The sequence below is a fragment of the Xenopus laevis genome, chromosome 7L, assembly GCF_017654675.1.
Source record: "Xenopus laevis strain J_2021 chromosome 7L, Xenopus_laevis_v10.1, whole genome shotgun sequence".
NCBI classification, from domain to species: Eukaryota; Metazoa; Chordata; class Amphibia; order Anura; family Pipidae; genus Xenopus; species Xenopus laevis.
In genome coordinates this window covers 54,756,361-54,900,539 of record NC_054383.1, presented here as the reverse complement: position 1 = coordinate 54,900,539, position 144,179 = coordinate 54,756,361, and the positions used below count along the sequence as shown (strand labels likewise).

General features: G+C 42.4%; 2 long non-coding RNA genes across 4 annotated transcripts; both read left to right on the top strand.

Moving 5' to 3' along the window:
• The first annotated feature begins 1,665 nt into the window (after positions 1-1,665).
• On the top strand, positions 1,666-13,822 carry LOC121395436. The gene is made up of 2 exons (XR_005962487.1): positions 1,666-1,869; positions 13,553-13,822. It is a non-coding gene; the product is annotated as an uncharacterized LOC121395436 (long non-coding RNA).
• Positions 13,823-63,385: 49,563 nt separating this feature from the next.
• Positions 63,386-143,011, top strand: LOC121395435. 3 transcript variants are annotated; one of them, XR_005962485.1, is made up of 5 exons: positions 63,386-63,567; positions 142,252-142,315; positions 142,404-142,537; positions 142,612-142,735; positions 142,833-143,011. It is a non-coding gene; the product is annotated as an uncharacterized LOC121395435 (long non-coding RNA). The 3 variants fall into 3 exon arrangements; XR_005962484.1 differs by lacking the exon at positions 63,386-63,567 and adding an exon at positions 67,712-67,926; XR_005962486.1 differs by lacking the exon at positions 63,386-63,567 and adding an exon at positions 141,253-141,624.
• Positions 143,012-144,179: the final 1,168 nt, after the last annotated feature.

Sequence of the window (144,179 nt, the reverse complement as noted above, 5' to 3'; positions counted from 1 at the left end):
GCAAGCAGGCAGGAGCCATTTTGTAGACACGGTTATTAAGGGAAATTGTGTGTCACCCCAAAATCTTGTGTATGGACCAGAATGAGGGACCTAATGTCCATGTGCAGTGCCGTACAAAATTATAGAGCCTGAGGAGGGAAGGGGGAATGTGAGGAGGGCAGTGACATCTAGGAAGTGCTGAATGGAAAGTGAAAGTAATTGCCTGCCCCTCCTCTATGCCACGGGCATAGAGGCGGGGCAGGTAATATTTGATTGACAGTTTAAACACCTTTAAAACAGGTATGGATGTTTTAATGAAAACATTTTTTGGGGTTCCATATTTAATTTGGAAAGGACTTTCATTATGCAGTTTTTTATGTGTAGGTGACAGATCCACTTTAAAATTCATTGGAGGATTAATGAAAATTGAGTGGTTTTACTGTATGACTTCAGAATCTCACGTAATTCAGACCGCATGATAATGTTATGCTGGTAGCAGATGAAGTAAATCATTACAGCTTTACCTTAAAATCCATGTATTTAATTTTAATTCTCAAAGGCAATGAAAGTATTTCATTTTTTGTATGCCACTTAAACAGCAAAATGTAAAAAATACATTTCTGGTTGTGTGGAAAGAAATCATTATATGCAATATGTATACATATCTTTGAACTTTAGGTCCATATCAAGGGTTAGGTCCATACATTATTTGTCTTATCAACAAAGCACATCTGCACAATCATTGTATACCAGTAGCTAGCAGTAATTGTAGCCATATACAGGCAATAAAAGCTGTTGACTCAGTCCTTCCAGTCATTAGTTTGTGCATAGGGTCCACCAGGGGGCCTGCTTGACTGAAATCAGACCAAAAATTGGTCAGATATTAGTTGGGAAGGTTTGGTTTTCCTGCCCGACAAGGACCACATCTCTGTATTGATGCGGTCCTTATCCAAACTGTTGTCTCCTCTATAAGATCTGATTCTTGACTCCCAGGGCCATCAATCAAATCAGTTATATTTGGCCCTCGGTGTGGGTGTCCAAATTGGGCCCAAATTTCTTTGCTTGGCAACCTTGTTGACAAGTGGATCTGGCAGTGTATGGCCAACCTTTTTTCAAAGTCCAATGGTGCTAGACCCTACAGGAAAACCTCTTTTCTAAGTTTTTGAAGATTTACATATTTTGCTATTTTGAAGGGTTTGTCTCCTTTGAGTACTGTAGACAAAAAGTACATTACCTATTCTATGGAACTTTACCAGTGTTTGCAAGAAAGAATGCCCCTCTCCTCCTGTGTATCTCCACCCCTTTCAATAAAGGACAATACTGTCTCTACCTGCTGCTAAACTTCCATTGCACACACACACCTTGGATGGACTAAATTGCCATACATAGTTTTGCTTATTAAGATCCGATATCTCCCACCTTGAAGGGAGAGAGATTTCTATGTGTATGGCCACCTTTAGCCTTAAAGACATGAGGTTCTATTAAGAGCTCCAAAGATCAATATATAACCTTTGTCTTCATGATCAGAATTTTAATTTGGCTATAAGGCTTATCACTATGCAACTGTCTTTTGTAGTCTTTCCTAGAGTGACCCTTTTGTAGAACTGCTTCTGTCATGTCTCCAGCATAAGCCTTCAAATATGCCTTCATATTTCACAATCTATTTGCTGGGAGCTCCCTCCGCTGGACACTTGCTGTAAGTGCACGTCACTTTCTGTGTATTCATTCTACACCTTCATAAGGCTTGTGGCAGAATTTGGACTAATCAGGCTGCTGTACGCCCACCACATGACCTAGAGCGGTGCCTTGTGGGAGCCAGGACTCCATTTTACAGACCATGCTGCTGGAAGACGCACACAGTTCTGCATCTCCCTTATGATAGAATCGCTGGTAAGGAAATAGTTACACCAAAACACCTCCACAGCTGCCAGAAACCCCAGAGACATTGCTACATAGACATTTATGCCAGTATATATATATTTTATGCTGCAGTTATATGTTCATTTGCATGTTTTTATATAGTTTATTGCAAGCATACTTATATTTTCTGCTGTTTGTATTACAGATTCACCTCCTATTCCCCTTTGCTATCCAGTAAAATCTACAGACTTCAGTTCACAGTCTCTTTATTGGAGTGTGGGGAGGTTTAGCTGTATGTTGAACTACACACTGCCCCAGGGTAATCCTTAGGGAGGACAGAACAGCTTCTTATAAATCAGACAAACCATTATTTACATAGGAACATAGTGTTAAAACACACACTCAATGGTGTTAAACCTTTTGGTCTAAATGAAACCTGCCTAACTGTTAGTTGACCCAGAGGAAGGCAAAACAAAAAAAAATCTAAAGCCTCTTTAATTTGCCTTGGAGGGGGAAAATGCCGCCTGAATCAACTTTATGCTAAGAGTTAATCTTGGTAATCCTGTATTTCCTCCCTTGTTAAAAAGGCATCAAACCTTTCTTTCAAGCTATCTAATGTATCTGCTAATATAACCACTTTGGCTAGGGCCAGATGAGGCCAAAATCAGCCTATTGAAATCCGCAGGCCAATTTCAGCCCATACTGCAAAATCCACTCTCTCCATCTGGCCCTAGCCTTAAAGGAACAGTAAAACCAAAAATGTAAGCGTTTTAAAGTAATGAAAATATCATGTAATGTTGCCCTGCACTGATAAAACTGATCTGTTTGCTTCAGAAACACTACTATAGTTCATATAAACAAGCTGCTGTGGCGCAATGGTGGAAATTGAAAAACGGCTATATGGCACAGGTTCTCCTTTGAATGGCTGCCCCAATTGCTACACAGCAGCTTATTTATATAAACAATAGTCATGTTTCTTAAGCAAACACAGCAGTTTTACCAGTGCAGGGCAACACTGCATTATATTTTCATTACTTTAACCTTTTCACTGCCAGGCAATTAGGCCAAGTTGGAACTTCTATTGCCAGACCGTTTTTGAATATTTTTTGCGCTTTTACTTTAGGGGACTTTCCTGGGGGGGTCTTTTAGTTTACCCACGAAAACAAGATAATGTTTTTTTCAGGACAACCTAAGCTTTCAAAATATGCTAGAATTTAGTTGTCATTCCAGTCCTGAAAAATATAGGGGCTTCTAAGTGTATATATTTAAAAAAAAAACATGCGATACAAACGCATATATCAGAAGCATAATTTATTATATGCATGAGAACACGGCAGATTTGGAAAGTTCTGTGTCTCCTGAATGAGCCAATACCAAATATATATAGTTTTATGGAGATTTCTCACTTCTATAGATCAAAAACTCAGAAGCAGTAAACTAATTTCCAAAGCACTGCTCCACAAAACTGCATACATCTGATTTCAAGGCCAAACATTCCACTAACAGTAGGTTTACCCTAAAAAACTACCCCGAATGGGAAAGAACAGATTCTAACGAGTTCAAAATGGGTAAATATATATTTGTACTCCAAACTACCAAGTTGCAATTCTTTCCTAAAGTTAGCAGTTTTTATAAAAGTTACATTTTTGAAAAATTACCTCAAAGTGTCCAGTCTACAGCATTGTATCTCCCACATATCATTATATACCAAGATAAAGCACCCTAAATATGAATGCCCAGGGTCCTCTGAACAGTTTGATGCCTAATATGCATAGGTACACCTAAGTATGTGGCGTAAGGGCCCCAGAACGAAGACACCCCATATGAGTTATCAGTTCTGGAATTCCAAATACTGGAGAAGCCACAAAAAAGAAAGCTCTCTGATTCCAAATTAAGCAGAGAAATCCCTGTCTAAGGCAGGGTTTTTTGTTCTCATTTGGTTTGTGAAGGTGTTAGCTACTTGGTGTGTGAATTTTGGGGAGTTTTGAGTTGATTTACTTAATTTAAAATCTATTTTTATTTTGACCCAGAAGATGAGTGATTGCCAGCCCAGTTTCCTTCACTTCCTGTGGGCTACAAACATACTGACAGATCCCCTGCCCCTCCCCCTCACCTGGGTGTCAGTTTCACGTGTTTTTTGTATTTAGTTTCAGCTGAAATGTATCACTTTTTGCACAGATTGTGCGTGTGTGCTTTTATTTTTATCATTGTTTTGTAAGGAGAGAAAGCTGAAGGGAGAAGGATTTAAGAAAATAAAATCTTTTTTAGTAGCAGTGCAACTCCCAGGCACTTGCTCACATTAACCCTCCCTGCTAAAGCCTCTCATTGTTGCATTTACTTTTTGTTGATTAATAGAATTAAGATTCCTTTTTTGTGGATTGTTTTGTAAAATAATGGGAGGGAATAAAAAACAAAATTATAAAAAAAAAAATACCTCAGGCTCCTAAAGGAAAAGGAGCTAAAAAACCCGGCTGTAGCTCTGCTCAAAAGCACCAGTCACAGCCTTTGTCAAAAAGCTCCACCTCTTCTGTTTCTGCAGCCAATGTGACCCCTGCTAAAACATTTGCACAGGCAGTAGCTACCGGCAACAACCCAAGCCAAGTCACTGCTGGGGTAGAGCAGCTTACAAGGAAGCATGGGGTTAGATGTCTAATGTCAGGAGCTCATGGCATAGAGGCTTACATAAAAGCTGCAGCTGAAGAGGTGGGCCCCTCTAATAGTGGCATCAAGTAAAATGTATGGGAAAGCCATAATATTTGCGCCTATACTAACTGCAGTGTATACGCTGGTGCAGAGAGGCATCACAGTAGGGGGTAGATATATATCCCTGTAGAACCCCTAGAAGGATTAGGCATAAAGATAGTCTTATCTAATTTGCCCCCCTTCCTGCAAGACTACTTATTGCTACCCCACCTGAAAGCCCTTGGTGAAATAAAGTCAACTATTTCTAAACTTCCCTTGGGTTGTAAGGAGAGCAGATTGAGACATATCCTCTCTTTCAAATGGCAGGTGCGATTACTTTTGCCTCGGGGTCAAGATACTATTGAGGGGTGCTTTGGTGTTCCATTTGAGGGGGTGCTGTATAAAATTTTTTACAGCACAGAAGTAGTGAGGTGCTTCCTTTGCAAGAACCTGGGGCACCATCGCCAGAGTTGCCCCAAAGGGCATATTTAGACCACAGCCCCTGTTCCTGCCCCCAGTACCTCTAATGCAACATCATACACTGCCACCTCTATTGCTGCAGGCTCCTCAAGAGAGAAATCCCCTTCAGTAAAGAAAATCAAGGTGGTTATTACACTACCCACCTCTGAAACCTCCAAGCCTCTTCATTCAGGTTATCTAAGGCTGGAGCCTGCATTTCAACTTCAGCAAAAGAGAAGGGGAGGAGGAATGTCAATGCATCCCCCAGTGCTGCAGTTGTTCTTGCCAAAAAACAACTTAACCCTGTTATGAGCACTCCTATGGGTGTGGGGGTACCGGTGGTTGTAACAACTGTCGTGGGAGCAGAGAGTAGCATTTCCTCTTCGAATGACAAGGAAAAGAGAAAATTTAAATTCAACAGGCTGATACCTGAGGAATGGGTTTCAGTGGTCAATGATGGAACACCCCCATCCAAAGGCAAAAAGGGCAGCAAAACATCTGCTCCTCATACAGTGATATTGTCTGGTAAAACTGTTTGATGCAATCAACTGATGCCAGACCATGCACCTAAAGACCCAGTTGGGGAAGAGGAGATAAATGGTCTGAAGAAATTTGAACAGGGGATTATGGGTCTCCCCATAGAGTCGGGGGTGCTGCATCTGTCTCCAACAGAGGATCTTCCCCTGGAGTATAAAGGGACACCTAATGAAACCCCTGCAGAGTGGGACGTTAGTATTCCTGAGGTTGAGCTTTGGGAACTACACCCAGCCTCAGTGTTTAGTACCCCAGGATATTTCACTCCAAGAAATGGAGAATATTGGGACAACCCCCATACAGGATCCTGCAGACAATGCTGCAAGGGAGGATAATGAGGCTGGAGTTGTAAATATGGAGGATAGCCAGACAGACTCTATGAGGTCTACTGTGCATGTTAAGATCTCTCCTCCATTCTCTTCCACTGATCCCAATGTTATTGCCATTCAGGAGGCAGTGGAAAGGGCAGAGGTTGCCCATCGAGCCTCTAAAGCTCCTGTTGTTAAGGAGCCAATTCCATCTGCTACCCCTGAGCCAAACACCTCCAAAAGGTGTTCCAAGTAAAATCCAAGTATTATCTGAGCCGTTGCAGGGTCTCCAGATAGCAGGTGCTTCTGATCCTTCTCCTGCAACTTCTTGTGTAGAAATTCTCAAAGCTCCAGTGGAGAGGGGGAATTATCAATCCCTTAGCCAAGAAGAGTTCATGGATGAGGGGGACATCGAAGAGGAGGTTGACACAGTTGTGCCAAATCCTTCTACCCCAATCACCCCAGCTGAGGAACTCAAGATGTTTCTTGAGAGCCCCCTTGGTGTTAAATTCGAGAAGAAGCTACATATGGCTCGAGAGAAGTGGCATGATTTGACTTTGGTGATCAGTTCTGTGAGACAATACATCAAGGTCATAAAAGAGGCCAAAAACTATGGAACTGCAGAAGATCTCCATATTGTTCCACAAAAAGTGTTTGTCTCACCAGACCTCTGTGAGGACTAAAGCATTTACTAACACACAATAATGGCTCTAAGTATAAGCACTCAATACAAATTGCTGTCGGGAGCCTTTCAGAATGTTTCAGGTACTCTCCTTTCTTCGCCAAGGAGGGTACTCTGTGAGTTTCCTTCAAGAGACCCATATCACTCAGGAGCTTGAAGCTACCTGGCATCTGGAATGGAAGGGCAGAGTCATTTTTAATCACCTCACATGGACGTCATGTGGGGTGGTGACCTTGTTCTCAGAATCCTTCCAGACAGAGGTACTGAGCGTTAATTCTGTCATCCCAGGCCGTCTGTTACATTTCCTGGTCCGGGATTCTAGTGGAACATACAATCTGATAAACTTGTATGCCCCAACTACTGGACCAGAGAGAAAGCATTTTTTTCCCATCAGCTTATATGGAGACAATTGACTCAGATGAAGCAGTGATTATAGGGGGTGATTTCAATTACACCCTTGAGGCTCGGGACCAAAATGTTCCCCAGAAAAGGGATCCATCTGGGTCAGCTTTGCGGGAACTCATTGCATACTCCTTGGAGAGAACAACACCCAGAAACAGATGCTTTCACCTATGTTAGGGTGAGGGCTGGCCGTGTGTCTCAGTCCCGAATTGATAGGCTTTATATATCAAGCCATATTATGTCACAAGTTTGGTCCAGTAATATTAGCTTGGCACCTTTCTCGGACCACAATTGTGCTTCTTTGATAGTGGCAGTTGCACCATCTCTGCCCAAAGCAGCCTATTGGCACTTTAACAACAGCTTATTAAAGGACGAAGGTTTTGCAAAGGCAGTCCGGGAAATGTGGACAGACTGGAAGGGTTATCAGGATGAATTTGCCACATGGTGGTCAATGGTGGGATGTAGGCAAGGTTCACCTAAAGCTCTTGTGTCAAGAGTATACAAAATGTTTGACTGTAGAGTTCTTCCAGATCTTCTGGGATACTCTGGGACATGATTTCCATATGATTCTAAATGAGACCCTCAAGACTGGTGAGATGCCACTTTCTTGTCGTCGAGCAGTGTAATCACTGCTACCTAAGAAGGGGGATCTCCACCTTATTAAGAATTGGCGACCAGTCTCATTGTGGATCAACAATAGTGTTTAGCCGCACACCACTTACTTGCTTGCTGGGTGCATCCGTATCCCTGGCAGCCTCCAAGCCAAATATTATACAGATATGTGAAGTGGGAAGGAGCACACCAAAAATGTCCAGGCAATGCCTTAATTCATATGCAGATTTATTGAGTGCACAAGCTTTCGGGGTCAGAACCCCTTCCTCAGGTGCATTGCAAGCTAGCCATTCATAAGTCTAGAAGGCAATGTTTGGAAGGTGGGAATCCTCTACCGGTAGAGGCTTTGTTCCGGGAGCTGGTGCATTCCCGCATCCGAGCAGAGTACACCCAAGCAGTGTTTACTGGGCTGTTGAGTGAATTTGCTGACCAGTGGGCAATAGATGGGTTGCTTTGCTCAGTATCCCCAGATTTGGTTTCTGTTAAGACAACTCTCACACTTTATATGTAAGTGCACTTTAATATAAGTGACAGATCTATTATATTCATCATCAACATCTCCTTTAAGGTGTAATTAATTTTGGTGAGCAATCACTCACCTGTAATTTGAATAATAATCCAAATACTGCAAAATCAGAACATTTACAGCATTTTTCAAGGGGCAAAAGTACAAAAATGTATGTTCACCCCAGAAAACCATATATTTTTGGAAAGTACACATTGACGAATCTAATATGGGTATTGCACGTCTTTCTATTCCAAAGTACCAAGCCGCAAAGCTTTCCTACATTTCGCAATTTTTATGACATACAAAAATCTCTTCAATACTCCAACTCTAAAGCATTGTATCTCCTCCACATTTTATGAGAAGGTAAGTAGAGACCTCGATTCTGGGATGGCAGTGGATGTGATTTACTTAGACTTTGCAAAAGCATTTAATACAGTGCCACACAAAAGGATACTGGTTAAATTAAGGCATGTTGGAACATAGTATTTGTACCTGGATAGAGAACTGGCTAAAAGATAGACTACAAAGAGTGGTGGGAAATGGAACATTTTCTAATTGGACCAGTGTTGTTAGTGGAGTACAGCAGGGCTCTGTACTAGGTCCCTTGCTTTTCAACTTGTTTATTAATGACCTGGAGGTGGGCATTGAAAGTACTGTTTCTATTTTTGCAGATGATACTAAATTGTGCAGAACTATAGGTTACATGCAGGATGCTGCCACTTTGCAGAGTGATTTGTCTAAGTTGGAAACTGGGCAGCAAACTGGAAAATGAGGTTCAATGTTGATAAATGCAAGGTTATGCACTTTGGCAAACATAGTATAAATGCAAGTTATACACTAAATGGCAGGGTGTTGGGAGTTTCCTTAAATGAGAAGGATCTAGAGGTTTTTGTGGAAACAAGTTGTCTAATTCTGGGCAGTGTCATTCTGTGGCTACTAAAGCAAATAAAGTTCTGTCTTGCATAAAAAAGGGCATTAATTCAAGGGATGAAAACATAATGATGCATCTTTATAGGTCCCTGGTAAGGCCTCATCTGGAGTATGCAGTGCAGTTTTGGACGCCAGTCCTTAAGAGGGATATAAATGAGCTGGAGAGAGTGCAGAGACGTGCAACTAAATTGGTTAGAGGGATGCAAGACTTAAATTATGAAGGTAGACTGGGGTTGTTTTCTCTGGAAAAAAGGCACTTGCGAGGGGACATGATTACACTTGACAAGTACATTAGAGGGCATTAGACAAATAGCAGGGGACCTTTTCACCCATAAAGTAGATCACTGTACCAGAGGCCACCCCTTTAGACTAGAAGAAAAGAACTTTCATTTGAAGCAACGTAGGGGGTTCTTCACAGTCAGGACAGTAAGGTTGTGGAATGCACTGCCGGGGGATGTTGTGATGGCTGATTCAATTAATGCCTTTAAGAATGGCTTGGATGATTTTTTGGACAGATATAATATCAAAGGCTATTGTGATACTAAGCTCTATAGTTAGTATGGGTATATAGAATTTAATTTAAAGTAGGGAGGGGTGTGTGTATGTTTGCTGGGTTTTCATTTAGAGGGATTGAACTTGATGGACTGTCATTTTTCAACCCAATTTATCTATGTAACTATATCATTATATACCAAGATAAAACACCCTACACATGAAAGTCTGGGGTCCGCTGAACAGTTTGATACCCAATATGCATAGGTACACCTAAGTATGTGGCGTATAGGGGCCCCAGAAAGAATACACCCAATACGAGTTCTATAATTCCAGATACTGCACAGGCAAAAAACTACTTTCACCCCAAAAAAACATATTTTTGGAAAGTACACATTCTGCCGAATAAAAATTTGCTAAAACTGTCTTTCTACTCCAAACTTACATACTGCAAAGCAACGCTAAAGGCAGCGGTTTTTATGATATTTATGAAAATCTCCTAAAAATATTGCAGTTGGTCGCACTTATCTCACCCAATTTCTTACATAAAAATGGAAAACACCCTAAATATTGACGTCAAGAATCTACTGAACAGTTTTATGTCAATATGCATAGATATACCAAAGCAGGTGGGCATGTGCGGACCCCAAAAAATAGTTCATAAGAATTTTCTCAGCTGTCAATTCGCATTCTGTGAACATAGCGCCCTGACTGCATATAATGTGCCATAAAACCCCCTAACAGTACAAAGACCCCGCAAAACCATATATTTTTGGAAAGTACACATTCTGTTGAATAAAAATTTGCTACAACTGTCTTTCTACTCCAAATTTACATACTGCAAAGCTACGCTAAAGGCAGCGGTTTTTATGATATTTCTGAAGATCGCCTAAAAATATTGCAGTTGGTCGCATTTATCTCACCCAATTTCTTACATACAATTAGAAAACACCATAGATATTGATGCCAAGGGTCTACTGAACAGTTTGATGAACAATATGCATAGATATACCAAAGCAGGCGGGCACGTGCAGACACCAAATAAAAATAGTGCATAAGAATATTCTCGGCTGTCAATTCACCTTCTGTGAACATAGCACTCTGACTGCATATAATGTGCAGTAAGACCCCCTAACAGTACAAAGACCCCCAAAACCATTTATTTTTGGAAAGTACACCTTTTGCCGAATAAAAATTTGCTAAAACTGTCTTTGTACTCCAAACGTACATACTGCAAAGCAACGCTAAAGGCAGTGGTTTTTATGATATTTCTGAAAATCGCCTAAAAATATTGTAGTTGGTCGCATTTATCTCAAACAATTTCTTACATACAATTGGAAAACACCCTAAATATTAACACCAAGGGTGTACTGAACAGTTTGATGCCCAATATGCATAGATATACCAAAACAGGTGGGCATGTGCGGACCAAATGAAAACAGTGCATAAGAATTTTCTCAGCTGTCAATTTGCCTTCTGTGAACATAGCGTCCTGACTGCATATAATGTGTCGTAAGACCCCCTAACAGTACAAAGACCCCCCAAAACCATATATTTTTGGAAAGTACACATTCTGACGAACACAGTATTGCTAAAAATGGGCAAGCATAAAACTGCAATAAAAATGACAAAAAATTAAATACAATTAGGAAAATCAACAAAATAACTGATCTAACAGCGTGGTTAGTGGTCAGAATGCTTGATCCAGTAGTCACGCTCTGAAATCTAAAGTTTTTAGGGAAATAACATAAGGGAAACTTAGAAAATTAAGAACTAAAAAAAAAACCTATAAGTGTGTGTTTGTGTATGCATGGATGTACAGCTCTAAAATGTGCATAAATATGTGCATATGTGTAAATATGTGCAAAAGTGTGAAAAATCAAAAAAAACAAACTACTTTTACTAGTATGTGTATTGTGTATATGTAAATGCATGTATCTAAATAAGTAAAAAAAAAAAAAAGGGGCACTTACCGACTCTAGATGAAGGGGGGTCCTTTTCAGTGCTGGAGGGTCCAGGATCGCTGAGTCAGACTGACATTTGACTTTAATTTCCTAACCTTGCTAAATCTTTAAATGATTTTTTTATTTCAGAAATAAATTTGTTTTCATTATTATTCTTTATTTATAATTATTAATAATGTTTCTACAATATTCCTTAAGCTGTCAGTCAATAGGGGTTCATGTGGCTTCTCATACTATGTTATATGTGTCCATTATTTCCATTGCTTTTATTATTATAATCTATTAACAAAGAGTAGACAGTAGTAACCCCACACTATCGGATTCTTTTATTCTAAAATTTATTTAAAATTATACAGTACCCTTAAGGTGCATCAATCAGTGAAAAGTGCTTCATGCTTAGTGTAATCGATTCAATACTAGCTTAGCAACCAATTAATTTATCGATAAAACCATCAATTAATTTATGAATTCATTTAATCAGTTTATAGTTCATTAATTAAAGTGATTGTGCTTAAATATACAATCAATTAACTATGAATTCATTTTAGATCATCAATCAATTAAGGTGCCCGTGCTAATAAATATCAAATTTTAAAAAAGATTTTTTTTTAAATAGCTTTTAACCGTTTGCCAGCAATTCATGGAATAAAAGAGATTGAAAAGGAAAATAGAGTAGAGGTGGAGCTGTCCCGATTTCTCCTAACTGTTTCTTTTTCTGTCTATGCCCTGGGACACCACACGGGGAGAAAGGCTGGACACTGAGGACTGCGGTCTCACATTTTAAGCTAAGCTGTAAAAGATCTAACTAAAAAAACGCAAATCCTCAGAGCCATAGAGTAGAATTGAAGGAATGAAGAGCTGCTTCGGTATTAACCCAAACCCTTATGAGGCTATTGTGCGCCATGATCAGTGCTGAAGTCTTCTTTTTTATAAAATTTTTTTAGTTAAAATAGAAAAGAGTAGGAGTTTTGGCGACGCACATTTTGTTTATCAAGGCAGAATTGGGTTGGCTGGTCTCTGTGTCGCGCTTTAAAGCTTCTGCATGTGACATCATTCAGTTATCGCAAGAGGTGAACATCATCACTTTCGTCAGCGCGCAATCCTCTAGCATGCAGGATCCTTGCCTGTCACTCACTCATGAGTCATTAATTTGGGGGAGTTTACCAATAGAAGTCAAATATCTCTATCCAGGAGACAAACTTAATCTATATGGAAGGCTAGTTATTTGATTATATTGTATATTTACTTATATCAATTAAAATTTATCCTGGGGAGAAAAAGAGCTTTTATTAAAATCGCTGGAAAGTAACATTGTACAATAATAATGGCTGGCTATTAATACAAAAAACACAATTTGTTCTTACGCTCAGCCGTGCAGGGGTTAATTCCTCAATGCTTCGATCCTCCGCAAAGGATTACCACAAGTGTAGACTCAAAATTCTGCAGTATAGAGAAGAGCACTCAAAAAGCAGTTACTGCTAGAAAAGTATTGTATTGTATTGACTACAAATCACACAAATCATTTCGGGCTTAGCCCTTTCTCAAGGTTAATCCCAGTAAACAGCGTGAAGTCTTTTAAACACACCCATCCTCTCACCTAGTGAGTCATCAAAGTCTCCAGGTGTATCCATATCGTTAGACTAAAAAATCAAGCCAAGACCATTTATTTGCTAGAAAAATAATAAATAAATAAATACACACACTGATTCCGTGGTGTATACAACTTCACTTTCCTCCTACTTATATTGTGCAATCATTACATATATAGAAACAGGGTAGAAAAAATAGCTGGATTAAAAGTATACTTTGTAAATAAAACCAACAACAATGCTTCAATATGTAACTACTCTCCTTCACCTTAGTTACCATGTGTAACAATGCTTTGTCTATACATGTGAAACATTTAAAAACATTTAAAAACAGAAAAAATATTTTATAACCATATATCAACCCATTTAGGATAACCATACAAGGTTGTTGCTAGGTATAGCGTATAGTAACCAAAGGCTCCTCCTCAATAGAAATGTGTTGAGAAAGAGAAATTTAGTATGTAAATCAATTAGATCTTTGAAGTAATTATAGGACTAACTATGTATCACCAGCGTAACTATTTTTAATTCGTGCTTTTACCTTTATTCAGCTATATCACTGGTGAATTCTACAATCAATTCCTGCAAGAGAAGGAAAAGGACGATGAACAATAATGATAGTTGTATACATCAGTTTATAGAACTTATTACAAAAACGGTTTAAGACTCAAAGAGTCATTCATTCCATCTGGGATAAGCGTTTTAAGTTTTTTGATCCATTTGCCTTCTGCCTATAACAAGCTTGATAAAGAGCCAGAGATGGCTTGAAACGTTGCTACTATTGGTCTGTGCCATGTTTGAATAAAGGCCTTTTTATCATATTAAGAAGGTGCTGTTCTCTTTATACTGAATTGTCTACAGTGTGGGGTGGCCACCATTGAACGTGCACCAGAAACAGTGGAGGAGTTGTGTGCTGACACAGAATCATTACTATGTTCAAACAGTCTAGAATGAAAAAGACCTTGTTGCTAGGCAGATCAGTGTCTAGCAACACTTCTTCAATGCAGGCCATGCCTTCACTATGGGGGATAGAGGTGTATAGACTTTTTATATCAATCCCGCATAGGATGGTTCCTGTGGGCAATATATCCAAGTTTTTCAATCTGCAAAGTAAATCTGTTGTGTCTCTAAGACATACATCAATTTTTATGACCTCTTTTTGTAGGAAGTAATCAACATATTTAGATAATGGTTCCAATACGGAGCCCCTGCCCGAGACTATGGGTCTCCCTGAGGGGTTAATTAGAGTCTTATGCACTTTAGGTACAATATAAAGAACCGGGACTCTTGGGTTATCTGTATTTAAGAAATCTTTCTCTGTGTTGTCTATAACCGAATTTAACCATGCTTCTTCTATCAAAAGGTCAGTTTGCTTTTTTATGTCGTTAGTTGAATCAGAGCCTATTTTCATATAGTGACCCTGGGTATTAAGTTGTCTCAATATTTCATTATTATATTTATCCTTATCCAATATAACAATGCTTCCCCCTTTATCTGCTTTGCAAATAACTATATAATTATTAGACTGTAAATTACTTAATGCAGTTTGTTCCTTGTGATTCAGGTTATGCCCACTTTTTCCCCTTATTTGTTGCCCACAGATGTTTAATTTCTGAAAGCACCACATGTTCAAATGCTTGTACAGACTCATTTTCTATGTTTGGTATTAATTTTAATTTAATCATTGACATCATGATTTTTGCCAAATCTATCAGTGAACTTGGATAATTTAAGTATCAGAAAAGGAAAAAGTATTAAACAAGTATTGAAAGTAATCAACCTCTCAACTCATACTCTTACCCCCCCCCCACTGATATACTCAATAAGGGACTTTTCATCTTGACATTTTTGAAACTGTTAAGGACTTAAACTTATTCACCAGGAAGTTACTGCTTAAAAAGCACTTTGGCCAGAATAAGGATAATACAGATAAATCCCTTTCACCCACAGAAATTCAAGCCTTACATGATTGGAAGACTCACTTAAAGAGAATGAAACAACTGACATGGGTCCTGATCAATTGCTAGACAAATGGCTTAATAAACTAAAAATTAAGTCAAGGTTTACCCCTGCATCTTCCATGTGTCCAAATGTAGGGATTTTTCTCAATTTGGTAATCACAGATATCCTAAAGCTACAACCACATGTTTATGACAGTAATATATCTAATAAAGAAAGAGATATAATTCAAGAAATGCGAAAATGATGTGCAATTCAAATAATCTGATAAGGGTGGGAACGTGGTCATCTGGCCTAATGATCAATATTTGGAGGAAGCGTATAGGCAGATTTCTTCTTCCAGTTACAAAGAAATTCTAGGAGATCCAACTGAGAATTATAAACAACAATATGACGGCTATATTAAACAAGCATATAAAGACAATATAATAAACAAGAAGGAATGGCAATTTTTAACAATAGAATGTCCGAGAGTAGCAACCTTTTACCTACTACCTAAAATACACAAAAATATTGACAAACCACCAGGAAGACCCATTGTTTCGGGAAATGGTAATCTTACCGAAAAGGCCAGCCAGTATATAGACATTAGGATAAAACCCCTAGTGGAAAATTTGGAGTCTTATGCCCGTGATACCCTAGATGTTCTGAATCAAATAGATCACATAGAAGTACCCAGTGAAATGTTATTAATCACATTAGATGTGGAATCTCTCTATACATCTATAAAGCACAATATAGGCCTAGAGGCCCTTCAGTATTTCCTAAGTAAGAACATGGAGGAATCAGAGGAAACAATTCATTTTCTAGAAAAACTGCAACTAATTCGTTACTAAATTTCACAAGTTATCACCCTTACTCTTACACCCTTACACCCTTACCTTCCTCTTTGGAATTCTTTAAGGAGCAATCTAAAGTTAAGATTAAAACAAAGAGGGTATTCGGGCAAATTGATTAAGAAAGCCTATCATAGAGCCCTATTTATAGGATAAAAAAATGGATCAGCGCCTTTGGCAACGGAGTCAAGCTCACCAGAAACAAAAAAAGGAGGGAAAATAAATAGACATATAGTGTAGTATTTTTGAAATAGTAGTTTCACACCAGGTGCTTTTGTGTAGAATTTATATTGTGTTTTATTAATTCCCCTTTTCCAGATTCCCCTTTATTTTAGTCCTCCACTTTGGGGTCTGTGCTTATTTTCACTTTACAGCATGCATGTGTGTCTTCCACCAAAAAATGGCTAAAGTGCCTACAGCCGTTCCAACAAACAGCCCAGCCCTCCTGTGCAGCTCCTATTCAGCACAGGAGGGCTGGGCTGTTTGTTGGAACGGCTGTACTTTGAGAGACCTGGGGGGATATTTTCCTTGTGTTTTCGCACAGACCAAGCCTGGATAGTACCTTGGGGTACTGAAAACTTAAAAACGCTGAAGAAATTATGCGACGGATATCCCCATGCCTCTGAGGAAGCCGATTGGACCAGCGAAACGCATCAGGCAGTGGGGACAAGACGCTGACGAGCAGGAAAGCAACCACAAGGGATAGGAAAAGCCGGCTCTTTTATTCCTAACCCGGAAAGACCTGGGCAACCTGCAAAGGACAGCTGATTTTATAGAAAAGCTTGTAAAATCTGATTAAAATGTGAGTGAATTTTTTTTTTAATATTTTTTAAATATTTATTAAAACATACTACACAATATAAGTCTCTATTCCATGTGGGAGTGATTGGATGGAGTGAGAGAAGAGAAGGAGAGGGATGTAAAGCACTATTACATGGGATCCAAAGATTAAGGTCTTGTAAGTAGGCACGTTAGCCATTTCTTGGTGGAAGTCACATATATATGTCGTAAAGTGAAAGAAAAACACCACTACATGTGATTTAAGAAGTAAACGTCCTGTAAGTAGGCACTTTAGCCATTTTTTGGTGGAAGACACACATGCATGCTGTAAAGTGAAAATAAGCACAGACCCCGAAGTGGATGACTAAAATAAAGGGGAATCTGGAAAAGGGGAATTAATAAAACACAATATAAATTCTACACACAAGCACCTGGTGTGAAACTACTATTTCAAAAATACTACACTATATGTCTATTTATTTTCCCCCCTTTTTTTGTTTCTGGTGAGCTTGACTCCGTTGCCAAAGGCGCTGATCCATTTTTTTATCCTATATGAAGCATTCTACAGTTGAGAGACGGAAGTAGGACCGGCAGGAGGAAACTAAAACTAAAGGACTAACTTTTTGTGCAGCGTATTGCATTTAGAGAATTTCTGTTTAAATATAGAGCCCTATTTACTGAGCGGTCACAACTTTTGAGTATTAAAGAAAAGTCCGCAGGATAAGATGCCGTGAGATTCATTACTACCTATAACACACAAAGCAACAATATACAAAACAAACTAAATAAACACTGGCCCATTTTAAAAGAAGATGAGACATTAGGTCCCATACTACATGATAGAGTTGATATGTGTTATAAAAGGTGTCCCAACTTAAAAGACATGCTATCAAAAAGTCACTTTCAAAATCATAACAGACTGATTAGGAACAAGGGATGCTTCCCATGTGGGGAGCTTAATTTGTGTGAAATATTGTCTAGAATATCTTTGCAAAAAAAAAATATATAGGAATGACAACACAAATGGTAAAAACAAGGATACAGCAGCAATGCAGTTCTATAAGAAACGCAGGAAAAATCAAGAAAAATTACATAACTCTTTCTACTGTAGCTTGGCACTTTAAACAACATCATAATATGAATCCGGCGAGCCTAAAATTTTGGGCTATTGAAAAAATTAATCTGGGGGATAAGAAATGGGAATCTTGAACAAGAATTATTAAAATGAGAAAGTCACTGGATTTTTAAAATGCATACGGTTTCTCCTTATGGAATAAATGAGAATATACTGTTCAATGCCTTTATTTAATAGCCAGATATTATTATTGTATAATGTTACTTTCCAGCGATTTTAATAAAAGTTTTTTTTTCTCCCCCGGATAAATTTTAATTAATATAAGTAAATATACAATATAATCAAATAACTAGCCTTCCATATAGATTAAATTCTCCTCGTGATAGAGATATTTGACTTTTATTGGTAAACTCCCCTAAATTAATGACTCATGAGTGAGTGACAGGCAAGGATCCTGCACGCTAGAGGATTGCGCGCTGAAGATGATTCGCACCTCTCGCGATAACTGCATGACGTCACATGCGGAAGCTTTATAGAGTGACGCAGAGACCAGCCAGCCCAATTCTGCCTTGATAAAGCAAACGCGTGTCGGCAAAACTCCTACTCTTTTCTATTTTAAAGGGATACTGTCGTTGAAAAACATGTTTTTCCAAAACGCATCAGTTAATACTGCTGTTCCAGCAGAATTCTGCACTGAAATTCAGTTCTCAAAAGAGCAAATAGATTTTTTTTATATTCAATTTTGAAATCTGACATGGGGCTAGACATTTTGTCAGTTTCTCAGCTGCCACAGTCATGTGACTTGTGCCAGCATTTAGGATGAAATTACTTTCTGGCAGACTTTCTGTTATGTCTCCTACTTAATGTAATTGAATCAGTGTCAGTGGGACTTGGCTTTTACTATTAAAGGGATACTGTTGTGGAAAAACATGTTTTTTACAAAATGTATCAGTTAATAGTGCTACTACAGCAGAATCCTGCATTGAAATCCGTTTTTCAAAACAAGAAATGGATTTTTTTATATCTAATTTTAAAATTTGCTATGGGGCTAGACATTTTGACATTTCCCAGCTGCCCTCAGGTCATGTGACTTGTGCTCTGATAAACTTCAGTCACACTTTACTGCTGCACTGCAAGTTGGAGTTGTGTCATTACCCCTCCCTCCTACAAGCTGCTGTAATGTAAATAGAGCCTTGTCTGCTGAGCCTGTCAATTGAACAATAGGCAGGTATCAAGATAAGCTCCCACTGACACCACTTCAGAAGGATTGAAATAAGATAGTCCTGTGATCACTGCCCCCACTTACGTTTCAAAAATAAATATATATATATATATATATATATATATATATATATATATATATATACACACACAATTCATTTTGGGCACTGGAAAAATATTTTATATAGATAGTTTATTATATTTGTTTACAAAAAAATGAATGGCAGAAACACAGGAGTACACTCCCAGGACTGATGACAGGGAATAGAAAAAAAGGATAAAATAAGGAGGACATACTTGAAAACCAGGGAAACTTAAGAGGAAGTCTAGGAAGGGTTAAAATAGCTCATGAGAAAGGAGGCAGTAAGTAGTTAATGAAAAAAGAAGTATTGCAGGCAGGAAAGGAGAAGGTGTGTGTTAGGTGGATAGCAGAGGGAACTCACAGCTCCTTTACCTCATCTAGTAACCAGTAAAACAAACTAGGAAGGCAGCAAGGAGAGAAAGTTCCCCCCTCCAAAGGAATGCAAAGAACAAACTTACAGAACTGCAGGAGCTTTGATAGTGTCTGTGGGAGGAGGGAGTGCAGCTGTAGAGCAGGCAGGACGTTGGAAAGTGAAAGTAATTGCTTCACTGCAAACCATGTGACCTCTCTCCTCCAAACATCACACGCATGGGCAGAGAGGGGAGGGGGAGTGTACAGCTAGATTCTCATGTCGTAGTGTGACTTGGCTTTTCATTACAGAGTGGCTGCCTCCAAGCACACAGGTAATGCTGTGCCTGCTGTTAGAGCAGCACAGGATGAATGTGTAATGAGCAGAAATGGAAGCCCCCATGACAAAATACAAACTAAAATAACTTATGCATGGATTTGTGGATTAACATTTTATTTGCCAGACAGTGTTTATAGATGTGTTTTTTATAAAAATGCAAAAAAAAAAAAGTTTAAAATGACGACAGATTCCCTTTAAGTGCTGTTCTTAGATCTTCCAGGGAGCTGTTATCTTGTGTTAGGGAGCTGCTATCTCGTTACCTTCCCATTTGTCAGGCCCTTACCGTTTGCGCACGTCCGTGCGTTCCAGCGTCATCATGGAGGATGGCAAGCGCGCCAAACGTGCGCAGCGTCTGACGCCGGCGTTGGTATTTCTGTCCGTTCCAAATTCCTCTCAGTGCTCGGACATCGCTCTAAGCTGTTGTAAGAAGCCTTTGAATTATTCAACTTGAAATACTGGTTTTGACCCTTGCTACTGCTTTCGACTCTTCTTCTGTGACAACCCTTGGTACCTCGCTGGATCTTCTGACTCCTTGTTGCCGACTTCTGCTTCTCGTTTGACCTCGCCTCTGCTTGAACCCTGGTGCCTTGCTGAACTGATTTCCTGTTGCCGAACCTCTGCCTGCCTCTGATTACGGTCTGTGGTTAACCCTTGATTGACTGTTGCGTCTGTACCTCTGCCTGCTTATAACTAAGTCGTGTTTAATTGACCGGATTGAACCTGTTTACTTGCTGGCAACCCACTTCTGTCTTCACGTCACTACTGGGAAATACCAACTCCTGTGGCATTACACCCAAACCGCTGTGCCATTTTCAACGTACTGTTGTATCCTGAATCTTCGCTCACGGTACTTCCCGGCACAAGACTCTACACTTCACTAACCACAGGCTCCCATACTACACCCCCATTGGTCTCCCTAGTCCCCAGCCAAGGGTGTATTAGTGGGGGAGCCGTAAGGGTTGCCTTCGTACCACGCCAGCTTCAGCTTCTCCTCATCCGTGGTTCCGCCTGGTTCGGTAAGTCTGACAGTATGTCCGAGCCCTATCAACATGAACCACTGGAGGAAGCTGGCATTCTAGAGACTTTGTCCCAGCAAATGTCGGTTTTGACCAGAGCTGTACAAGATTTGCAGGGTGGTTACCAGGACCTCCGTGCCCGCTTAACCGATCTTCCTGCTGATGAGGCTGGGGCATCCTCTCCCGGACGTCTGGAACCGAAGATTTGCCTACCAGAGAGATTTGGTGGGGATCGCAAGCAATTTCGGTCCTTTCTAAATAGCTGTAAATTGTTGTTTGCTATGAAGCCTAGAACCTATCCCGATGAAAAGGTCAAGGTGGGAGCAGTCATTTCTTTTCTGCAAGGAGAACCCCAAACTTGGGCTCATCGCCTGCTGGAATTGGATAGTCCCCTCTTGAAAGATGTAGAGACTTTCTTTGCCTCTATGGCATCTTTATATGATGATCCGCAGCGTCCAGAGACCGCAGAAGCTGCCTTACATGCCCTGACACAGGGGAAACGTCCAGTGGAGGACTATGCGGCTGAATTTCGAAGATGGGAGGTCGACACGACTTGGAACGAGTCTGCCCTCAGACACCATTACCGAGTGGGGCTCTCAACTCAGTTAAAGGATGAGCTGGCTCGAGTGGGTGTTCCGGTGGCTTTAGATGAATTAATTCTACTCACCATTCAACTCGACAGACGCCTAAGAGAAAGAAGTGCTGAGAAGTCTCCTTCATCTGTATCTCCTGTATCCTGGATGGTCCCAAGGGCACCCCTGCTGGGTACCTCGGTTGCTCCTCCCTCTGTTTCAGCAGCCGAGCCAATGCAACTTGGTTTGACTCGTCACAGCTTGACTCCGGAGGAAAGGCTTAAGAGAAGACGCCTGAATTTGTGTCTTTATTGTGGTGCTGCTGGACATTTGCTGCGGACTTGTCCCCTTCGTCCGGATGGTAACATTTTTTCTACAGACTGTGGTACTAAATTTTCTGTTCAGTCTAAAGACACACACATTTCTCTTTTGGTCTCTCTGCAGTGGACAAGAAGACAAGTGCAAGTCTCGGCGATCATTGATTCTGGGGCTAGTGGTTGCTTCATCGATTCTACCTTTGCCCGTAAGCATGACATTCCTTTGCGCCCTAAGTCCAGATTAGTGATGGTTCGGATGGCGGACGGCTCACCCCTCAGTTCTGGACCTGTTTCCCTAGAGACTAAACCTCTAAATGTGTCAATAAACGGGTCACATCATGAAATCCTTAGTTTTGACGTGGTTTCTTCGCCTCTGTTTCCAGTTATTATTGGGCTACCGTGGTTAAGGGTTCATAACCCATCTATTGACTGGGGCTCTGGAAAGTTATCTTTGTCTTCTTCCTTTTGTGTTAAAAATTGTGTCCAAGTGGAGCCATCCTCTTCTCAACAAGCCTTAGTGTGTGTGACCAAAGATAATCGAAACATGTTAACCTTGATTCCAGCTGCGTATCATGAATTCTTAGACGTTTTTAATGAAGAACAAGCTGACATTCTTCCTCCTCACCGGCCTTATGATTGCCCTATTGACCTATTACCTGGTTCACCCATTCCATTTGGTCGCATTTTTCCTCTTTCTGAACCTGAGCTTAAGGTATTACAAGAGTACATTGATGCGAATCTCGAAAAAGGGTTTATTAGACCCTCTACTTCTCCAGCTGGGGCAGGAATTTTTTTCGTGGAGAAGAAAGACAAGTCATTGCGCCCCTGCATTGATTATCGGGAACTGAATAAGGTCACCATCAAGAACAGGTACCCGCTTCCCCTTATTCATGAACTTTTCCAGAGATTACGTTCTGCAACTATTTTTTCGAAACTAGATTTGAAAGGGGCCTACAACTTGATTCGTGTGAGAGAAGGGGATGAATGGAAGACGGCTTTCCGAACTAGATATGGACACTACGAGTATCTGGTTATGCCGTTTGGGTTGTGTAACGCGCCCGCAACGTTCCAACACTTCATTAATGACATTTTTCGGGACATCTTGGACTCTTTTGTTGTGGCATATTTAGATGACATTTTAATCTATTCTTCCTCTTTAGAAGAACACCGCAGACATATGCGGGAGGTTTTTTTTTGTCTTCGTGCACACTCTCTGGTGGTTAAAGCAGAAAAATGTGTGTTTGAGAAAGAACAAATTGAATTCCTGGGCTTTGTCATCTCTACTGGTGGTGTGGTCATGGATGCAAAGAAGGTTTCAGCTATCCTGGATTGGCCAATTCCAAAGGATCGCAAAGCAGTTCAGAGATTCATTGGGTTTTCCAACTTTTATCGTAAGTTTATACGAAATTTTTCTGGTATCATCAAACCTCTTACTGACCTTACAAAACAGAAAATTAAGTTTCAGTGGTCAGTGGCGGCACAATCAGCCTTTGATCGCCTGAAGGAAGCATTCACCTCAGCTCCAATTCTCGTTCATCCGGAACCATCTCTTCCTTTCATTGTAGAAGTGGATGCATCTGAAGTTGCAGTGGGAGCTGTCCTATCTCAACGATCTATTCCACAGGGGTCGTTACATCCAGTAGCCTTCTTTTCAAGGAAATTGTCAGGAACGGAACAAAATTATGATGTGGCTGACAGAGAATTATTATCTATCAAGTGGGCCTTAGAAGAATGGAGGCACTTTCTGGAAGGTGCGGCGCATCCAGTTTTGGTTCTTACCGACCATAAGAATTTAGAGTACTTACGCTCCGCCAAAAGACTCAGACCTAGACAAGCTCGTTGGGCACTTTTCTTTTCACGTTTTCAGCTCCACATAACCTATCGTCCGGGATCAAAGAACATTAAAGCTGATGCACTGTCTCGGATGTTTTCACAAGAGTCCTCCCAGTCCTTTGAAGCCGATCCGGTTCTTCAGCCAAAATTTTTCTTTTACTGCAGAATTCTTTTCTTCAAAGAGTGAGAGAATGTTGTACTCCGAATTCCACTCCCAGTAACCCGATATTAATAGCCCAAGATGGGTTGTTTTATTTCAAGAACAGACTTTTTGTGCCACCGACCCTCAGGGTAGAAGCTTTAAGTTTGGTTCATGATCTTCCACTCGCAGGACATTCTGGGTTTCGTAAAACTCTTGATTTGGCACGACGTTATTTCTGGTGGCCCACGTTGGGAAGCGATTGTGCAAAATTTGTACGCTCCTGTGAGATCTGTGCTAGATGCAAGGGAATCTCCTCCAAACCTTTAGGTCTCCTTCATCCTCTACCTGTGCCTGATCGTCCCTGGAGCTCAATTTCAATGGATTTTATCACAGATCTTCCACATTCTGAAGGTTGTTCTGTTATATTTGTAGTCGTTGATAGACTGTCCAAGATGGCTCATTTTGTTCCTCTCTCTAGCATTCCTTCAGCTTCTGCATTGGCCAAGACGTTTATTCAAGAGATCGTTCGCTTGCATGGAATTCCGAAAAACATCGTCTCAGATAGAGGGGTGCAGTTTACATCAAGATTTTGGCGAGCACTATGTGAAGGTTTACGCATTGACCTATCCTTTTCTTCTGGTTATCATCCTCAAACAAATGGCCAGACAGAGAGGACGAATCAGACGCTAGAACAATACCTGCGATGTTTCTCGTCTTTTCTTCAAGATGATTGGTTCTCACTCCTTCCTCTAGCAGAATTTGCCTACAATAATTCCATTCACTCCTCCACCAAACAGTCTCCTTTTTTTGCCAATTTTGGGTTTCACCCAACGATGATTCCCGGGATTTGTCAGACGGTTTCAGTTCCGGCGGCTCAAGAGAGACTTCAGTTTTTATCATCTAACATTGAGACCATTCGCCAAAATCTGCAAAAAGCTCAGTCAAACTATAAATTCTTCGCTGACAAGAAGAGAGCTCCGGATCCAGGATTTAAGGTGGGGGACAAGGTTTGGCTTTCAACTAATAACCTCAAGATTAGTTGTCCTTCTAGAAAACTGGCCCAACGTTTCATCGGTCCTTTTAAGATCATTCAGAAAATTAATGCTGTTGCTTTCAAACTTGCTCTTCCAGAAACCTTGAAGGTTCATCCTGTGTTTCATACAGCATTACTAAAACCTGTGGTTCCGAACCAGTTTTTGGGGAGAAGATCTTTTGCTCCTGATCCTGTTGTCATTTCAGATCACGAGGAATATGAAGTTGAATCCATTCTGGACTCCAGGGTTAGAGGCAAGAAGCTTCAATACCTAATTAAATGGAAAGGGTATGGGCTAGAAGAAAATTCGTGGGAACCCGCTTCACATCTTCATGCTGCTGACCTTGTAAAAGATTTCCATCGAAAATTTCCAGCCAAACCCTCTCAAGTTCACGTCCAGAGGCCGCTCCTAAGGGGGGGGCAATGTCAGGCCCTTACCGTTTGCGCACGTCCGTGCGTTCCAGCGTCATCATGGAGGATGGCAAGCGCGCCAAACGTGCGCAGCGTCTGACGCCGGCGTTGGTATTTCTGTCCGTTCCAAATTCCTCTCAGTGCTCGGACATCGCTCTAAGCTGTTGTAAGAAGCCTTTGAATTATTCAACTTGAAATACTGGTTTTGACCCTTGCTACTGCTTTCGACTCTTCTTCTGTGACAACCCTTGGTACCTCGCTGGATCTTCTGACTCCTTGTTGCCGACTTCTGCTTCTCGTTTGACCTCGCCTCTGCTTGAACCCTGGTGCCTTGCTGAACTGATTTCCTGTTGCCGAACCTCTGCCTGCCTCTGATTACGGTCTGTGGTTAACCCTTGATTGACTGTTGCGTCTGTACCTCTGCCTGCTTATAACTAAGTCGTGTTTAATTGACCGGATTGAACCTGTTTACTTGCTGGCAACCCACTTCTGTCTTCACGTCACTACTGGGAAATACCAACTCCTGTGGCATTACACCCAAACCGCTGTGCCATTTTCAACGTACTGTTGTATCCTGAATCTTCGCTCACGGTACTTCCCGGCACAAGACTCTACACTTCACTAACCACAGGCTCCCATACTACACCCCCATTGGTCTCCCTAGTCCCCAGCCAAGGGTGTATTAGTGGGGGAGCCGTAAGGGTTGCCTTCGTACCACGCCAGCTTCAGCTTCTCCTCATCCGTGGTTCCGCCTGGTTCGGTAAGTCTGACACCATTGTTCTGTTGTTAGGCTGCTTGGGGGGGGGGTGATATCACTCCAACTTGCAGTACAGCAGTAAAGAGTGATTGAAGTTTATCAGAGCACAAGTCACATGACTGGGGGCAGCTGGGAAATTGACAATATGTCTAGCCCCATGTCAGATTTCAAAATCGAATATAACAAAATCTGTTTGCTCTTTTGAAAAATGAATTTCAGTGCAGAATTCTGCTGGAGAAGCACTATTAACTGATGTGTGTGGTGTCCAAGGGCATAGACAGAAAAATAAACAGTTAGAAGAAATCGGGACAGCTCCACCTCTACTCTATTTTCCTTTTCAATCTCTTTTATTTCATGAATTGCTGGCAAACGGTTAAAAGCTATTTTTAAAAAAATATTTTGTAAAATTTGATATTTATAAGCACTGGCACCTTAATTGATTGATGATCTAAAATGAATTCATAGTTAATTGATTGTATATGTAAACACAAGCACTTTAATTAATGAACTATAAATTGATTAAATGAATTCATAAATTAATTGATGGTTTTATCGATAAATTAATTGGTTGCTAAGCTAGTATTGAATCGATTACACCAAGCACTTTCCACTGATTGATGCACCTTAAGGGTACTGTATAATTTTAAATAAATTTTAGAATAAAAGAATCCGATAGTGTGGGGTTACTACTGTCTGCTCTTTGTTAATTGTTGTTTAGTAAATACACCTCTACACAAATCTGATCAACCAATTGCACGTTATAATAAACTGTGGGAATAACCTTTTGATCTTGATTATTATAATCTATATAAATGGTTATTGGTTATATGTCATCTGCCTGCAGACCTTGTCCACATACCTTTTAATGTACCACTTACTGTTCTTGCTACTTCATTGATACACAACCTTGGTAAAAAATAGCAATTAAACTTGTTTCCATTGTATTATTTGAATGGTATTACAACACATATTTTATTTAACTTTTTCTTTTGGAGGAAAGTAATAAAAAAAAAAGTTGTAAAAAAGAAAAAGTTTACAAAATGAAATAATAAATGAAAAATCTATTACATGTACTTTCTCCAGAGGCTGCATGTGACTTTTGAGTGATGAAACTAATGAGTTTGGACATGTTGCTCAAATATGCTGCTAATTAGCTCCCCTGTTGGTAAAGATGCCCCCTAGCCCCTGAGTAAAGTAGAGGAAGCGTGTTATAGGGTGTTTGATATTAGTGGTGCATACAGTGCAGCCTGGAGAATACAGGCAGTGAAGCAAAAGCAATGGCAGCTGGCATTGGCTTTGCATAAAAATAGATCTACTGCAAACAAAGTGCTTCAGTCTGTAGAAAAACAACTAAATCATCAAATGCAACTATAAGATTTTTTTCCTTTTAAACAATTGAAAGCTAATATAGACAGAGAACAGTACTGCTTAAAGTATTATTAGTAATTGTTGATGTTACCCTGCTTCATCTGTCTTGGCTGCAAAGCGATTTATAACCTGACATATAGTTGAAGTTAAGGAAAAGATTAGCAGAAAAGGGGATTGTTATTAATATATTGCAATATATTTAAGATAGCCATCTTTGTCAGGGTTATGCCTGCTTTGCCTAGGGATTGGAATTCTAGTAATCTATTATGTATTTTCTTATAGGGACTAGTATTTACTGCAGCTTGCATTTGCAGTGTTAAAAATCCCAGATGGCTGGCATTTTTATTGGATACCAAAAAGGGCTAATCTTTGTGCCTTCAACAAAAGGCCTCAAATAATTATACATTGCTGTATCACAAGAGAATGAGAGAGTTTTTCCAACAGTCAGAATACCAGTAAGTTTCTTTATTCTTCAACCATGGTCAATTTTGGGAAGCTACTTTTCATTACTGCAATTGTGACACAAATAGGAGTCTGACAGTGCCAGTAGGATAGTCCTAATATCTCTCCAGACTAGCACTCTGCAGCACCTTCACAATGGGACATAAGTGAACACAAGTACGTTATTCATTGTGTATTAGGAAGAGACAGTATATCCAGTATACAGTATATCCAGTATACCGTGCCATAAGTATAATTGTTGAGAACATTTTATTTTGTCTAAAGGATAAAGACAAAACTTTAAAAGGTGTGATCAGGTTATTTTGCTATCCTGTCATGTTAATATATTATTAATATCACGTTTTAAATCCAGTTCTAATATTTTCAAACATCTCACTAGGCAATCAGAGTTCAGTTTGGTGGTACATTAAAAGCCTTTTCCTGAAGATTACAATAATTTTATTTGGTCAAAAATAGCTTTTATTTGTCTTTCCTGGCCACTTCATATCAGCATTACATACGGGGGGCTCCTCCCATCCCTACCCATGGACCAGAAAGTCCCTTCCTCCCAAAAACTTTAAAGCCACCTCCAGGGCCCACCTACCTCTTTTTTTTTTTTTGTAACTTATACTTTTTATTTTTCATTAGAAAAAGCATAGAGCGTTAACATGTTTTGTACAGTCATCACATATAAGTCTTGAGGAACAATATGGGGTCTTAGTTACAGATTGATGTCCAATGCTTTAACCGATATTCCATGTTATACATGTTAGACTATAAATAGAACAGTTGGCATAAAAACATTCAAATAAAACCAAATATTAAATTAAAAGAGAAAGAGTAACAAAAAATAACCAACAAAAAAGGAGGGGGATTGGAACAAAAGAGGGATGGGGATTCCAGATCGCTGGATAAAACTATCATTACTTAGCCGTTAGTGGTCAAGATCTGCGGCTAGGCTGAGTTCGAGAATAGTTCCCATGGAGACCAGACATTAAGATACAGGGGAGTATGGTTATGCACTTGTGCCAGATTGTATTCATATAGTTTGATTCTATTAACCCTTTGTTTCACTTCTTGCAAGGAAGGAATAGAGGGGATCTTCCACTTGGCCGCAATTGAGATGCGAGCAGCCAAAAGTAACTGATTAGTTAATTTTTGCATGTGCTTTGGAAGTTGCTTATAAGGTTTTCCCAGAAGTATGTGGAGAATGCATTTATCTAGAGCAGGAGTCCCCATCCTTTTTTACCTGTGAGCAACATTCAGATGTAAAATGATTTGGGGAGCAACGCAAGCATGAAAAGTGTTCATGGGGGTGCCAAATTAGGGCTGTGATTGGCTATTTGGTAGCCCCTATATGAATTGCCTGCATATTGGAAGGTCTGTATTGCAGTACACCTGTTTTTTATGCAACCAAAACTTACCTCCAAGCCTGGAATTCAAAAATAAGCACCTGCTTTGAGGCCACTGAGAGCAACGTCCAAGGGGTTGGTGAGCAAGATGTTGCTTGCGAGCTACTGGTTGGCGACCACTGATCTAAAGTCTGACGAGTAATCTGGTTTAGTAAATTTATAATTTCGTCCCAGAATGCTTGTATTTGGGGGCAAAACCAGAATATGTGGGGTAAATCTCCCTGATGTTCACACTCTCTCCAGCAATGAGTCTCCGGAAATAACCTATGGAGCTTAGCTGGTGTATGATACCAAAATATTAAAATTTTAAAAACATTTTCCTGTTGTCTGACACAGGTGATCCCCTGCTTGGCGTAGTTCGAGATAGTATCCCATTCCTTAGCCTCAATTATCCTCCCTTTACAGTCTTCCCATTTTTACATATAGCTATGCTTATATCCTGTCTCCAGTAAAGGGTTAACTAGTTATTTATAAATAGAAGAGATTAGACCTTTTTGGGGTAACCCCTGAGCTGCCATGCGTTCGAAGGAGGTGAGTGGGTCATCTCTCCTTACTGCCAATATTGGAGCATAATAGTGCCTTAGTTGGAAGGACTCGTACCATGGGAATGAGAAGTCTGGGGCTTTGTCCCTTAATGTTCTCCTCGTCGGGAATGTACCATTGGCTTGTAAGGTCAAATCCCTTAAAGTGAAAAAAGGAGTATTTTTCCATTGTTGTATATATTGCAAGGTTAGTGCTGGACGAAATCGAGAGTTACCCAGGTGTGAGAGTAGTAGGGATGGGTTTGATGCTAGTATAATAGTATTGAAGCTGTGGTGCCCCCATACCACCCATTTGGATTGGGGTTGTTAAGGTTTTTCTATTTATTCTATGTCTCTTTTTTTCCCCATATAAAGATACGGAATAGTGTCTGGATCTCTTTTAGCACTGTTGAGGAGGTAGAGATAGGTAAAGTCTCAAAAAGGTAGAGATATTTTCCGAGGATAGACATTTTTAGGGAGGCTATTCTACCCATCCAAGATATGGAATATCCTGCCCATTTCTGAAATTTAGACTGTCTCTTGTATCAAAGGTGGGAAATTGCATTTGAAAAGATCCTCATATCTGGACGTGATGCGTACTCCTAGGTAAGTGATAAAGTCCCTCTTCCAGTTATATTTAAAGGTGGCCTGCAGTGCTTCTAATGTTGGAATAGGAATAAACAAGGGGAGTGCCTCAGTCTTCAAATCAGTATTAAATAAGGCGAAAGGCCTGCATACAGTTGGATCTTTGCCATCTTTCGGGATTAGAGTAAGAAATGAGGTTAGGTCTGTGGAGGGGGTTGGGACTCCCTGGAGGTAGCTGTTATATGATTTGTTAATATAGGGCAGGAGAGTGAGACAAAATTGTTTATAATATTGGTAAGGTAGCCCATCTGGCCCTGGAGACTAGTTATTGGGGAGAGCTTTGAGCATTTAGGGCCTCTAGATCGTTTTCCTGGAACCTAGGCATATTTGCTTGAAGCAAAAAATCTGACAACAAGATTTGAGAGTCTGGCTTATGGTTCTGTCTTAAATTATACAAAGCAGAGTAGTATTTGTGAATTTGAGCTGCTATGTGATCGGGGTTGTACATTAGTGTTCCAGATTAATCTTTAATCGCTGCAATGATGGACTGGACTTTTTGTTCTTTCAATTTACATGCTAAAAGTGTGTTGCTTGTCCCCCTTCTCATAATAGGTTTCTTTGGTCCATATCAATGCTTTCTCGACTGTGGTTTCTTTTTGAATTCGGAGTAGGCTACGTGTGTGTATGATCTGTTGAAGTAGTGTCTCAGATGGGTTCTCATTATATAGAGCTTATACATTTTTTAACTGAGCTAACAGGTCATGTTGCAATTGAGTTTGTTGCTTCTTTCTAGCAGAGAATAGGGCTATGAAGTGTCCTCTCATAGTGGCCTTATGGGCTTCCCAGAGAGTGGTTAGTGACTGAACTGAGCTTTCATTTATAGCAAAATATTCTTTCAACAGTGTCTCCATTTTGCCAAATGTTTCTGGGTCGTTCAATATAGTTTCGTTGAGCCTCCAGTGAGCTAATTTGGGCAGAGTGGTGTGTAGGTCCAGGGTCAATATAGTCAATATAACTGGAGAGTGAAGTCTAAGGCAGGGCTGGGAGACAAAAAAAATAGTCTAAACGAGTATGGACTTTATGCATTGCTGAATAGTCGGCCCCGTGGATGATCAATACGCCAGGAGTCAAATAAGGCTGTGTTATGTAATTGTCTAAATTCTTTAGATAATATGTGGGCACTTCTATCTGATGAAGGTGTTGACCTGTCTATAGATTGGGTAGCAAAGAAATTAAAGTCTCCTCCAATGATTTTTGTAAGGTGCTGTAGAGGCAGAGATTTTATTGAATACTTTTTTAAGAAATCTAATTTGGCCTCGGTTAGGTGCGTAGATATTTGCAATAAGGACTATCTTTGTGCACAATAATTGCCACCCCTGCCTTTTTTGTATTAGCTGATGCATAATATCTACATAATATACTGTTGGGTAATACTTAGACTGCAGGCTTGTCTTGAGAGAATGAGTCTCCTGTATTAGAGCAATGTCTGTTTTGTGGAGTATTAATTCTGACAGGGCCAAATATCGCTAGTATTAAGACCCTTACCTTTATTAATAGTATTAAGACCTTTACAATTAAGACTTGTAAAAATAACCATATTGGTAGTGGAGAGAAGACATATCATCACATTGATAGCAGCCTAAAAAGATACGACCAAGTGACCACTTCTTATGCAAATAGTTCCTGGAGGTCGAGGTATATTTCACAATAGACTTATATTGGTAGAAAAGCATATCACCATAGTGGAGGTTGTCTGGAAAAAACGTGGCTGCAAATAGATCCTTTATGTAGAAAGTTCTTGGAGATCGAGTCACTTATCGGGGAAAATAAGCGGTTAAAGCAGAAAACAGTAATAACAAACATGCAATTCGCATGTGTAGCCTTCAGGAAGAAATAGGACAATAAGTAAACTGGGGATTAACCAAGTAAAAAAACACAAAAAAGGAAAAACAAAAGTTATATGATAATCTCCCAAATACCTGGTTGGTGTGGGTTTCAGGGGAGCAATCTGTGCTCCTCAGGGGGGGGGGGTTTAAATATCAATCACGGAGAGGTACGTCTAAATTAGACTAGGCTTCAGTAAGAATCTGTTTGAGTCTGTAACAAAATGGGTGTTAAGTATACAAACCCTTAAAGGTAGGTTGACTCAGGAGGTGTGACAACATCTGTCCTCAATCTGGTTTAGGGGAGCTGCTTCTACGATCTGAGGGAAAAAGGTAGGCTTGAGGTCTTCTGTTGCTGATATGGTGTTCCTTGAATCTGTTGCCATTGGGGTTGGAGTGCAGGTGTCGCTGTGTTGTTTTTCACGTTAGGTGATGGCTTGTCTTGTAGGCCTATAGCTGTGAGGAAGTGTTGGGCGTTGTCTGGGTCCTGCAGAATGTAAGTGTGCCCCTGGCCCTGCAAACCAGTTTGAAGGGGTAACCCCAGCGGTATGGGATTTTCATTACCCTAAGGCATAGGGTAACTGGTTTGAGCTCCCTGCCTTTACTTAGAATGATTGGCGAAATATCCATAAAGATTTGGTCTCTGTGGTTCAGATAGGTGATTTACGTATTAGAACGAGCATGACTGAGAATCAATTATTTTTGCCTGAAATAATGAAGACAGGTTACTATGTCTCTGGGCGGCTTGGTTGAGGGAGGCTTTTGGCCTAGTAAGCGGTGAGCCCTGTCAAGTTTCCATTGGTCAGGATGTGTATTGGGCAAATCGTAGAGAAAAGACCACCAAGATAGCCTGGGATATCTTAGATTTTGCCTCCTAGATCTGTTATCAGGCTCCGTAATGGGTCAGACGAAATAATAGCCTCCCCTATGCCTCTCACTGGAACTTAGAGCCTGGGTGGAGACAGGAATAAGTCCAGATGGAGAGTAACAGAGGTGCCGGTAATAGATGTTGGGTAGGCACTTGTAAAAAGTCTAGTCGAGGTAGCCAAACAGGGATAAGCGGAAACGTAGTCAAGCCAGGCGTGGGTCAGGAACGGAATCAGCGGTACCAGGGGAAATCCAAGAGAAGAGTCAAAAACAGGCCAATAATCAGGAAACCAGTGGATCAGCAATGTGGAATTCAAAAACGCTTAGTGTCAGAGGCAAGATCACTTCACAGTGACTTGCAGGCCTCGGCGTCTTTTTACGCACCGTGCGCATGCGTCAGGGTTTGATTCGTTCTTTCTGTTTGTCCGTTAGTTTCAGGGTGAAAGGCTGTGGAAAAAAGAAGTTTAATCTTCAGAGACTGGCAGAGTGCTTTCCAGAACTTGGACGTAAATTGTACCCCTCTGTCGGAAACAATCTCATCCGGAACCCCATGTAGTCTGATAACCTCTTTAATAAAGACCTCAGCAGTAGAAGCAGCCGAAGGAGTACCAATCATGGGAATGAAGTGTGCCATCTTGGATAGACGATCGACCACAACAAAGATTGTATTAAAGCCTTGAGAAGGAGGTAATTCCACAATAAAATCCACTGAAAGTGATCCCCAAAACCTGTCAGGGACTGGTAACGGATGAAGAAGCCCCATGGGTCGACAATGAGAAGATTTAAAACGAGCACACGTCTCACAAGAACTGACAAACAGCCTACAGTCCTTACTCATCCTGGGCCAGAAAAAAAGTCTTTTGGCTAAATTAATAGTTTTTTTTGTACCTAAATGTCCAGACAGAGGATGACTATGAACAAACTGAAGAACGTCCACACGAAGTTTCTCAGGGACAAAAATGTTATTCTTAAAAAAAAGAAACCCATCCTTTGGTTCCAGATTTGGGGAGATAGTAGTGGAAAAAGAAGCTTCTTTAACTCTGGACATAAGTTCAGACTGTAATAAAAGGAAGTTCTGAGGTTGGAGAATGGTATGGATCTGTTCAGGAATTTTATCATCTTCAGAAAATATACGGGAAAGAGCATCGGCTTTACCATTCTTTGCTCCTGGTCTATAGGTAATATGGAAGTTAAAACGGGAGAAGAATAAAGCCCACCTAGCCTGTCGAGGCTTGAGACGTTTAGCTGTACGTAGGTATTCTAAATTCTTATGATCAGAAAAAATTAAAATAGGATGTAAAGCCCCCTCCAACAAATGTCTCCATTCTTCAAACGCAGCTTTAATTGCAAGGAGTTCTCTGTCGGAAACGTCATAGTTCTTTTCTGAATATGAGAGCTTTTTAGAAAAAAAAGCTACAGGAGAAAGAGAACCTTGGGCTCCAAACCTTTGAGAAAGAATGGCACCGACTGCAACCTCAGAGGCATCGACTTCAAGGACAAACGGCAAAGTTGGATTTGGGTGTTTAAGAATCTGTGCAGAAACGAATAACTCTTTTAAGTTTCTGAAATGCAGATTGAGCCTGAGGAGTCCAGACAAAGGGTTTAGAAGAACTGGTCAAATCTGTGATGGGGGCGATGATCTTGGAAAAGTCTTTAATAAATTTTCTGTAGAAATTGGCGAAACCAACAAATCTCAGGAACTGGCCATTCAAGAATTGTAGAAACCTTCTTCTTATCCATGCATATCCCTTGATCGGAAATGATGAAACCCAAAAATTCGATGGAAGATTTATTAAACTCGCATTTCTCTAGCTTAGCAAAGAGACCATGAGTACGGAGCCTATTGAAAACTCTCTTCATGTGTGTAACATGTTCTTCATAGGATGTGGAGAAAATAAGTATGTCGTCCAAATAAACGATAACGAATTGATCGAGGATGTCTCTAAAAATATCATTGACGAAATGCTGAAAAGTTGCGGGGGCGTTGCATAGGCCAAACGGCATGACTAAATATTCAAAATGTCCATAGCGGGATCTGAAAGCTGTCTTCGATTCATCGCCCTCTCGGATCCTCACCAAATTATAAGCACCTCGTAGGTCAAGTTTTGAAAATATCTTTGCCCCTCGAAGACTCTGGAAAAGTTCATGAATAAGAGGAAGAGGGTAACGATTCTTGACAGTTATATGATTCAATTGCCTATAATCAATACATGGTCGTAAAGAGTGGTCCTTCTTTTCGACAAAGAATATGCCTGCCCCAGCTGGTGAAGTGGAAGGACGAATAAAACCCTTCTTTAAATTATCGTCGATATTGTTCTTTAATACAGACAGTTGAAGTTCCGAAAGAGGGTAAATTCGCCAAAAAGGAATGGCTGCTCCAGGTAGAAGGTCGACAGGACAATCATAAACACGGTGAGGGGGAAGTTTGTCAGCTCCCTTCTCATCAAAGACATCCAAGAATTCGTGTAAAAAGTATGGTATTTTTGTTAAACGATCGTCAGAGGAGGAACACAGAGCCATGGAAACCTCTTTATTTTCTGTAACTGAATGAGAAATACTGACTTCGGAGTCGAATTGCAGGGTACCAGTGCACCAATTTATTGAAGGATTGTGACGTTTTAACCAAGGTAAGCCAAAAATAACAGGGAAAAGGGGAGAAAAAATCACATTGAAAACAATAGACTCTGAATGGCAGGAGTTTATCATAACCTTCAAAGGGATCGTCTCATGCGTCACAGGCCCGGAAGAGAGCGATGAACCATCGGCTGTCCTTACAGAGAAGGGCTCTTGTTTGAGACAAATAGGGATAACGTAAGTCTTAACAAACTCAGAATCAATGAAGCAGTCACACGCCCCAGAGTCAACGATGGCCGATGCTTTAACTCTTCTTTCGAGCCACTGTAGAGAAATGGAAAGAGTTAAGGGTGAGAATCCTCTGGACGAAGTACTAACAGATAAAAAAGACAGTCCAGCTTTACCAGAAGGACGAGTGGGACAGTCCTTCAGAAAATGACCAGACAACCCGCAATACAGGCAGAGGTTCAGTTGGCGTCTGCGAAGTCTTTCTTCAGGAGAGATAGCAGACCTTAGAAGACCAATTTGCATAGGTTCACCCGACTCCACAAGATGAGAAGAGGCAGAAAGGCGAGGGAGCAAAGGAGCCTTGGGAAGAAGCCAGGAAGAAGACCTTTCAGCACGTCTTTCTCTCAGGCGTTGATCCATTTGGATTACTAGATCAATAAGGCCTTCCAAATCGGTGGGCATTGCAACACGAGACAGTTCATCTCTTAAGGCATCAGAGAGTCCAAGACGAAATTGATGTCTCAAAGCCTTGTCATTCCACTCTGTGTCTGCTGCATATCTGCGAAAATCAGAAATGTAGTCCTCTACCGGCCGTCTTTCTTGGTGTAACACACGAATGGCGGCCTCAGCAGAAACGTCGCGTCTGGGGTCATCATAAATTTGACCTAAGGCCTGGAAGAAAGTATCAGAGTCATTCAGGAGTGGACTTTGGCTCTCCATCAGACGGTGTGCCCAAGCTTGTGGTTCCCCAGACAGTAAGGAAATAATTACTCCAACCTTGACTTGTTCGGAGGCATAGGTCTGTGGTTTCAGGGAGAATACTAGTCGACAACCATGGAAGAATGCACGAAAAAGTTGTCTATCTCCGGAAAACTTTTCTGGTAGCGCCACCTTGGGTTCGGAATACACAGGAGCGGAAGCGGAAGGTTGGGTTGGAGCTTGGGACACCGGAGGTGGAGGAGGATTAACAGGAGGAGTAAGATCATGAAGCTGAATCTGGATCTGTTTATAACCTCCTTGCAGGTCCCGTACTGCTTTAGTAAGAGATGTGATTTGCTGAACGAGGGCATCAAAAGGCTGAGAGGCTTGATCACCGCCAGACTCCATATTGGCGAAGTGATACTATCAGGCTCCGTAATGGGTCCGACGAAATAATAGCCTCCCCTATGCCTCTCACTGGAACTTAGAGCCTGGGTGGAGACAGGAATAAGTCCAGATGGAGAGTAACAGAGGTGCCGGTAATAGATGTTGGGGAGGCACTTGTAAAAAGTCTAGTCGAGGTAGCCAAACAGGGATAAGCGGAAACGTAGTCAAGCCAGGCGTGGGTCAGGAACGGAATCAGCGGTACCAGGGGAAATCCAAGAGAAGAGTCAAAAACAGGCCAATAATCAGGAAACCAGTGGATCAGCAATGTGGAATTCAAAAACGCTTAGTGTCAGAGGCAAGATCACTTCGCAGTGACTTGCAGGCCTCGGCGTCCTTTTACGCACCGTGCGCATGCGTCAAAAACGTGCGCGCGCGTCAAAGACGTGCGCGCGCCCGCGAACCTCCGTCCACGCACGCGCGCACAACTCGACGCAACCGCGCCGGTGCGCACACACGCCGCAATCTCTTGCCGGGGCGCAAGCCAGTACCAAGGGACTGACATCTGTTCTCTAGGTCCTCACACATGCTTTTAAGCTGTTGCAGCTCATCTCTGAGGCATGCGTTTTCTTCGTCCATGCTGGCCTGTTTCTGTATAAGGGCATCTGTAATGGACTCCAGCTTGTCTGTGCGGCCTCCCAATTCAGACAGTTCTGAGTTTATTTCCTTCACAGCCACCGCCACAGCTTCTGTGACCACTTTGGTTAGGGCTGTTGTAAGTGTAGCACACCCTTGAGTGTACTTTTGTTGTGTATTAAGGTGATGTGTGACCAGGCTAAAACTGCTTGTAGTGTGCCCCGGACCCCCAGTGTACCCGTGCAACTCCCTGCACCTGGTGTAGATCAATGCAGCAGGAAAATCAGTTTCTTTGCAGTAACATAAACTTGTTTATTAACAGAGAACTGTTGCAATGGAGTAGTTCACATGTACTTAGATGTTAACAGCAATATTCCCTCCAGGGGGTACAAGGTGCTCCAGGTGAGCTAATATCCAATATATCAAAGTAATAGCAATAATAGACTTAGGAGATAGTTACCACTCTCAATAAGCACTATTTCTCTGGATGAACACTAAGGCTTGGGTTTCTCAGCCTGGGGTCTTGTATCTTGGCACCGGACTTGGTCTTCACCTCACCCACTGTAGTCCCTGCTCTAGTGGTTCATATACCACGGGTTCCTACCCCCACTATTTCTCCTCGTTGGAGCCACATCTGCTCACTAGCTACCCTGTGCTGACTCTCACTCCTAGAGTGACTATTACCGTATTCACTATCACTAACTCACACTTAACTAACTTTACCGGCAGACCTGGACCTGTAGTACCTCTCAGTGAGGCAAAGTCCCAGGACAGACCCAGACCACATGGTTCTAAACCACTTTCGCAGGGGAGAGTCTGCATCTCATTGCGAACTTGCCATAGAGGAGCGTGGAGAGGGGACACCATGCTTGCTTCCACCGTCTGCGCTATCTTGGATCTCTGTGTGCCACTTGGTTCAATCTGCCAACAGTGATCGTTGAGGGGAGCCGGAATCATGCTGCGAAACCCTTGTTGAAGACCGTGGGGTTGAGATACCATGCTGGTCCCTGTCCTCAGCACCATTTTGGAGCACTGCGCGCCTCTCAGCTCAGCCTGTTTTGTGCAGGAATGGGGACATTTTCACCCATTGCTTCCGCTGTCTCCATTTCCCCACCATTCCGCTGTCAAGGTTCTTCCGAGGTTTATGATACCCCAAATGTGCGGGGTTTGGTGCACTCGCGTTACGTAGTGCACTCTCCACCATGTCAGGCCACAGCTCCGTCTATTTTCTTTCTGCCCTGCTCTGACTGACCAGAGGTTTCTTCCTAGTTTAATATATATCCCCTAGGTCAGGCATGTCCAAAGTCAGGCACGTGTACATATGCGAGAGCAGTGCATCACTATGTGCCAGTATGTGTCTATTGCTAACACCTTCAGCACACAGGCAGCAGTATAGGCGATCATTTCACTAATCATGTCCCCAAATATTACTGCTACGGCTATGCGTTCCCTTATCTAAATGAGGTGCGGAGAATAAATCCAAACCGACTCCCCTTCTCCACATCCTAAACACTGTGTAAGCATCGATCTCCATTAGTGAATGATCCTAATCACAAGCTAGCTACCTCGGAATGGATATCAGGCTGAATGGTTGGCCCTCACACATTTTCACCTCGCTTAAACTGGCCCTCGTTGCAAAAAGTTTGGACACCCCTGCCCAAGGTAGTTGTAAGCTTCCTCAGGTGGATTACTCCTCCTCCCTCTCTTGTGAAGACTGGCAAGTTATTTTGGGGGTGATCGCTTGGCTTACAGCAGTGCTGTCCCTGTGACAACTTCCTTTGAGGCCATGTCATGGAGGTGACCCTTGAGGTTGCCTGTGGCACAAGGAGTCCTGTCCCCTCCTCCCCGTCACGTGTTCTGACCCGCTTCCCTCTCAGCTTCTCTTCCGGTGCTGGGCAACACTGGCCGGATTTCCACCTTGCCTCCTCTGAGGATTGTGCTGCTTCAGGCTGCCTCCATTTAGTAGGAGGCATCACATTACCCCTCCTCCAGAGATGGTGGGGCCATTTTCTTGGAGGGTTGTGCTTCTGCGTTCGGCAGGCGGTGGCCATTTTGGTTGTAGGCAAGCCTTGGCGAAGACGTGCTTCTGGTTCTGTTTTTGGTGGTTAGTGTTCTTATTGCCTATCTTGCACCACTACAGGTTCTTGAAAGTTCAAGCCTTCCTGCCTCTGATCCAGTACTGGTAGGCGAGGGGCAATATGGGTCCTGCTTGTCTGGGTGCATTAGAGGGAGAATGTGCTATTTCCAGTCATTTTTATACAGCGCTTTCCCTCATTGCCTCTGCATTCTATTGCAGGTCACTTACCTGGTTCCCTTATGGACTCCTCCACCTATGGTGCCTCTTCCCTCCAAGCTAGGTAGGTCCCTCCATATCTTTTTTCTAACTTTTCTTTTCTTCCATTTTCTTCATTCTTTCTCTGTCTCTCTCTCACTTTTCTCTTTTCAGCTTGCCAGAAGATGTTTCTTCCAAAAAGCATGGGATAAAGAGTCCCCAATTAGGTCCCCCAGAATGCATGGGTTGCTTTAGCCCCCCACTGGTGGGCAAAAAATTTTGCAAACCTTGCTGGAGAGATTTCTGCAGTTCGGCTTCAGGTCCCCTGCCTTGGCCCCTGAAAATGTGGATGATGGTCACGAGTTTGTCTCCCAGCCTGTGGATGCCTGGAGGGCAGCCGAGGATTCCTCTGAGGATGATTGTCTTTCCCCCGAGTTACATTCAGATGCCTTGGTGGACTCAGATGAGGAAGCAGACATTTGATCTCTCCTTGGTCACTCCACTTATTAAACAGACCCTGGGGGTAGAAGAAGAGGGAACAGAAGCCACAACTCTTAAGGCCCTGCCATCTCCTGCAAAGAACCATCATGCATTTCCTCTCTTCCAAGAAATCTCTGACCTTATCAAAGCTGAGTGGCAGAAGGCTGCAAATAAGGTCTCTTGTGTCCCAGGGCACTAGGTTCTCAAAACTTTACCCATTCAGAGACTCAGAAATTAAGTAGTGGGTGTCACGGTCGGCACCCTACACCAGAACAGATGCCAAGCACCCTGGTCTCGGCTCGTACTTCACCAGTTAAGTGACCGCCTTTGGCCTCGGGAAGGAGCCCTCGGCTTACTCAGATGCCACCTGGACTTAACGAGAGGTGCAAGGCGTAAGTTCTAGCAGGCAATGTGGCACGACTGTTTACAAGGATGCTGGAAGATAGGAAGTAACCAGGAAAAGACAGGCCGGGCCAGCACAAGCAGTAAGAGTAGTCAGACAGGCCAGAATCAGGATTAGAGATCGTAGAATAGTCGGAGAACAGGCAAGGTTTCAGGATTGGAGAGAACAACGAAGTTTCAGGCAGGCATGGTCAGGATTGGAGAGGTCAGAGTAGTAAGCAGGCAGGCAAGGTCAGGATTGGAGAGGTCAGAGTAGTAGCAGGCAGGCAAGGGTCAAACACAGTAGATAAAGACAGGAATCACAGTAATAATACCCAGGAACAAGCTAATTGAACCTAACAACGGGCAAGGTCCTGTAATCTAAATGGACTTAATATACCTTTGAATTTCGCGCGCAATTGCGCGCTGGCGTGATGACGCCAGTGCGACTGTGCCTTTAAATAACAAACGTGCGCGGGGCGTGCCCTAGAGCAATCCGGCACAGGAGAAGGGAGCAGCGCGGCGGGCGTCCACGCCGAGGTCGTGGCGTGGACCCCGCTGCCGCTAGACCACCAGGGTAAGTTCCTTACAGTACCCCCCCTCTAAGAGGGGCCACTGGACCCTCTACCTTACCAGGAGACCTGGGATGGGATTGTCTCCTTAGGTAGTCCACCCTGGCATCAGACTTGACCAGACTTTTCACCAACACTGGAAGAGGACTTGATTGTTGGTGGACCTGTATGGCTGGTTTTAACACAGAAACATGAAACAGGTTAGATAACAAAAATATCTCCGGTAACTCAAGGCGGACAGAGGTTTGGTTCATGATTTCCACAATAGGGTGTGGACCTATAACTTTGGGCCCCTGCTTAAGAGCTGGAATTTTCAACTTAATTTTCCCTGTGGATAACCAAACCAAGTCCCCAACCTGAAATTTGGGTACTTCCCTATGGGACTTATCTACTGCTCCTTTTTGAGCGGATGTAACCGATAGCGGATGTAAGCTGATAGGGAACTACGTACCCCAGAAAGAGACTTAGAGCTATGCTCAATAGAGGGGAGTTTCTCTAAGGCAGCATCTAAAAAATTTTCTCCCAGCCCCAGAATCCACTAAGGCCGAAACTGTAACTGAACCCCCAGGCCAAGATAAAACTACAGGTACTAAGTTTTTTGAGGCAAATTGGGGAGAGGAAATCTCTCTACCCAAATGGAGCTTCCCCTCTCCACATAGGTTTCGAGAATTTCCAGGCCTCTTGGGACAATTTTTAAGGAAATGCCCCTTATCCCCACAATACATGCATAGACACAGGGATTGCCTACGGGCCCTTTCCTCTGGAGACAAGCGTGTCGCCCCCAATTGCATGGGTTCTCCCTGAGGGTTAGGAAAGGAGGGAGTTGAAGACTCGTCATTACATGTAGTAGGGAAATCAGTATACCCCTCAGCTCGTCTTTCCCTTTGCCTCCTATCAATTTGGATGGCTAACCTCATGAGGTCATCTAATGTGGATGACGGAGGGTAATTAACCAGGCTATTTTTGACAGAGCTAGAAAGACCCACCCGGAATTGACTACGAAGAGCAGTATCATTCCACCCCGTCTCAACTGACCAGCGGCGGAATTCTGTACAATACTCCTCAATAATTCTTTTCCCTTGATGGAGTTTACGAATAGCGGAGTCGGCAGAACTAGCACGATCCGGGTCATCGTATAACATGGCCATGGTAGCAAAATATGCTTCTAGGGATAAACAGGCAGGGTCAGAGGGGGAGGAGGGTCGAATACAACAGTTCAGTGGTTTGCGACATAGCGGGAGCTTCTTCCATTTTCTTCCGTCTCATTGGCCCGTTAACTGTCACAGTCAGCACCCAACACATGAACAGATGCCAAGCACCCTGGTCTCGGCTCGTACTTCACCAGTTAAGTGACCGCCTTTGGCCTCGGGAGGAGCCCTTGGCTTACTCAGATGCCACCTGGACTTAACGAGAGGTGCAAGGCGTAAGTTCTGGCAGGCAATGGGGCACGACTGTTAACAAGGATGCTGGAAGATAGGAAGCCACCAGGAACAGACAGGCCGGGCCAGCACAAGCAGATAGAGTAGTCAGACAGGCCAGAATCAGGATTAGAGATCGTAGAATAGTCGGAGAACAGGAAAGGTTTCAGGATTGGACAGAACAACGAAGTTTCAGGCAGGCAAGGTCAGGATTGGAGAGGTCAGAGTAGTAAGCAGGCAGGCAAGGTCAGGATTGGAGAGGTCAGAGTAGTAGCAGGCAGGCAAGGGTCAAACACAGAAGATCAAGACAGGAATCACAGTAATAACACCCAGGAACAAGCTAATTGAACCTAACAATGGGCAAGGTCCTGTAATCTAAATGGGCTTTATATACCTTTGAATTTCGCGGCAATTGCGTGCTGGCGTGATGATGCCAGCGTGACTGCGCCTTTAAATAACGAACGTGCGCGCGGCACGCGCTCTAGAGGAAGCCGGCACAGGAGAAGGGAGCAGCGCGACGGGTGTCCACGCCGAGGACGCGGCGTGGACCCCGCTGCCGCTAGACCACCAGGGTAAGTTCCTTACAGTGGGTTAATGCTCCTTCAGTGGATCCTGCAGTCATATATCTGGCAAAGAAAACTACCCTGCCAATTGACGACAGCTCTGCCCTAAGAGACCCCATGGACAGACGAGTGGATTCGGTTTTTAGTGGCTGGGGCAGCAATCAAGCCTGCAGTGGCACTGGTCTCGGTGGCAAAGGCCATGTCCTTCTGGATAGATTGAATTGACAGGGCCCTTGCCGAAGGTGTGGATAAGAAGGAAATTTCATCCAGCCTGGCAGAACTCAATCTGACCACAGCCTTCATTGCAGAAGGTGCAGTGGATCTCACCAGATTAGCAGCTCGATCCATAGCTCTATCAGTAGCTGCTCGCCGGGTTCTCTGGCTGAGATCCTGGGCAGCAGATGTCTCCTCCAAGATGAGTTTGTGTACTCCATTTGAGGGTATACACCTGTTTGGATCCAAGTTGGATGACTTGATAGCTAAGGCATCGGGGGGAAAAAGTGAATTTCTACCCAAAGAAAAGAAGAGGCCAAGATCTTTTCATTTTATATCCTCCATTTTTCATGGCTCAGGAAAACCAGGTCCAAGTCTCCAGACCAGCAGGGGAGAACTACAAGCCCTTTTCATGGAGAAAGGGACAAGCAGTCTTTGTTAGAGGAGACAAGTCCAGGTCATCCCAGTCTAACAAGAAGCCTTTCTGACTATCCATCCACAATAGGAAAAGTAGTGGCCAGACTATTGGATTTTCTCTAAATATGGCTCTCCACCATTTCGGATCAATGGATGCTAGATATCCTATCAAGAGGTAATATTCTGGAATTTGTCTCTATGCCAACAGAGGCATTTTGTCACCTCTTCTTACCCCAAAACAGGGAGAAAAGAGAAGCTTTAGATCATTATCTGCAATGGCTAGTGGAAGAGGAAGTACTGTCTCCGGTTACAGAAGCAGAACAAAACAATGGGTTTTATTCAGTGCTTTTTCTGGTAAAGAAAAACTCAGGAGGATGGAGACCCATTCTGCAGTTCATCCAGGAGACTGGCTCCTTTCCATCGACCTAAGCCCATTTACATATCCCAGTGGCAGCCTTGCATCAGCGCTTCCTTCGCTTTACCATTTGAGGGAGGCATTTCCAGTTTCGATGCCTGCCTTTTGGTCTGTCTACCGCCCCAAGAGTTTTCTCAAAGATTCTAGTCACCCTGGTGGCGGCACTCAGGCTGGAGGGAATCTCAATCTAGCATTATCTGGACAACATTCTTCTCATTCTTCAACATTCGTCAGCAAGGAAAAAGGAGACTGTACTCAAGCATGGGGGATGAGTACCTTCAGGCCTGGAGGTTGAGCGCAAGAGACTGGAAAAATTAAACTTACCTGGAGGCATAATAGACACCCTGGTAAAGGCTAGGAAGTCTTCCACATCGTCCTCCTATTGCAGAGTTTGGAAAAGATTTCAGCTTTGGTGCACTCAGTCAGATTCTCGTGGGAAGAGGTCTCTCTTCCTCAGGTCCTAAGGGCCGGATTTACATAGTGAGCGCCCCTAGGCCCACTGCCTTTCATCGCCCCTGTCCCCTCCCCTTTATTCGTGCAAATTTTCATCATCTGGATTGGAGCAATGGGGATTGACGCATGGGACATTTAAAAAATGATTGTATCTCCAGCGCATCCCCAGTGTTTTGCGCTGTGGTTGGGCAGCATGCCGTCCACCTAAAATCCTGCCGCTCTAGGCCCGGGCCTAGGTGGCCTTTCTAAAAATCCGGGCCTGCAAGTCCTAGGTTTCCTCCAGTCTGGGTTAGAGAAGGGTTTGCAGTATAGAACCGTAAAAGCAAAGTTCCCAGATAGAGCACCACAGTATTTAACCCATGGAGGTAGGATTCTATTGAAGCTCTCCACCCCAGAACTTTTCTTGATTGCTCCTGCCTGCTCTCTGTTTTCAAACTTTTAACAGATTCTAGAAAGGAGGCATTAGATAGTGCCTAGAGATAGGAGACACAACTAGTTGATGTTTAGGAATATTGAAAGGCAAGATATGTTAACAGTTATGGAATGGATGATAAAAACATGGAGTAGCTGTACTGCTGGTGAGGTAGGGACTAACTTATAAAGTAATACAAATTAAAACAAAGGAGACTCACTACAAGTTCCACAATGTATTTTTCAGATTTATCGAACAACAAAATACACTTACTGACTTGTCCTCAACATGTTTCGCACATGTGTGCTTCGTCAGAAGGAGTGAACTGTTCCTTCCACACTTCCTATTAAAAAGGGAGGGTTAAGTCTTTAATCACCAATAATACAAACAATTTAAAAGGTAAATCCTAAACTTTTACAAAAAAAACCCAGCATATCACAAGGCATTTAAAAAAATTGACTTAAGACCATTATTATTTTAAATATGCAGCAAGCTTTAAAGCCTCATTAAAACCTTTAGGAAATCTAGACTGAAACCTTTGGATCCAAAATTGCTCTTTCTGTAAAATCTGTATAGTACCATCACATTTCAACAATGTGTTTTCTACAACCTCCAATCCTTGAAAAAATAAACAATTGTGATTACATCTATGATTATAAAGGAAACAATATTGCAAATGGTTAAGTGATTTTTCATGGCATGATGACATGATGTTAAAAATGGCAAGGGGTGTGGCGGGCCAGGCACCAGAGCGGATGCACTCCACATCGCTCCTGGGTTATACTTACCTATCTAACCCTATCTGCCCTCCACAAGTTGCCCAGCACCAGTAATCCCCACCCAGCTGCTGCAGGAGGCTATCCACTCCCCATATGGCATGATAAGAGCCCTGGAACACTCACCGCGGCCAAGAGAAGAGTGCAGACAAAAATAGTCAGCACAAACTTGTTAAATCTTCTTACTTTCTTTGGATGGGTGCAAGTTCTCCAGTGGCCACTTTCCACCAGCAAATGCAGTCAAAGTACGATATGAACAACATCACAGTTATAATTGAAGTTAAAATGCCTTTATTGCTCAAGTGACGGGCATTACCGCTGGCGGTAATGCCCGTCACTTGAGCAATAAAGGCATTTTAACTTCAATTATAACTGTGGTGCTGTTCATATCGTACTTCAAGAGAAGAGTGCAGCCTAGCAGCCGGTTGAAACCTGGGACTCATGTGACCTTGATACCCGGGCACGGGCTATCCAGAATCATGGTCCACATACACGGAAGCTGCAGGAGGGATCTCCATGGGACAAAGCTGGGGGTCTCTAGGGGCACTTCCCCGTACTGACTGCACAACTGAAACAACTTAAGGCAACAAACCACCTGAGCCCCCTCCTGGCACACCAAGCTTTAACCCTGTCCAGGACTTGTTCCTCCCACTGAGCCCAGCATCCACAGTTAAAGGAGACCCACAGAGATTTGGTGCAGGCGTGCTGTACACACCCAGCAGCACTCATTCACTGCTCTCAATTGATAATACCTCTAGCCAGCATCCTGAACAGTTGAATATTTGCCCTCACTGAATATGAAATACAACTCATGAAAGCATCCACGTATTGAACCTTGCTACATGTCAATCTGAAACGTGGCTGTCTCCTCATGCGCCATTAGTCAACCTGTGTATATTCCTGTTTGGCTGCTGAAACAAGTAAGATGAGACGGAAATAAATGCTACATAAATAACTGACTGAGCAATACTCCACTGTAATCCTGACATTTCTTACTGCCAGTAATCTCAAGGAAGTTGCCCTTTCCATCCAGAACTATACACGGCCTCTGATAAGCACTATGGGCAAACATTCTAAAAGGGCCAAATCTGACGTGGCTGCCAAATTGGAACAATTTGCCCAAGTACAGCCCTGTGAGGATGGCAACTCTGTGCACTCCGCGCCAACCAGCGCTCTGGCCCCCATAGCAGCTAATCTAATGATAGCAATCCTGCAGTGCCAATCCATCTTAATGACTACTTTTACCGCCAAAGTGGAGGAATTGAAAGTGGATTTGTCACTAATTCACTGATTAGGCAAGATCTGCAAAATCTACATGAGCCCACAGGGCTGGAAGAAAGACTTGGAGGGGTCGAGTACCGCACCAGGGACGTTCCCACGGAGATAAGAAACCTGAAACAACAACTGCAAGCAGCCATGACTCACATAGAACAGCAAGAAAACAGACAACGGCGCTCAAATGTCAAAGTGATTGGTCTCTCAGAAAGGAGCGAGGCCATCATTCCAGAGACCTTCGCCCAGAACTGGAGAGAAATGTTGGAGCCCAAAGTCTTCTCTAATACGTTTGTCATGGAGCTGGCCCATCGGGTCCCCACACACCCCCACCCACCAGGAGCTCCCTGCGCCCTGAAGGGTTACCTTTATGTTACACAATGCTACACAATTAATATATGTGCTGTTCTGAGCATAACATGTTGTTTCTTCTCTGCAACTGTTACTACTTATTGATAAGCTATGTATCCTGTCACAAGATGTGTCTTACTTCTATGCTACAGATCATATGCTTCTTATACATCAAAGTGTTCTTTGTCTTTGTACTCAATATAAGCTGTTGTAACACTACCAATAAACTGAACTTGTTATGAGTCTCACTGCTTGCTAGTGTCTCTCTGTACAAGCTCCCGGATCCGAGGAACGTACGGACGCGCTGTCTTAGGGACCCCTGGGCGTCAGTAGCCGGTTACCCCAACAATCTGGTGTCAGAAGCGGGATATAGCAGGTAAAAATCTGTCTTATTGACGATCTTTTCCTTACCACCCGTATATGCTTAATGCTGTATCTATAAGTATAGGGTTGGGGTACTAATGGCTTTGGTGGCTATTAGATAAAGAGGATCCCTGACGAGGGACCTAATAGGAATTTTAGGTAAATTCCAGGAGTCTTTGGTAGACTCCAGAGTCTTTGGTAGACTCAAAAAGAGTCTTTGGTAGACTCAAAAAGAGTTTTTGGTAAGCTCAAGAGTTTGTGGTAAACTCAGTTTTGCTACTTGAGACAGGGGACCTTGAATGGTCACAGCGCTTCCGTACTGTTCTTTGCATGTTGTGCATGTTGTGTTGTAATGTCATTTTGTAGTGTTTAATGTTGTTTTAATTATTTGTATGCTAAATATTTTGCAAGATTAAGGATCACCGCTTGATCAAGGTGTCAGGTTTTGTCGGGACCTTTGATCCCAAGACAGCCAACCCTTGTCAGGTTTTCTTGCTCGATATTTACTTTTCGATAAATTTGTTGCAATATTAAGACTTATCTCGGAACTGGATAAAAGTTTTGTCGGGACCTCTGATCTCAAGACAGCTTTGTCCAAATTCCTGATTTATTGCAACATATTTATATCATAATCGTGTGAAATTCTATCATGGGAAGCAAAGGTTCTAAAGATTTGCCATCACCCAATCTTGGTAAAATGTGTAAACAATATGTGTATATGTGTAGCCCCATAAGGGGATTTTATGTAGACCCATAGGTAGATAAAATAGCAGGATGGGGAGAAGCTTTTTCTATACTGAACATCTTGTGTCAGTGTGGTTCTTCTGGTGTACACCCATAATCTAATTAGGACGGGAATAGATATCCTCAGGACTGTTTGTGTCCTTATCAATTTTGGTGCCTAAAGTGGGGCTGCAGGTTCTGACTGCTCATCAGCCAATACAAAGTACACAGGTCGACCAATAGAGGATGGGACGGAGACTGATCACCTCCGGGACACGGGAAGACCTATTTTTTAGTTTCTTACTCGTGTCAAACCTGCTACCTATTATTGTTCATACCTGTTGTCTAAATCGACTCCTGGCAGCCAGCAAAGACAGGTATTTTCTTGACTGCAGCTCTTTATTGAACCTGTATAGAGCTATCTATTACCCGGTATGTGTTTTATGTTTTGTGATATTCTCTTTTCAAGTGATTTGGATGACAGGGGAGTTTTGATGATAGAGACAGGGTATCCGGATGTCGATAGGACGCTGATACAACTCTGTCTCTGTACATCGTAATACCCCATAAATCCCATTGGATTAGAGGTTATGTCCTGTCCTGACTGTGTGTTTGGTCTTCTGTTTGGCATTACTGAGGGGGGGGGCTGGAGATTGGCCAAAGTTAGACCAGGAGGTTACCCTGAACAGTATTTAGGCAGAAAACGCCTTTTGACTAACGTCCCAGACTTTTTGGCATATCGCCTCAAAGTTCACTTCCCAGTATTTAATAGCAGTCTAGGTCATAGTCTTAGGAAAGTTAAAGTTATGTATTAGAAGCTCTAGCCCTACAAGAGTTGAGTGGTTGTAACTAATATGGCATAAATAGAGCCATCAACTCCCTATGCTGGGAATGTTTCCCGTCATAAGTGCAGTAGAAGAAGGTCAGGTAATTGACATACAAGAAGGTCAGGAAAATACCCTAGAATCAGAGGAAGCTAGAAAGCAAAGAAAAGAACAAGAAAAGCTGCTAGCAGAAGGGTTAAGTTAGAAAATAGTGAATAGTGAGAAGAGACAATTTATCTTTCAGTGCTGAAAACAGCAGCGCTGATACAGACAGTTCTCAGCCTCACAGCCAAGCTCTACCCCACCCTTAGAGAAAAAGGGGGGGGAGACGGGCATCCCTGCAGCACGTCTCATTAACACAGACAGAAAGCACCAAATTTCAGAAATAAACACCATATATTCTTTTAAGGAAATTCCACACACAGTATGGGCTGACTCCAAATTAGAAGTTGGGTTTGTAGATTGCACTCCATACATACGCCCACATACTCAACCTATCTTTCTTAAAGATATTGAAGATATTGATTCTTCATTCAGTAATAAAAATCTTAAATTGTGTACAAAGTAAATATCTTTTAGCAGGAAGACTAACAAAGTATGAAGCAGCTTTACTAACACCATCAAAAGATGTAATGTCCTCAACCCTGCCACAGTAATACCTGAGAAAGGGGGGGATGATCTGTTGAAATATATGACAAAGTGAGGTACATGGGTTTGATAATGTAAAAGATGAACCTTTGTTAAATCCTTATTGTGAATTGTTTTTTGATGGTTCTCGCTACTGTACTGAGGATTTTAAATATCATATGCTGTTGTAACATTTGTCTGATGTTTTAGTTTAGCAGAATCTACCTCCACACACGTCAGCTCAAGAAGCTGAGCTACAAGCACTCATCACAGCATGCACACTAGCGGAAGGTCAAAGGGCAAACATCTTTTCTGATAGCAGGTACTGTATTGGTATTTGTCTCGACTATCTTCTGATTTGGTGGCCAGAAATTTTATGACATCATCAGGTAAACCAAATAAGAATAAAAATACAAATTTAGTAAAATAGCTATTGTTAGCATTACAACTTCCAACTGAGGTAGCCATTCTTAAAGTACAAGCGCACACAAAGCTTCAAACTCCAGAAGCTACGAGGAAATGCAAAAGCTGACGAGAGCAGCTGTCCTCTTGCCTATAATGATAGTAAGTTGCATCCTGGACATGGATATCCTGGCTACAATTCAGGACTAGGCCCCTGAGATGGAAAAAGTTGTTCAAAGCTGGGAACCTCCAAGGATGACATGGGTCTATGGAGAAATGGCCTATTATACTGTCTATCAAAAGCAATGTATGCTATGATGGCACACCTAACTCATGAACTTGCGCACTCAGGTAAGAATGCAATGGCTGCTTCAGTTCAGAATAGTTGGATAGCACCTGGGTTTCCAGCATTTGTTGCAAAATATGTTTTTTCTTGTGTTACCTGTTTACGGCATAATCCTGGTCAGATATCAAATCTCCGAGACAGCACTTAGCTAAACCAGAATAACCCTTCCAGCGATTACAAATAGACTACAGCCAACTGCCTAAAGTAGGTATACCTGTATATGAATATGTATTAGTATGTATTGACATGTTCTCAGGATGGCCTGAGGCATGGCCAAGTTGCTAAGGCTACAACAAAAGCAACTGCTAAGAAACTTTAAATGAGGTATTGTGTAGGTATTCTTTACCAACCTACATTGAAAGTGATAGGGGTACACACTTTACAGGGCAGATAATGTCTTAAATAAAAATAAAATAACCCTCAGAGTTTTGGGAAGGTTGAAAGCCTAAATGATGTTATATAAAATATATACGGCTTGGAAAATAGCACTATTAAAGCATTAAACAAGTTTAAATGACACATGGAAAATAATGATTGGTCTAAGTGTGTTTTTACAGGCAACCAAAGATGAAGCTAATGAATTTAGCATCAAGCAGAAGATGGTATTTATAAAACAACTCTTAATTTGACAGATACTAACTTTAAGAAAAGTATAGAACCTATTCTATTCTAAAAAAGAATTAGCTATTTATGAATTAATTACATGGAAATCTACCTACTACTTTGAATGTGGTACATGGGCTTATGTTTGGTTACCAGAGAATAGCTATGGTACCTGTATTATTGCTACTTCAGCTTCTGCAATAGCAATTGTAGTTTGTAGATTGGGATAATGTAACAGCAAATATTTTTTTTAATATCACGCCACAATCTTCTTAAGAGAATTGTTTACTATAGTAAAGTTTAATATTTTTTGTTGAATTGTAAATAAGATTAAAGAGTTACAATATGAAGCAAGGGCAAGTAGGCATAAGGGGTGGAACCCTTTTAAAGGTTTACAATTTTGTAATATATTTAGTTTTACTTAAGCAAGATAGTGTTTTCTTGTTCATGGTTTTCATTATGTTGCCATCATTTTATGCCCTTTATAAACTTACTGTGTTTATAATTTCTCAATGTACAAAACCTAATGTTAAACATATCTACCGTGTCAGGATTCAAGATCCTGACTCTGAAATTATTTATAAAAGTAGTTTCTAACATTATAATTTGTTTACTTCGATAGAACAACTGAGCATGTGGAAGATTTGGCAATCGTTTTTCTTGCAACATGTTTGTGTGATTTTGATGATGATTTCAAATGAACACTCTTTGAGTGTGATAGATGGGAACCATTCCTATTTTCACACTTCCCTTTAATTCCGGACGTCTTTTCCATGTCTCTTTCCAAAGCACTTTAAAGAAAAATTTCCTGACACTTGTCTCTACCAGAACATGACTATATCATGGAGATGAAAATATACTAAGTTCATCACTTCTAAGAACTATACTTGGGACAATACCTTTGCAGATGCCTTTACTATAAATAACCATCAAACCATCTTTTCTAAATAGCACTGGAACATGGATAAAGAGACTTATGTTTACTAAACGCAATATTTCAAAATATATGGCATGGAATCTTTTGGGTGTTGGTAGAATTAGGTATGTAATACTTAATGTTAATTCTTTTAAACTGAAGTAGTTTGTGTAGTTAGGCAAATAACAAGATTGGGATGGATTAGGAATTCTACAGCATGTAGTTGTGTTAATTCTGCTGGTCAAGAATGAGTTCTTGGTTTTGAAGACAGGCCTAGCCCCTCTTCAGAGCATAGTAGTCTCAATATGGTTATTTGCATTTAGGTGAGTTTATAGTTTAGGTTAATTTTGGTCATGGGTGTGACCAAAAGGGGGGAATGTTAAGGTGGCCATTATTATAATCACATATATCATATCTAATACATGGTTGTATACCACTTTAAGCTAAGTCTTTTTCTATTAGCAGAAACCACATTGCATGTCAGCATGACACTAATCCTTTAAACAAACTTTAAACTGATGCCTCTGTTCAAGGTTGGTCATATTACACAGGACTAGGTGAACGGTCATTCAATACTTATTTCTGAAACTGAATACTCTTTTCTAATTGGTTATGGTGGGAAACCACCCTAACCCACCTTAAAGCATACCAGTTTAGTTACCTCTCTTTCCATTGGGATTCCTTCTGTTGATTCTAATCTAAACTTTGCTGGCTGTCTCTCTAATATTACTATGTTACAATGGCATTCGAAATTGTATTACTTCTCTCCTTTTCCTTCAATCTATCGTTCCCTTACCTATTTCTCACCGGTGTTACCTATTGCTAATTATCAACTCCCTGTTTCTCTGTTCCGCACACTTATTCATCATCATACTGACACTATTGCTGCTTATCGTAAACACACTGATAAACTGTATGATACTGTTGTTAAAACTGTTGCTACCAAACATAAATTACTTTCTCTAGGTACCCAATTACAGGGTGATTTGCAACACCATTGGTATGACATTTTCACTGGATGGTCTCTCACTGGTTCTCAAATCATGCACGCTATTTTTTATCCTATTCTCATTGTTACTGTTGTTTTGGTTCTTCTTGTTATTTTTAATTTATATCTTCTCTGTTCTTTTTGTACCCGTGTTAAGTCTCTAATTGATACTGCAGAACAATCCCAATTAGCTCGTCTTCATACCCACTTCTATAAACCTTCTTAACTGTATATATGAGTTTTGTATGTGTGTATTATGATTTTCATGATATGATCAAAGAGGGGATTGAAGGGTTACCTTTATGTTACACAATGCTACACAATTAATATATGTGCTGTTCTGAGCATAACATGTTGTTTCTTCTCTGCAACTGTTACTACTTATTGATAAGCTATGTATCCTGTCACAAGATGTGTCTTCTATGCTACAGATCATATGCTTCTTATACATCAAAGTGTTCTTTGTCTTTGTACTCAATATAAGCTGTTGTAACACTACCAATAAACTGAACTTGTTATGAGTCTCACTGCTTGCTAGAGTCTCTCTGTACAAGCTCCCGGATCCGAGGAACGCTGTCTTAGGGACCCCTGGGCGTCAGTAGCCGGTTACCCCAACATGCCCATTCCTAATAAAGCTGCTCAACTGCAGGGACAGGGACACTGTGAGAAGCTCGAAGTTTCCGAAAAAAGAAATCGGAAACTTCATGACTTTCAGGCGCATGCGCAGTTGGATGCATTTGCCGGTACGGAGCATGCACCCGAAAGTCACAAAGTTTCCGATTTCTTTTTACATAAACTTGTGACTTTCGACGCATGTGCAGTAGATCCACACCTGCAAATGCTTCATACTCCGCATGTGCCAGAAAACAGCGCTGAATCCAGGAAGATGAGCGCTCGGGAGAAGATGGCTGCTGTGAACTCAGCAGGAGAGGACCTGCACGGAGGGGTAAATAACAAGTTAGGGGCATTTGCCAGGGGGGGGGCCTACACAGGGGAGGGGGAGGTATTTTTGCACGTAGGGGTTGACTTCTCCTTTAAAGGCATTAACAGAATCCGCCATCACAACATCACCCAGGCAGTGCATTCCACAACCTCACTGACCTCACTGTAAAGAACCACCTATGTTGCTTCAAATTAATGTTCTTTTCTTCTAGTCTGAAGCGGTGGCCTCTGGTACAGTGTAATCATGTCCCCTCGCAATCGCCTTTTTTCCAGAGAACCCCAACCTTGACATTCTACCCTCATAATTTAAGTATTCCATCCCTCTAACCAGTTTAGTTGCATGTCTCTTATTAGACAACTTGTTATCTAATTTATCATTAAGGAAACTCCAAACACACTGCCATTTAGTGTATAACATGCATTTATATTATTTTTGCCAAAATGTATAACCTTGCATTCATCATGTCAGGACTGCCAGAAGTACCCGATGGCGCTGTTTACATTCCCGGCAGTCACAGTGACGATCCAAGATGGCGACGCCCATGCTGAACACATGGCTGCTGCGTCGCTGCATGATGATGTCATCACTGGTGCCAGGATCTCGTCATAAAAGGGCGCCAAAACACTGTGACGGCGCCCAAGAATAGGATTCAAATCACTAATGATCCTGGGTTCCTGTACTGCCTGTTTTCCAGCCTTGTTCCCTGCTCCAGCCTTGATTCCTGCTCCAACTTTGATTCCTGCTCCCAGCCCTGATTCCTGCTCCCAGCCTTGATTCCTGCTCCCTGCCTGTGATTCCTGTTACCTGCCTGTGTTATTGAACTTTACCTGGACTTTGGACTTTTGCATCTGATCTGCCTGCCCTCGTTAACTCCTGCCTGTGACCACTACTACTGATTCTGCTTAACCCTTCAGATACCGTGACCTTGCTCCCACTAGAGGGCTTCCTCCTTGACCCAGACTACCTCCCTGGAGGGAGCTCCCGGCTCCCTGATATTATTCTTGGGCCATGGATCCCACTGAGGAAGCTCAGCCAGATTTCGGCAGGACCTTTCGAGGTCTGCATACTCACATGGAGGCGTACGAAGCTCGGCAAAATTTTGTCGGACACATGCTAGAGGCAATTTTGGAAAAGTTATCCATGCTGATGCCGACTACTCCAATGCCGACAACTCCCACGCCAGTTGCTGCTGACATGGCTACACAGTCCTCCACTTCTGGTCCATGTATTCCTGCACCGCCTCTCTACAGTGGCGACCCTCAAGCCTGTCATGGTTTTGTGAATCAGTGCCAGATCCGGTTCGCCCTGCAACCTGCAGAATTTGTCTCTGAGCGAGCTAAGGTTGGTTTCGTGATCACTTGTCTGGCAGGGAAAGCGCTTGAATGGGCATCTCCGCATTGGGAGAAAGAGTCTCCTTTATTGGATGATTCCAAAGCTTTCCTTCAAGAATTCTGGACAGTGTTCGATGCTCCCGGTTGGGTGGCGACCGCTGCTTCTCGTCTGTTCCAGATCTGCCAAGGGAATCGCAGTGTAGTGAAATATGCCATTGATTTCCGTACTCTCGCTGCAGAGACTTGTTGGAACAATGATGCCTTCATGCTGCCTTCTACAATGGACTCTCTATCTGCCTCAAAGATGACCTGGTCTCCCGTGAATTACCCACGCAGGTTGAAGACCTCATTGCCTTGTCTGTCAAGGTGACACCCGTCAGAGAGAACATCAGGCTGATAGGGATCGAGTCAAGAAATTTCAACCCATGTTGGCTCCTCGCTTCCAAAGACCGCTGTTACATTCTACCCCCCAGCAGCCTTCTGTTATTCCTCCGGAGGAACCTATGCAAGTCGGAAGAGTTCGTCTCAGGAGAAACTCCGGAGATGTACGGCTGGACTTTGTCTCTATTGTGGTGGTCAGTCCCCCTTTGCCAACTCTTGTCCTGTGAAGCCTCAGAGTTCCCCTCTTCAAGGTAACCCTGGAAAGATTCGTGTGAGGGGTGTTATTCCTGTAAAGCCTCAGAGTTCCCCTCTTCAAGGTGACCCTGGAAAGTCTCATGTGAGGGATGTTGCTCCCAAATCTCAAGAGAACTCTCACAGGTTTCTTCTGCCTTTACAGATCCGTCTGGCCACTAAGACCATAGTTGGCTCAGAAAATTTCATGGACGCTCTCTTTGCTAAGTATATAAATGTTCCCCTGTTTCCATTGACTCCTCCTCTTCGAGTAACCGCCATTGATGACAGACCCCTTGAATCTGAGTTTATTTCCATGACGACTGGGGAATTGCCTGTGCAGGTTGGGACTTTACACAAAGAAAAGTTATCGTTCCTGATTATTTCCTGTACTTCTGTTCCAGTCGTCTTAGGGCTTCCCTGGTTACGCCTGCATAACCCTATCATTGATTGGTCCTCGGACAGGTTTCCCGTTGGAGTCCTTACTGCCAACAGCACTGCCTTCCTGCTGAACCCATCCAGAGGGTGAATATTTCTACGTCAGATTTAAAGACGCTTCTGTAAGGAGTTCTTACCTGGCGTCCCAAGATGGCGGAGTCAAAGATGGCGGCGTTCTCCATGTGCTTCCTTCTGGTCGCAGTTCTGTGACATCACGCCAGCGTCAGAATATCCGCCAGCATCGGATTGGTCGCCGGCGCCTAAGCGCCAGTGTCAGAATAGACGCCAGCGTCAAAGGAGGCCTATAAAAGATGCTGAAGCACTGCAGACTGTGCCCTACTATAGGTTCTTCCTCGTGAGTTCCTGGGTGCGCTTCCTGTGATTATCATTCCTGATCCTGTGTATTGACCTTTGCCTGATTTCGTATTCTGAACCTTTGCTGCCTGAACCGACCTTATTGCCTGGACTTCGACCACTCTCTTTCTATACCCTTGCCTGTACCTCGAACTATTGGATTGGTGCTTCCTCCTAGGTCCGCTACTGCTGGCTGAGCCTTCGGGCCCCTTACAGCTTCCCTCCTTCTACCAGGAATTCTCCGATGTCTTCTGTAAAAAGTCTGCAGAATTTCTCCCTCCTCATCGTCACTACGATTGTCCAGTTGATCTCCTGCTTGGAACCATGCCTCCTAGAGGTCGCACTTTTCCTCTCTCCCCAGCAGAGACCTCTGCCATGAAGGAATATATCCAAGAAAATCTCCAGCGGGGGTTTATTCGCCCTTCTACTTCTCCTGCAGGGGCTGGATTCTTCTTCGTGGAGAAGGATGGAGGCCTACGTCCTTGTATTGACTACCAGGGTCTTAATAAAATCATCGTTAAGAACCGGTATCCCTTGCCTCTGATTGCATAACTTTTTGACCAACTAAAGGGGGCTAAAGTCTTCACTAAGTTGGATCTTCCTGGGGCGTATAACCTCATCCGCATCCGTGAAGGTGATGAATGGAAGACAGCATTCAACACTTGTGATGGGCACTATGAACACCTCGTGATGCCCTTTGGTCTCTGTAATGCCCCCGCTGTCTTCCAAGAATTTGTGAACGACATTTTCCGGGATCTCTTGGGAAAGTTTGTGGTCGTGTACCTTGATGACATCCTGATTTTCTCCAAGGACCTAGCAAGCCATCGCTCCCAGGTGAAGGAAGTACTCTCTCATTTGAGGAAGAGCTCCCTCTTTGCCAAGCTGGAGAAATGCGTGTTTGAAGTATCCAAGATTCCTTTTCTGGGCTATATCATCTCCCCAGAGGGTTTCGAGATGGATCCTGTGAAAGTGTCTGCAATCCAAGAGTGGCCCCTACCCCTAAGCACTAAGGCAATCCAGAGATTCATTGGTTTTGGCAATTACTACGGCAAATTCATTAAGGGGTTCTCTTCTCGCATTGCTCCTATCCTGGCCCTCATCTGAAAAGGGGGTAAACCCAGCTTGTGGCCCCCGTCTGCTATTGAAGCCTTTCAATCCCTGAAGGATGCCTTCACTTCCGCTTTGGTTCTCCGCCATCCTGATCCGGAGTTACCTTTCTTCATCGAGGTGGATGCTTCTGAAGTTGGAGCTGGAGCTATCCTTTCCCAAAGACATCCCTCTGATGGAAAGTTGCACGCATGTGCGTATTTCTCTAAGAAGTTCTCTCCTGCTGAACAAAATTATGATGTAGGAAATAGAGAACTCCTGGCTGTCAAGCTTGCCTTAGAAGAGTGGCGTCACCTCCTTGAAGGTTCCTTGATCCCAGTCACGATCTACACAGATCATAAGAATTTTGAGTTCATTCAATCTCTCAAGAGGCTGAATCCCAGACAAGCAAGGTGTGCTCTCTTCTTCTCTCGATTTAACTTTGTCTTGACTTATGCCTTGGCTCCAAGAATCGGAAAGCCGATGCTCTGTCTCGAAGTTTCACTCCGGTGGATCGTTCTCCTGAAAGACAAGAGCCAATTATTCCTCCTGTCAAGATCATCGCTTCTTTGTACCCTCAATTTGCTGATCAAATTCTGTCTGGTCAATCTTCTGCCCCTCCTGATACACCCATCGGAATGGCATTTGTACCTCCTGAACTTTGTCTGCCTATCCTGCAACAGACTCATAGCTCCAAGCAAGCTGGACATCCCGGTCCTGCTAAGACTCTAGAACTTTTACGGCGTCTAGTCTGGTGGCCGACTATTTGTAAAGATGTCAAACACTTTGTTGCTGCTTGTACCGTTTGTGCCACTTCCAAGCCTAGCCATTCTCGCCCTAGTGGGTTACTACAGCCATTGCCTGTCCCCTCTCGTCCTTGGACGCATTTGGCAATGGACTTCATAGTCGAACTTCCTCCCTCCAGTGGGAACACCGTGATCTGGGTTGTCATAGATCGTTTTAGCAAGATGGCTCACTTCATCCCTTTACGGAAGCTTCCATCTGCAGTGGAGTTGTCGCAGTTGTTTATTCAATTCATTTTTCGCCTGCATGTCTTCCCGGCGGAGATTGTCTCTGACAGAGGTTTCCTGTTCACAGCGAAGTTTTGGCTTTCCTTATGCAAGGTCTTGGGTATTGCTCTCCAATTCTCTCTGCCTATCATCCCCAAACGAATGGAGCAGCGGAGCGAGTGAATCAAGCCTTAGAACAATTCCTGAGAAATCATGTCTCCCTCTGCCAGGATGATTGGTCTGACCTTCTCCCGTGGGTGGAATTTGATCATAACAACGCCTGTCATTCATCCACTGGAAGATCTCCATTCATGTCTGTGTATGGCCAACATCCTCAAGCCTTTCCGCAAGACTTTGTTTTGACTGATGTCCCAGCCGCTGATGACCATGCTGCCCATATGTCCGATATTTGGGCTGCAACCAAGTCTAATTTGGAGAAGAGTGCTCTTTTGCACAAGACCTTCGCTGATCTGAGACGTAGGTCCTCTCCTCTCTTCAAGGTTGCTGATAAAGTTTGGCTTTCTTCCCGAAACATTCGTTTGAAGGTGCCATCTCCCAAGTTGGGTCCGAAGTTTGAGGGTCCTTTTCCCATCTTGGAGATTATCAATCCTGTGGCTGTCAGACTTCAGCTTCCCTCTGAGATGCGAATCCCCGTGTTTCATGTCTCCTTGGTGAAACCCACTACCTCCAACCGCTTTTCTGTTGACAAGTCTCCCCCCTCCTACTATCTCTGTGGATGTTCAACAAGAATATGAGGTGGAAAAGATCCTTGACTCCAGAATCTCCAGGGGTTCTCTTCAGTACCTCATCAAGTGTAACGGCTTTGGCCCTGAAGAATGCTCCTGGGAAGGACACTCTGATGTTCATGCTCCTCGTCTTGTGAGGGATTTCCACGCTAGGTTTCCCCAAAAGCCTTGTCCTGGAGGTCCAGAGGCCCCCCGTGGGGGAGGGGGTACTGTCAGGACTGCCAGAAGTACCCGACAGCGCTGTTTACATTCCCGGCGGTCACAGTGAAGATCCAAGATGACGGCGCCCATGCTGAACACATGGCTGCTGTGTCGCTGCATGATGATGTCATCACTGGTGCCGGGATCTCGTCATAAAAGGGCGCCCAAAACACTGGGACGGCGCCCAAGAATAGGATTCAAATCACTACTGATCCTGGGTTCCTGTACTGCCTGTTTTCCAGCCTTGTTCCCTGCTCCAGCCTTGATTCTTGTTACAGCTTTGATTCCTGCTCCCAGCCATGATTCCTGCTCCCAGCCCTGATTCCTGTTTCCAGCCTTGATTCCTGCTCCCTGCCTGTGATTCCTGTTACCTGCCTGTGTTATTGAACTTTGCCTGGACTTTGGACTTTTGCATCTGATCTGCCTGCCCTCGTTAACTCCTGCCTGTGACCACTACTACTGATTCTGCTTAACCCTTCAGATACCGCGACCTTGCTCGACTAGAGGGCTTCCTCCTTGATCCAGACTACTTCCCTGGAGGGAGCTCCCGGCTCCCTGACATATCAACATTGAACATATATTAACACCACACCTCACAAATCTATTCAATCATGTGCTCCAATGAGGTACCTTACCAGAGGAAATGTTAGCGGCCACAATAACCACAATCCCCAAACCAGGGAAAAACCCAACAGCATGTGGAAATTACAAACCTATCTCCTTACTTAACACAGACCTGAAATTATACGCCAAAGTAATAGCCAACAGAATAGCGACACTATTACCTTTTTTTGCTTCACCTAGATCAAACAGGATTTACAAAAAGCCAGGCAAGGACCAGATAACACCAGAAAGATGTTAGCACTCATTGAAGCTACAAGCAGAAGGAAGGACCCACCAATTTTGTCTAGCTTAGATGCCGAAAAGGCCTTCGATAGGGTTGAATGGTCTTATCTTGATTCAGCACTACAATTTTATGGACTGCAAGGCCCAATCAGACATGCTATACTATCCTTATTCACTAAACCCTCTGCAACATGGGATTCCTATCTAAACCATTACAGATAACCAATGGAACAAGACAAGGCTGCCCACTAAACAACATGGGATTCCTATCTAAACCGTTCCAGATAACCAACGGAACAAGACAAGGCTGCCCACTATCACTCATTTTCAACCTTACACTGGAACCCCTTGCTAGGACAATAAGAAACTCAGAGTCTGTCAAGGGAATACAAGTGGCAAATATGCAGTACAAACTTGCGATGTTTGCAGATGACATCATACTAACATTAACAAATCCAGAAGAATTATTGGAAGCAGTAACACAGATCCTCAAAAAATATCCTACTACAAACTAAATGAATTGAAATCACAGATCCTACCGTTAGGTATGACACCAGAAAGTATACAGAAATTACAAACCAAATACACGTACCAATGGCAATCCCACTCAATAAACTATTTAGGAGTTGAACTGGCCAGTACAGTCAGCAAAACATGTGAGGCAAACTATCCCAAGCTATTAATGGAAGTACAGGAACTCTTGCAAAAATGGACTCCCCTTTACACTTCCTGGAGGGGCAGAATCACCTCAATTAAGATGATGATATTGCCCAAATTTCTTTATTTATACAGGACATTGCTGATAGCTATCCCACAATCCTTCTTCCGAAAAGCTCAAAAGACCATTCAAGATTTCATCTGGGCCAAATGGAAACCTAGAATTAAAATACATGCAATGGGGAAATCAAGAAGGAGGCTTTGGTGTACCGTGCCTACAAAAATACTACCAAGCCACAGTACTGGACCAAATGAGGGCATGGAATCTTGCAGTAAAGGAGGAATGAAGCTCGTTTAGGGCCCCCCTTCCCCCCAGGTGTAGCCTAGCCTCTCACTCCCCAGCCCCCAGGTAAGAACAATGGAGGGGGGCTAACAGTGGAGGGAAAAAGAGGGGTATGCTAGGGGAGGAGGCAAGGGGAAGAGTGCTGGTTTGGAAGGGATTTTGAGTGGATGTACAGTAAAAGAGTTCAGACTTACTTGTGTTTTTTACTACTTTCAGGTACTGACTGTGGGATGGAGCTAAGACAGCCTAGAAGGACAGCGGGTCACCCAAAGAGATTGAGGGATGAATCAACATCCCAGCAGCACTACAAAGGATGAAACGGCGTGCAGCATGTTCCAAGCCCTGGTCTCAAGTCTGTTCGCCGGACCCCACTACTTCCAGCCACCCATGCAGCCAGCCAGGATGTCAAGCCACCCACCAGCCAAGTCAACCGACCTCTCCCACCTTCGGGCCAGCAGATCCCTAACCCCAGCCCAGCGTTCCTCGTCACAAAGGCAGCCACAAGCAGAAGGACCAGAGAGACCACTTCGGATCCAGATGCCATTTTGGAATGGCCAAACCCTTGCGGGATACAAGATGGAGGCCGAGACGTTGACCGGAGAGGATGCCACCGCAAGGCTTCTCGAAGCTTTACTGGAGGAATGGGCTCCCCTGCTTGCCTGCCCAACTACAGCCCAGAACAAAGGGAAAGGAGGCATGGCAGCAGGATTAGGAGGCACTCGGGCAGCAGACACCACTCCAGGCACTGCTCTGAATCATTTGGCAGCACAGGCTTTGCAGTGGGATCACGGGAGCGCTCCCCCCGCGGGCATCAGTACGGTGAGTACAAGAGGTCCAGAGGCAGGAGCCCCAGTGGGGGGGGCAGAGACCACCATTCACCTGGCCACAGGGGATGCAGAAGGGGAGCAGCAAGGGAAAGCCCACCCCCACATAGGGTTGCCACCCGGCCGGTATTTTACCGGCCTAGCCGGTAAAACACCTGCCAGGGCCGGGCCGGTATTACAAATTTACCGGCAATGTAGCTGCCGGTAATTTGTAATACCATTTACAAAATCCCCTGCCCGCCGTTGAAAACTTACATTTTCATCGGCTTTGGGCGGTGGCCCCGCCCCTTTTGTGGCACTACTCCCCATGGCCCCGTCCCTTTTGTGATGCTACTCCACGTGGCTCCGCCTCTTTTGTGGCACCCTCATTGGCTCCACCCCTTTTTGCATTACGCACCACCCCTTTCTTTTCCGCCACCCACCATGGCCGGTAATTTTTTTTTTTAAAAGGTGGCAACCCTACCCCCACACCACTTTAGGGCTACTGCCAGCACCCTCCATAGTACAAGCAGTATGTACTGTACACACGACTGCTTCCAGACACATAGCCACCCTAGAAGCCCTAGACCACGTAGCCAGACCGATCCCCCAGTCTGCATTGGGCCCCAAGCAGCCACTTTAGCAGGCCCCATAGCAGAGCCAGGGGGAGGTCATCAGAGGGTTTAGGCAGGATAGGGTTAACGGTCCCCAGTATGCTTGTCTAATTGCAGGAGAAGCCGGCAACAGAGAATTGAGATACAAGGACAAGATTTGAACTGCAGCAAAGGCTTGGCACTCTTACAAGGGGATCAAGGATGGCAGATGGAGAGAATAAAGAAGAAAGCAAGACAAAGGGAGTAATGGAATCAACAGCACAGGCCATGTGTGAACAGAGATCACAAAAATACATCAGCAGGATCAGGTGTGGACAGAAAGCAAACAGAGCACAGAGGAACCAGTCCATCAGGGCAAATGGGATTACCTGATTAACAAGGCAACAATGGCATCATAGCCAGTCACAGCAGAAGCAGAGAGAGGAGTCAGCAGCTGAGGTGCATGGTCAAAAGGAGGCAGGGAATACATCAAAGGGTGAGTACATGAAAAATTTGTTTTACATTCCGCAGATAGTGAAGTGGAGGGGGGTGGTACATACAAATCGCTTAAAGGGATCCTGTCATCAGAAAACATGTTTTTTTCATAACACATCAGTTAATAGTGATACTCCAGCAGAATTCTGCACTGAAATCCAATTCTCAAAAGAACAAATATATTTTTTTATATTGAATTTTGAAATCTGACATGGGGCTAAACATATTGTCAGTTTCCCAGCTGCCCCTGTCATGTGACTTGTGCCTGCACAGGCTGTTATTTCTCCTACTTAATGTAACTGAATCAGTCTCAGTTGGACTTGGCTTTTACGATTGAGTGCTGTTCTTAGATCTACCAGGGAGCTCTCATCTTGTCTTAAGGAGCTGCTATCTGTTTACCTTCCCATTGTTCTGTTGTTAGGCTGCTGGGGAGGAAAGGGAGGGGGTTGATATCACTCCAACTTGCAGTACAGCAGTAAAGAGTGACTAAAGTTTATCAGAGCACAAGTCACATGACTGGGGGCAGCTGGGAAATTGACAATATTTGTAACCCCATGTCAGATTTCAAAATTGAATACAACAAAATCTTGAGCCACGCATTTATCTCCCTAAGCTTCCGCTGTCTTCCTAAACTTGCACCTGGCACGGGCAAAATTCGAAGACCTTACAATGATCCTAGATCCCTGAAATCACTCTTTAAGGTCTTCCATCTACCATTTATTTTGTCATCAGTACCAATATGCACTAAGACAGTTGGGTCATGCCGAGCCCCATCCAATAATTTTCCTGAGGGTAAAACACAAGCTATGAGAAATGGGCCTAAAATACGCCATGCTGTTCCCAGCAAAGTTTAAAATTATGGAGGGGGACAGACCTGTGATATTTCACCACCCAGAGTCTGCCCTTGACTGGCTGGAGCAGAGGCCCAGGGCAGCCAGGAGCCCTTGCCATCATTGAGGCCATCGGGTCCAACAGGCAGTTCTTTTGATAGCTTCAAGGTGTTCTGCTTTTCCTTCTACTATAAGTTGCTCTGCAGCTTCCGTTACTACACAGGGCCAGGGCTAGCACTCCATCCCATAATGTGGGGGCTGCATGCCTGCGACAGTCACCAACAACTGTCCTACCAGGATGGTAAATCTCTGAGACAAACCCAAACCAATATCCTTTTGTTGGTTGGGGTTTGGGGGTTTGTACGGCCCTCACTGATAGCTTGCTTATACAGCCCTGGCCGACAATATGAGGAGTAACCAGTGCTTTTTGGTATTTGGAGTAGTTGCTCAAACGTTCTAACTTTCCCCAAATTCATTTCACTTAAGGCAGGAGGGCACTTGGTCCAGCCATGCATCTGCAGAAATCTGTGGCCCTCAGTATCCCCTGGGACCAAACGGCCATTTGTGGCAGGAGAGAGAGAGGCACCCAGATCTCTACTTTATCTCAGTCCCAACTATATTATGGCTACAGTGAAGATGCAGGCCTTTTGGTGCTCTCTTGGAACGTTAGAGGGCTTAATGACAAGATTAAACATTCGGTCATTATGGATCAACTTAAAAAATCAGGAGCCGGCCTCATGTAGCTGCAAGAGAACCACCTGGTCAGACAAAGACTCAGGGCACTAAAAAGGTACTTGTTATCTGCCTACTATAATGCAGAATACTGTACCTACTCCAGAAGCGTAGCAGTACTAATACAAAATCTTCGAATTTCTGACTGGAGAAGCGAATTACTGACCGACTAGGTAGATACATTATTATGAAAGTCCAAATGGAGGGCCTCTCATATTTACTGGTGAATGTGTACATGCCTCCACCGGCAGACTTACAAGTACTAAATTATATTCTACACAAAATAGCACAATTCAGGCAAGTTTCCTACAATATGAGCTGGAGACTTTAACATGGTACCAGACCCAACTATAGACAGGCTTAAATCTAGCACTAGCGACTCACATCCTTTTGCCCACTGGATAGTGGTCGTGCTTTATGATTGCTACATCCATAATTCCATAATTGACTTGGCTCTGGTCACTGACGAACTCTTGTAAAGTATAGATTCTGTTAACTACAATACAAGAACTTGCTCAGACCATTCCCCGCAAGTTCTTAAGATCACCCAAGACCTAGGAAATAGTAGGATCCTTTGGAGGCTCCTCCTAAGTGGATCACTCACCCTAAAGTGGCAGTGAAATCCACTTTTGCACTAAGTTAAAGTATATTTAAGTGCTACTTTTTAATGCACATTCCCTGGTCCACTGTCTCATAAGCAATTCAGTATAAATGCAAGTGCATGTGTTTACAAAACAGGGGTTTTTAGTTATACTTTAAGACCTGGCGGCATTCGAGTAGCTGAGGGCTCCTCCTGAAGTGAAAGGCGGCTGAGACAGAAGCATGAGCCATGACCGGAACCTTGGTGTCTGTTCTGGATTTTAGTATACCATACATGACAGAACTCCTTATCTAGATCAGTTGTTTAAAAAAAGGAATGTGACAACAAGGTCTAAATATTTCACTTTTTATATATAACATTCCACGTGATACAAACCTTCAAATTATCAAAATACAAAAACCTAGTAAAATGTACTTTTTAGACACCTCCTGTCACGGTCGGCACCCAACACCAGAACAAATGCCAAGCCCCCTTGTCTCGGCTCGTGCTTCACCTGTAGTGTGATCGCCTTTGGCCTCGGGAGGAGCCCTCAGCTACTTGGATGCCACCAGGACATAAACGAGAGGTGCAAGACCAGATGTTCTGGATAGGCAGAGGGGCACGACTGTTAGCGAGAGTCTTTGGGCTGAAGGTCGTAGTACAAGGCATTAGGCAATAGAGTAGTCAGATCAGGCCGGGTCGGGGCAGGCAAGGGTCAAACCAGGAAGTCAATCAGAAGGGTTAATCAGCAGGAGTAGTCGGTATTCAGGCAAAGGTCAGGATCCAGAGGTCAGAATAGTCAAAAAGCCAGGCAGGGGTCACAACAGGAATCAAAACAGGTTCAAAACAGGATAGCAAATGCTCAGAAAGCTCCAGGAACAAATTCCTATCACGGGCAATGATCTACAAGCCAAAATCCCCTTTTGAGCGTTTGAATTTTGCGCCACTGGGCGCCTCTGTGCGCTGACGTCATCACGCCAGCGCTTCCGCATCTACAAAGAAGATGAGGCACGGGCACGTGCACCCTAAGGAGCGGCAAAAGAGTAGAAAGAGGAGCGCGGGCGTCCCCGCCACACCCCTAGACCACCAGGATGAGTTTCTTTTATTACACCTCCTTTTAAACAGATCTAGTGGTACTAAATAAGCTACTTCAAAAAAATAGTATTTTTTACCTTGTTGTGAAACTCAAGCTTCTGGCTTTTTATTAGCTGTGGTTAGCATACCCTGCCCTTTTAACAGCCACATATAAAATACCTTTGAAGTAATGTTATCTTAGATTACACAAAGTCACTTACTAAAAGCTCACTCAAATGTATCACTTTTTTAAGAATTCAAATCTCTGCTAGGATAATTAACCCCCATTAGCTGTAAGATATTTAAGAGCTATTTTACAATACAATACATCTTAAAAGTCCCTTTAGAGTAAAATTAGAGGGGAGAAAACTGTTGTGTGGCCTGGTGATGATGTTATCAATACCAATGCTGCCCCTGTGCCACTATATTCCATAGGAAAGAGGCACATGCACAGCCAAGGAGTGAATGGGGTACTGTCTGTATACTAACTTATTTCAACAGCTTTTTATTCAGTGGTGTAATGAAGAAGGACATATCTCTGCAACTTCAAGCACTGTGTGATAAATCTGTAAGACAACGCCTTTACTTTATGCTAAAAAAGTAAATTATATATTCATATAATCTACAGACCAGCCAATTCCCTATGGGCCAGACTGTAAATTATATCCTTATAAATGGCGCGTTCTGGCGTCAGAACGCGCCGTTTATATTCTTAAAGAGACAGCAATTGCAGCTGCTGCTCTGTCCTCTACCGTTGCTTCACATCAGTTTAGCTTTCAATCACCACATAATCATTTTCTTACTTCCCACACACGAAACACGCTCCGCCTGTTCCAGTCCCTCCCACATATTTGCTTATCTTTCGCTCGCGTCTCACATCTCGTGCAGCTGCCTCCCTGTCACAGGATTCTTCTCTGCTCGCTCCCCCTCCCATCCACCATTGCACTTGCAAGTCTCGCTCCCTCCTCCCATCCACCATCTCAAATCTCGCTCATTCCTCTCAGCCACCATCTCAAATCTCGCTCCCCCCTCCCATCCACCAGCTCAAGTTTCACACTCCCCTCCTTCCCTTGCCTCCGCTTGTTCATCTCAGATGAATGACGTTACATAGAGCAGGCTCCTGAAGAACGCAAAAGTAATAAAGGTACTGGTATAAAGGGCTGCAGGGGAAAAAAATCAACAAGGAGTGACAACAGTAAAGAAAAAAGTATTGCATTTTGTAAAAAGCAAAGACAGGAATTAAAAAGTAAACTCATAAACTGTAGATTATAATCAATAATGTACCCCCTACTTAAAATTTATAAAGATATTATTAGCACCTCGGAGTTATGTGACCTGTATAAAAGCACTCGGCCTTCGGCCTCGTGCTTTTTAGAGATGTCGCGAACTGTTCGCCGGCGAACTTGTTCGCGCGAACATCGGGTGTTCGCGCTCGCCGGAAGTTCGCGAACGTCGCGCGACGTTCGCCATTTTGGGTTCGCCATTGTTGGCGCTTTTTTTTGCCCTCTCACCCCAGACCAGCAGGTACATGGCAGCCAATCAGGAAGCTCTCCCCTGGACCACTCCCCTTCCCTATAAAAACCGAAGCCCTGCAGCGTTTTTTCACTCTGCCTGTGTGTGCTGAAGAGATAGTGTAGGGAGAGAGCTGCTGCCTGTTAGTGATTTCAGGGACAGTTGAAAGTTTGCTGGCTAGTAATCGTTTTGATACTGCTCTGTTATTGGAGGGACAGAAGTCTGCAGGGGTTTGAGGGACATTTAAGCTTAGGTAGCTTTGCTGGCTAGTAATCTACCTTCTACTGCAGTGCTCTGTATGTAGCTGCAGTGGGCAGCTGTCCTGCTTCTGATCTCATCTGCTGACTGCTGCAATAGCAATAGTCCTTGTAAGGACTGCTTTTATTTATTTTTTTGTTGTTTTACTACTACTACTACTACTACTACTACTACTACTACTATAAGAGCCCAGTGCTATTAGTCTAGCAGTGTTGGGGAGTGGGACTGGTGTGCTAATCTGCTGCTCCTAGTAGTTCAGCAGCACCAACTTTAATTTTTTTTTTTAATATTCATTCTTTTTTATTTAACTTTTTTTTATTTTACTATCGCTGTAGTAGTGTATAAGTTGACCTTTTAGGCATTATTTGCCCTGTAGGCATTTTTGCCCAGTGTGTTATTCAACCAACTGCTATCTAGCTGTGTGCCCGTGTTCACATTCTGTCTAAATATCCATAATATTACCGTCTCCAGAAAAAACACCGGAGTGACTTTTTTCAAGCAGCCATAATAAATTTTACGTAATCCGTATCCATCGCTGTAGTAGTGTATAAGTTGACCTTTTAGGCATTATTTGCCCTGTAGGCATTTTTTGCCCAGTGTGTTATTCAACCAACTGCTATCTAGCTGTGTGCCCGTGTTCACATTCTGTCTAAATATCCATAATATTACCGTCTCCAGAAAAAACACCGGAGTGACTTTTTTCAAGCAGCCATAATAAATTTTACGTAATCCGTATCCATCGCTGTAGTAGTGTATAAGTTGACCTTTTAGGCATTATTTGCCCTGTAGGCATTTTTTGCCCAGTGTGTTATTCAACCAACTGTTATCTAGCTGTGTGACCGTGTTCACATTCTGTCTAAATATCCATAATATTACCGTCTCCAGAAAAAACACCGGAGTGACTTTTTTCAAGCAGCCATAATAAATTTTACGTAATCCGTATCCATCGCTGTAGTAGTGTATAAGTTGACCTTTTAGGCATTATTTGCCCTGTAGGCATTTTTTGCCCAGTGTGTTATTCAACCAACTGTTATCTAGCTGTGTGACCGTGTTCACATTCTGTCTAAATATCCATAATATTACCGTCTCCAGAAAAAACACCGGAGTGACTTTTTTTCAAGCAGCATTCTTATATTTTACGTAATCCGTATCCACCGCTGTGTATACGTTGACCTTGTAGGCATTATTTGCCCTGTAGGCATTTTTTGCCCAGTGTGTTATTCAACCAACTGCTATCTAGCTGTGTGCCCGTGTTCACATTCTGTCTAAATATCCATAATATTACCGTCTCCAGAAAAAACACCGGAGTGACTTTTTTTCAAGCAGCATTCTTATATTTTACGTAATCCGTATCCACCGCTGTGTATACGTTGACCTTGTAGGCATTATTTGCCCTGTAGGCATTTTTTGCCCAGTGTGTTATTCAACCAACTGCTATCTAGCTGTGTGCCCGTGTTCACATTCTGTCTAAATATCCATAATATTACCGTCTCCAGAAAAAACACCGGAGTGACTTTTTTTCAAGCAGCATTCTTATATTTTACGTAATCCGTATCCACCGCTGTGTATACGTTGACCTTGTAGGCATTATTTGCCCTGTAGGCATTTTTTGCCCAGTGTGTTATTCAACCAACTGCTATCTAGCTGTGTGCCCGTGTTCACATTCTGTCTAAATATCCATAATATTACCGTCTCCAGAAAAAACACCGGAGTGACTTTTTTTCAAGCAGCATTCTTATATTTTACGTAATCCGTATCCACCGCTGTGTATACGTTGACCTTGTAGGCATTATTTGCCCTGTAGGCATTTTTTGCCCAGTGTGTTATTCAACCAACTGCTATCTAGCTGTGTGCCCGTGTTCACATTCTGTCTAAATATCCATAATATTACCGTCTCCAGAAAAAACACCGGAGTGACTTTTTTTCAAGCAGCATTCTTATATTTTACGTAATCCGTATCCACCGCTGTGTATACGTTGACCTTGTAGGCATTATTTGCACAGTGTTTTCTTCAAACCGCCATCTAGCTGTGTGAGCTTGTTCACATTTTGTCTAAATATTGATAATATTATCGTCTCTAGAAAAACCACTTGAGTTACTTTTTTTCAAGCAGCATTCATATATTTTACGTAATCCGTATCCACCGCTGTGTATACGTTGACCTTGTAGGCATTATTTGCACACTGTTTTCTTCAAACTGCCATCTAGCTGTGTGTATTATCGTTTCCAGAAAAACCAACTGAGTTTTTGTTGTTGTTGTTTTTTTAAAAATAATGCCAGGCAAAGGCAGGCCGCCACGCAGAGGCCGTGCTAGGGGCCGTGCTGCTATGCAATCCTGTGGCCCTAGCAAATTGCCCAGTTTTAAAAAGCCAATGACCCTGAACTCCCAAAATGCTGAAGAGGTAGTTGACTGGCTTACACAGCACACCCCATCCTCTACCGTTTCTAACTTTACCACAACATCCTCCTCATCCTCCACTGCTATGGCCACCCCACGTAACACTTCCTCCACCACCGGTGCCCCTTCTTCACTGGGGTCAGAGGAGTTATTTTCCCATGAGTTTCTTGAACTGAGTAATGCGCAACCATTATTGCCAGAAGAAGATGAAGGAGATGAGGACCTTACACCAGATTTAATTCTGGCAGAGAACACGATAGAGATGGACATAATGAGTGATGAGGAGGAGGTCCCCGCTGCTGCTTCCTTCTGTGATGTGTCAGAAGAAATTGATGCATCTGAGGAGAATGATGATGAGGAGATTGATGTTTTGTGGGTGCCTAGTAGAAGAGAGCAAGAGGAGGGTAGTTCAGATGGAGAGACGGAGAGTCAGAGAGGCAGTAGGAGAATAAGACCTAGAAGAAGCAGGGAGGACAGCCCGCAGGGATCAGTAGGGCAACAACATGTATCGGCACCTGTGTTCAGCCGGCCAACGCACCCGCCATTGCCGCCAATACCGCCAACTCCGCCAACTTCTACTGTTACCGCCAGATCGCACACTTCCAAAAAGTCAGCAGTGTGGGATTTTTTTAATGTGTGTGCCTCTGACAAAAGCATTGTAATTTGCAATGAGTGCAGTCAGAAACTGAGCCTTGGTAAGCCCAACAGCCACATAGGTACAACTTCTATGCGAAGGCACATGAGCGGCAAGCACAAAGCACTTTGGGAGCAACACCTCAAAGGCAACAGGCAAACTAAAAGCCACACTCCTTCTGGTCCAGCATCTTACTGCTCTACCTCTGCTCTCCTTGACCCGTCTGAACCACCCTCCACTCCGCCTTCCACCTTGACCACCTGTTCCCATTCCCAGTCATCTGCCACCAGCCAAGTTTCTGTGAAGGCCATGTTTGAGCGTAAGAAGCCAATGTCTGACTGTCACCCCCTTGCGCGGCGTCTGACAGCTGGCTTGTCTGCACTCTTAGCCCGCCAGCTTTTACCATACCAGCTGGTGGACTCTGAGGCCTTCCGCAAATTTGTAGCAATTGGGACACCGCAGTGGAAGGTACCCAGCCGCAATTTTTTTCTAAAAAGGGAATACCACACCTGTACCAACATGTGCAGAGCCAAGTTACCGCATCTCTGTCACTTAGTGTTGGGCCAAAGGTCCATATGACTACTGACGCATGGTCCTCCAAGCATGGTCAGGGCAGGTATGTCACCTACACTGCCCACTGGGTGAACTTGGTAATGGCTGGGAAGCAGGGAATGGGTAGCTCAACAACAACAGTGGAGTTGGTGTCACCGCCACGGATTGCACGCGGTTCTGCCACCACCTCTACTCCTCCATCGCTCTCTACCTCGTCTTCTTCTTCTTCTTCTTACTCTGCTGCTGGGTCCTCCTTCTCCTCCTCCACACCTGTGCACCCCCAGCTCCCCCTAGGCTATTCGACGTGCCAGGTACGCCGTTGTCACGCTGTCTTGGGGATGACGTGCCTGGAAAGCAAAAACCATACCGGATCTGTACTCCTGTCATCTCTGCAGTCACAGGCCGATCGGTGGCTGACCCCACACCAACTGCAGATCGGAAAAGTGGTGTGTGACAATGGAAGCAATCTGTTGGCAGCGTTGAGACTAGGCAATTTAACACATGTGCCCTGCATGGCACATGTGTTAAATTTAATAGTCCAACGTTTTGTCTCCAAGTACCCAGGATTCCAGGACGTTCTCACCCAGTCCAGAAAGGTGTCGGCCCATTTCAGGCGTTCCTACACAGCCATGGCACGCCTTGCTGACATTCAGCAGCGCTACAACATGCCAGTCAGGCGTTTGATTTCTGACAGCCAGACTCGCTGGAATTCAACGCTCCTTATGTTGGAACGTCTGCTGCAACAACAAAGGGCCGTCAACGAGTACCTTTTTGAACTGGGTGGTAGGACTGGATCTGCACAGCTGGGGATTTTTTTCCCCCGTTACTGGGTGCTTATGCGCGATGCCTGCAGGCTCATGCGACCTTTTGAAGAGGTGACAAATATGGTCAGTCGCACCGAAGGCACCATCAGCGACCTAATACCCTTCGCTTTATTCCTGGAGCGTGCCGTGCGACGAGTGACAGATGAGGCTGTAGACCAGCGTGACGAGGAGCTGGAAGCGCACGATTTCTGGTCGGAATCACCAGAACGAACCCAGGCACCTGCTGCAACGCAGGGAGAGGTGCCAGAAGTGGAGTCAGAGGAGGAAGGTGGCTTTGTGGAGGAGGAGGAGGAGGACCAACAGGAGCAGGCTTCCCAGGGGGCTAGTGGTGACCTTTTGGGGACCCCTGGTCTTGTACGTGGCTGGGGGGAGGAGACCGTGGATGATGCAGTCCTTGATAATGAGGAAGCGGAGATGGATAGCTCTGCATCCAACCTTGTGAGAATGGGGTCTTTCATGCTGTCATGCCTGTTGAAGGACCCCCGTATCAAGAGGCTTAAGGAGAAGGACCTGTACTGGGTCGCAACGCTACTAGACCCTCGGTACAAGCATAAAGTGTCAGAAATGTTACCAACATACCACAAGTCCGAAAAGATGCGGCATTTACAAACCAGCCTGCAAAACATGTTGTACAATGCTTTTAAGGGTGATGTCACTTCAGGAACTCATCAACATTCCAGGGGGCAGAGGTGCCAGTAATCCTGCCACGAGCACACCTGCAAGGACAAAGCCCTTTGGCCAGTCTGTAACGTCAGACATGCAAATGTTTTTCTGTCCAAGGCAGCGCCACAACCCTTCTGGATCCACCCTCAAAGAACGCCTCGACCGGCAGGTAGCGGACTACCTGGCATTAACTGCAGATATCGACACTCTGAGGAGCGATGAACCCCTGGACTACTGGGTGCGCAGGCTTGATCTGTGGCCAGAGCTGTCACAATTTGCCATGAACCTCTTGTCTTGCCCAGCCTCAAGTGTGCTCTCAGAAAGGACCTTCAGTGCAGCAGGAGGGATTGTAACTGAGAAGAGAACTCGCCTAGGTCACAAAAGTGTCGATTACCTGACCTTTATTAAAATGAATGAGGGGTGGATCTCGGAGGGTTACTGCACGCCGGAAGACTTGTTCTGACTTCTATGCAGCTGTCCTTCTCTTCAAGCCTCATGACTCCACACACAGCTGTCCTTTAGCGTCCTCCTCCCTCCGCCACCGTTACAAACTAGGGTGCAAACCCTACTGGTTTAATTTTTTCTGGCCTCTGTGCTTCAGTGGCTGCAACCAAAAAAAACTGGGCAAACAATGTCTACAAGGTCAACGTATGGCGAAAAATGACTATTTTCAGCATTTATATGGCATATTTTTTCTGGCAACTGTGCTTCAGTGGCTGCGTCCAAAAAAATGCATATTTTCTGCATTTATATGGCATAATTTTTCTGGCCTCTGTGCTTCAGTGGCTGCAACCAAAAAAATGCATATTTTCTGCATTTATATGGCATAATTTTTCTGGCCTCTGTGCTTCAGTGGCTGCAACCAAAAAAATTTATATTTTCTGCATTTATATGGCATAATTTTTCTGTCAACTGTGCTTCAGTGGCTGCGACCAAAAAAATGCATATTTTCTGCATTTATATGACATAATTTTTCTGTCAACTGTGCTTCAGTGGCTGCAACCAAAAAAATTTATATTTTCTGCATTTATATGGCATATTTTTTCTGGCAACTGTGCTTCAGTGGCTGCAACCAAAAAAATTTATATTTTCTGCATTTATATGGCATAATTTTTCTGTCAACTGTGCTTCAGTGGCTGCGACCAAAAAAATGCATATTTTCTGCATTTATATGACATAATTTTCTGGCCTCTGTGCTTCAGTGGCTGCAACCAAAAAAATTTATATTTTCTGCATTTATATGGCATAATTTTTCTGTCAACTGTGCTTCAGTGGCTGCGACCAAAAAATGCATATTTTCTGCATTTATATGGCATATTTTTTATGGCCTCTGTGCTTCAGTGTCTGCGACAAAAAAAATGTATATTGTTAGCATTTATATGGCATATTTTTCCTGGCCTCTGTGCTGCAGTGGCTGCGACAAAAAAAAAATAATATTGTTTGCATTTATATGGCATATTTTTTCTGGCCTCTGTGCTGCAGTGGCTGCGACAAAAAAAATTAATATTGTTTGCATTTATATGGCATATTTTTTCTGGCCTCTGTGCTGCAGTGGCTGCCACAAAAAAAAATTAATATTTTCAGCATTTATATGGCATATTGTTTCTGGACTTCTGGTTCAGTGGCTGCGACAAAAAAAACATAATTTTTCAGGAAAGTACACATGCCTAATTTTTCAGGGTTCTGCAACAGTGGCAAAATCGCATCTTTTATGGTCACCGCAGGTGATCAATAAAGTAGACCAAAACTGGGCCCACACTGCAGAATCTGTGTTTTTTGGTTCACTTCACTGTACATTGAATTACCTCTGCCTGACCGTGCACGTGCGCACAAGCACGGTGACTGCTAAACACACCACTACAGAAATATTGCCACCAACAGGACGAACATCCTGGAGGTGACAAGCAACTAGTAATTAAAAACTATTATTTGCTCACTTGACGGTATCATTCATTAAAGCTCTTTGCGTCTTTTTGCGTTGCAGTAAGCACCGCGTTTCGTCTTTGCGTGTGAACAGGCTGTAACTTTTACACGACTTGATTGGCATGTAGACGCCGGACGTTTTAAAGCATTTTATTACACAGGTTTAGAAATGTAGTGTGATTTCTGCCCTTTACAGCACAAAACGCAGCGCTGTGTCAACAATGGATTTTTTAGAAACATTTTTGCCCATGATCCCCCTCTGGCATGCCACTGTCCAGGTCGTTGCACCCTTTAAACAACTTTAAAATCATTTTTCTGGCCAGAAATGTCTTTTCTAGATGTTAAAGTTCGCCTTCCCATTGAAGTCTATGGGGTTCGCGAACCGTTCGCGAACCGCTCGCATTTTTGCGCAAGTTCGCGAATATGTTCGCGAACTTTTTTTCCGACGTTCGCTACATCCCTAGTGCTTTTATATGGTCACATAACGCCTCGGTGACTGATAATATCTTTATAAATTACAGTAGGGGGTACATTATTCACTATATATTTAAAATAAATAGATATTTATATGTGAGAAAATATACAGTATTCTTTATTCTTATGAGAGGGGTGAGAGAGAATCTGTAACATCCACAGGGAGCAGGCCTGGGTCGCCCATGCCCACCGTTTTTGCACTATGGATACCTGCATAATCCTACTGGAACAAGTTGTTTTCATTGGAACCTAAATATATTATGTATGGAGGTAGATAAGTAAAGTCAGTAAAACTTGAGCTGATATTTGGTTCCTTAAGATATTAATCATGATTAAAATGATGTGAGCCCCTTAAAAGCAGTTATGGCTCTCTAGAGCAACTGTTTCAAGAACTATGGTACCCTGTGTTTGACTATCCTTCAGTTACATAGATGTTATGGATTTCTGAGAATGTATTTTTGTAGACAAAATGTACTTGCAATAAACAACGCCCAATAGTAAGGGGGATTAGATATAAGAGGTGTATTATGCAGAACTGACCATGCTTACTTTTCCTTTTCTAGTATGATAGTGAAGAACCAGAAGCTAAAATTTATTAGGGAAACATATGTATCTACTCTGTGCTACCTAGTGCTTACCGAATATTTTTCTATGTTTCTCATATCAAAAGGTGTAATGTTTTTTTATTGCTCCAGAAATGCACACGGAAGTACCCTCGTTGCCTTCATCCATCCCTTCTATTATTTGTATCAATCTAAAACAGAAATGTGAGTGTATTTGTTTATTGCTGCAGTCAGTGCATTTATGAAAGTCCAGTGCTCAGTGCAGCTATTTTGCAACAAAACCTTATTTATTATGATGCAAATGCTTTCCGAATTCAGTTTGTTCAATGTGTTTTGATGTATTTCTTTGTCATACGCTTGGTAATTAAGTATTTTGTTTCTCTCTATATTTTTTCTGGTTCTACCTTTAGTGTGGATTGCTTTCTTAGGTGCTGTGATTTATTGTGACTGTGTTTGATGTTTTCTTCTCCTTTACCCTTCTTTTCCAAAACTTTCTTTCTGTCCCACTTAAATATGTGGTTCTCCTACCACTATTTTATTCCTCCTTTATTCCAGATTATTTTATCCTCCCTCCCATTTCCAGTTCTTCTGCTGCTTCTCTCAACCACAATTAAATTTTTCCCTTCTGTAATACTTTCCTTCTGCCTAGCCTCCTGCTTCCCTCCCTTGACCAACCTTCTCTCTCTCTCACCAAAACACCTTTACAATGCCAGCAACCCCAGAGACATTGCTGTATATACATTCCATTCCAGCTAGTGTTTGTGTTGTTATAGTTATATATCTGCATATGTCTCTGCATTATTATTCTTTGTACTGATTGCATTTCCTTTAGTTTGTATTACAGTTTCACCTCTCCACTCAGCTCTTTATCTATTCCACTTGCATATCCAGTAAAATCTACAGACTCCAAGCTCGGTCTCTTTATTGGATTGTGGGGAGGTTTAGCTGCATGTCGAACTACACACTGCCCCAGGGTAATACGTAGAGAGGACAGAACACACATCTTCTAGCTTCCTTTAGGGTAAAGAATCCTTTCCTAAGAGGAAGAGATGAGACCTGTTATTTGCAGTGTAAATACAGCTTTCTATTTACAGCATCTCCTTACTGCAGGTTTTATAGGACTGGATGAAAGCAATGGCTACTGATTATGGACTAAATTCTTCCCCCTCTCTCTGATTTCTGCAGTAGTGTGTTAAAGTCCCAACACGGATAGATAGATAGATAGATAGATAGATAGATAGATAGACAGGCCTGGATTTGTGGAGAGGCCACCAAGGCCCGAGCCTAGGGCGGCATGCTGCCCAACCACACTCACATTGGTTCAGAAACACTGGGGATGCACAGGAGATACACAGATTAAGAATTTGAAGTAAAAAGTGGAGCTCACCCTCCCGTAATGTGGTGTCTCTCTGTCTGTCTCTGCTCTCGCGGGAATCCGGCAACCTTAATCTGGAACTAGTAGTTCAACTAATGAGTTTCATGCCTTCGGAAGTGCCAGTATTGTAGGGACAAAATGCGTTAGTTCAACTACTCACCCACTGCCACTGTCACCCAGTGTGTTCAAATAAAAGCCATTTAGATAAAACAGTAGTTACTCCGTGGATGTCTTGGTGAGCGCCGAATTGTGGGTTATTCTGAATGTGCATGCGCAGGAGATACAATAGTTTTTTTTAAATTTCCCATGTGCCAATCCCCATTGCTCTGGTCCCGATGATGAAAATTTGAGAGAATAAAAGGGAGGGGGTGATGTACGACATTGGGACTAGGGGTGCCCACTATGTAGATCCAACCCTGTTGCTAGATAGATAATCTTCACTGAATTAACTAGGCATAATGTGTGGTGTGATCATATGTCTGGTATGATTTACTATATTTAATTTATGCTTTAAACAGGCAAACTATTTAATGTTAAACCATTAGTTATAAGCAACACAAAAATCAATTTTGTGATGGATATACAACAAGCAAAAACAAGCCCAAATATATAAATTGTAATATTCTTTGCTGTACCACTTATCACAGTCCACCCTAGACTTCTGGGGAGTGATATGAGTTTTTCCAGAATGGTTGATTGCCAGCTAACATACACAGCTGTAACTGCTTTATATTGGAGACCTGGTTATCTTTATTTTAAGACTTTGGTAGTATGGTAGTAGACCATACTTCCACATAATAAGTGGATTCTGTCACACTATGTATTTAAAGGGCCGGATTAGAAATTCGGACCACCCTAGGCTAACCATCCGCTGTGCCCCACTAACTGACGTCCCAGTGCTTGTTTGTATGTGCTATGTGTGCATGGGAGATATAAATGTAGGAGGATAAATATTCTGTTCACCTTTGTTTGGCCAGTCTCCAGGCTGGGGTTGCGCAGATCTTGATTTTTTACTATCCAGGCCAATATATTTCCTTGGTAGTCGAGTAGCTAGATGTGGGTATTAGGGTTTCCTAGTGTATAAAAAGGGAAGTCACCAGGTGCATTTCCTCTTTCTTTGGGCCCCACTTGCTGGAGGGGCTGGTTGGCACCCAAGAGAAAGAGTCCAGTGTAGCATGTTCTCTACCCAAGTTGGGTAAAAACAAGGAGGGTACTATGTACAGAGAGTACCATATCTGCAAAATACTGTAAAGTAACAATTTCTCCACATTTAGTCCTTAGTGCTCTGAAACTCTCAATCCAATGCAGAGGTGGCTGGTGGTCATTATGCTTTTAAAATGGTGCCAGCCTAGACTTCCCCCAATATATTATATTACTGCATGTGCATAAACATTCCTTTCTGACTCCAAAGCAGCATTCAGACCAGTGCCTATATCATCTGTCACTTTAAGTATCAATACCAGTAACTTTGCATTTTCTCACTTCCTTAAAGGGCAAGTCAATCTCAAAATAAAAACTACATGTATTATATATGTTCAATGCTTTTAATGTTACAGTATTTGTAAAAACAATTGCTATCCTGGTTTGTTACAAAATAGTTCCCCAACAAAGACAGGTCTGTTAATCAGCTGGCTTGTCTTTCCATGAGTGAGCCACGAGGGCAGAAAATAGAAAGGGACAGACAAACACTGCTTTCAATAGCAACACATATACAAATAACCAACAAAAAAAGTGACTCAGATAAGGCTTGATAAGATTATATCTGGCTACTAGCACTGGGGTGTCCACTAAATTAGCAAATACAAAAACAAAAACCACAAGGGACTTTAACTCCACAATGCAAGTGTCAGAAACGATCTAAAGATAATACAAATAGAAACACATTAGAATAAAATAAAAAGCAATTTTTATTCACCACCATGCCATAATAATCACATAGAATTAAAACCAATTAAAAACTAAGCAGCGCTGCATATGAAGCTGAAGGGATCCCTTCTCATAACCCCAAAGGCTGATTGTATTAATCAGATATGGGAAGAGTTAGCATGCTATTGGGTAAAAAACCTTGGTAATCCGTTAGTATAGGAGGATAAAGAAGCTTTGGAACAATAGATACAAAATTGTAATTATAGATTCCTTGGGTTGGTTGTATTCAATTGGGTGAATCCATATTGATCCTGATAGAGAAAAATTCCAAAATTTAGAAACAAAACAGCATGTGTTAATTCCCCAATATCATATAATATGGGAATAAAGGGATTGCAAAATGCCCGCGGGCCGATAATTGGTGCAAAATTAGCTTCAATATTGAGGGTTATTGCTTTCTTTCGTGCTGGAGTCTGTATAGTGCTAAGATTGTGCTGGCTGCACCTGCGATGCACAATAATGACTAATCAGTCCAAATGGTCGCCATTAGCGATATAACTATCGCAACACATACTTCCAATTACTTATAGCCGGTTCACGAATGATGTGTCTTCAAAGCCGCTAGCTGTAGCGGACATATGACAGTCAAATGAAATAAAGTTTATACCGACCGTATATTGGGTAGCACTCGCAGGTGAAAAAGTGAATGGAATTAGCCACATGGCATTTCTGCCACAGTCCTCCACTAGCACGCTAGAATGCCGTCCAGAAGAGCCCCCATACAGCGGATGCTGCACTGCACCTCAACAGCTGTTTCACCACAACCCGTGGCTTTGTCAAGAGGCCGAAAAACCGGAAATGCTGGGAATTTAAAGATAGCATCACGTGACTCTCCTGCCTGGCTGCGCAATAGTAACTTGTATCCAATGAAATTGTATCCTTAACCCTTTAACTGCCAAGAACGTAGCTCCTACGTTCTTTGAAAAAAGGCTTTAAGTGCCAAGAACGTAGGAGCTACGTTCTTTACTAAAACAGCTCTCTCTCTGCACACACTGCAAAATCAGCGTGCAGAGAGGAGCAGCTAGCAGCAGAACCCTCTAGGCAACGAGCTTACCTGAAAAAGATCGGCGATCCTCCACTCCAGGGTCGCAGGGAGACGCAGCAACAGCAGCAACAGATTCAGCAGCTTCCATGTCGCAAGCAGCAGCACAGCACATGCTCCTGCTCCGCCCATGCACTTCCTGGTGCAGTGACTCAGCGTGTCTCAACTGAAAAGCACTGAAAAGGACTCCTCTTCATCTAGATTTGGTAAGTGCCCCTTTTTTTACTTATTTACAGGTATTTACAGGTATTTACAGGCATTTACAGGCATTTACATATACACAGTACACATACTAGTAAAAGTTTTTTTGTTTTTTTTTGATTTTCTGATTTTTTTGATTTTTCAAACTTTTGCACATATTTACATACTCAAATACATATATGCAAATATTTATACACTTTTTAGAGCTGTACATCCATGCATACACAAACACACACTTATAGGGGGTTTTTTTTTCCCTAAAAACTTTAGATTTCACAGCATGACTACTGGATCAAGCATTCTGACCTCTAACCACGCTGTCGGATCAGTTATTTTGTTATTTCGTTGATTTTCCTAATTGTATTTGCTTTTTTGTGATTTTTATTGCAGTTTTATGCTTGCATTGTTTTTCCTTATGTAATTTTTTAGCCTCATTTACACTTTGATAATTTGGGATAGAAACATATTTTTAGCATCTCTGTGTTCGTCAGAATGTGTACTTTCCAAAAATATATGGTTTTGGGGGGTCTTTGTACTGTTAGGGGGTCTTACGGCACATTATATGCAGTCAGAGTGCTATGTTCACAGAAGGCGAATTGACAGCTGAGAAAATTCTTATGCACTGTTTTTATTTGGGGTCCGTACGTGCCCACCTGCTTTGGTATATTTATGCATATTGGGCATCAAACTGTTCAGTAGACCCTTGGTGTCAATATTTAGGGTGTTTTCTAATTGTATGTAAGAAATTGGGTGAGATAAATGCGACCAACTGCAATATTTTTAGGCGATTTTCAGAAATATCATAAAAACCACTGCCTTTAGCGTTGCTTTGCAGTATGTACATTTGGAGCAGAAAGACAGTTTTAGCAAATTTTTATTCAGCACAAGGCGTACTTTCCAAAAATATATGGTTTTGGGGGGTCTTTGTACTGTTAGGGGGTATTATGGCACATTATATGCAGTCAGAGTGCTATGTTCACAGGAGGCGAATTGACGGCCGAGAAAATTCTTATGCACTGTTTTTATTTGGGGTCCGCACGTGCCCACCTGCTTTGGTTTATCTATGCATATTGGGCATCAAACTGTTCAGTAGACCCTTGGCGTCAATATTTAGGGTGTTTTCTAATTGTATGTAAGAAATTGAGTGAGATGAATGCGACCAACTGCAATATTTTTAGGCGATTTTCAGAAATATCATAAAAACCACTGCCTTTAGCGTTGCTTTGCAGTATGTACATTTGGAGCAGAAAGATAATTTTAGCAAATTTTTATTCGGTACAAGGTGTACTTTCCAAAAATATATGGTTTTGGGGGGTCTTTGTACGGTTAGGGGGTCTTACGGCACATTATATGCAGTCAGAGTGCTATGTTCACATGAGTCGAATTGACAGCCGAGAAAATTCTTATGCACTGTTTTTATTTGGGTTCCGCACGTGCCCACCTGCTTTGGTTTGTCTATGCATATTGGGCATCAAACTGTTCAGTAGACCCTTAGTGTCAATATTTATGGTGTTTTCTAATTGTATGTAAGAAATTGGGTGAGATAAATGCGACCAACTGCAATATTTTTAGGTGATTTTCAGAAATGTCATAAAAACCGCTGCCTTTAGCATAGTATTGCAGTATGTAAGTTTGGAGTAGAAAGACAATTATAGCAAATTTTTATTTAGCAGAATGTGTACTTTCCAAAAATATATGGTTTTGGGGGGTCTTCGTACTGTTAGGGGGTCTTACGGCACATTACATGGAGTCAGAGTGCTATCTTCACAGAAGGCGAATTGACAGCCGAGAAAATTCTTAAGCACTATTTTCATTTGGGGTCCGCACGTGCCCACCTGCTTTGGTTTATCTATGCATATTGGGCATCAAACTGTTCAGTAGACCCTTAGCGTCAATATTTATGGTGTTTTCTAATTGTATATAAGAAATTGGGTGAGATAAATGCGACCAACTGCAATATTTTTAGGCGATTTTCAGAAATATCATAAAAACCGCTGCCTTTGGCGTTGCTTTGCAGTATGTACGTTTGGAGTAGAAAGACAGTTGTAGCAAATTTTTAATCAGCACAAGGTGTACTTTCCAAAAATATATGGTTTTGGGGGGTCTTTGTACGGTTAGGGGGTCTTACGGCACATTATATGCAGTCAGAGTGCTATGTTCACAGGAGTTGAATTGACAGTCGAGAAAATTCTTATGCACTGTTTTTATTTGGGGTCCGCACATGCCCCCCTGCTTTGGTTTATCTATGCATATTGGGCATCAAACTGTTCAGTAGACCCTTAGTGTCAATATTTATAGTGTTTTCTAATTGTATGTAAGAAATTGGGTGAGATAAATGCGACCAACTGCAATATTTTTAGGAGATTTTCAGAAATATCATAAAAACCACTGCCTTTAGCGTTGCTTTGCAGTATGTACGTTTGGAGTAGAAAGACAGTTTTAGCAAATTTTTATTCGGCAGAAGGTGTACTTTCCAAAAATATATGGTTTTCTGGGGTGAACCTAGTTTTTTGTACCTTTGCCTGTTGCAAAATGCTGTATATGTGCTGATTATGCAGTATCTGGAATTACAGAACTCGTATGGGGTGTCTTCTTTCTGGGGCCCCTATACGCCACATACTTAGGGATACCTATGCATATTGGGTATCAAACTGTTCAGCGTACCCCAGACTTTCATGTTTAGGGAGTTTTATATTGCTATATATTGATATGTAGGAGATACAATGCTTTAGAGTTGGAGTATTGAGGAGATTTTTGTATATGTCATAAAAATTGCGAAATGTAGGAAAGCTTTGCGGCTTGGTACTTTGGAGTAGAAAATCGTACATACCCATTTTAGATTCGTCAGAATGTATACTTTCCAAAAACATATGGTTTTCTGGGGTGAACATAAATTTTTGTACTTTTGCCCCTTGAAAAATGCTGTAAATGTGCTTATTTTGCAGTATCTGGAATTCCAGAACTAATAACTCGTATGGGGTGTCTTCGTTCTGGGGCCCCCTATACGCCACATACTTAGGTGCACCTATGCATATTGGGCATCAAATTGTTCAGCGGACCCTGGGCTTTCATATTTAGGGTATTTTATCTTGGTATATAATGATATGTGGGAGATACGATGCTTCAGAGTTGCAATATTGAGGTGATTTTCTGTAATGTCATAAAAATTGCCAAATGTAGGAAGGCTTTACGGCTTGGTACTTTGGAGTAGAAAGACGTGCATACCCATATTAGATTCGTCGGAATGTGTACTTTCCAAAAACATATGGTTTTCTAGGGTGAACATACATTTTTGTACTTTTGCCCCTTGAAAAATGCTGTAAATATTCAGATTTTGCAGTATTTGGAATTCCAGAACTGATAACTCGTATGGGGTGTCTTCGTTCTGGGGCCCCTATACGCCACATACTTAGGTGCACCTATGCATATTGGGCATCAAACTGTTCAGCGGACCCTGGGCTTTCATGTTTAGGGAGTTTTATCTTGGTATATAATGATATGTGGGAGATACAATGCTTCAGAGTTGCAATATTGATGTGATTTTCTGCAATGTCATAAAAATTTCAAAATGTAGGAAAGCTTTGTGGATTGGTACTTTGGAGTAGAAAGACGTGCATACCCATATTAGATTCGTCAGAATGTGTACTTTCCAAAAACATATGGTTTTCTGGGGTGAACATACATTTTTGTACTTTTGCCCCTTGAAAAATGCTGTAAATGTGGTGATTTTGCAGTATTTGGAATTCCAGAACTGATAACTCGTATGGGGTGTCTTCGTTCTGGGGCCCCTATACTCCACATATTTAGGTGCACCTATGCATATTGGGCATCAAACTGTTCAGCGGACCCCGGGCTTTCATATTTAGGGTATTTTATCTTGGTATATAATGATATGTGTGAGATACGATGCTTCAGATTTGCAATATCGAGTTGATTTTCGGTAATGTCATAAAAACTGCGAAATGTAGGAAAGCTTTACGGCTTGGTACTTTGGAGTAGAAAGATGTGCATACCCATATTAGATTTGTCGGAATGTGTACTTTCCAAAGGTATATGGTTTTCTGGGGTGAACATACATTTTTGTACTTTTGCCCCTTGAAAAATGCTGTAAATGTGCGGATTTTGCAGTATTTGGAATTCCAGAACTGATAACTCATATGGGGTGTCTTCATTCTGGGGCCCCTATATGCCACATACTTAGGTGCACCTATGCATATTGGGCATCAAACTGTTCAGCGGACCCTGGGCTTTCATATTTGGGGTGTTTTATCTTGGTATATAATGATATGTGGGAGATACAATGCTGTAGACTGGACACTTTGAGGTAATTTTTCAAAAATGTAACACATTTTTATAAAAACTGCTAACTTTAGGAAAGAATTGCAACTTGGTAGTTTGGAGTACAAATATATATTTACCCATTTTGAACTCGTTAGAATCTGTTCTTTCCAATAAGGGGTAGTTTTTTAGGGTAAACCTACTGTTAGTGGAATGTTTGGCCTTGAAATCAGATGTATGCTGTTTTGTGGAGCGGTGCTTTGGAAATTTGGTAGTTTACTGCTTCGGAGTTTTCAACTATCGAAGTGAGAAATCTCCATAAAATTATATATATTTGGTATTGGTTCGTTCGGAAGACACAGAACTTTCCAAATCTGCCATGTTCTCATGCATAAAATAAATTATGCTTCTGATATATGCGTTTGTATCATGTGAAACTGTTTTTTTTTGTTTTTTTTATACACTTAGAAGCCCATATCTTTTTACAGGACTGGAATGACAACTAAATTCTAGCATATTTTGAAAGCTTAGGTTGTCCTGAAAAAAACAATATCTTGTTTTCATGCACTTTATGTTCTCTCCTTAAAAAAGACAGGTTCTCCATTGTAGGCAAACGTCATTAGTAGAAGATATAATCCAAAATTTGGAGAATCTGGAAAAGGAGGGCATACACTCCAAGGCATATATTGGAATATAAATACTATATAGTCACCAATTGGGAAGTCGTTACATGAACTGTGACATGTTATGGCATGGTGGTAATATATTTCAAAAACTAATATTTTCACCTATGAGTGAAATTGTTATTTCCAATTATACCTCAATGGAGATTCATAAATCATGACCATATAAGGTCATAATTAAAGTACACTGAAGAAAATATATAAACAAAATTAAACAAAATACAAAACTGAACAAAAACAATAGAATGAAATAAGTAGAAAAAATTTAAATAAATGGTACTAAGCCCAAAACAAATGAAAAATTAGCAACAAACAAATTTAAGTGTTAATGAAGGCTTGGAAATTAAGATGGCCATTCAATCCAAAATTAGATTTATATGTATTTAATCTAAAGATCCATTTGGTCTCTAGTTGGAGTAATTTATTATCTAGATCCCCACCTCTTATGTCACCATGAAGGCAATCTATTCTAATGTGTATCTATTTGTATTATCTTTAGATCGTTTCTGACACTTGCATTGTGGACATATACAAATAACATACTGTAAAACCCATAGAAAATTTGTAATGAATGTATATTGCAATGTTGACATTCGCATTAAAAAGCATCCAACCCTTTCTTGAATCCAACAGTACAACTATTTGTAGAAGAGAACTACACTATTGCACAGTTCTCTCTGTAAACACCTTCAAGGGCATCTGTTGGGCGAAAATATTTTTCCCAACCAAAGGTGCAGGCTAATAGAGCCCACACTCTGGTTGGGCTAACAGCAGTTTTTTTCTAATTGCCATCCAATTGATGAGTTGATGAGTATGGGTAAAAAAATGTTTCGCCAACAGGGTTTCACTTTTAATTTTATCTGATTTTTTCTAAACTTTGGTACTCAAAGTTTCAACAGTTGTAGGGGGTGGACAGTAAGTGCGGATCGCGGATGTGCTGTTCCAGCTTTTATTTCTTTCATTTAATTGTAATTGGCTATAACTGCATTATCTTATTATTACTGTTATGTAATGCTGCCACCCTTTGGTCATTCTTATTATGTGTCTCTGATTGTATTATGTTAATTTCCATTGCTTTGCTCTCCTCCCTTTGTGACATCACATCCTGTCCCAGGGTCCTGTGTACTTCCTTTCTGCTACAGACATCATACCTGGTGAGAGCATTTCATTTTGACCTCTAATATTCTCCAGCGTTGCCCTAAATTCCTGCATATGTTTGCTCTAGGTAAATCAATAAATTACCAAAGCATCACCATTGTATTCTCCTCACTGGATTATCACATACAACTGGCACCCTATCTGGAAATATTTAGCGAGTTCAGCTATCTACCATTGATTGTACAGGGATTATCACTCACAACCAATCAGAGGTTTTCTCTAACGTACATCTGTGGCAGAATAGTCAAAATGAAGCTTAAATCGACAGTCTTTGCATGTCTATACGCAGTCTGCAAGCAAGTTTAGAGCTGTCCGCCATCTTATATGCACATGGCTTCATAAGCACAGTGAGCAAATAGGGATGTCGCGGACTGTTCGCCCGCGAACTAGTTCGCGCGAACATCGGGTGTTCGCGTCCGCCGAATCTTCGCGAACGTCGCGCGACGTTCGCCAATCTGGGTTCGCCTTAGCTGGCGCTTATTTTTGCCCTCTCACCCCAGACCAGCAGATACATGGCAGCCAATCAGGAAGCTCTCCCTTCTGGACCACCCCCACACCCCCTGGACCACTCCCCTTCCATATATAAACTGAAGCCCTGCAGCGTTTTTTCATTCTGCCTGTGTGTGCTTGGAAGAGCTAGTGTAGGGACAGAGCTATTAGTGATTTGAGGGACAGTTGATAGTAACTTTGCTGGCTAGTAATCTACTTGATACTGCTCTGTATTGTAGGGACAGAACTCTGCAGGGATTTGAGGGACATTTTAGGTTAGGTAGCTTTGCTGGCTAGTAATCTACCTTCTACTGCAGTGCTCTGTATGTAGCTGCTGTGGGCACTGCTGCTGATCTCTCATCTGCTGACTGCTGCCTGTAACCCAATAGTCTTTGTAAGGACTGCTTTTATTTTCTTTTTTGTTTTTTTACTTTGCTACTATAAGAGCCCAGTGCTATTAGTCTAGCTGTGTTGGGGAGTGGGACTGGTGTGCTGCTCCTAGTAGTTCAGCACCAACCAGAGTAATTTCTTTTTTTTAATATATATATATATTTTTTTATTTTACTTATCTCACTGTTCTTTAACGTGTCCAGTGCTGTTTGCTGTTCTTCATAGTAGTGCACCAATAGTAGTGCACTTGCAGGCATTATTTGCCCAGTGTGTTCTTCAAACAACTGCCAGCTAGCTGTGTGAGCTTGTTCACATTCTGTCTAAATATCAATAATAATACCGTCTCCAGAAACACCACCTGAGTGACGTTTTTCAAGCAGCAATAATATATTCCGTATCCACTGCTGTAGTGTATACGTTGACCTTGCAGGCATTGTTTCAATTTGTTTGCCCAGTGTGTTCTTCATTTTCAAACAACTGCCAGCTAGCTGTGTGAGCTTGTTCACATTCTGTCTAAATATCAATAATAATACCGTCTCCAGAAACACCACCTGAGTGACGTTTTTCAAGCAGCAATAATATATTCTGTATCCACTGCTGTAGTGTATACGTTGACCTTGCAGGCATTGTTTCAATTTGTTTGCCCAGTGTGTTCTTCATTTTCAAACAACTGCCACCTAGCTGTGTGAGCTTGTTCACATTCTGTCTATATATCAATAATAATACCGTCTCCAGAAACACCACCTGAGTGACGTTTTTCAAGCAGCAATAATATATTCCGTATCCACTGCTGTAGTGTATACGTTGACCTTGCAGGCATTGTTTCAATTTGTTTGCCCAGTGTGTTCTTCATTTTCAAACAACTGCCAGCTAGCTGTGTGAGCTTGTTCACATTCTGTCTAAATATCAATAATAATACCGTCTCCAGAAACACCACCTGAGTGACGTTTTTCAAGCAGCAATAATATATTCCGTATCCACTGCTGTAGTGTATACGTTGACCTTGCAGGCATTGTTTGCCCAGTGTGTTCTTCAAACAACTGCCAGCTAGCTGTGTGAGCTTGTTCACATTCTGTCTAAATATCAATAATAATACCATCTCCAGAAACACCACCTGAGTTACGTTTTTAAAGCAGCAATAATATATTCCGTATCCACTGCTGTAGTGTATACGTTGACCTTGCAGGCATTGTTTGCCCAGTGTGTTCTTCAAACAACTGCCACCTAGCTGTGTGAGCTTGTTCACATTCTGTCTAAATATCAATAATAATACCGTCTCCAGAAACACCACCTGAGTGACGTTTTTCAAGCAGCAATAATATATTCCGTATCCACTGCTGTAGTGTATACGTTGACCTTGCAGGCATTGTTTCAATTTGTTTGCCCAGTGTGTTCTTCATTTTCAAACAACTGCCAGCTAGCTGTGTGAGCTTGTTCACATTCTGTCTAAATATCAATAATAATACCGTCTCCAGAAACACCACCTGAGTGACGTTTTTCAAGCAGCAATAATATATTCCGTATCCACTGCTGTAGTGTATACGTTGACCTTGCAGGCATTGTTTGCCCAGTGTGTTCTTCAAACAACTGCCAGCTAGCTGTGTGAGCTTGTTCACATTCTGTCTAAATATCAATAATAATACCGTCTCCAGAAACACCACCTGAGTTACGTTTTTCAAGCAGCAATAATATATTCCGTATCCACTGCTGTAGTGTATACGTTGACCTTGCAGGCATTGTTTGCCCAGTGTGTTCTTCAAACAACTGCCACCTAGCTGTGTGAGCTTGTTCACATTCTGTCTAAATATCAATAATAATACCGTCTCCAGAAACACCACCTGAGTTGTTGTTGTTGTTGTTGTTTTAAAAAAATGCCAGGCAAAGGCAGGCCGCCACGCAGAGGCACTAGGGGCCGTGCTGCTATGCTATCCTGTGGCCCTAGGAAATTGCCCAGTTTTACAAAGGCAATTACCCTGAACTCCCAAAATGCTGAAGAGGTAGTTGACTGGCTTACACAGCACACCCCATCCTCTACCGTTTCTAACTTTGCCACAACATCCTCATCCTCCTCTGCTATGGGCACCCCACGTAACACTTCCTCCACCACCGGCGCCCCTTCTTCACTGGAGTCAGAGGAGTTATTTACACATGAGTTTTTTGAACTGAGTGATGTGCAACCATTATTGGCAGAAGAATATGAAGGAGATGAGGACGTTACACCAGATATAATTCTGGCAGACAACACAACAGAGATGGACATAATGAGTGATGAGGAGGTCCCCGCTGCTGCTTCCTTCTGTGAGCTGTTAGAAGAAATTGATGCATCTGAGGAGAATGATGATGAGGAGATTGATGTTTTGTGGGTGCCCAGTAGAAGAGAGCAAGAGGAGGATAGTTCAGATGGAGAGACGGAGAGTCAGAGAGGCAGGAGGAGAATAAGACTTAGAAGAAGCAGGGAGGACAGCTCGCAGGGAACAGTAGGGCAACAACATGTATCGCCACCTGTGGTCAGCCGGCCAACGCACCCACCATTGCCGCCAACTTCTACTGTTACCGCCAGATTGCCAGCTTCAAATAGGTCAGCAGTGTGAGATTTTTTTAATGTGTGTGCCTCTGACAAAAGCGTTGTAATTTGCAATGAGTGCAGTCAGAAACTGAGTCTTGGGAAGCCCAACACCCACATAGGTACAACTTCTATGCGAAGGCACATGAACGGCAAGCACAAAGCACTATGGGAGCAACACCTCAAAGGCAGCAGACAAACTAAAAGCCACCCTCCTTCTGGTCCAGCATCTTACTGCTCTACCTCTGCTGTCCTTGACCCGTCTGAACCACCCTCCACTCCGCCTTCCACCTTGACCACCAGTTCCCAGTCATCTGCCCCCAGCCAAGTTTCTGTGAGGGCCATGTTTGAGCGTAAGAAGCTAATGTCTGCGAGTCACCCCCTTGCCCGGCGTCTGACAGCTGGCTTGTCTGCACTCTTAGCCCGCCAGCTTTTACCATACCAGCTGGTGGACTCTGAGGCCTTCCGCAAATTTGTAGCAATTGGGACACCGCAGTGGAAGGTACACTGCCGCAATTTTTTTTCAAAGAAGGGAATACCACACCTGTACCACCATGTGCAGAGCCAAGTCACCGCATCTCTGTCACTTAGTGTTGGGGCAAAGGTCCATATGACTACTGACGCATGGTCCTCCAAGCATGGTCAGGGCAGGTATGTCACCTACACTGCCCACTGGGTGAATTTGGTTATGGCTGGGAAGCAGGGAATGCGTGGCTCAACAACAACAGTGGAGTTGGTGTCACCGCCACGGATTGCACGCGGTTCTGCCACCACCTCTACTCCTCCTTCGCTCTCTACCTCGTCTTCTTCCTCTGCTTCCTCCTCCTCTGCTGCTGGGTCCTCCTCCTCCACACCTGTGCACCCCCAGCTCCCCCTAGGCTATTCGACGTGCCAGGTACGCCGTTGTCATGCTGTCTTGGGGATGACGTGCCTGGAAAGCAGAAACCATACCGGATCTGTACTCCTGTCATCTCTGCAGTCACAGGCCGATCGGTGGCTGACCCCACACCAACTGAAGATCGGAAAAGTGGTGTGTGACAACGGAAGCAATCTGTTGGCAGCACTGAGACTGGGCAATTTAACACATGTGCCCTGCATGGCACATGTTCTGAATTTAATAGTCCAATGTTTTATCTCGAAGTACCCAGGATTCCAGGACATTCTCAGGCAGTCCAGGAAGGTGTCGGCCCATTTCAGACGTTCCTACACAGCCATGGCACGCCTTGCTGACATTCAGCAGCGGTACAACATGCCAGTCAGGCGTTTAATTTGCGACAGCCAGACTCGCTGGAATTCAACGCTCCTCATGTTTGAACGTCTGCTGCAACAACAAAGAGCCATCAATGAATACCTGTTTGAACTGGGTGGTAGGACTGGATCTGCAGAGCTGGGGATTTTTTTCCCCCGTTACTGGGTGCTTATGCGCGATGCCTGCAGGCTCATGCGCCCTTTTGAAGAGGTTACAAACATGGTCAGTCGCACCGAAGGCACCATCAGCGACCTAATACCCTTTGCTTTCTTCCTGGAGCATGCCGTGCAACGAGTGACAGATGAGGCTGTAGACCAGCGTGACGAGGAGCAGGAAGCGCACGATTTCTGGTCGGAATCACCAGAACGAGCCCAGGCACCTGCTGCAACGCAGGGAGAGGTGTCAGAAGTGGAGTCAGAGGAGGAAGGTAGCTTTGTGGAGGAGGAGGACCAACAGGAGCAGGCTTCCCAGGGGGCTTGTGGTGACCGTTTGGGGACCCCTGGTCTTGTACGTGGCTGGGGGGAGGAGACCGTGGATGATGTAGTCCTTGATAACGAGGAAGCGGAGATGGATACCTCTGCATCCAACCTTGTGAGAATGGGGTCTTTCATGCTGTCATGCCTGTTGAAGGACCCCCGTATCAAGAGGCTTAAGGAGAAGGACCTGTACTGGGTCGCAACGCTACTAGACCCTCAGTACAAGCATAAAGTGGCAGAAATGTTACCAACGTACCACAAGTCCGAAAGGATGCTGCATTTACAAACCAGCCTGCAAAACATGTTGTACAATGCTTTTAAGGGTGATGTCACTTCAGGAACTCATCAACATTCCAGGGGCAGAGGTGCCAGTAATCCTGCCACGAGCGCACCTGCAAGGACAATGCACTTTGGCCAGTCTGTAACGTCAGACATGCAAATGTTTTTCAGTCCAAGGCAGCGCCAGAACCCTTCGGGATCCACCCTCAAAGAACGCCTCGACCGGCAGGTAGCGGACTACCTGGCATTAACTGCAGATATCGACACTCTGAGGAGCGATGAACCCCTGGACTACTGGGTGCGCAGGCTTGATCTGTGGCCAGAGCTGTCACAATTTGCCATGAACCTCTTGTCTTGCCCCGCCTCAAGTGTCCTCTCAGAAAGGACCTTCAGTGCAGCAGGAGGGATTGTAACTGACAAGAGAACTCGCCTAGGTCACAAAAGTGTGGATTACCTGACCTTTATTAAAATGAACGAGGCATGGATCTCGGAGGGTTACTGCACGCCGGAAGACTTGTTCTGACTCCCCATGCAGCTGTCCTTCTCTGCACACCGCATGACTCCACACACAGCTGTCCTTTAGCGTCCTCCTCCCTCCGCCACCGTTACAAACTAGGGTGCAAACCCTACTGGTTTGGTTTCATTTGAATCAAAACTTTTTGGACAGGTAAATCCTGAGTTTTTCTGGCCTCTGTGCTTCAGTGGCTGCAACCAAAAAAATGACTATTTTCAGCATTTATATGGCATATTTTTTCTGGCCTCTGTGCTTCAGTGGCTGCGACAAAAAAATGACTATTTTTAGCATTTATATGGCATATTTTTTCTGGCCTCTGTGCTTCAGTGGCTGCGACAAAAAAATGACTATTTTCAGCATTTATATGGCATATTTTTTCTGGCCTCTGTGCTTCAGTGGCTGCGACAAAAAAAATGACTATTTTCAGCATTTATATGGCATATTTTTTCTGGCCTCTGTGCTTCAGTGGCTGCGACAAAAAAAATGACTATTTTTAGCATTTATATGGCATATTTTTCTGGCCTCTGTGCTTCAGTGGCTGCGACAAAAAAAAAGACTATTTTCAGCATTTATATGGCATATTTTTTCTGGCCTCTGTGCTTCAGTGGCTGCGACAAATTTTTTTTATATTTTTAGCATTATATGGCATATTTTTCTGGCCTCTGTGCTTCAGTGGCTGCGACAAAAAAAAGACTATTTTCAGCATTTATATGGCATATTTTTTCTGGCCTCTGTGCTTCAGTGGCTGCGACAAAAAAAATGACTTTTCAGCATTTATATGGCATATTTTTTCTGGCCTCTGTGCTTCAGTGGCTGCGACAAAAAAAATGACTATTTTTAGCATTTATATGGCATATTTTTTATGGCCTCTGTGCTTCAGTGGCTGCCGACAAAAAAATGACTATTTTTAGCATTTATATGGCATATTTTTTCTGGCCTCTGTGCTTCAGTGGCTGCGACAAAAAAAAAAGACTATTTTCAGCATTTATATGGCATATTTTTTCTGGCCTCTGTGCTTCAGTGGCTGCGACAAAAAAAAGACTATTTTCAGCATTTATATGGCATATTTTTTCTGGCCTCTGTGCTTCAGTGGCTGCGACAATTTTTTTTTATATTTTTAGCATATATATGGCATATTTTTTCTGGCCTCTGTGCTTCAGTGGCTGCGACAAAAAAAATGACTATTTTCAGCATTTATATGGCATATTTTTTCTGGCCTCTGTGCTTCAGTGGCTGTGACAAAAAAAACATAATTTTTCAGGAAAGTACACATGCCTAATTTTTCAGGGTTCTGCAACAGTGGCAAAATCGCATCTTTTATGGTCACCGCAGGTGATCAATAAAGTAGACCAAAACTGGGCCCACACTGCAGAATCAGTGTTTTTTGGTTCACTTCACTGTACATTGAATTACCTCTGCCTGACCGTGCACGTGCGCACAAGCACGGTGACTGCTAAACATACCACTACAGAAATATTGCCACCAACAGGACGAACATCCTGGAGGTGACAAGCAACTAGTAATTAAAAACTATTATTTGCTCACTTGACGGTATCATTCATAAAAATTGTTACAAAGTATCTTATTTGCACCTGTTAGCTGTTCTGAGCTCTCTGCCAAAAGCTAATTAAGTTAGAAACTGGTTTTTTTCTGGCTGTTCAGTGCAGAGCAAAGAGGGACTTTCTAGTACAAAAGAGGGACAGGGGGTTGAGTGGTCAAAAGAGGGACAGTTGGGAGGTATGCAAGTGCCACCTAGCTGTGTGAGCTTTTTCACATTCTGTCTAAATAATAATAATAATTCCGTGTCCGTAAACATCACCTGAGTGATGTTTTTACAGCAGCAATAATATATTCCGTATCCACTACTGTATACGTTGCCCTTGCAGGCATTGTTTGCCCAGTCTTTAACCAAGTGCCACCTAGCTGTGTGAGCTTTTTCACATTCCGTGTCCAGAAACATCACCTGAGTGACGTAGTGTGATTTCTGCCCTTTACAGCACAAAACGCAGCGCTGTGTCAACAATGTATTTTTCAGAAACATTTTTGCCCTTGATCCCCCTCTGGCATGCCACTGTCCAGGTCGTTGCACCCTTTAAACAACTTTAAAATCATTTTTCTGGCCAGAAATGTCTTTTCTAGCTTTTAAAATTCGCCTTCCCATTGAAGTCTATGGGGTTCGCGACGTTCGCGAACCGTTCGCATTTTTGTCCGGAAGTTCGCGAACATGTTCGCGAACATTTTTTCCGACGTTCGCTACATCCCTATGAGCAAACTGAAATCCCCTCTTAAAGAGACAGTACAACTTAAACAGGAACAACATGTCCACAAGAGGCTTAGTGGATTCCTCAATCACTGAACATACAGAAACTCACCCTGCTCCCAAAAACCCAGATATGCAGGAAGTAGAGTCCATGTTAACTGAAGAACAAGCAGTACGATCTAAACGTGTTATCAAGCCAACACAAAAGATTAGAGAGAACTTTGAGGCAACCAAAGATGAGTTCAGTGACAATTTAAACGATTTATGGCAGAGAACTGAACACTATATAGCAGCTCTTTTACGCTATAACAACGACGCAACAAAGTTAACCACACTATTGAATCGCTTAACTAATGCCTATGAGAGTAGACTGTCAATGTTGGGGTTGTTTTCTCTGGAAAAAAGGCGCTTGCGAGGGGACATGATTACACTTTACAAGTACGTTAGAGGACATTATAGACAAATAGCAGGGAACCTTTTTACCCATAAAGTGGATCACCGTACCAGAGGCCACCCCTTTAGACTAGAAGAAAAGAACTTTCATTTGAAGCAACGTAGGGGGTTCTTCACAGTCAGGACAGTGAGGTTGTGGAATGCACTGCTGGGTGATGTTGTGATGGCTGATTCAATTAATGCCTTTAAGAATGGCTTGGATGATTTTTTGGACAGACATAATATCAAAGGCTATTGTGATACTAAGCTCTATAGTTAGTATAGGTATGGGTATATAGACGTTAATTAAAAGTAGGGAGGGGTGTGTGTATGGATGCTGGGTTTTTTATTTGGAGGGGTTGAACTTGATGGACTTTGTCTTTTTTCAACCCAATTTAACTATGTAACTATGTAACTATGTCCGCTTTCAGCGACTGTCTACAAAGTACATCACTTTCCTTAGTGACTCCGATTTTCATGATGCCTCAGAAGAGCTGAGTGAGAGGAAGAATCTCCTCGAAGAGAAGGATGCCATAGTACAAGACGCTAAAAGCAAGGCAGAACTCTGCATCGCACACTTAGAAGAGGTGAGATCCCATCGATCAACTTCAAGTAAACATACCAAATATACCCTTTCATCCTCCAAAACCTCTCGTTCCGGAAGGTCGCCGTTGCATGACAAGCTTATAGAGATCCAGGCAGAAGCAGAGGAAGCTAGTGTAAGAAGTTCCTTTGCTAAGAAGGAGGCTGAGATTGCGAAGAAGAGAGCAGAAATAGACGCAGAAACAGAAGCCCAACTAAAAATCCTCCAGACAGAAAGGGAAGAAGCAGCTACCTTAGCTAAACTGAGGGTCCTGGAGCAAGCGTTTCGACCTAGACTGTTTCATCCCAGGAGAAGTGGAAGACCCAGCCAACCGCACTGCCAGATACGTGCTAAGGCAACCATCGCCTGCTCCTCCTGCTAAATCGCATGTACCAACTCCCACAGAGTTCCAGAAATCATCAAACCCCAGTAATAAGGTAATTTCTAGCATCAAGCGGGCTAACGCTCCAGAGACTAAACCACAGCTTAATCCTTATGCCACATCATTTCGTCCTGATCAGTCTCAACCCCATGTGCCAGAGCCCCTACATGCTCCAGAGAGACCACAAAGTAATCTAGCAATAGGAAATGGGAGATCAGACATGTCAGACTTTGCCAGATACATCATGCGCAGGGAGCTGATTAACATTAGTCTCTCAAAGTATGATGACCGTGCCGAAAACTACTGGGCCTGGAAATCGACCTTTGAAGCTGTAATCAGTGATCTTAACCTCACTGCCAAGGAAGAGCTTGACTTGTTTATGAAATGGTTAGGCCCAGAATCTGCAGAACGTGTAAAGACATCAAGAGCAGTCCATGCAGGCCACTCATAGGAGACTTCAAGCCTTCCCAAAGATAACTGGCAAGGACAATCGCAAGCTCCAGGATCTGAGCAACCTGCTAAGAGAACTAGAATTTGCGAAAATAATATTTGGAACCCATGGCTTGAGTCGCCAGCCACCTCGACTGACCGATGATTTCAGCCACTTCTCTTCTCCCCTCTCTTTTCTTCTTTCCTCCTTTTCTACCTAACTTTCTTTCCTTCTAATTTTTGTTCTGTTGTAAAATGCAATAAAAATTAACCTTTAAAAAAAAAGAATTTGCGAAAATGAACCCACGTCTGCCAGGACTGAGTTACCTTGATACTGCTCATGGCGTCAATCCAATTGTGTTGAAACTACCACACGGCATGCAAGAGAAATGGGCAGACCAGGGCTCCAGATACAAGAGAGAACACAATGTGTCTTTTCCCTCTCTCTCTTATTTTACCAGATTCATCAGTGACCAGGCTCGGAAGAAGAATGACCCCATCTTTGACTTCACTGAATCCACCCTACCTGCTTCATCCTCATGTTCAAGGTATGACAACACCACAAGTAAACATAGACACCTAAGGGGAACAGTATCCGTTAGGAAAACAAATGTCCCATTTGTTGCGGCCAGCACTACTAGGAAGGACAACCCCTTCCTTAAAGAAAAGGACTCTTATAACATGTGCCCTATCCATAAAAGACCTCATCCTTTAAAGGAATGTTGTGGGCTCAGGGCAAAGTCTTTACAAGAACGCAGAGAGACACTCAAAGAGCTTGGAATGCGTTACAAGTGTTGTGCCTCATAAAATCATATGGCAAAAGACTGTTATTATTAGGTGTGCAGAATGCAGCAGTGACAAGCATGTTACAGCAATGCATCTTACCCTGCCTTCAGACAACGCACCATCTCAAGCTGCTACCAATGCCGTCGCACTTCATGGCGGGGAGCCACCGGCTCGAGAGCTAACTACAACGACTGTCTCCTATTCCTGTATGGAGATATGTGACAAAGAGGCTGGTTCCAAGGGCTGTGCAAAGGTGTGCTTGGTCAATGTCTACCCAGAAGGGAAATCTGAAAAGGCCACCAGAATGTACGCCATTATAGACAAAGCAATAGGTCTCTGGCAAAACCTAAATTCTTTGAGATCTTCGGCATAACGGGAGAAGCAACACCATACACCCTCAACACTTGTTCTGGTCGTGTAGAGACTTATGGCAGAAGAGCAACTGGATACCTTATCTCCTCCATTAAAGGGAACGTTCATATACCCTTGCCAACGTTAATTGAATGCCACCAGATACCCGATGAAAGAGATGAAATTCCTACTCCAGAAGCTGCATACCATCATTCCCACTTGAAACATCTAGCTAGTGAGATTCCTCCTATGGACATGAATGCTGACATCCTACTTTTGCTTGGGAGAGACATTCTGAGGGTCCACAAGGTGCAGCAACAATGCAGTGGTCCTGACGACGCCCCATATGCACAGAGAGGAAAAGCTTTCTAACCTTCTAAAGGCACCAGACATCATTCCTACCCTCTATGACAACTTAGGAAAAACAGTGTTTTGTACAACACCAAAGGACAACTCATTGGCCTTGTCCATGGATGACAAAGAGTTTATTAAAATAATGGACAATGGATTCTTCAAAGATGCATCTAACCACTGGGTTGCACCTTTACCTTTCCGTGCTGTAAGAGCCAGACTCCCTGACAAACGGGAACAGGCACTATCCAGATTCATGTCCTTGCAGCGTACGTTAAAGAACAAACCAGAAATGAAAAATCATTTTGTGGCCTTCATGGAAAAGCTATTTCGCAATGATCATGCAGAGCCAGCTCCACCTTTACAAGAGCATGAAGAATGCTGGTACCTTCCCTCCTCTGGAGTGTATCACCCACGGAAACCAAACCAGATAAGAGTGGTATTTGACTCAAGTGCCAAACATAACGGCGTATCTCTGAATGACGTCCTTCTCACCGGTCCAAACCTGAACAATAATCTGGTAGGAGTACTCATGAGGTTCAGAAAGGAGCCAGTCGCCATTACCGCTGACATTGAACAAATGTTCCATTGCTTTATTGTACGACAAGATCACAGAAATTACCTCAGGTTTCTTTGGTAAAAGTCCTTCACCTGCTGTTGCTACTTATGGCCTACATAGGGCTGCCTCCAATGGTGAGTCAGAGTTTGGGGAAGATGCCAGAAACTTCGTTGAGCGAGACTTCTATGTGGACGACGCACTCAAATCCTTGCCCACAGCGGAGGAAGCCATAGATCTGCTCAAAAGGACGCAAGGTATGCTTTCAAAGTCTTGTCTAAGGTTACATAAAATAGCCTCTAACTGTGCTGCAGTAATGAAAGCCTTCCAGCCCAGTGATCATGCCACAGAATTCAGAGACTTGAATCTAGGGATAGACAATCCACCCGTACAGAGAAGTCGGCCTGAGGTGGGATTTATCAAATGACTCCCTTGAATTTCAAGTTAACTGTGCAGATAAACCATTTACTAAACGGGGAGTTCTCTCGCACTCAAATCCTTGCCCACAGCGGAGGAAGCCATAGATCTGCTCAAAAGGACACAAGGTATGCTTTCAAAGTCTTGTCTAAGGTTACATAAAATAGCCTCTAACTGTGCTGCAGTAATGAAAGCCTTCCAGTCCAGTGATCATGCCACAGAATTCAGAGACTTGAATCTAGACAATCCACCCGTACAGAGAAGTCGGTCTGAGGTGGGATTTACCAAATGACTCCCTTGAATTTCAAGTTAACTGTGCAGATAAACCATTTACTAAACGGGGAGTTCTCTCAGTGGTGAACAGCCTATATGATCCCCTGGGATTTCTAGCAACTTTGACTGTACAAGGCAAATTCCTGTTAAGACAGTTCTTAGAGTCCATTTCAGACTGGGATGCTCCACTGCTCGCTGACTGTCTTGCTACAAGTTCCCTTGGCAGACTTATCACAAACTAAACATCTTACTGAGCACTTCCCCCAGCAGACTTATCAAATATAGGGGTGGAAATAAAACACACACACACATTGATCATCATTAGAGAAGAATAATATATTGTAAGAAAAGTAATACAATACCGATTGAAGACAACGCAACGTCTAGCCGAGCTTCCCTTGGCAGACTTCTGAGAGGAACATCAGCTGGGGGACCCCGGGCCCAAATCAAATACAGCGACTCCCAGAGCACATCAATCGGCCAATGGTCCTTACAAGACCAATTATTCTACACAACACGTCTGCTTGTAGATGAAGTCCCAAAGCCCCCCCAGCTGAGCTCCTTTTTATATTGGTACAATAACAAAGTAATAGATCATTACACATAGACATATAAAATAATAATAATGGCTACATGCCCAGGACATGGCCATGAGAATGACCATGAAAATGGAAAAAACCATGTGAATGAAAATAATTGCTGTGTATAATTACTGTGTATTTTGATTATAACTATGGGAATAAGATATGAGCTTCCTCCTTAATAAACATATTTATATGTTTATGAGTCTATTACCATAACTCCTACTATTCCCTGTTCTCCTGCTAATGACTGAATAACTCAACTCCAGTTGTTCCCTGGTCTCCTATTAATACTACTCCGGTTGTTCCTTGGTCTCCTGCTAATATCAGTACATCCAGTTTACAACTAAGGAGCCATATTGAATGCACTTGATCACACTCACATTCATACATGGCCTGCCATGTCACATTTGTATCACATTCGACCCTTGATCAATTGCATTCAATAGAATCTCACACGACCCTCGGTTGTTTGCAATACAAGCGAGAGACTTCACAACATATGAAAATCAATGATATCAATATTGGATGTACTACCAAATTATATTTTCTACTTTCCTACTATCGAAGATTATGGTAACTGTAACTATACCACTAAATAATTGGGTTATATAGTGTACCTATAAGTATATTCTTAAAAAGTTATACTTCTTCGTTGCTTTGGGGTACACATAGATATTAGTGAGGGTAAGCATTGAATTATGATCAGACAAAATATCACAACCAAAACTACTTCTATAACTGTTTGAACCCAACCTCCCACATCAGGGATCCAACTAGTAAGCCAGTCCCACCAACCTTCATCCTTATGTTCAGTGATGTTAGTGACTAAACTATGTAGAATACCTAATTGTTGGTTAATGGTATGAGAATGGTCAGAAAGGTTAAAACAACACATACCCTTAAAATATTGACAACCATGGTTATGCTTAAAAAGCAAATAATCAATGGCATCCCTATTTTGTAGTACTGCATTTCTAATATCTCCAAAATCTGCTAAGAGACTAGCAATAGCTTTACTGGTAGCATTTATACTCTTGACCATAATACAAGCAATCTTATTAATTTGACGGCCTTGATATATGGTCAACCCAGGTATTGCAACCAGTGAAGCACTTAAAGCTATAATTTCTGATTTATCAAACAAATGTAAGTCTGATTCACAATCAGATGGGAGTTGCTCATACGATGCCTTTCTTTTATAGCGATGTATGGTCTGATCTTGTAATATATGGCTTGTAGGGATAGTTAAACTAAGTCTGGTAAGTGCACAAGGCCCTCCAGAAATATTGGCTGGAATATAAGTAAAGGAAATGTTTCCACAAGAAAAGAACCATCCTTTTGGCAATGGTACATACCTATCTAGACTGGAAGAGAGGATTGTATGATTACACAACATATTAGTAGTAATGTTATTACATTCCTTCATGGTTCTAGAACATACTGGTGGTTTGGGTCTTTTAGTATCAATCTTTGCCTGAATACAAGCAGGAATCTTTTCACTATCACAAGTCATATTATAACACACATCTGCTGCAGTTATATGGTGAGTGATCAAAGAAAGAAAACTTTTTTTCATTTTTCTTGTAGCATTCTGATCTGCAACATATGCATAAACAGGTATATAAGTTTCAGTATCTGAGTCCTCAACATTTGAGTCATTATATTTTCTTTGAAATGTTGCTGTCAAAACTGTTGTGGGTGTGGGGATGGCTATAAAACAAGTCATCCTTTAAGCACATGTAGCTAGTGTTCAATACATCTTTCGCCATATATTCCCACAAATTGTCCTCTCGCAAAGACAGTGCCCTTTTAAATATCTCTCTGCTCCCATTGATCTGATGATTGTTCACACCATGGCAAATCCTGCGGTTGATACACACAGGTAGTAGTCAGCATGACAATCAGGAACTCAAGTCCTGCCAAAATAAGAATTTGACAAACCCGACCTCCATTTCCTGGAGCAAAGATTGGGTAGGGCCACAAGATAGTTGATCGTCCTGGGAATCCAACCACCATTTTTGGGAAAGAGTTTTTCAGTCCTCATAGGTAAGACTTCTTTTTTCTTTAATGTTGATCTATAAAGAGATACAGTTTATTATTCTCGTAAATAACATTTTTCTATTGGGACATAATCCCATTTCTCTTGACCTGGTCTGATTACTAATACAACATTATCTTTTCCTGCTGCAATTACTTCAGCTGGTTCTGGCTGTTTATTTGGGTGCTGTATCCAAATTTTTGCACCACTTTGAATTCCCATAGCTCCAAAACCTTTATCACCTCTTATTGTTAATACAGTTGGAGGATTTCCTTTATTTATTGGCCCATGATAGACTGGCATAATGATTATTTGAGCAATACGGTCTTTTGCTTGTATAAGTAAATCAGTATCACTTGAATTCAGTAAAATTACTTTGATTTCTCCTTGATAATCTGAATCAATAACTCCTCCTAATACTTGAATACCTTTAATAGCTAATCCTGATCTGGCACAAATTAATCCAAAATGTTTTTGAGGAATTTGAATTCCTATTCCTGTTTCAATAATTTGAACTTGTTGTGGAGCAACTGTATTTGCTGCATAAGCATGCAAATCTAAACCTACAGCATCTGGCGTTGCTCTGTAAGGGGCCAATGCTCCTTCTTAAATTTCCCAATAACTGACAGTAGCATGAACCTGTAATGGCTTTACTTGCAAATATGGGGTTAACATACGCATTAAAGGAGTTTCGTTCTCGGTAATTGGTCTGTTATTTAATATTTGCAAGGAACCCTGTAAATTATCTCTCCAATTTTTGTAAGTGCCATGACCTTGTTTCCTCAATTGCTCTTTTAACAAACCATTCATTCTTTCTATTAACCAAGCAGCTTGAGGATAATATGGTATGTGATATATCCAATCAATGTTGTTATTATAACAATACTCTTGTATCATTTTTCCTTTAAAATGTGATCCGTTATCACTTTGTATTTGTAAAGGCAAACCATAATATTGTATTATCAATTCCAGAGTCTTGATTGTATTTATCTGGATAGCTCTTTTGCAAGGAAAACCTATTAAATAACCTGAAAATGTATCTACAGCCATACATACATATTCACATCCTCTACTATTTGGCAATGGACCAATGTAATCTATTTGCCATATTTGACCAGGTAATTTACCCCTTGCAATCTGTCCTTTCATAGTATGTGGTATTGGTCTATGCTGTGTATGTTGGCATATGGGACATTCTGAAATCACTGTTCTAATGATATCATATGGGATACCTATTCCCCGTGATTGTGCCCATCTATACGTGGCTTTTTCTCCTAAGTGTCCACTTTTCTGATGTGCCCAGGAAGCCAAACCTTTAAGGTCTATATCATCAATAGGCTGCGTCTCTGCTTCAGCAACTTTTGCTTTTTCATCTGTAATAGAGTTGAATAAACGTTCTAATGAATCAATAGGACAATGCGCATCAACATGAAATACAGTAACATTTGTTTTAAATACAATATCCCATATCTCCTGCCATAAATCCTTACCCCAGATTTCTTTTGCGTGAACTTTCCATTGATGTTTTTGCCAAGTAGGCAACAAGGTAGTTAACCCATTAGCTACCGACCACGAGTCTGTGTATAGATAACACTCTCCTAAATTTTCTTGCTTTAAAGTTTGAAAAACAGCATATAATTCTGCATACTGACTGCTTTGACTAACTCTTGCATTGTATCAGTTATCTCTTTATGCCCTCGCGGAATTCAGTATTGTTTCATTCTCACAGTCTTAAAAGCTGGAGGTAATTCCACGGGAGGCATTTTTAACCTTCCAACTATAACAGTATTTACATATTTACAATTACGAACACCAAACTGGTATCGGCCATGAGGCAAATCTCATTGCATTCCTTTTAAAATATCTATACCTATTATGTGTTATTTAATAGGTACAATCAACAATTTTTAATTCAACGATAGCCTGTACACCAAGGGTCTGTTTTCCCCCCAATCCAGTAATAGTGACTTGTTGCCCTTTATAATATTTTGGATTCCCAGCAATTATAGTGGCCTCCGCTCCCGTATCAACTAGGGCTTGTACTTTTTGTATATTTCCATTTTTCCAATATATATTTAAATTAACGTACGGGCGGTCATCTACATGCTGTATACGCCCTATTACTGGAGCTTGACCTGATCCCTAATCTGATTTAAATCGCTGAGCCTGAGACAGATCAGCCCAGGGATATATCCCTTTTGACTCTTCACTCAACTCTTGTGCTTTTAATCCAGTAGAGGTTGTAACATCCTCTTTATCTTGTTTTCCCACACTTTTATTTTGATTTTTATGCAAGCCCCGTTTTTTGTACAATCTCCACATTTCCAAAGTATCTATTCCATCTATCTCGTCTATTGGGACTCCATCTCTCATTAGGGCATTAAACATGTCCCTTCTGGGGACTCTATCACCAAAATTTCCCTTCTGATTGTTATCCTTTTTATTATCCCTGTCCTTGTACTTATCCTTGGGACCCCAATCTCCTAGATCTCCAAGCTCTCGAATGGACTCAATAACATGCTGTAAAGGCTGCCCTGTCTCATTAACGAGCAGCGTCATAATAACATTTTTATATGCTGGCGGAGCAAGCTTAATCATTTTGTTTCTAATTTGTACAGTTAAGGGAGTATCCAGTACTTGATCTGCTTGCCCAACAAATACTGCAGTTTTCATACCTTCCTCTTTAATTCGCTGTACACAATCCCTCAAAGCATACCAAGATTTATCATTAGCCGGCCAATCTGACTCTATCTGATAACGCCTGGATGCACCACTAGCAGCCAATGCTAACATCGAGGACAAAACAATGTATAAAAATAGGGGTGTGGAAGCACTCTAAAGGCTAAGTAATAGTATATTTAAGTATAAAGGAAGTGCTAGTTTTAATGCACATTCCCTGGGCCCCTGTCTCAAAAGTAAGTTTACAAAACAGGGGTTTTTAGTTACAAAGTTATGATCATAAAGTTGAAAAGCCACCATACCACGTCAAGGTAAACCCCACATGGCGGTCCCTAACTTGTTTGCCTTTTCGGCCATAGTATAAAAAGTCTTACTGCATAGTAGCATTCAGTGTAATCAGTGTCTGTTGAACCTTGGTTTCAGTGAAAAGGATCTATCCTCCCCCGCCAGTATGCAGCTTTTAAGGGAGAGGCATTGTCCAACCAACGCCCATTTTTAAAAGTATAGGGCCCCATTAGTTTAAGGGGGGGTATGGGGTGCTATTAAAAACCACATGAAGCTCAGCCACAGCTTCTGGCAACAATACAATGTATAAAAATAGGGGTGTGGAAGCACTCTAAAGGCTAAGTAATAGTATATTTAAGTATAAAGGAAGTGCTAGTTTTAATGCACATTCCCTGGGCCCCTGTCTCAAAAGTAAGTTTACAAAACAGGGGTTTTTAGTTACAAAGTTATGATCATAAAGTTGAAAAGCCACCATACCACGTCAAGGTAAACCCCACATGGCGGTCCCTAACTTGTTTGCCTTTCGGCCATAGAATAAAAAGTCTTACTGCATAGTAGCATTCAGCATTCAGCATTCACTGAAACCAAGGTTCAACAGACACTGATTACACTGAATGCTACTATGCAGTAAGACTTTTAATACTGTGGCCGAAAGGCAAACAAGTTAGGGACCGTTAGGGACCGCTATGTGGGGTTTACCTTGACGTGGCACTTCCATTATACTTAAATATACTATTACTTAGCCTTTAGAGTGCTTCCACACCCCTATTTTGTACATAACATCGAGGACATATTTGCACCCTGAAAATTACGAAACTCATCCTGCACAGTTGCCTCATTAGACAATAAACAGAACTTACGTGAGTCTCCATTATCCAAATTAACTCCAGCAGCCCCTCCCTCATATAACCGCACTAGCCAGGATATAAGGGGCTCTGATGATCTTTGTTTAAACCTATCATGTAAATCTGTTACTTCTTGCTGTGTAAAATCTTCTAAGGTGGTAGTATTTACAACCCCACCTGGCTCATTTACTGCTTTTCTCCGCTCAATTGGTTTGGCTACAGCATGAAACTCATTTGAGTACTGTTGTCTGTTTTCACACAAGGTTTCCCTATCATCCTCTGATTCATCACTAGTATCCCAAATATTGCCATCCCACTCATCTGGATCCCAATCAACTCCTGCCTTAGCAATTAGTTTGGATACTTTCTTCATATTAATTTTTCCTTTACGCTTTCGATATTTATACTTTGCACATCGCACAGCAGCCGTTTCGGCAACTTGCTGATACGTGTCAGCTTTATCCATTAATAATCTATTTTGGCACTGCAACACTGTAACCCGACTCTGTAAGTCAAGTATTTCTTTTTCAAACTGAGAAATACGTGATTTTAACTCTGAACAATCACTATGCTGCTTGCGATACGCAGACAGCAAAATCCACCCCCGTCTTCCTAAAGCACACAACTCCTGTCCTTTTTCAAAGGGTACTTTCTCTAAACATGTAACTACGTTAATTGGACTAGCATCTTTTAATTGATGCACCCAATCCTCACACAATCCTGCACCTTTAGACCACTCAGTGGCAATAATTTTACATGAAGTATCATCCCAACCAGGGATATCTACAATATTTACAGCTTTCCCCACAATGCTATTATTCTTTCTCTTAAACATTTTATCTTATTCTCGAACCCCGCTCCTGGTACCAAAATGTCTTGCTACAACTTCCCCCAGCAGACTTATCAAATATAGGGGTGGAAATAAAACACACACACATTGATCATCATTAGAGAAGAATAATATATTGTAAGAAAAGTAATACAATACCGATTGAAGACAACGCAACGTCTAGCCGAGCTTCCCTTGGCAGACTTCTGAGAGGAACATCAGCTGGGGGACCCCGGGCCCAAATCAAATACAGCTACTCCCAGAGCACATCAATCGGCCAACGATCCGTACAAGACCTATTATTCTACACAACACGTCTGCTTGTAGATGAAGTCCCGAAGCCCCCCCAGCTGAGCTCCTTTTTATATTGGTACAATAACAAAGTAATAGATCATTACACATAGACATATAAAATAATAATAATGGCTACATGCCCAGGACATGGCCATGAGAATGACCATGAAAATGGAAATAACCATGTGAATGAAAATAATTGCTATGTATAATTACTGTGTATTTTGATTATAACTATGTGAATAAGATATGAGCTTCCTCCTTAATAAACATATTTATATGTTTATGAGTCTATTACCTTAACTCCTACTATTCCCTGTTCTCCTGCTAATGACTGAATAACTCAACTCCAGTTGTTCCCTGGTCTCCTATTAATACTACTCCGGTTGTTCCTTGGTCTCCTGCTAATATCAGTACATCCATTTTACAACTAAGGAGCCATATTGAATGCACTTGATCACACTCACATTCATACATGGCCTGCCATGTCACATTTGTATCACACTGACAAACAACAAAAATGGGAGTTGTGGAAAGATTGCTTGCATGCACTAGACAGGATTCACATACCACAATGCTACACTCCAACATCCCTTTCTACAACTCAGAGGAAAGAAATCCACATCTTTTCAGGTGCGTCAACTGAAGCCATCCCAGCCATTTCTTATTTAAAGGTAATAGACTATTGCAATCAAGCACATGTTGGATTTCTCTTTGGAAAGGCAAAATTAGCTCCAAAACCTGAGCACACCATTCCTAGACTCGAACTTTGTGGGACTGTGCTAGCCGTAGAGATTGCTGACTTTATACAGCGTGATCTGGATATTCATGTGGATGACATTCAATTTTACACAGACAGTAAGGTTGTCCTGGGTTACATATACAACCAGTCAAAACGCTTCTATGTCTATGTCAGTAACCGCATTGAAAGGATTAGAAGGTCCTCTAAACCTGAACAGTGGCACTATGTTCCATCTCATCTCAATCCCGCAGATTGCGCCACCAGACCGGCATCTGGAAGAGTCTCTGCAAATTCTTCTTGGTTAACAGGTCCAGAGTTTCTGCTGAACCAGAATGAAGAAACTCCTACTCAAGACGTCATCAGTATCCAAGATCCTCATGAAGATCCAGAGATTCGGCCTGAAGTTAGTGCCCTTGTCACCAAGTCTGAAAAGAGGACTGGCTTGGGTTGTCATAGCTTTGAACGCTTCTCCAGATGGTCAAGACTCGTTCACACCATTGCAAGTTTAGTCCATATTGTCATTGTTTTCTCGCTGAGAAGCATAACAATGGATGTTGCAGCTGGCATATGTGCCATAAACCTCTCACAGCAGAAGATATTGTTCTAAGTGAATTGCCTGTGATACGTAACGCACAGCAGAGCCCATTGTCAACTTGCTGACAGTTGGTGGTTGCCTAAACAAGGCTAAGTTAGAGATTTCAGAAATGAATCCCCTCATTATTCCTGCCAATCACCATGTTACTACACTGCTGATACGAAATTATCATGAAAGAATCCAGCATCAAGGCCGACATTTCACTGAGGGCACTTTAAGAGCTGCAGGTCTTTGGATAGTGGGAGCAAAAAGACAGATCGCTCATATAATTCACCATTGCATTAAATGTCGCAAGAAGGAAACTGCAACATCAATAAATGTCTGATTTGCCGGTTGATAGGACAAGCACCGAACCAACTTATGTTGGTCTGGATGTCTTCGGGCCATGCACAGTCTCTGCACGTAGAACCAGAGGTGGTCATGCAGAAAGCAAACGATGGACAGTGTTGTGTACGCACTATACATATTGAAGTAATAGAATCCATGGACACTTCAAGCTTCATCCATGCTTTAAGACGATTCCTCGCCATCAGAGGACCAGTAAAGCAAATAAGATCTGACTGCGGAACCAACTTCATAGGTGCCTGCAGAGAGTTGCAAATTGACTCTAATCCAGTTCAAGACTACTTAGCCAATAATGGTTGTACATGGATCTTTAACCCCCCCTCATGCCTCTCATATGGGTGGTTCATGGGAAAGAATGATAGGCATCACCCGCAGAATATTGGACTGTATGCTTATGAACTCAAACTTCTCAAGGCTCACCCATGAGACTTTGACTACCTTCCTAGCTGAGGTATCTGCTTTTGTCAACTCAAGACATCTTGTACCTGTATCTATGGATCCAGAATCCCCTGCCATTCTCACTCCAGCAACTCTTCTCACTCAGAAGTTTGGATCTGTTCCTAATCCACCTGAACAGTCTTCTTCTGGTAACCTATATCTGAAACAGTGGAAACACGTTCAACATCTGGCCAACTGTTTCTGGAGCAGGTGGAAAAAGGAGTACTTAACTCTTCTTCAAACACGTAGGAAGTGGCAACAGGTCAAGCCAAACTTACAAATAGGAGATCTTGTTCTCATGAAAGACCAGAAGGTGGAAAGAAATTCTTGGCCTATGGGTCTCATCTCAAAAATCTTCGCCAGTGAAGATGGCAAGGTTCGCAAGGTGGGAGTGACCATCGCAAAACAAGGCGATCCCAAGTCCTTCATCAGGCCTGCATCCGAGATTGTTCTTCTCTTTTGAGGAATGACTGATTTACTTGAGGAAATTTTATTCCATTCAGTCATCCATCTCCGGACTATTCCTAGGAACCAGAAAACTCCAGACATTTGGGGGCAAATTCACTAAGATTCGTAGTTGCGCCAGGCGCAACTTCGCTGCGCTTCGCAGCGCTTCGCATCGCTTCGCCAGGCGTAGTTTTGCCAGCGCTCCGCAAATTCACTAAAATCCGAAGTTGCGCACAGGGGTAGCGTAGCGTTGATTCGCTAAGTTGCGCTAGCGTTGATTCGCTAAGTGAAGCAAAGTTACGCTAGCGAAGGTTAATTTGCATACGGCGCCAAATTCAAATTTCAATGGAGGAATACGTAGAATCACTACAAATGCCTGGGAAACCTTCAAAACATCAAATAAAATTTCTTTTTTGCCCTTCACATGTGCCCACTGTATAGTTAAGTTGCCATGAGTTAGGAAATGTAGGGGGGAAGGAGGGGAGCCCCAAAAAAATTCTCGATCTTTTTCAGCCTATCACCCATAATATAGAAAACATGCCAGCGTTTTTTGGGACTTAGAAAAAATTTGAACTTTTTTGGAAGCAATCCCTATCTACTCTATTGCGCTTCGCCTGGTCTGAGGTGGCGAAGGAAGTCTAGCGTAAAAGGTAGTGTTCAGTACACTGCGCGCGTTAGTGAATTTGCGTAGTTATGTCCGTTGCAAAAATTCGCCAGGCGTAAGGGTGCGAAGTAATACTAGCGAATCTACGCCAGCGTTTGTTAGTGAATTTGCGAAGTAACGAAAATGCCCAACGCTAGCGAATTGACACTAGCGTTCGGCTGTAACGAAGTCTCACCCTGGTGGTCTAGTGGGGGGACGGCAGGGACGCCTGCCGCCCCCTCGACGGGGACGCCCGTCACACCGCGCCGATCCTCTTCTTGTGCCGGCTCTCTCCTAGTGCGCATGCGCACTCCCGGATTTAAAGGCGCATGCGCGCTGACGTAATGACGTCAGCGCGCAATGGCGCCAATTTCAAAAGTATTAAAGGGGCATTCCCACAGTTTGTTATTGCCCGTGATAGGATTTGTTCCTGGTGCTTTAGCTGTTGCTATTCTGCATAAATCTGATCCTGATTATCTGTTTTGACCCTTGCCTGCCTGTTTGACTATTCTGATCTCTGGAACCTGACCCTTGCCTGAAACCGACCTTGACTCTGCTTAATCCTCCTGTTTGACGTTCTGGTTTGACCTCTGCCTGTTAATTGACTCCGATTCTGCCTCAACCCATCTGATTGATCACCTGGTTTTGACCCTTTGCCTTCCTGACGATTCTGATATCCGCCTGCCTCGATCCAGCCTGTCTGACCATCTGCTTGCCTTGACCTTTTGTACCGTGACCTTCGGCCTAAAGACTCTGCTAACAGCCGTACCCCTTTGCCAGCCAGAACATCTTGCCTTGCACCCCTCGTTAAGTCCAGGTGGCACCCAAGTAAGCTAAGGGCTCCTCCCGAAGCCCAACGGTGGTCACACTACTGGTGAAGCCGAGCCGAGACCAGGGTGCTTGGCATTTGTTCTGGTATCGGGTGCCGGCCGTGACATTATCACGGGCCATGGAGGATGAAAGTCTAGACGGTGCTTCTGCTGCTGTTTCCGTTACGCCTCCTCCAACTACCACCGAAGTGCTCCTTACTGCCCTGCTACAGTGCATGGAGGACCATGAGCGGAAACAAAACTACCTGCTTCAGGGGTTTCATAATCTGTCCCGCAGGCTGGAAACTCCGAACCAGCCAATCAATCCAGTTGCCTCTTCCCCTGTGGGTTCCACTGCTATGTGGGGTGATTCTACTAGACCCCAAGAACCCAAGATTGCTTTTCCTGATAAATTCAGTGGGGATAGAGCAAAATTTTTTGTCTTTAAAGAGGCATGTAAATTATACCTTGGTTTCTTCCCTCACTTGTTTCCAACAGGTGAGGAGAAAGTAAGGTTTGTCATGACCTTATTACATGGTGATCCCCAAATTTGGGCTCTTAGACTGCCCACCTCTGATCCAGCCCGTTTCTCCTTAGATACTTTCTTTGAGACCATGGCCATACTCTACGATGACCCGGATCGCACCTCTTCGGCCGATACCGCGATTCGTAAGTTGCGTCAGGGGAAACGGGATGCGGAGGTGTACTGCACTGAGTTCCGCCGGTGGGCAGTAGAGACCGGGTGGAACGATATGGCTCTACGTAGTCAGTTCCGTATAGGGCTGTCAGATCTAGTCAAAGACAGTCTGGTAAATTACCCCCTATCTTCCAATCTGGATGACCTCATGTCTCTCGCCATCCAGATAGATAGGAGACAGAGAGAGAGAAGGGGTGAAAGGGGGACTCCTTCTTCTTATTCTAGGGTCACTAATGTTAAGGTATCTAACCCATCTGTGTCTATACCTCAGGATGAGCCTATGCAGTTAGGCCTATCCCATTTAACTCCTGAGGAAAAGGCACGCAGGCGTTCCCTTGGTTTATGTATTTACTGTGGAGAAAAGGGTCATTTCCTTAATCAGTGTACTAAGAGGCCAGGAAACGCCCAAGCCTAAATGGAGAAGGGGAGCTCCATTTGGGTGCAGGCGTTTCCTCTCCCCAATCTGCCTCTAAGGTTTTGTTACCTGTTAAACTGACCTGGCCTACGGGCTCTATTACTTTGTCTGCCTTTGTGGATTCTGGGGCTGAGGGTAATTTTTTGGATGCTGCTTTTGCAGACAAACATGGCATCCCGCTAATTCCTTTAAGTACCCCTATGAAAATATTAGCAGTGGACAAAAGGCCTCTGGGGTCAGGTATTATTTCTAAGAAAACTGTGTTTCTATCCTTATGTGTCAACAATCATCATTGCGAGGAGATAGCCCTTTTCCTCTTCGAAGGCGCTTCCTCTCCTCTTATTTTGGGATTACCTTGGCTCCAAGCCCATAATCCTGTTATTGATTGGGTATCTGGGGAGATTACTCAGTGGGGTTCTAAATGTAAGGGGGTCTGTATTTCTCCGGTGGTGGCGACTACCTCTCTAGAGGGCCTTCCTGCTATTTATGCGGAATACTCTGATGTTTTTTCCCAAAAAGCCGCAGAGACCTTACCTCCACACAGACAGTATGACTGTCCCATTGACCTCATCCCAGGTTCTACTCCCCCTCGAGGTAGAACATATCCTCTTTCCTTGCCGGAGGCCCAGGCAATGAAAGAGTATATAAAGGAAAACTTAGAAAGGGGGTTTATCAGGCCTTCTAGTTCCCCTGCGGGGGCAGGGTTTTTCTTTGTTGGGAAAAAAGATGGTGGTTTGCGCCCCTGTATTGATTATAGGGGTCTCAATAAGATCACCATAAAAAACCGCTATCCTCTCCCTTTAATCTCTGAATTATTTGACCAGGTTAAAGGTGCTAAGGTTTATACCAAACTTGATCTTAGGTGGGCCTATAACCTGATACGGATCAGGGAGGGTGATGAGTGGAAAACTGCATTCAACACCAGGGATGGCCACTATGAGTACCTCGTAATGCCATTTGGTCTCTGTAACGCCCCCGCAGTGTTCCAAGAGTTTGTCAATGATATCTTTAGGGACCTGCTGGGGGTTTTTGTAGTGGTCTACCTTGATGATATCCTAATTTTTTCCTCCAACATGAATGAACATCAAATGCATGTTTGTGAGGTCTTGAGAAGGCTAAGGGAAAATGGTCTTTATGCAAAACTAGAAAAGTGTACTTTTGGGGTTTCTTTTGTCCAGTTTTTGGGTTTAACATCTCCAACAAGGGTCTAGAAATGGATCCAGGCAAGGTGAGAGCTGTCCTGGATTGGACCCAACCCCTTTCGTTACGTGCAATCCAGAGATTTCTAGGTTTTGCTAATTATTACCGGCAATTTATTAAGAACTTTTCCGTTATTGTGGCTCCCATCACTGATTTAACTAAAAAAGGCGCTGACCCCAGCATTTGGCCTCCTGAAGCTGTACAAGCTTTTGAATTCCTCAAAAAGGAATTCAGTTCTGCCCCAATCCTTCGTCACCCCGACACTGCGCTTCCTTTTATTGTGGAGGTTGACGCCTCTGAGGTAGGAGCTGGGGCAGTCCTTTCTCAAAGGCACCCGACTACCAACAAGTTACATCCCTGTGCTTTCTTCTCCAGGAAGTTTTCACCCGCAGAGGTGAATTATGATATAGGTAACAGGGAATTGTTGGCAGTCAAATGGGCCTTTGAGGAATGGCGGCATCTTCTAGAAGGTGCTAAACATTTGGTGACGGTCTATACCGACCATAAAAATTTACTGTATATTGAATCAGCTAAACGCCTAAATCCAAGGCAAGCCCGGTGGGCTTTATTCTTCTCTAGATTCAACTTTGCGTTAACTTTTCGGCCTGGTTCCAAAAATACCAAGGCGGATGCACTCTCTAGGAGTTTTGAATCCTTTTCCTCTGACTCTAGTGAGTGCACTCCCATCATTCCCAGGGAAATAATTGTTGCGACCTTGGAGTCTGACCTCTCTTCCTTATTGTCCCCTTTACAGTCATCTGCTCCTGCTGATACCCCATCTGGTAAATGGTTCGTTCCTGAGGAGCTTAGGGAACAAGTGTTAAGAGAGGTTCATGATTCTAAAGTGGCAAGTCATCCAGGTATTGCAAAAACCATTTCTCTTTTATACCGTCATGTCTGGTGGTCTTCCTTCAAACAGGATACTAAAACATTTGTCAATTCCTGTCCAGTCTGCCAAAGGTCTAAGTCATCTCATCATCTGTCCCAGGGTCTATTAAACCCCTTACCCGTCCCAGAGAAACCATGGTCTCACATTTCCATGGATTTTATTGTGGAGTTGCCTCCTTCTCAGGGTAAGACAGTGATTTGGGTGGTGGTCGATAGGTTCAGTAAAATGGCTCATTTTATTCCTCTTCCACATCTCCCTTCTGCTAAAACCCTGGCTGACTTATTCATTACTCATATTTTTAAGTTCCATGGTTTTCCTGAAAATATTGTTTCTGACAGGGGGGTTCAGTTTGTTTCAAGATTTTGGCGTGCTTTCTGTTCCTTGGTGGGTACTGAATTATCTTTTTCCTCTGCCTATCACCCCCAAACTAACAGTCAAACCGAAAGGGTGAACCAGTCCCTTGAGCAGTATCTCAGATGCTATGTGTCCGATAACCAGTCCACATGGTCCGAACTGCTACCCTGGGCAGAATTTGCATACGATAATGCTACCCATTCCTCCTCAGGAGAGTCTCCTTTCTTTGTTGTCTATGGTTTGCACCCCAAAGCGTTTTCTTTATCTGACTCTAATTCCCCTGTACCCTCTACCAATTCTTCTATCCTGAAATTTTCCGAAGTTTGGTCTCAAGTTCATAATTCTTTATCCGCAGCTTCCCTAGCTCAGAAAAGAGCTGCTGACAAATCCCGTAGGGAAGCACCCCAGTACAAGGTGGGAGATTTAGTATGGTTGTTGACAAAGAATATCAAGTTGAAGGTTCCCTCTCCTAAACTGGGTCCTCGGTTCATTGGTCCATATCCCATCATTGCAGTAATTAATCCATCTTCTGTCCGTCTTCAGTTACCTCCTAATTTCAAAATTTCTAATTCCTTCCATGTCTCTCTTTTGAAGCCTGCCAATAATTCTCGTCATCTGTCTGTTCCTCCCCCAGTGTTGGTTGAAGGTCAGCCTGAGTATGAGATCCAGGAGTTCCTTGACTCCCGCCTCGTGAGGGGTAATTTGCAATATCTTACCAGGTGGAAGGGCTTCGGTCCTGAGGAGAACTCTTGGGTCTCAGTTGATGACATCAAGGCTGACTGCCTCAGGAGGCAATTCCATGCTAAGTTTCCTGGTAAACCTGGGGGTCCAGTGGCCCCCCCTAAAGAGGGGGGTAATGTAACGAAGTCTCACCCTGGTGGTCTAGTGGGGGGACGGCAGGGACGCCTGCCGCCCCCTCGACGGGGACGCCCGTCACGCCGCGCCGATCCTCTTCTTGTGCCGGCTCTCTCCTAGTGCGCGCGCGCATGCGCACTTCCGGATTTAAAGGCGCATACGCGCTGACATAATGACGTCAGCACGCAATGGCGCCAAATTCAAAAGTATTAAAGGGGCATTCCCACAGTTTGTCATTGCCCGTGATAGGATTTGTTCCTGGTGCTTTAGCTGTTGCTATTCTGCATAAATCTGATCCTTATTATCTGTTTTGACCCTTGCCTGCCTGTTTGACTATTCTGATCTCTGGAACCTGACCTTTGCCTGAAACCGACCTTGACTCTGCTTAATCCTCCATTTTGACGTTCTGGTTTGACCTCTGCCTGTTAATTGACTCAGATTCTGCCTCAACCCATCTGATTGATCACCTGGTTTTGACCCTTTGCCTTCCTGATGATTCTGACATCCGCCTGCCTCGATCCAGCCTGTCTGACCATCCGCTTGCCTTGACCTTTTGTACCGTGACCTTCGGCCTAAAGACTCTGCTAACAGCCGTGCCCCTTTGCCAGCCAGAACATCTTGCCTTGCACCCCTCGTTAAGTCCAGGTGGCACCCAAGTAAGCTAAGGGCTCCTCCCGAAGCCCAACGTGTGGTCACACTACTGGTGAAGCCGAGCCGAGGCCAGGGTGCTTGGCATTTGTTCTGGTATCGGGTGCCGGCCGTGACATCGGCGCTTTGGCGCTTAGTGAATTTGTCCCTTGGACTGTTCCTGTCCATCATTTTCAGTTTAAGTGCTTTCTTTGTTTGCTTTTGTCTTTCAGGTTCCAATATTTGATTGAACATTTCATGGACATTCATGTTTCCATATATAGTGAAATCCTAGGATTTCAGACGGGGAGTGTGCTGTTCCAAGTTTTATTTCTTTCATTTAATTGTAATTGGCTATAACTGCATTATCTTATTATTACTGTCTATCTAATGCTGCCACCCTGTGGTCATTCTTATTATGTGTCTCTGTATTATGTTAATTTCCATTGCTTTGCTCTCCTCCCTTTGTGACATCACATCCTGTCCCAGGGTCCTGTGTACTTCCTTTCTGCTACAGACATCATACCTGGTGAGAGCATTTCATTTTGAACTCTAATATTCTCCAGCGTTACCCTAAGTTCCTGCATATGTTTGCTCTAGCTAAATCAATAAATTACCAAAGCATAACCATTGTATTCTGTATGTATACATACAACTGGCACCCTATCTGGAAATATTTAGTGAGTTCAGTTATCTACCATTGCTTGTACAGGGATTATCACTCACAACCAATCAGAGGTTTTCTCTAACATACATCTGTGGCAGAATAGTGGACTTGTGTTCATTTAACCACAGTTTCGAGCCCTGCTCATTTGTCCTATGTATACTAACCCACAAGGGCATTTAAGGCTGTAAATTACATCCTTTGTATTGCATGTAAAAAAAAACGCATATTGCATGTTTAGTGCCTTGCTTAGGGTGAGTTACACAAGCAACCAGAAGAAGTTGCGTGTTCTTGCACACCCTACGAGTAAAATGGAGTAGATAAGCCTGGTGCACACAGGTGGAGGCTTGGCCACCTCCCAATACAATGCAAGAAGAATCCAATGGCACACAGGTCTGTATGAAAACTTCTAGTTTATTTAAAGTGGAGAAACGTTGCACTGCACTCTGCTTTAAATAAACACTAGGGGGCACATTTACTTAGCTCGAGTGAAGGATTAGAATGAAAAATACTTCAAATTTCGAAGTATTTTTTTGGCTACTTCAACCATCAAAATGGCTACTTCAACCTTCGACTATGACTTCGAATCAAACGATTCGAACTAAAAATCGGTCGACTATTCGACCATTCGATAGTCGAAGTACTGTCTCTTCAAAAAAAACTTCGACCACCTAAAACCTACCGAGCACCAATGTTAGCCTACGGGGAAGGTCCCCATAGGCTTTCCTAGCAATTTGTGATTGAAGGAAAATCGTTCGATCAATGGATTAAAATCTTTTGATCGAACGATTTTCCTTCTATCGTTCGATCGAACGAATTGCGGTAAATCCTTCGATATTCGAAGTCGAAGGATTTAACTATGATGGTCGAATATCGAGGGTTAATTAACCCTCAATATTCGACCCATAGTAAATGTGCCCCTTGAAGTGTTCATACAGACTTGTGTGCCATTGGATTCTTCTTGAGTTACACAGGCGCCAGGTATAATGGCGTTGCAATGCCTGCAATTCCTGCAGGGATAGGTGCCATTTCTCTGGGAACCTAGAGTGGATTTTTTATTGTTAATCAGTTGCCCTATATTTCGTCCTATGCTATAGGAAAACAAAGGTGGTAACCCAAACAAATGTCCAAATTTGTGGTCTGTGGACAAGATTTTCCAATTAGTCTTTCTCAAACCCTTAGAACTCTTATGAATACAAAAAAAGTTCTCAAACCCTTAGAACTCTTATGAATACAAAAAGAACTTTTGGTGTGTGTGTTACTTTGTTTTGGTTATCTTTAATTAGAAATGTTTATTCTACATTGTTCCTGACAAGATTAGAAAGTATATTTTGTTGGGTTTATTATGGGGAGACTTATTTATCAAAATTTGAATATGTGTGGTTTTTTTTTCAATTCGGATAAAGTTTTAGTTTTACCAAACTTGAATATTTCCTTATTTATTAAAAGATAATTTAGAAAATTAAAAAAATCTTGAATTGAAAACATTGCTTACATTTTGCTTAGGACAACTACCATTTACTTCTACATGAACTCACAAGCTTTTAGTTTTTGCATTTGAATTTTTAAAGATGTTTGTGCATAATAAATATCGAATATTCACATTTTGGAAACCCTAATTTGAATGTAAGCATTGATAAATCAGCCCCTTCAATTATTAAATCTAAATTTAGTATAAATATATAGAGTGTTTTCTTAATCAATTTTTGCTAATACTTCTATGAAGTATAGAAGTATTAGCAAGTTGTGTAAATTGTGATATCACATCCAATCCCAGATTCTATTTGTCCCAAAACCCAATTTGATGATGTTATATCCCATCTATTATTTAACATATTGTTAATATCCATTCTATCTGTCAATATAGAGGGAAATACAATGGACCATAAGATCTGGGAGGAGACCTTTACTATACTATCACAGAACCAGAGCATGATCCGAAACATCGATCTGGGACTTCCGGTTTGGCGCCCACAGTGATGGGAACGCAGGGATAGAGCTCCTGCTTTTTTCGGGTCTATAATCTGCCATAAAAAGCTGTTTCCCCCGAAATAAGCCCTTACCATTCCCTGGTGCCTGTGTTGGGTCCGGGTGGGTGATAAGAGGCTGGCTTCCAGGTGCTCAGACCTGCACAGACTTTGCTATGGTGTCTGCTTCATTTACCTCAGGACCCGCCATTACTGCCTTTGTGTCCGTGCGGTGTTATGCTGTGTCACTGCTCAAAAGACTGCTTGGCAGGTCTGGACTGAGAATTAAAATAGGCCCTGGCATTTCAGGTACACAGAGGCCCAAGCAGCCCACACAGAGGCCCAAACAGCCCCCACCAGCCCACTAAATACTGACTTTCTATTGGATCTTATAGCAGCCCCTCTGGCATTTGGCAGAACTCACAGATTGCCAGTCCGGGCCTGCTGCTTGTTTTGCTCGGCGAATCTGTCTGCGGGCTGACGGCTTTGTTTTACATAAGACCTGTTGCTTATTAAGTCCTTTTGTCTGAGTGGAACATTTATGGTGGGTTTCAATTTCAATAAAGGAAAAGCTATCAAATGATGGCTCTGGACTGGCTGCTGAGATGCAGAGGAAATAACTGTTTATATTGTTAAAGCAGCTGGTTGACTTGTTTACTTGTCTTGGGACATTGATCTCTTCTACATTTGCCCAGTCTTTTCTGCTATACTAAACTGTCTGGCATTACTCAAGGGTTACTCTCCTATTTGATTCCACTGAGACATTTCATGTGACAAATGTTCAGAGAGATTTGAAATCTAAGAAATAGCCATGCCTCTGTGAAAAGGAGACAAAATTAAAAAGTGGAAGGGAAACTGGATGATTTGGAAAATAGGTCTAGGAGAAATAGTCTTAGATTCATAAACATACCTGAATCTTTCCAAAATGACTCATTATACACGTTGATTTCTAAAACAATTCCCCTCAAACTTGGTCTCCCTCAAGAATGTCAAAGCTTTAAAATTTTAAGGAACGTACCTGGTGGTCTAGTGGTCGGACAGCAGGGACGCCTGCCGCGACGAGCGGCTTCCATTAAGCCGCAGGCGCCGGCGTCTTAGGGCGCGTGCGGTGCGCTCTTGTGTTTCCTGGTGCTTCTGAGCCTTGTGCTATGCGTTGCTATATTCTGAACCTGTTTGATAACTGTTTTGACCCCTGCCTGGCTATTTTGACTATTCTGACTTCTGGATTCTGACCCTTGCCTGATTACCGACTACCTCTTCTGATTAACCCTCTGATTGACTTCCTGGTTTGACCCTTGCCTGCCTGACAACGTTTATTCTCTGCCTGCCTCGACCCGGCCTGATCTGACTACTCTTTTGCCAAACGCCTTGTACTACGATCTTCTGTCCAAAGACTTTGCTTTATAGTCGTGCCCCTCTGCCTATCCAGAACCCTCATCTTGCACCTCTCATTTAAGTCCAGGTGGCATCCAAGTAAGCCGAGGGCTCCTCCCGAGGCCCAAAGGCGGTCACACTACTGGTGAAGCACGAGCCAAGACCAGGGTGCCTGGTGTTTGTTCTGGTGTTGGGTGCCGACCGTGACATTATCACAGGCCCAAGATGGATGAAGAAGGTCGAGCTGCTGCTGCCGCTGCTCCTTCCACCACTGACGCACTACTTACCACACTGTTACAGCGTCTGGAAGAACATGAGCAGAGGCAAGATTACCTGATGCAAGGTTTCCACAATTTGACCCGTCGACTGGATGCTTCTGTTCAGTCTCCAGCTCCAGTAATCACCCCTCCTGTGGCCATTCCTGTGGGTTCTCCTTCTCTGTTGGGTAATGTATCCAAAACCCATGAACCCAAGATTGTGTTTCCTGATAAATTCAATGGGGACAGGTCAAAATTTTTCATGTTCCAAGAGGCATGTAAATTATACCTCAGCTTTTTCCCCCACTCTTTCGCTACTGGCGAGGAAAAAGTGAGGTTCGTAATGACCCTATTACAGGGTGATCCCCAAATTTGGGCTCTCAGATTGCCCCTCTCAGATCCTGCCCATTTTTCCCTTGATTAATTTTTTAAAACCATGGCTGTACTTTATGATGACCCGGATTGTGCATCTTCTGCCGACTCCGCGATTCGTAAATTGCACCAGGGGAAACGGGATGCGGAGGTTTATTGCACCGAGTTCCGCCGGTGGGCAGTGGAGACTGGGTGGAACGACATGGCGCTTCGCAGCCAGTTCCGTATTGGGCTGTCTGATTCTGTCAAAGATAGCTTGGTAAATTACCCTTTATCTTCCAACCTGGATGATCTCATGTCACTTGCCATCCAGGTAGATAGGAGGCAGAGGGAAAGAAGGGGTGAAAGGGGTTCTTCTTTGCATTCTGGGTTTACCAATGTTAAGTATAACTTTTCTAATATGGTGTCCAATGTTAAGTCCCCTAACCCTTCCATGGTTCAACCTCAGGAGGAACCCATGCAATTGGGCATATCCCGTCTAACCCCTGAAGAAAAAACCCGCAGGCATTCCCTTGGTCTTTGCATTTACTGTGGGGAAAAGGGTCATTTCCTGAACTTATGTCGGGAAAGGCCGGGAAACTTCCAAGCCTAAATGGAGAAGGGGAGCTCCATTTGGGTGCAGAAGTTTCCTCTCCCCAGTCTACCTCTAGGATTTTGATACCTGTTAAACTCACCTGGCCTACGTGCTCTGTCAAGGTGTCCGCTTTTGTGGATTCAGGGGCGGAGGGGAATTTTCTGGATGCCACCTTTGCGGCAAGATCTGGTATTCCCTTAACCCCTCTAATTCGTCCTATGAGGATTTTGGCAGTTGATAAAAAACCTTTAGGGTCAGGTCTGGTGACTAAAAAATCTGTGTCCCTTTCCATGTGCTCTGATAATCATCACAGTGAGAGGTTAGCCCTTTTTATCATTCAGGGTGCGTCTTCTCCTCTTATTTTGGGGTTACCTTGGCTTCAGACCCATAATCCTCATATTGACTGGGTATCGGGGAAGATTCTTCAATGGGGTCTTAAGTGTGGTGGTTCATGTATTCCTCAAGTGGTGGCAACTACTCCTTTAGAAGGTTTACCTGCAGCATATGCTGAATATGCTGACGTATTTTCTAAGAAATCTGCAGAAACCCTACCTCCACACAGGCAGTATGATTGTTCTATAGATCTAATTCATGGATCTACTCCCCCTCGGGGTAGAACATACCCTCTTTCCTTGCCGGAGGCCCAGGCAATGAAGGAGTATATAAAGGACAACCTTGAAAGAGGGTTCATCAGGCCTTCTAGTTCCCCTGCGGGGATGGGCTTCTTCTTTGTTGGGAAAAAGGATGGTGGTCTACGCCCCTGTATAGATTATAGGGGTCTCAATAAGATCACCATAAAAAAACGCTATCCCCTCCCTTTAATTTCTGAATTGTTAGACCAGGTTAAGGGTGCTAAGATCTATTCTAAGCTAGATCTTAGGGGCGCCTATAACCTCATACGTATTAGGGAGGGGGATGAGTGGAAAACTGCATTTAACACCGGGGACGGCCACTACGAATATCTTGTAATGCACTTTGGTCTCTGTAACGCACCCGCGGTGTTCCAAGAATTTGTCAACGACATCTTTCGGGGAAAAGCTGGCGATATTCATAGTGGTCTATCTTGACGATATTTAAATTTTCTCCTCTAACTTGGGTGAACATAGAAATCATGTTCATCAAGTCTTGTGCAGACTCAGGGAGTATGCAAAACTGGAGAAATGTATCTTTGAGGTTACTTCCGTTCAATTTCTGGGGTTTAATATTTCCAGCAAGGGTCTTGAAATGGATCCAGGCAAGGTGAGAGGGTTTGCAAATTGCTATCGTCAGTTTATTAAAATTTTTTCCCTAATTGTGGCCCACATTAAGAAGGGTGCTGACCCCAGCATCTGGCCTCCTGAAGCTGTACAAGCTTTTGACTTCCTCAAGAAGGAATTCAGTTCTGCCCCCATTCTTCGACACCCTGACACTGCACTTCCTTTTATAGTAGAGGTAGATGCTTCTGAAGTTGGGGCAGTCCTTTCTCAAAGGCATCTTCTCTAAGAAATTTTCTCCTGCTGAGATCAACTTTGATATCGGGAATAGAGAATTTTGGCTGTTAAATGGGCCTTTGAGGAATGGCGGCATCTGCTGGAGGGAGCAAAACACATGATCACGGTTTATACTGATCATAAGAATCTTCTGTACATTGAGTCGGCCAAGCGACTAAATCCTAGGCAGGCCAGATGGGTGCTGTTTTTCACCAGGTTCAATTTTTCTTTAACGTTTAGGCCTGGTTCCAAGGATACTAAAGCGGATGCACTCTCTAGAAGCTTCGAGTCCAATTCCTCTGAGTCTAGCGAGCGCATCCCCATCATCCCCAGGGAGGTAATTGTAGCAGCATTTGAATCTGACCTTTCCTCTTTATTGTCCCCTGTACAATCATCTGCTCCGGTGGATACTCCCTTTGGGAGGCTGTTCATTCCACAGGAGTTAAGGGAATAAGTGTTGAAGGAGGTTCACGATTCTAAGATGGCGGGGCATCCTGGCATTTCTAAGACGGTGTCTCTGTTATCCCATTATGTCTGGTGGTCTTCCTTCAAACAGGATACAAAGGCCTTTGTTAACTCCTGTCCGATCTGCCAACGGTCAAATCATCTCATAACTCTTCCCAGGGTCTGTTAATTCCTGTACCAATTCCTGAGAAACCTTGGTCCCATCTGTCAATGGACTTCATTGTAGATTTGCCCCCTTCCCAAGGGAAGACTGTGATTTGGGTGGTGGTGGAAAGGTTCAGTAAGATGGGCCATTTTATTCCCCTTCCACACCTCCCTTCTGCTAAAACCTTGGCTGATCTATTCATTACTCACATTTTTAAGTTACATGGTTTTCCTGAAAATATTGTTTCTGACAGGGGGGTTCAATTTGTCTTGAAGTTTTGGCGTGCTTTCTGTTCTTTAGTAGGGATTGAGTTATCCTTTTCCACTGCATATCACCCCCAAACCAACAGTCAAACTGAAAGGGTGAACCAATCTCTTGAGCCAGAGCTGGACTGGGAGCAAAAAGCAGCCCGGGCAAAAAACAAACCAAGCAGCCCACGTGTAAACATACACACACAGACACAAACACACACACACAAAGAGACACACAAACACAGAGAGATGCACACACAGAGACACAACACACACAAAAAGACACACAAACACAGAGAGACACACACAAACACACACACAAAGAAACACACACAGAGACACACAAACACAGAGACACACACAGACACAAACACACAAAAGACACACAAACACAGAGAGACACACAAAGACACAAACACAGAGAAACACACAGACACACAAAGAGACACAAACACAGAGAAACACACACACACACACAAAAAGACACACAAACATAGAGAGACACACAGACACACAAAGAGACACAAACACAGAGAAATACACACAGAGACACACACACACAAAAACACACAAAGAGACACAAACACAGAGAAACACACACAGAGACACACACACACAAAAACACAGAGAGACACACACAAACACAGACACACACAAACACAGGGAAACACACACAGAGACACACACACACAAAAACACAGAGACACACACACAAACACAGGGAAACACACACAGAGACACACAAACACAGAGAGACACACACAAACACAGACACAAAGAAACACACAGAGAGACACACACAAACACAGGGAAACACAAACACAGGGAACACACACACAAAGACACAAACACAGACACACAAACACAGAAAGACACAAACACACAGAGACACAAACACAGACACCCCTACCTCTCCTAGGAGCTTCCTGAAACAGCACGGGAACTCTCCGACACCTCCCACCCCGTCTGCTGGCCAATCAGTGGGACTTTGACTTCCTGACTAATCTTAGGAGGTGGGAGGAGGGAGGAGGAAGGAACACACAGCTGCTTGCTGTGTCTGTGAAGGAGAATCACAGCATGCATGCTGTAAGTCTCTCTACCTCAAATCGCCATAAAGCCCTTCGGGAAATTGCCCGAACTGACAGATTGTCAGTCCGGGCCTGTCTTGAGCAGTATCTCAGGTGTTATGTGTCTGATAATCAGTCCTCCTGGTCTGAACTATTACCCTGGGCAGAATTTGCATACAATAATGCTACCCATTCTTCCTCTGGGGAGTCCCCATTCTTTATTGTCAATGGGTTACATCCCAAAGCGTTTTCTTTTTCCGGTTCTGGTTCCTCTGTACCTACTGCTAACTCTTCAGTGGAACGATTTTCTAAGGTTTGGTCTCAGGTGCATGACTCTCTTGTTGCAGCTACATCTGCCCAAAAGAAAGCTGCTGATAAAATCCGTAGGGAAGCACCCAAGTATAAGATAGGAGACTCAGTATGGTTAGCCACCAAAAATATTAAGTTGAAAGTTCCCTCTCCCAAGCTAGGTCCCAGGTTCATAGGTCCATACCACATCACTGCAATAATTAACCCATCCTCTGTTCGTCTTCAGTTATCTGCTAATTTTAAAATTTCTAATTCTTTTCATGTCTCCCTCTTGAAACCTGCCGCTCATGTTCGTCATTTGCCTGTTCCTCCCCCAGTATTGGTTGAAGGTCAGCCTGAATTTGAGATCCAAGAGTTCCTAGATTCCCGCCTCGTACGAGGTAAACTTCAATATCTCACTAAGTGGAAGGGCTTTGGTCCTGAGGAGAACTCTTGGGTCTCAGTGGAGGACATCAAGGCTGACCGCCTCAAAAAGCAATACCATGCTAAGTTTCCTGGCAAGCCTGGGGGTCCAGTGGCCCCCCCTAGAGAGGGGGGTAATGTAAGGAACGTACCTGGTGGTCTAGTGGGGGGGACGGCAGGGACGCCTGCCGCGACAAGCGGGTTCCATTAGGCCGCAGGTGCCTGCGTCTTAGGGCGCGCGCGGTGCGCTCTTGTGTAATTTAAAGGCGTGCTGACGTAATGACGTCAGCGCGCAATGGCGCGAAATTCAAACACTATTTAAAGCCCATTAGGGCTGTGGGACCTTGCCCGTGATAGGATATTGTTTCCTGGTGCTTCTGAGCCTTGTGCTATTCATTGCTATATTCTGAACCTGTTTGATTCCTGTTTTGACCCCTGCCTGGCTATTTTGACTATTTTTACTTCTGGATTCTGACCCTTGCCTGATTACCGACTACCTCTTCTGATTAACCCTCTGATTGACTTCCTGGTTTGACCCTTGCCTGCCTGACAACGTTTATTCTCTGCCTGCCTCGACCCGGCCTGATCTGACTACTCTTTTGCCTAACGCCTTGCACTACGATCTTCTGTCCAAAGACATTGCTTTAGAGTCTTGCCCCTCGGCCTATCCAGAACCCTCATCTTGCACCTCTCATTTAAGTCCAGGTGGCATCCAAGTAGGCCGAGGGCTCCTTCCGAGGCCCAAAGGCGGTCACACTACTGGTGAAGCACGAGCCGAGTCCAGGGTGCCTGGTGTTTGTTCTGGTGTTGGGTGCCGACCATGACAAAAATAGAGAGACTTCACAGGATTGGACCCCCAAAAGATTTCCATCCCATGAGGCCAAGAGTTGTGATTGTAAAATAACTGGACTATTTAGACAAAAACAGACTATTTCAAGCCTATAAAAAATTTAATGCACTTGATGTAGAAAGTAATACAATTTTGATATTTTAAGACTACTCATTGCTTCTCTCCCAAAAACTGAAGGAATTTTCCAAAACTTGCCAAACTCTGGCTAATCTACATATTAATGTTTTCTTGATGTATCCTGCTAAACTAAAGATTTTTTTGGCTTCTGGAGCTAGAGTTTTTAACGATCCTTGAGAGGCACATGCATTTACTTCACATCTGGATAAGAAAAACCTTGGAAATCTTGCAATCCATTGAAAAAGATATGATTTCTAACACTTGACTCCTAAAGGGATTCAACTTTTTCTCCAATATGACCCTGTAGCGGGTTTTACTGCTCTCTGTTTCACTCATATCATAGAGAGAGTTTTTAGTTTTCCATCCAAAAGGGAGTGTCCTATTACTGGTATTAAAGAATACCAAATCTGACATAGCATTCTTACAGGATTCAGCAGCGTTTCAAATTGACCGCACGCACATCCAGGTAAGCCCTGCCCCACATCTCTTCGGGTCGGCGTATCTGTCCGTATACTACGGTACATCTTAAGAACAGATCCCTATATTGAACCGCCAGGATTCTAAGCGCTTCTAATTTAACTGCGGGGTAAGTGCAGTCACTAGCTGCTCACAATGAGCGCACCTAAGATCCTGCTCTATTTCAGTTTTTTCCAATTAGGTACAACCTCCGACGTTCTAAATAACCTTTGTGTTGTGAGGTTAATACACTATCGATTAAAGATACTCATAACCATTTAACAAATGACCCCAATAAAATTGTAAAGATTTTCAACAATTATTACAAAGACTTGTACTCTAATCCAAACATAAACTCTGAGAAAATGAATTTTTTTTTTAAAGTTGTAAAATCCCTCAGATTTCAAATCAGTCGGAAAATCTAAATAGTCCAATTTCCACTGAGGAAGTGTCCAATATTAGTACCGTAATAACTTGAAAACTGCAAAGGCAGGTGGCCCTGATGGCCTAACTCTATCTTTTTACAAAATAATGAAGGACAAAATCTCACCTTTTCTAAGAAATTTATTTAATGATATTTTACCTTCTAGTGAACTTTCAAATCTTAGAGTCATCCCGAGAAAAGACAAAGACTTATGCCTCCCCTTCTTCTATAGGCCTATTTCCTTATTAAATTAAGATATCAAGATATTATCCAAGGTCTTTGCGGATAGGCTTTCTTCAATTCTTCCCTCTATAATCTCTGAGGCCCAAAATGGCTTTATTAAAAAAAAAAAATATTAGGGCTTTGATTCACAAACTATTTTTTGCCAAAAAGCACAAAATTCCTAGGTCCAGGGGCGTTCCGCCAATGAGGCAAGCTGAGACACTCGCCTCAGGCGGCAGCGCCAGAGAGGATTCCAGGGGCAGAAAAAAGCAGCTCCTACACCTTTAAGAGCCGTATTTCTGTTTTTTAAACTGGAAATTCGGCTGTACTATTGCGAGAGAGCGCAAGTGCGCTCTCCGCACTAGTGTTCCTGCCTCCACTCCCATCAGTTAAGCCAGCGAGGAGGAGGCGGCATTGCAGGAGCCACCTCAGGCAGCTCTTTCCACAGGATCGGTGCTGGCTAGTTCATCACCTTTTGAAATATTTAAGAGTATGATACAAGGCTGTCCTTTGTCGCCCCTTTGTTTCAATATTGCATTAGAACCATTAATTTGTTTCCTTGATCAGTCTAAGTCTAAATTAAGGGAATTACCATTAATAGTAGGCATCTTAAGGTATTATATGCAAGTCTAAGTAAGGGAGCACCACCCCTTAATTTTATGAAAAGCAGATAGATGGTGTGCAGAGTTATAAGGATAAATGATAATACGAAAGGAGGAAAAGATTAACCCTTAAAGTTGCACCACCCCATCAGGGAATCCGATGACTCAAGGAACAAAAATATTTTAAAACTTAACTTTTACTGATAAATTAGTTAAAACCATACATCCAGAAGAGCATTTAAAATAAAGTTAGGAACAGGGAGACATAGAACCCAAATTAAGTCAGGCAATGATTGCCGAGCATAAGGTGAATATAGGGCTATCAACGGATAACCAGCCCACCTGTCAACTTTGGCATGCCAGTCCCAGTTAGTCTTGATTATTTAACCATTAGCCATTAAGCAGTCCCTTGTGAGACTCTGTAATTTTTTTGATTCTGTCCCCCTGCCTAACAAAACTAAAATGCGCCTGACGCGCGTTTCACCTGCATATCGCAGCCTTTGACAAAGCCTGCGATATGCGGGTGAAACGCGCGTCAGGCGCATTTTAGTTTTGTTAGGCAGGGGGACAGAATCAAAAAATCTTTTTGGGCCTTTGTTTCACAGCGGAAATGGGTGGGAAGCGTTGTGGGTGAAGGGGTGGTTAATCGACGGAACCTGCTTCATTTGGGGAAGAATTTAAACGCTTATGCGTAATTTACATAGAATATAACAATTCAGTTTGGTTGAGTGCACAGTGGGCCAATTTTTGGCACCACTCGCTATTTAGTTGCCTCTATGACAATAGGAGGGTGGATGTGGTGATGGTAATACCCATGCCTGTAAACGATCGTTGCAAGTTTATCTTAATTCACACCTTATTAATCGAGACCAACTGATACCCATTAGCATTTGTATACGAAGATTGGCAGGTGGGGTGGCTACACACCGGGTAGAAATACCGAGTCTCACAAGCTACTGCTTAATGGCTAATGGTTAAATAATCAAGACTAACTGGGATTGGCATGCCAAAGTTGACAGGTGGGCTGGTTATCCGTTGATAGCCCTATATTCACCTTATGCTCGGCAATCATTGCCTGACTTAATTTGGGTTCTATGTCTCCCTGTTCCTAACTTTATTTTAAATGCTCTTCTGGATGTATGGTTTTAACTAATTTATCAGTAAAAGTTAAGTTTTAAAATATTTTTGTTCCTTGAGTCATCGGATTCCCTGATGGGGTGGTGCAATTTTAAGGGTTAATCTTTTCCTCCTTTTGTATTATCTTAAGGTATTAGCCTTTGCCGATTATTTATTACTAATTTTAAAAAATCCTGAGTTTTCACTTAAAGTTGTTTTTGATTTATTTTAGCTTATTTATTTTAGCTTTGATTTATTTTTAGGCTTTTTAGCAAGTGAAAGAATACAGGGTTATGGAAGATAGCTCATAGTACAAGTTGATCCAGGGAGTAGTCTGATTGCCATTTTGGAGTCAGGAAGGAATTTTTTCCCCCTCTGAGGCAAATTGGAGAGGCTTCAGATGGTTTTTTTTTTGCCTTCCTCTGGATCAACTGGCAGATTGGCAGGTTAAAAAAAGTTAAAAGGTTGAACTTGATGGACATGTCTTTTTTCAACATAACTTACTAGTTACATAGTTACATTGGGTTGAAAAAAGACAAAGTCCATCAAGTTCAACCCCTCCAAATGAAAACCCAGCATCCATACACACACCCCTCCCTACTTTTAATTAAATGAAAGTCACTATGTTACTATTTCAAGTCTTTTTCTGGCTATAAAGTCAATGTTGACAAATCTGAAGTAATGAATATATATGGTTCAGATAAAATATTTAGGATTAATAATTCCTTCAGATTTAAATAAGTTATATTCTTTAAATATTACACCAGCCTGTCAGAAGGTTTCCTCCATGTGTGAAAAATAGGCCAATTTTCCCTTTAATATTAAGTAACGAGTACTCTTTTTTAAATCTTTGATATTTCCCAAGCTAACATATCCATTAATTAATCTTCCTTTGCTTATAAAACATTATGATTTCACGAAATTGGACTTTGCGTTAAATACATTTATTTGGAATGGTAAAAAAAGCAAAGATTGCCCTAAACAATTAAGAGCTCCAGCTAAACTTGGAGGTTTAAATCTTCGTAATTTTAGAGCTTTTAATTTATCAGCCTTCACTAGATAACTCATTGAGTGGATCTCTCAAGGTAATAAATTTACAAATCCTGACATTGAGATTTTTCAAGAAACCCACTTTGATATTCTATTTGTTTTACATAGCAAATGGAAAAACGTTCCTTGTGATTTTAAAGGAGAAGGAAACCCAGTCGGCGCAAAAACCCTCCCCTGTGTTGCTTCCCCTCCCTCCTCCCCCCTGGCCTACCTGTCCCGCTGGGTAAATGCCCCTAACTTGTTACTTACCCTTCTGCGCAGGTCCAGTCTACGGAGTTCACTGACGCCATCTTCTTCTAAGCGATCTTTTCCTGCTTTGACCGGCATTTTGGCGCATGTGCAGTAGGAGCATTTCGCCAGTACGGATCTACTGCGCATGCGCCAAAAGTCACAAAGTTTTCCGATTTCACTTCGTGACTTTTGGCGCATGCGCAGTAGATCCGTACCAGCGAAATGCTCCTACTGCGCATGCGCAGGTCAAAGCAGGAAGAAGATCGCTTGGAAGAAGATGGCGTCGGTGAACTCCGTAGACTGGACCTGCGCAGAATGGTAGGTAACAAGTTAGGGGCATTTTCACAGCGAGACAGGTAGGCCAGGGGGGAGGAGGGACGGGAAGTAACACAGGGATGGGGGGGAGGGTTTTTGTGCTGACTGGGTTTCCTTCTCCTTTAAGAAGAATCCTCTCTATCGCGATTCTATCTTTGTGTGGAAACATTTATTCTCTCGTCATACGTATAGTATGCGGAAACTCCTTTCATGCCAGCTAAACTCTTACCTAAACCCTCAGATTACCAAAAGTCTAATTCCTTTTTATTTTCTATAGAAAGAAATTTACTAGTCTATTTGACCTTAATGTCTTGGTCAATCAAGTTTTAATTAGCTTCATGAATCTGATAGATATTATTACTTAACTTGTCATTGAGGTCTTTCTTTGTTGCATAATAACAAAAATCTTGTTTTAGCTGATCACAGGTTATCTGAAGATTTGGCAGAGTTTTTGGAACTCCCTTGTTTGATTTCTATTAACTCTCTATCGAAAAAATTTGGAATGATTACGGGTCAGACACACACACCTTCTCAAAAGCCTCCATCAAATGGGCTGAGTTTTTACACTGTCAAGTGTCCCCTTCAGATTTGGTGAAATTTATTAATAACTATAATAAATTGATTTTAGCAGAGAGCTAAACATTTTAAGCTTGTCCACCTAGGCTATGGAATTTTTTTTTCTAAAAGTACCTCTTATAGTCCTATATCATATTATCCTAAATTTGACGAGACTAATGTGTCACCTTTTCTTTATTTATGGACTTGTCCAAAGATTAATCTATTTTGGCAGGAAGTCACTAGTTTATTGAATTTTAGACTTAGGCTAAATATTAAATTGTCTCCGTGTTTTGCTTTACTGCATCTAGATAATAATATGCTTTCTTCAATTCCTAACACAAATTTTTTCTCCCATGAGAGTAAGTTATTGACTACTTTTTTTCTAGCTGCTTCTCTGAAAGCTTTATTTAATTTTTGGTTACAAAAAGAATCCCCCTCATTATCGGACATCATTTCTTATATGAACCACCTTAGTTGCCAAGAAGCCTTAATAGCTAAAACAAAGAAAGTAATTGCAAAGATTCGTATAGGCTAATTTGTATGGGGTGCCGTTTGTCCCAAATACATTCTGTATAAAAAACTATCCCTAATACACAGAATGAATGTCTCTCATGGTATATAAGTATTTGTGACCATACACAGAGAAAAAAAAATATACAAAAGACTTATTTCTATTAAAGAATGAAAACAAAATCTGGTTAGTGCACTAAAGGATGTCATTATATCACAAACTCCATTCTGTACAGTTTAACAAGCAATCTGTCTCACAAATGTATAACCTCCATGTAACGGACACACTTATGTGCAAAGTTACTTACAGTATGAATTATGTAAAAACAAAGTTGGACATAATATATAATAGTGTAACTAACTAGTGCTTGTCAAGCTAGATTTGAATGATTAAATAGATATCTGCGACAGAAAGCAAGATTTTATAGTACAGGTTTCATTCTTTCCACAAAATGACAGTTTTGTTTCACAAAACAGATAAAATAACCATTCTGTGGAGCAACACTGTCAGTCACATTCCTGAACCAATAAGAACAAAGCTTATTGTTATATACAAACAAGATGAGAAGTGGCCAGCTCTGCTCCACATGGCTAAGGCAAAGTATCTGACCTGCTATAGAGGGCGCCCTCTAATGTCCCCTGTGCTGCATAGTAATAAACATGAACAAACCTTTCTTAAAAGAGCTGCAGTTAAACGCTACAGGTTCATAAATGGAAGTTTTTACAAATGGCTGAGAAATATAATGCTGCACTTATAATGATTGTAGAGAAAGAAAAGTATGCAAAACTTATATAAATATGATAATTTTAGGTGATATGGCTATTCTTATTGTAGTAACCTGCTTGTGTGGCCATTTTGGTTAAGGGCATTCCTGCTGTTTTGCCATTATCTTATGACTCACTCCTGTTCCTCTTCTTGTCTAAGGTGAGAGCAATAATGGGAAAGGCCACACCCACCTGCCATGTTGTATTAAATGTACCAGAAGTTACTGTGCTTGTCTGGCTGCTTTGCCTGACTCTCAGAGACAGTTATAAGTTTTGTATATGATAATTAGACTCCAATGTCTCCTCCTAGCTGTAATCTTGCACCAATTAGCTTGTAGTAGTCTCTTAGTAATGTGCTTACCTATAGTTCAACTACTACATAATAGCTTGAGCCAGAGACTTGGGACTGATCATGTGCACACATACCTCCCAACTGTCCCTTTTTCAGAGGGACAGTCCCTCTTTTGACAGCTTAACCTGAGGTCCCTCATTTGTACTGGAAAGTCCCTCTTTTCTCTACACTGAACAGCCAGAAAAAGAAACAAAGTTTCTAACTTAATTGGCTTTTGGCAGAGAGGCCAGTACAGCTAACAGGTGCAACTAAGATGCTTTATAACAATTTTGAGATAAGAAAATAAGTAATTTTAACAGTTTAGATAAGGAGAAATATTTTCAAATTTTTATAATGAACATGGTAATTACGGGGTGTGGCCACAAAAATGGGTGTGGTCAAAACAATTGCCGCACTACATGCAGAAAACATTTTTGTCCCTCTTTTTACTTCCAAAATGTTGGGAGGTATGACACACATTGTGTATAGTATGATGTGTTGGTTATATGAGCAGCCACTCCTGAGTACTGGTTATACATTTGTGAGACAGATTGCTTGTTAAACTGTACAGAATGGAGTTTGTGATATAATGACATCCTTTAGTGCACTAACCAGATTTTGTTTTCATTCTTTAATAGAAATAAGTCTTTTGTATATTTTTTTTCTCTGTGTATGGTCACAAATACTTATATACCATGAGAGACATTCATTCTGTGTATTAGGGATAGTTTTTTATACAGAATGTATTTGGGACAAACGGCACCCCATAAATTTGGTCTCCATATTTTGAGATCTATAACTCCAGTACTAGTGGTCAAATAATTTGGTTCCTTCAATTGTAAAAAGATTGTCTATTGGGTAGTCCGGCATTCCAGATGATAATGGGCTTTTTCTTTATTTCTTTTTATTACATTTACATCCACTGGCTTAGTTAATTTTAGTTACTTCTTGTTAGTTTTCTGTATTTTTTTTTATTGAATACTATACATACTGTATGTGATAACATGCCATTGTGTCAAATGCAGCATGTTTTCTTTATCTGCATAATATTTGCGGTCGTTTTTATTTAATTTGTTTAAATGTGAAAATCAAATAAAATATTTTAAGCACAGAAACATTGATCTTGCCAATATATGCTAATGTACAGTACTACTAATACCATTTATTGAATTAAAAAAGTGTTTTTTCAAAAGGATGTAAAATCCAGAACAATTGTTGGCCTGTGTACAGGCACAAGCAGCTGATTTCAGTTCAAGAATGTACTTGCAAAACCTTTCTTCCCTGAAATCAGCCACATGTGCGTGCACCTTGGTCTGCACAATTGTTCCAGGTGTAGGCGGGATAGGATGCTAATGCCAGCATAGGGGCTTATTCTTCGCCATTTCAGCAGGCTGCTTTTCAGCCCATCTGGTATTAGCCCTATAGTTTTTAGAAGCATAGAGAACATAGATTCCAAACTCATCCTTGGACTTTCTGTTGTCAAAATGTTTAAATATAGGGAATTGGATGTTAACAGATTTATTTAATAAAATTACAACCACATCTTTCTTTTTGACACCTGGAGAAAATACCAAATTACAAGTTACCAACCCATTTTCTCTTTAACTTAAAGGACCAGTTACATAAAAAAATTTTTTAAAAAAAATTGTTTGTACATAAACAAAATAAACACCAAGACACATTTAACTTTAAATTCGCAAACTCTTTATTAAGAAATAATAAGAAAAGGCGTCAGGGCAATGAGCCATCATGTGGCACTCGATTTCTTCTCCCTGCCTTGTATAGGAGATAGCCAGGGAGGAGCACAAGCAGAGTATCGGTAAGTTATTTCTTAATAAAGGCTTTGCAAATTTAAAGTTAAATGTGTCTTGGTGTTTTTTTTCGTTATGTACAAACACATTTTTTTTAAAAAAATTTATGTTACTGGTCCTTTAATAGATTCCTGGTCAGACAGGTGGGATATCAATTTTCAACTTTTTTTTAAATTATAAGGCAATTATCAAAATCCAAGACATGACTTGCAGTATATCACTATGATTTGGAATTTAAGAGACATGAAAGAAGACATGAAAAAATAACTTCATTAAAGGTACTTGCAACTAAAGCTCTTTGCACATCTGCATTGTGCTATGTCCTCACTTGTGCTTTCCGAAAATCGTGTATAGTGTAACTACTGATGAAGGTGTCAGTAGCTCCAAAAACAAAATAAAAAATAAAATACTTAATGAATAAATAATGAATATATAACATATTATAAGTTAACCTAAACGTGAACCACCTCATCTCTGTTTCATATCTTTTTCCTTCTCAGCTCACTATTATAGCAGATAAGCAACAATCAAAAGTTTTTAATTCCCTATTATAATTCTCGCTATTGACACTTAGGGGCTAAATTAAAAATGCATTTTTATATAGAGGTTGGCTGCGCACAGGGCCGTTTAACGGCCTTGGTGGGGCCCAAACCCCTTTGCTCGCGGAGCACGGCAAAAAATTTTTGTGCAACCACGGCACCTTTTTGGCCACACCCCCAAATACAACACCCATTTAACAAAACATTATTCAGTTATGCCAGTATTAAATAGATAATCAAAATATTAGAGGCAGATCTGACAGTATACTACATTTACTACAAAAAAAATGGATAATTAGCATATTAACCCTAGCTGTTCCAGTGTAATCACTGTAGAAATGGCCTATGAGCACTCCATTGATCCCAGACAAGCAAGTAAGATGACTAAAACATGGCCAATGAACAGAAAGTCTCTGTGACATTGTCTGTGCTTGTTGCAGATTGCCAGTACGGCAGAACCAAGATAAGTAACTCTGAGAAAACATAAATCTGATTTAAGGAGAAGTAAACCCCCTTTCTAATAAAAACCCCTACCCTCCATAGCCCCCCACCCTCCCTGCTCCTCCCCACACAGGAGTTACCGCAAGTAAATACCCCTAAGCCAGTAATTACCCCTTGTTGCAGAGTCAGTGCAGTGGAGCTCATGGAGGCCATCTTCAGCCACTTCGGTAATCTCAGTAAGGAAGTGCATGCACAGTTGGAGCATTTTCCTGGTTCGCTACAACTGCGCATGTGCCAAAAATTGCAAAAGCGCCAGGAGAAGACCCGAAGATTACCAAACGGCTGAAGATGGTGCCCGTGAGCTCCGCTGTGCTGACTCTGCAACAAGGTTTAATCACTGGCTTAGGGGTTTTTACTTGTGGTAACTCCTGTGCAGGGGGGGGGGAGCAGGGAGGGGGGACTATAAAGGGTAGGGGTTTTTATTAGAAAGAGGGTTTTCTTCTCCTTTAACTAGTGAAACTGTGGAAGTGAAGCTCCCTGTTCATTAAAGTGGTTGTTCATCTTCAAGATAACTGTTAGTATGATGTAGAGAGGTATATTCTGAGACAATTTGCAATTTGTTTTCATTTTTTATTTGCAGCTTTTAATTATATAGCTTTTTATTCAGCAGCTCTCCAGTTTAAAATTTTAAAAGCTATCTGGTTGTTAGGGTCCAAATGACCTACCAACCAGGTAGTGGTTTGAATGAGAAACAGGAGCATGAGTAGGAGATAGCTAAATAGAAGATTACTAATAAATACCAATAACAACAAAATTTAGTCTCTTAACAATGCAGCCCATAGCACAATAGATTATGGGCTGCATGGGGACTACTCTATGACCCCCATTTGAAAGCCAGGTCAGAAGAAAAAGGCAGATAAATTATAAACTATAAAAACTGAAGGATAAACACAGTAGCAATTTCATGTATAAATACCCCCAGAATTCACAATTAAGGTCTGTTTTTCTCATATAAAGCCACAAATTGCACTGAAATATTGCAGTCAAAATTACCCAAATGTGTTTTCAAATAAACTAATAAACTATGCCAAACCTCATACTGTGGAAAGCTGCAAAAATATTGCCTTATATATTATATTTTAATAGATTTCAGTTATGAGTGTTACTCTTAGATGTTAATTAATATTTTGGTCCTTAAAAAGTCCCCTGTAATGTGCTCTGTGTTTGTCTTTCCTAGTGCACTTTCATCCTTTACCATATCACAAGCAAAGCTTCCCCATCTGTCTGTCCTCTCTATAGTCTCATCAGCAGATGTGGCTGCCATCTCCTGAATTATATACATGACCAGGTATAGGCATTGGTTGTCCCTGGGAATTTAGTTGGAGTGGAGTTAACAAATTAGGAATCAGATGGTTAAAATGTGCTGTATGCCCTTTTTCATGAAAACTTACTCCAAAAGTAGTTCAATTCTATACAAGCACTATATATTAAAGGCAGTAACATCAAAAAATTAAAGTGCTGTACTGTAAATAGGGTTGCCACCCAGCCGGTATTTAACCGGCCCAGCCGGAAAAAAGGGTCTCAAGGCCGGTGCCGGTATTAAAAAAATACCGGCAATTACATTGCCGGTAAAATTCTGAGGGGAGGAACCGCCACTTAATTTTAAGCAGCTTCGCTGCTCCCTCCTCCCTCCCTGCTTGAAATCCCCCAGCTATGCAGTGCCTGTCACGGCGCTTACGTGAGATGGAAGGTGCGATTCTGGACTGCGGGCTGTGTTTAGGGTTGTCACTGCCGGCTCCGCCCCTTTTTGTGTCGCGGTCTGCCCCTTTAGTACCCACCCCACCACTGCCCGGTAATTTTATTTTAAAAAGGTGGCAACCATAGCTGTAAAGTAATACAAATATAATGCACTGGTAAAACTTCTGTGTTTGCTTCAGAAACTCTACTATTGTTTAAATAAATAAGCTGCTGTGTAGCCATGGGAGCAGCCATTCAAAGGAGAAAAGGCTCGAGTTACACAGCAGGTAGTAGATATTCTTTGTAGAACCTAATTTCTATCTGTTATACATTATTTAACCTGTGCCATTATTAGTATTAGTATTATTATATTATTATTATTTTCCTCATAGGCTGACATTGCACCTCGGTAGGTTTTAGGTGGCGAAGTAGGGGGTTAAAGCTTTTTTTTAAAGAGACAGTACTTCGACTATCGAATGGTCGAATATTCGAACGATTTTTAGTTCGAAACGTTCGATTCGAAGTCGAAGGTCAAAGTAGCCAATTTGATGGTCGAAGTAGCCAAAAAAAAAAACCATTAGAAGTTCGAAGTTTTTTTTATTCTATTCCTTCACTCGAGCAAAGTAACTGGGCCCCTACATGTTCATTACTTTAAAACACTTACATTTTTTGGTGTTACTGTTCTTTTGAAACCCAGTGCAAAAAAATGTTCTGGTTTCAGCCAATTCTGCAACTTAAATAGGCTAGTTTAATAAATAAATCTTTATTGCTTTTATCAGTTTTTGAATACAGACAATTATTTACATGGGGTAACTTACACATATACATCAGCATTAATTTTATACTCTAAAAACACACAATGCTGCTAATCTGGACAATTACTACAATATCTCATTCATAAAATTTTATATATATATATATATATATATATATATATATATATATATATATTACACAAAAGCCATGAATATCTTGTAAATTATATCCTTATAAACGGTGAGTTCTGATGTCATTTCTGTCACATGACTCACTGAAACTTGTGTATTATAATAAATAAAGTACCCCCTTTTACAAAATATGAGGATATTAGAAGTCACCTCGGAGTTCCATGACCTGTATAAAAACACTCGGCCTTCGCCTCGTGTTTTTATATGGTCATGAAACTCCTCGGTAACTTATAATATCCTTATAATTTACAAGAGAGGGTACTTTATTCACTATATATATATATATATATATATATATATATATATATATATATATATATAGCTCCAAAGGTTGCCAGCAGCAAGTAAGTTGCAGGTAAAACTTAGTCCCTTTGTAAAATGTATAATGAAGCAATAGAATTCTTAATGAATCAGATGAAAATTAAGGGGCAGATTTACTAAGCCTCGACTGTTTTTTTACTTCGACTTCGACCTTCGATTCGAACGGTCGAGCAATCCTCCGATCAGGTGAATAGTCAAATTCGATAATCGAAGTGGACAAGTACGATTATCGAAGGATGTATTAGTTCGCCTATTCGACTATTCGACTCGACTCGAAGGATACCTTATTTGTCAAATCTTCACCCGAAGTTTTATTTGTACCCCATCTTTGACCTACCGAAGTTGATTTTGGACTTCGACATTCGAAGATGATCGAATAGTTGAGGAAAAATAATCGAATGGTCGAGGTAAAAAATCGTTTGACTATTCGATTTTCTTCTATTTTCTTTGCTGGTACTCTCCACTGTTGTGGGTGTATAGTGACACCTAGGGATCACTTTATAAACTGTTTTTTTAGTTCTGGCTGCACTATAGGTTTGGTGAATTACATTAAAATAAATACTGACACCAGAAACATGTTTGTTTTTGCATCTATCAGAATATAACCTAAGATTTTCAAGTATCAATGGCTTAAAACATTATTTTTTAGTTCTATTTTTTTTAATCAAAGATTAATTGGCACTATCTATCCTTACACTTCACTAAATGGTTAAATGTTTAAAAGCTGCATGGAATGCTGGGAAACACTGGCTTACTTATAAAAACCCCCCACCAGATGCCATTTGACTAAGAATTTGGTAAAAATTGAATTTTTGGCAGTCGCCATTTTTGAGGCCCTTGAGCAGGATGAGGAGCAGGAACACCTTGGCCCTGCTAGGATCAGGCAGCCTCGTCACTTCAGGAGACCTGTACTTTGTTTGGACGAGCTGCCTGATGATGAGGTTGTGAAGATGTTCCGCCTGAGTCGTGCCGCCATAATGCAGGTTTATGGTCTCATCAGTGAGGCCATTGAACCTGTGACGGCACGGTCTCAGGCAGTGCCTGGGATGTGCAAGCTGCTTGCAGTTTTGCATTTCCTGGGCACTGGCAGTTTCCAGCAGGTTTCTTCACGCCTCATTGGCATGAGCCAGCCCACCTTTAGCAGGATACTAGCACAAGTGCTCAGGGCACTACTGCAGCACTCGCGAAGGCTCATTTCCTTCCCCTCAACTCAGGCAGAGTGGATAAGATTAAAACAGGATTTTTTCCTAATTGGCCAATTTCCAAATTGCCTAGGAGCCATTGATTGCACTCATGTTGCGCTCACACCACCTCGCCATCAGCAGGAGCGCTACCGAAATCGTAAGCGCTCCCATTCCATCAATGTGCAGGTGGTGTGTGATTCCAACATGCGCATCATGAGTGTGAGATCTGGCTTTCCTGGAAGTGTCCATGATGCCACTATCCTGCGTCAGTCAGCTCTCCATGGCCTCTTCACCCGAGGAGAAATGCCAGACGGCTGGCTTGTGGGTAAGTTATATTTGCAATTTCATACAAAGACACTTCAAATATTATTTTAAAGGTGATATGTATGTATTTTCAAGAAATGTTGCCCTATTTTCAGTCTGGCTACAATAGATGCACTATGCATCTTGGGACCTGTAGTTTAGTTCAATCAGCTAACTTTGTTAGGGATTTTAATTCTTGGCACCTGATTCAGTTTACAGGTGAGATCTGTTAAGGGGAGGATTTATTATTGGATCTGCACACACACAATTTTTGACATTTGGGGGGGGGGAATTGCCTCTTTTATTGTGCCACCAATGTTGTTTGGCTAACAAAAGGGGTAAAGTAAGTACCCCAACAGCCAAGAATTTGTGTGTAGATCTGTTTGTAAAGATTTTTCGACTACACAATGGCCATAACTACAGCATTGGAATAGTCAACACAACAGACAACTGGAATCAATTACTACAATATATTTTTGTTTACATTTTTAGGAGACGCAGGATATGGCCTTCTGCCTTGGTTGATGACCCCTGTGAGGTTTGCCCAAACACCTGCCCAACGTAGGTACAATCGTGCCCAACGGAAAACACGTAATATCATTGAGCGCCTCTTTGGGGTGCTCAAATCTCGCTTCCGATGCCTCTCAGTCACTGGGGGAGCTCTGCGTTATTCCCCCCAGAAGGTTTCACAAATCATCACTGTCTGTGCCATGCTGCATAATGTGGCAAGGGAGCATGGATTACCTGCAGACATTGATGATGACCTGGAACCTGAGATTGAGGGGTATGTTGGCAGACAGAGGGACAACCAACCAGAGGGAAGAAGAGTGCGTGACTTAGTTGTAAGTTGAACAAACCACACAAAAATAGTTAATTTGTACTAGTTAAGACTTCTCAAGGGACAAATAGTGGTACATATTTTTTTGGGCCCCTATTCCTAAGTGCATTTTTTGTGATTGTTTGCAATCTTGTCAGTTACCTTTCAAACCATGTTTTTCCACTGTAAATCTGGTCATTTGCTTAACCTTTAGCCCTCTTTCACACGAGCATTTGAAGCTGCGCTCCCCTGCGTTCTGTTTTTATGTGTTTAGCCGCAGCGGAGCACAGGAGTAGACGCATTCAGTTGTTTGAAATGGGACTGTACTCCACAAACACAACAAAAATTTAGCATGTTGCGTCTCAATCTGTACAGCCCCATTGAAAACAACTGCATGCGTCTACTCCTGCGCTCCCCTGTAATGAGGTTTAGTAATGTCATGATCTAGATCAACTCAATAATGTCTGAAATCCATTAATTCCTAGGTCATTTGTTTGGCCTTAATATGTTTGCCTTGTCATGAGTGTTATATGTCAGGTCTTTATAACCAATCTCGATTATTAGGCCTTATATGATTGATGTGAAATGAAATTGTTTGGAATGGATATCTGGAAAGTAAACAATTTTTTATACTTTTCTTCCAAATGAACAGCCTGCTGATGGTGATGTGCTGACGTGCCCCTAGCAGTGAATGCTTTCCTGTAACATCTTATGCTGTAAGCAGAAAAATGATGAGATGACAAACAAATTTACATGTGTATACACATATTCAAGAGAAACCATTATCTGTACTTGTCATTTCAGCTTTCTGGCCTACTACTGTGTTATGGTTATACTTCACGTGTGTCAAACTCTACTTTATTATCTTGGTACTTGCCCACAGAGGATACAGACATGGACACTGACTGATTGGCCACGCCTCAAACTCCGTTATTCAGGTAGTTAGGAATTACTCAGGGAATTGTAAAAGATATTGCTAACAACTTACCATATTATTTGTGTGCCTTTGCAGCCTCTCCATGTGCAAACTTTTCCTGAAGTACTAAATTGGACTCAACACAAGCGACAGATGTGATGAACTGACAGCTGTTTGGCTCATTTGAACCTGGGTGGAGTCACCTTTCGAAAACATATCAGTAAGTGGCAGTGTTTGTTTAGCAATGACAGGCTTTTGTGTGGCTACTTAAATTTGTTTAGATTTGTGTTAATACATTTTTCTTGTTTGATCCACAGGTATGGCTTCTTCTGTTTTCTTGTTTGAAATGACATTACCCATGTTACTATTTTGGACTAGCACCTTGTCAAAAAAGAAAAACAAACACACCCGGTAATGTTTTAGTGCCTTTACTGACACAATCTTTGTCAAAATCCAAAACAGTTGAACAACAATAAAAAGACAATATATATCAGTAGAAAGTTTGTTTGTTTGTTTTTGGAACACACAATAGTTATTTAAAACCATTAAATATGTACCTTAGCTGAAAGGCACAGGAGGAATTTGGTCTCAACATATATTTCAAAATATAGCAGCCCCTATAGACCACTAAAGGGCAAAAGCTTTACAAACGTTTTACAAAGCATTTGTTGCATGACATTGATAATGCACCCCAGGATTCATCATGGCCAACTTTACATTAAACAGTATCCAAAAATTTGGCCCTGATAAGCTTGTGTCCAAAACAATAATATAACAATCAATATGATGTACAAATGACACTTGTCAATATATGACAATTTGGCCAGTTGAAAAGCATCAACAATATGAGATTAGTGCTGGCTAGGTAGAGTGTTGGACACCCAACAATGCTTGATAGTGCAAAGTAACAACCAAGGCTTTGTGCCTATAAGGCATATCATACACCTAGGACTTGCTATTGAATGAGCACAGGTGGAGGAGGAGGAGGTAGTAGGCGTTAGCACCTATTAGGAGTGCTGGGTAGCCAAAGTAGGCCAGATGTAGGCAACATAACTTCTTGTGCAAAGTAACAACCATTTGTGCCTATAAGGCATATCATACACCTAGGACTTGCTATTGAATGAGCACAGGTGGAGGAGGAGGAGGAGGAGGAGGTAGTAGGCGTTAGCACCTATTAGGAGTGCTGGGTAGCCAAAGTAGGCCAGATGTAGGCAACATAACTTCTTGTGCAAAGTAACAACCATTTGTGCCTATAAGGCATATCATACACCTAGGACTTGCTATTGAATGAGCACAGGTGGAGGAGGAGGAGGAGGTAGTAGGCGTTAGCACCTATTAGGAGTGCTGGGTAGCCAAAGTAGGCCAGAGGTAGGCAACATAACTTCTTGTGCAAAGTAACAACCATTTGTGCCTATAAGGCATATCATACACCTAGGACTTGCTATTGAATGAGCACAGGTGGAGGAGGAGGTAGTAGGCGTTAGCACCTATTAGGAGTGCTGGGTAGCCAAAGTAGGCCAGAGGTAGGCAACATAACTTCTTGTGCAAAGTAACAACCATTTGTGCCTATAAGGCATATCATACACCTAGGACTTACTATTGAATGAGCACAGGTGGAGGAGGAGGAGGAGGTAGTAGGCGTTAGCACCTATTAGGCGTGCTGG